Source organism: Chrysoperla carnea, chromosome 3 (assembly GCF_905475395.1).
Source record: "Chrysoperla carnea chromosome 3, inChrCarn1.1, whole genome shotgun sequence".
Taxonomy (NCBI): Eukaryota; Metazoa; Arthropoda; class Insecta; order Neuroptera; family Chrysopidae; genus Chrysoperla; species Chrysoperla carnea.
Genome location: NC_058339.1, coordinates 27,979,074 through 28,114,827, shown reverse-complemented (window position 1 = coordinate 28,114,827; position 135,754 = coordinate 27,979,074). Strand labels below are relative to the sequence as shown.

The window sequence follows — 135,754 nt, the reverse complement described above, 5'->3', positions numbered from 1 at the left end:
ATACAGTGTTTTCTATATTTGTCTTTTATTTTGTAAATCTTTTGCTAATGAATTTCTTCCATAAAATGTATGGATACTAATTTTTAAAAAATAAACCACCTCGGTATTTTCTTAATGTATTAATAGGTGTAGTTTTATATGGGATACGCGTATGATTAGAAAATACTTTTTTTTATAAAATAAAACTTCGAATTTATCTTCTTTAAGCAACTTGCCTTATGTCCTTTCACCAAGAGAATATTTGGTAAAATCTTTTAATACTTATATTTGGTTACTACTTAAAAAAAATAAATATTTTTTTAGAATCTATTAACTAAAACTTCAATAACATGTAAAGATATCATCTTTTCAAACTGCATTTGTTATCACAATGGTTTCCTACGAGATAAGCTAATGATTCTCCATTACTTTAAAAATGATCCCACTATAGTGGGGATCAGATGAGCATTCGATATTTTTAAAACACTCTATAGTCTGATACTTTTAAAAATTAAGAAGCTGTATTCCTTGATATACAATTTGGCAGCCAAATCGTTAGATATGTATAATATATGAAGTATATAGAATAGTATAACATATGAGGTAAGACGTTCTTATGCATAAAACAAAGAAAACAACACGGTAGTATTGAATAGCAAACTCAAGATCATACCACGTAGGAGAGAGTGCCTTGAATAAAGGCACATGATCGTTGTCAATAAGCAAACTTGCTATGCTGTGTTGTTTTCTTTGTTTTATGCATCAGAACGTCTTATCTCATAGGTAATACTCTTCTTACTTCATACGCGATATGGCTGCCGAATTGTATACTTAGTCGAGATATTAAGAAAAATACTTTTTCAAAATGGCCACCATAAATTTACAGGATATTTAAAAAGTATGGTAACAGTCCAAAAGCTCGATAAAGACGCTTTGTTTTGAAGCACAAAAAACACGTGTTTTATTTTTTTTTTAAATCTCTCGTATGAAATTTAATCTTCCATTTGTCCCTTTACCTTTCAAAACTTAAATTTTGGCTTCCATTTGTAAAATTGCAGATTCTTCATGTTCTATTTTTATTTCGTTTTTACATTTTTTATTTAATATTTATACTGATTTTTTGATTTTTCGAAACAGAATACTTTTATCGATTTCTTGGATTGTTCCCTAACTTTTCGAACGGTCTGAACTTTATTGTTATACTTCCCAATACTTGCTATTTCATAAAATTCATACGACATTTTTTTATCTTAGGGTAAGAAAAAACAACTAATATTACAGCTAATCTTAATATATATATTTCTTGTGTGCGTGTGTATGTAATTGAACTCCTCCTAGACGGCTGGACCGATTTTGATGAAATTTTTTGTGTGTGTTCGTGGAGATTCGAGAATGGTTTAGATTTACAATTTGGTCCAGTACAACTGTTTTTGAGGGCTCCGTACCAAAAAAATGAAATTTCATTAAATGGTGGGAGCGCATATAAATCATATCACATTATGTATACTATGTGTACTATGTATTTTTAATAGTATTCAGGTATTGTCAATAGGCATTTATTAGAGCCATATGCGAGCGCAGCGAGCTCTACTATCAAAGGTCAGGCCAAAGGTCGAAGGTCAGGCCACTCCAATAAATAGGAGTTACATTGGGGTTTAGCGGACAGGCTAAAAGTAGTATAGGTATTCATGAATTGGAGTTACGTTTTTACGGGACAACGTCCGTCGGGGCCGCTAGTATACTTATAAATATATCACGTTTTTTTAAAGTTAATGTTTAAAAGCGTGCGGTGCTTTTTTTTCAATCTTATTCAATATTGGACATCCCACTCTTTTTAACACTAAATTCCACATTACAATTATAATAATTTTATATTTTTAAATGTGAAAATGTGGTATACTGAAAAGTATTTCCTATTTAAATTAATATTTTCTACTTTTTAATATTGGTTTACATTTGCATGCATTGTCATTCAGTTCTTTTCTATGTTCAAAATTTCATTTTTCTAGCTTATTGGATAATTAGTTTAAAATTATAAAAACCAAACCATTAACGTAACAAATGCTGTATGTTTATAATATAAAATCTAATGATTCTTTTATGCTTTTTTAATTTTACTTCCCACTGTATTCTGTGAAAATGTTTGTGTAAGTAATTTTTCTTTTAAATACTGTACTTTCATAAATAATTTGGATAAAATGGAATCGATAAAGCTTGATTTAATATTTTGAAATAAATAATTTTTGAAAGCACAAGATATTTAATTAAAAATTAAAGAATATTATTAAGAATGATTGAAAACTATTTATGGATTTAGACAAAATTAACGTCTTCCAAAATTTTGTATGCATGATACAAATAAGATATTATTAATATATTACTCTTTGTAAATACACACCCAATTCATATGAAAATTGGAACTGATTTGAGCATTTTATTCCGAACGAAACGAGCTTGTGTTGTTGTTGATCGTTCGGAGTTCAAATACTCAAGTCAGTACCTTGATGCCTTGAATATACGAGATTAGTGTTTCAAGTAAGTAAATTAAGCCAATGTTGATCATTTAAATTTAACTTAAGGCAAATTTTTTAATGAATAAAAAAATCTAGATTAGTTATCTGGTTAATACTCAACACTGGCTTACTGGCTTAAAACCCTGGTCTCGTGTTCTTAAGGCTTAAGTGATTTATGATATTTGAAAAAAGCTACTGTAAAGTCACAACTTAAATATATTAAAATATTCGAAATCAAATTGTATATTGAACTCCTATTAAAGTAATTCGGACAACCACATGGCAATTACGAAGAACTCATCAACAGTAACAGATATTTATGGCAAATTACCGTGTAGAAATTAATCTTAAAAAGATTATAACAACGACTATGGGTGGGGAGTAAAAATAATTTTCCCCCAAAAATTGACATTGGTATCTGTGCGTCACAAAATTTGCACATGTTTTATCATTCTAAGTGATATATGTACTCTTATAGTAATATCAATTAGAATGGTAAAAACGGTGTACTTTTTGTGACGATGAGATACCTAATCAATTAAGATTTCAGATTGATCAAATTTAGTGCAATTTCTTTAAAGTACTTTTTTACCGTAAATATGAAAATGATATCAGCAATTTAGAATTTTATTTATCAATTAATCATCCTTTTATACGGCTTTTGTAAAAAAAAATCGATTCTCTGTACGGTTTATGAGAATAATTATCCATCAAAGTGAGTATTTTTACCAAAAATAGAGCACATTTCTCATAAACCTTACAGAAAATCGATGAACTTTTCACAAAGAAGTATAAAAGGGTGATTAATTGATAAAAAAAATTTTAATTTTTTTGTATCCTTTTCATTTTCTCTCTTTATCCAAAAAAATGCACGTGTTTTACCATTTTAAATGTTATAACTATAACATTATATATGAATTACGTGTAATGTTATAGTAGTAATAACACTATAACATTAACAGAATTAACAGGAAGTTTTGCGTTTATTTTTGGCTGAGTATATATCGGTTTTTCATTTTTGTGCACTATTTAAGAAACTCAAAAAGTTCATAATGCCCACTTTGACTTTTTTTCTGGACAGAAAATTTGATAATTTTTGAACGAGGCATAAATAAATCATTATCAAAATTTTTTAAATGGCTAAGAAATTTTTTCAAATTATTTTTTGGAACACTTAATTTTTGAAACATATCTTCTACATCCATTGTTATTAGAACGTTAGTTTCTGAATTTATCCTACATTTATTTAAATCTCCAGGTTACAGTATTAAAATGTATTCTGCGTCCATCCTGTTTTTATTACATTTGGATAATTATTTCTCGATTTACACTAAAATTGTTTAAAAATTATTATTGATGTCTTAAATAAATTTTTAATAAATATCACAATTATTTCGAATATTTTGTTGTAAGTCTGTGGGTTTATTTTTCGGAAACTATGGCTCATCTCGATTACAGTTTGCCGTTCACATACAAATGATGTTTTCAAGTTGATGAATCACCCTATATTATAATTATTATTGTTATAGACAAATTTCATAATAATGATAATAAAAAATTGTATTATATTTTGTAAACAAAAAAAATTTATAATAATATGTAGATAGTTTATAAATAATGTGTACCTAAATGAATAATAAATAAATCAAATTATTTAAATAAATCCTTGTTTATTATTTTTAACCCTCGAACTCAAAAAGGGTGTTATAAGTTTAACCGATATGTGTGTGTGTTTGTGTGTTTGTCTGTCTGTGGCATCGTAGCGCCTGAAAGGATGAACCGATTTTAATTTTTTGGTTTCATTTGAAAGGCAATTTAACGGAGGAGGATCTTAGCTTTCAAGTGCGAGCTTATAATTCTCGAAAAAAGTAAAAAATTGGCGTAGATTTTCAAAATCGATTCAGTTTGGAAAAGGCATGACGTATATTTTTCACATATAAATAATGGTCAAATAAACCTGATTCAATTCATTTTGAAAAGTGAAATGGTAAAATAATTAGGTAATTTAAAACAATAATTTAAAAGAACAAAGTCAACTCAAATATTTCAATTTGTATTAATATATTTCCAAAAGTTTGTCCCAAAAAATTATAGCTCTCTAAGTATCCTTTTCATTTCATCTGATGTCCTTGACCATCACTTTGATATTGATTTAAGAAGAAGTGTTATAAAGTGTTTACTTTGCGTTTAGTGTTCATCAATACGAGGGCGGATTTTGTTCTTTTTTTTTAAATTTTACGTCATAATAATTTTAAGAAGAAAAATTAATGAGATTTTAATTAAAGCAAATGAAAATTGGCCGTTCAATCTTGCATATCTCCGAAACTACTGAGCCTCAAGTTGTGAGTTTCAAGTTTACCTATAATTTACAGAAAAATTTCAATGAAATTTCAAATTTTAAGAGTGGGGAAAGTAAAAATAATTAATTGCATATCTGAAAACAAAATAATTGTTTTTTAAAAACATAAATATTGAATAAAACTCACAATATCTTGAAATAATTTTTTTTTATATATTTCTATAATATTCATTTATTTATTTGTTTTTTATATACAAAGCATTAAGCAATAGGTGTGGTCAAAATAGGTCAGTCATTCTATATATATGTCCTCAATTGGATAGGCAGTCTCTATGAATTTTTGATAGAATCTTTGGAAGGCACGCCTGAAAAATAAAACATTTATTATTTAACTAACAAAACACTTTATCAAACTAGTTTTAACCCCCGAATTAAAAAAAGGGGTGTTATAAGTTTGACCTCTATGTGTGTGTGTCTGTGTATTTGTCTGTCTGTGGCATCATAGCGCCTAAACGGATGAACCGATTTTAATTTTTTTGGTTTGATTTGAAAGGTAATTTAACAGAAGGTGTTCTTAGCTATGTTTCAAGTGCGAGCTTAAAGTTCCGTTCTCGAAAAAACTAAAATCGATTCAGTTTGGAAAAGGCATGACGTATAATTTTAACATATTAATAATTACTATGGAAATGAATGGTCAAATAAACCTGGCTCAATTCATTTTGAAAAGTGAAATGGTAAAATAATTTGTCTCAAAAAATGATAGCTATCTAAGTATCCTTTTCATTTCATCTGATGTCCTTGGCCATCACTTTGATCATGATTTAAGAAGGAGTGTTATAAGTTTAAAGTGTCTATCTGTTGCGTCTGTGTGTTTCTCAGTGGCATCGTAGCCCCTAAACGGTCGAACCACCTTGATGGAGAACATTTTATAGGTAAGTTTCCAAAAATCGGTTTACAAGGAATAAATCGCATTTGTCGGGGGTTTTTTAAATTTTGTAAATTTTTTTGTAAATTCTGAATATCTACAATAGCTTCATCAGTTTTCTATATGATTATGGTCAGCCAACGTCAACATTTAATTTTTTGATTTTCTGTAGTTTCTAAATTAAAAATATAATTTTATGTTACGTACCCCACAGCTTCAGCAACAGGCCGAGTTGATTCATTGCCTCTGAAAACATGACAGGCGAACCTTTGTAACGTTGGATGTTTTGTAATAAAGCCCAAATATCGATGATCTCTCGGATGAAAAGCGCAGAATGAAACATTTTTTAAGGAATAAAAATAATCAATACATGGTTGATCCGGCTGAAAATTAAAACAAGATTTATTTAAATATTTATAATTAATTTTTCGTTTTGTTTTAAGTCGGGGCAATTAAATTAGAGCTGAATTGTATACATATAAAACACTAACTTTAAACCATTATAGCTTCAGATCTTTCTTTTGTAGGGATTCCAATTTTTGTTTTTATACTTTGCATATAAATAATAAACTAGGAGTATCCATATTAAATTTATTTTTAAGTTTGTAACGCTTAGAAATATTGATAACAGAAACAACATTTTTTAAAGGTGCTCATAAAAGCATATGATTAGTGTATTACCGCTGATCAGTCTGTCTGTCTGTCAACACGATAACTTTAAGTTTGTAAACGACAAAATTGGTCATTTTGGTCACTAATTCATGGAATATTCTTTTAAATCATTTTTTTTAAGATATAGAAGAACATTTTTAAGATATGGAAGAAAAAATTTTTCTTTTGCAAAAACAAACAACTTTTGTGTGAAACATTTTATAAAAATACAGATATGTATTATTTGCTTATCTCTGTATTGAATTGCAATGTGTGTAATTTAACAATTTCAATAATAAAGTGGTTCAGATTGATACTCAAACATATGCAGAGTATTAGAACAATTAACTTAGTTATGAGTTATCCTCTCTTGAATATAATTTACTTTACGAAAAAAGCATCGTCCACCGTTTTCCATCTTCTGTGTTATTTTATAATCCAGATTTTGTGGTGGTCTAGGCTGGATTTAAAAACATATGAATTATGAAATTGAAGTTTCTAAGTGCGTTATTTAAAAAAGTGAACTTTATATGTGAAATAATCATGAAATAATACTCTGAAGCTTTAAGTAAAGGAGGTGGATTGATAAGAGGCATTATAATGTCTCTGAGCTACTTAATTTTTAAATAATAAAGAATAACTGTTGGTGAACCAAAAATGTGTGCTTTCAAAATAAAAAGCAGGTACTTTTAATAAAGTAGAATCAAATATTGAGGTTTGCACTCAATTGAAATTTTAATGGTACGTAGGGGATGATACCAGATCACTTCGCTTAATTCATTCCCCCTAACATTCAAAAAAAATAGGCCGACATCTTGAATTTTAGAAAAAGTCTTTATGAAATTGAGCACCTTTTAAATGTGCTCAATTTGTGAAAGGCTATAAGATTTGTAATAATTGCCAGTTTGAGGATAAAAATGCCATTAAGGTTTTATTATGATTTATTATGATTTGTAATTTGGTGCAAACATTTTTTCGCTAAAGATTGACCAAAATTTTTTATTCTACCCTTCACAGTCCAAATTTTTAAATCTTAAAATTTGAGAAAAAAAACAAAGAACACTATTTTTCAAACAAAATTTGTTAGAAATATATGGTTCTTAACAATGGCATCCAACCTTTTTGAAATTCGAGGGAAGAAACTCTAATGTAGTGTTCTATGGGCATCCCTAACCTACCATTAAAGTATATTCACTTTTTTTTTAATTAGCTCAGTAATAAATAACAAAATTCTTACAGCAGGTTTTGTTCTATCAACCATTCGTAAACCACGATCAGACACTTCCAAAACACAAGCATGTACTTGACTCTCTGCCACGCGTCTTGTTGCTTGACAAACTACCGCAGTCCCTTTATGTGCTAACGTTTCAACCGATCCTAAATATCCTAAAAGATATCGTTCCCTTCGTGCCTGTTCGCATGCTGGATCAAATTCACTATAATCAGTATCCACAGCATAAGCAGATGGAAAAATTCCAGCTCGTCCTGTTCGTAAATTTACACCTTCACACCATAAATCATCTGCCTCTTTTTGAACATAAATTGGATCACCAATTTCTACCTCAATTTCATCTCGATGTCGTGGTACAAATTTATGTAAGCCGCGATGTGATGGTTCTAACATCTCAAAATGTGAACCAAATGGGGGTGATAATGATTTGGCACCGTCGATAGGTGAATGTGCTGTTGAATGACCACTATCTACATCTGTGTACGGTCGTTCTGAATCCGGCGAGCTATCTGCTTCACCCGGTCGCCTTATCATTGTTGGTCTCATTATGCTACTGCCGTTTGAATGAATTGAAGCTAATTCGGATGCTAATGATGCACCCTCAATACTTGTACTACTTCCGATTGAAAATGTTGGAGCTAAAAATAAAATAAAATTGTTATTGTTGGAAATTTCATTTTGAATAATGTGGTATGTCTGTTATTGTCCCTAAAACAAATTAAAAAATTTGCTAATGCGGTTAATACGAAGGAAGATATATGCTTTATCTATAGATTCCGCAACTATTTATTGAATTACGAAAACGTAACTAGAATTCCTGAAAGGGCAAAATTTACTGGCTAAGGTAAACACTTAATATGTTTAAAAAATAATCATTCGATGTACAGAAGATATCAGCTCGAAATTATTTCGAGAAATAATAAATATTAATAGTTTTTATTTTATTGATTTGTTGAGGCTAGCGGTGCCTGGATCTATAGAGAAGAAAGACATCAGAAAAATATAAACGACAAAAATAAAGATCCACCGGTAAAAAATACATTTGACCCTAAACTTAATATACACAGTATAAGTTATACATTCAAAATTTAGCTTGCCTAAAAGAATTTTCTTTCCTAAAATAATACGAATAAAATTCCTGTATTGAAAATCGAACGCTATTTTCGCTGTCTTAGTCCATCATTTTACAGAGAATGTCTGGAAGGAGAACGGATGTGTGCTTTTAAATTGTTGTATGTAAAGCCCTCAATATTGATCGTATCGTAGTCAAATTACAACATTCCAAGAATCTAAGAACATCAATCGGAGCAAAAAAAGCGTAAGTGTCTATATGTCGTTAGAAAGCGTTTTATTTTATGGCACTTTTTACCTTCCTGACCTATTTAATTGATAAAATTGATTAAAAACTTTAAAAGTAAATAATTTTACGAACAAATTGCTCAATTTATTAATTATTTTTTATGGTTGGGTAAGAGAAATTGATCTAACCTTACAAAAAGGTCCAAAACAGACATCGTAAAGTTAAAACGAAAAATATACTAATCAAATATTTTTCACAAGTATGATTACTTCCTTTAATATACCAACTGTTCGATGTAAAGCGCTACAAGTTTTCCTACAAAAATTTGTTTTGCATGAAAGTTAATCGATTCTGAAAAGAGCACAATATACTGAGCTTCTACACAAAATTAATACGATATGATGGTTTTATCGTTATTCACAGGACAAAATTAGATAAGGTTAATTTAGGTTAATATTGGCTGTACACAACGGACGCATAGCTCTTCGATTATTTTGAGAGGCTTAGGACACTTCCTTCAAATTAGCCGTCACAAACAAATTAATATGTTTGTGACGGCGGGAATCGAGTCCGCTATCCTAGACATACCACGGACGGAATTAGGGACGCTTTAACCAACTGAGCCACTTAAACAGAGTGCTTCATACAGGGTGAGTCGAAGGTATAGAAGATAAAATTCTTAACAAAATTTCCTTTCAAAATGATTATTTCAAAAGGAAAAAAGAATTATTAGTTCAGCTGTACGACTAAATCGGTAAATTGCAGTGTGAAAGATTTTGACAGATTTCAAGAAAGGACAGATTGGCCCCCAAATTTAGACTCAATATGTGATAAATTGTTAGTTTCTATAAGTGATTCTTTGATGTGTAAAATTCTTTTTACATAGTTACAAGATTGGTTTTATAAAGTTTCTTTAAAGAATTGAATCCATTCACCGATCAAGGGTAAAGAATTGGCACAATGACAGGCAATGTAATTCCGTAAGATCATCTGAAAGTGTTTCGAATAAAATTTATCATTGAAAGGTCTGTAAAAATTAAAATTGATTTTCATACGATCTAAATGTTTTCAAAATCATACAATTTTCATACAAAACAATTTTTAATAGAGCTTTAAGCTAATATAATAAAACCTGATATCGCTTTCTATTGAAGAATTAGTACAGTAAACAACATCTTGGAAGTATCAGAACATACATTTACAAAATAAATATATTCTATTAACAAAAACAAAACGAAAACAGCAAGAAAATTTCTTGAGACAGCCGCACTATGAAATAAAAACAAAACATTCGAAAAATAATTTCGATAAAAAATTTTTAGTTGTCCAAACACAAATATTATGTAATATGCAAGTGTTCGAATGGTACTCCATTGGTAGATATGTTCAAAACGGGTTATTTTTTATTTTTACACAAATAATATTAAAAATTTTGTCCATTACATAGGTAAGATAATTTTTTTTCTAATTTTGGCGTGTATTGCCGTGATAAAAGCTAAATACTCAAGCATGTAAAATTTTAATAACTAGAAATTGAGACATATTTCGGCTCGCAAATTAAGAGAGATTAAAAACCAACACAATTATGGCAGCCTTTTGTTTTTCGAGAATGTTTCACACGACCACTACCTGCAAATTTTTAACTTACTAACTTTAAGAGTTTTGGAGAAAATTGATGGACAAGTTTTGTCCTAATTTGCGTGTAAACCTGACGTGTAAACAGTTACGTTTATGAAAAAACTTTCTATCAAAAGTTTATTTTTTTATAAGAAACATTTTTTACATTTAAACTTTTGCTCTATCTCTAACGGTTTACAAGATGGATCCTACGAATCCAAGACCTAATTGATCCATGTTACGAACCCAAACTGACTTTTTATGACCTGAGTATCAAAAATTTCAGCTTATCTCTTTTCGGTTTTGAGAAATGGTGATCACGGACGGGCAGTCGTGCATACAACCGAAAATGAACTAATTAGGTGATTTTATGAACACCCGCATACCAAAATTTTGTGCGTATCAACAATTTTTCTAATTGTTACAAACTTGGGACTAAAACTAGTATACCTTGATATACATTTCATAAATACAGGGTATAATGATTCTAAAAGTAAAACTTATTATCACTGAACTTTTTTTACGATGTGTACCTAATGGTGGTGTATGATATAAAATTTATGGTAGGTACTTAATAATTTTTAGGTTTTTTTAGGCGTTTTGAATGTTTACTAATGGAATACCAGGTACTAATCAAATATTGTGATGTGATTTTGTGATGTGCGGTCATGTTTTGTGGATTAACAGCAACATTTATATATTAAAATTTGAATTTTTTGAAATTTTAGTATCTATATTATGTTTGTGGGTAAGTGACTGACTGATTGATTTTAATGTAAAAAAAAAGAATAAAATTTGTGTTTGGGCATCTTTAAATTTAATGAATGGAATGAGACTATGTTGATTTAACTACGTGAGTGGCAAAGAGGTTTCTTTTTTTTAAGATGCATTATTGGCCCAAAAATAAAATTTTTCCAAATACATAATTTTGAATTTGTAAATGGTCTTTGATTTTTTTTTTATTTGTCATCAAATGTCTATCTGAAATATAATTTTTGTGTTTTAAAATCTGTTTAAATAAAAACAAATCACGAAATTGGGTAGAGTATACATTTCCATTTTTTCTGACAGTCTCTCTATTTTTTATTTTGACTCGCTGCTCTCATGTTCCTTAATTTATTGTATCCTGGACTCATTGTCTACTCTGCTACTTTGCCTAGATTGTTTAAGGTCAATTTCAATATTGGGAAATTGAGGATTTCGCTTTTTTTTTTGTATACAGAGAAAATTTGTGTTATTGCGTTAATTAATATGCTTTAAATAAAATAAATATTAAAATAGATCAACTACAGACGTGGAAAATTGTCTGTCTTGAAAGCTCAGTAATGACCTATTTAGGAAAACAAATAAAGTTGATAATTTTTGTAAATGAGCTCAAGCAACTTATACACCTATTTTAAAAATTGATGCTCCTGAATTTGAATTTGGGTGAATATAATTTTTATATAGGCAACTGAACATCCATTACAATAGTTGGTTGCCCATCTTCGAATCTGCATGTTTCAGTTTTATAATGAGTTATTTAAACAGTTCTTCTAAATAACGTTATACTACTGGGATCTGAAAGGCATTTTCAAAACTTTCTCAGTGGCTTAGTAGTAGTATTTTCGCAAAATTTTTATTATTTGAGTTTTCATTATTAATAGCCAAAGAATGAAATTCCAGGTTAGATAAATACTATATTTCAGTGCAAATACTGTGCAAATACTATATTTCAGTTAGTCAATATAGAAACTGGTAAAATAAAGGTGGCCGCCAAATTAAGCAATTAGAAGGTGAAAAATGAATCACCCATTATTAAAATTATTTTCCAGACCAAAGACTTTTTTTTTTAATAAAAGTTCGAAGTTTAAAATCTCTTTTGAGTTTCTAATTAAATTGATTTGATTTAATTTCTAGAATTTCCATGAAAACCAAAAACCATTTTCAAAAATGTATGAATAGCCAATTGTAATTAATATTATTGATATAATTAATTGCAAAAAACGAAACATAATGCAAAATTTTTGAATGCAATTTTCAGCATACAAATTGTGTATGTGTGGGGGCCAACCTCTTTTACTTTTAGGTATCTCCGGTAACCGTCTTCGGCGTCTTTCACCTGTCGGTATCCAGCAGTGTGGCGGTAATGGTCCACGATGTGATGAGTCATGTTGTAGATAATGTGATTGTTGTGGATTTTGTTGTGCAGAACTGGGTCGAAATCGTAATATTCCATTCCAATTATTATCATCAATTACTAAATTATTATTGTCAGCGTTCATCAATGAGCCGCCATGTTGAGTATTGCCTACTATCATTTGCATACCAGCACCCAGTCCCAGTGACGAAGGTCCACTTCCTGGTGCTGATGATGTATTATTATCACAGCCATCGTCGCCATCACTCTTTGATGATGTTGGAGAATCATCATCTTCTAATACATCTGGTACTAAACTGGAAAACAAAATATTACTATGTAAGTTGTAAGTTCGTTGACTACTCATGTTTCAAAAGAAAAGAAATTTTAAAAAAGAATAGGATACAAAAAATCGGAATTTTTTTTTAACCCCAATTTCGATAAAAGTATAAAAGGTAATTTGGCGCAAAAAGTACAAAAATCAGGTACAAATATTGCAATATCTTAGAAACTCTGCATCCAATCATTAAATTTACCTGATTTTTATACTTTTTGGATCAAAATTACCCCATCTATCGAGTTTTATCAAATTCTAAAACAAAAATTTTTTTTGCGTTATTCTCGATTTCTTCAAAGGGGTACGTAAAAATCGGGTACACTTGTTGACGGGTCAAATAGTTTTTGATATACGATCTAAAATCGATCCAAATATTGCGATATCTTAGAAACTCTGCATCCAATCATTAAATTAACCTGATTTTTATAGAGTGCAGCTTGTTCCGAGGCCGAAGATCCAAGACAGACCAAAGGATGTCTAATTGATCAAGATATGGAAGTTTTGTGTTGAGCAAGCGGCCTAAGCAGGGCCAAGAATAGTATAGCTACTAATGAATCAGAAATAATCAAATAAATTGAAAGTGCAACGAAGTTCACAGGGGCAGCTAGTTAGCTTTATAAATTGAAATGAATAAAATTAATTAATAAAACCGATTTTTAATATAAAATCAACCATGTATTATTTTTTAAATCGATTTTATTCACGTCCCTAGTTGCAACACACATCGCGAAATTCGTGTTATGGTGATATATAAAGTATACTATTTAATATATTGCGGTAATTTGATCGTTAATTACGTTTGACTTTGGTATGAAATATGCAAAACAGGTTGAACGTTGAACCAAACATTAAAATCAGCGGTAAGTATCGGATTAAGGCCTTCAGTAATAAGAAGTTAGGGTGATATTTTTATTTATGGAACATAACTTTAATGAGGTTAATCGATATATATGTTTATATAGTGGTTAAAGTATTTAAGGTCAAAGGTGGTAAAAAATTACAACTTAGAAAAATCTAAAGTAAATCCATCATTCTATTAATGACATGGAAATATAAACATAATAGAAAATAGTGAACCACCGAATTTTTCTCTTTAGTATCTTTCTTTGTTCTTGTTTTGGCCATCAAACCTAACAGTCAGTTGTGGTTTCGATTTCGATCAAAAAAAAAAGTTAAAACTTCGGCTCAGCTAAAGTTTGAAAATAATATATAAATAACTACGTTTAATTACAAAAATATTTATGTCGTGATAACAATTTCAGATAAGATGATATTTAAATTTTTACTTATTTAAATCTAAATAAAGATAATATAAATCTTGAGAAATCTAAATGGAATTCGATTTTCACGGAAACGTGAGCAATGTATCAATCCAATTTGAGTTTTCTGTCTGGCCACAATATATTTCACTTTCGAGGCGCTCACTCAGTAATATTGTTCTAATAATTAAGAGTCCACACTCACAGGGTACAAAAGATCCCATTATAGAAAATAACCCACCTTAAAAGTTTTGAATTTTTTGAAGCGCAGTAGATAGCCGGCGTTAATTTTAACAGAATAAGATTATAAGGTAAATAATTATGTGTTGTTATACAGAACAATAGTAAAAAGAACTGACATTAAGCCAGTTTAAGGGAATTTTGGCCCTAAAGTGTAATAAATTTTGTATTATCTTACTGAATTTTCCCTTGGATGAAAGCAAATTGCAAACTTTTACAAGTAACCGGTAACTTGTTCCTTTTTAATAATTTGTAAATTTAATAAAATTTCTAATTTTTTTTACTAAATCAGTGGATGAAAAATCTAAATTTTGTTAATTAGTGAGCTAATAATGAAAAATTAAAGAAAATATTGTTCAAAATAAAAAAAATTTAGTGCATTATTAAAGCACATGTAAGTGTAAGTGAGGAAGGTCACGAAGAAAAACCGCATAACTAATGAAAAGCTAAACCTTAATTTATCAAACAAAAGTTTTAATTTATCAAATTTGCTTAGTATATTTCTGAAAAATGTAAATATATCAGTCTACTTAATTCTCAAATATGACGTATTTCCTAAAATATACGCCTTTTTTTAAAATGATAAAAGATGACAGTTTTCTGCTTATAACAAATTTTAAATTGATGAAAAATCCTTAATTATACATTTTAGTATCATTATCAATCAAAACTTTATAGAAATTTTTATGATTTAACTGTTTACAAATATATGAATTATAAAAATTAAACCATTCATGAAATATTTTAGAGTACGGTACTGTAATGTCAAAATATTGGTTTCACATTAAATCAATTATTGACAATCTGTCATCTAATTATAAATACATACTTATAAAACATATTTATTGAATTTCTTATAAATATTCAGTTGAAACATTTTAAAAAAACAATTAATGTAAAATAATTCATAAAAAATATCGAATCAATTAAGAAGAATGCAACACTTGAAACATATATGTATATACCATTGCCTATCACAATATGTTAAATGGTACATGCAATGAAAATTTACACAGAAAATAATCAAAAACTAATAATAGTATGGAAAATATGAAAAACTTACGAATAAAATGGAGCTGGTGCACGTATATGTTGTGGAAGTTTTTCAAAACATTGTCGGAACTCTTCAAATTCAGAGTCCGCCATGTTTTTCTATATTATTACAGCGCACACACTCTTAACACCAGGTACAACATTTACGGGTAGTTTTTCATCATAGTTGTGTATGTATGCTTGTATGTATATCGTATGATATGGAAAAAGGGTGCGCGCGTTTCATAATAAACCGCCCCTATTGATCGGTACTAGTCTGATGATAGACACTATATTACAATATATTTTGACGCCACTAAGAGATGCTATATTCTAGTATAAAACTAACATCGTCGCAGCGTCCTTATTCTCTATAGTGCATGAATATGTTTTACTACAGGAAAAATAAGGATTTCGAGACGATAGCTTCTAACTATTTTTTATTAATTAAAAAAGTAACATTACATTTTTATTTTTTTAGTATTATTTTCTCAGTTTAAGATTAAGTATAGGAGCAAATACTTGAAAAGTTTAATGAATATACAAATTACATTGAAAATTTTCTATTTTCACTAGATACTGATATATATTTTAATTTCCATTTGCAATCTTCTAAGTAAAAAAATAGGTTTTCAAAATATTCCGATTTCAATAAAAACTTTAACAATATTCTGAAAATTTCCTTCTTTTTAATTGATTTAAAATTGATTTTGGAAAAATGTTGGTAAAGGCATAAAAGTCATCCTAAATATCTTATAGATTATTTTGTATCCTGTTTTTTCCAAGTTTCGCAAGATCTTCCTTATTCCTATATCAATATCCATTATTTACCCTTTGTTTTAAAAATTTTCGTGCTGGCTAATGACGAAAAATGGATTCACGGTCTAAAAATGTACCGCACCGAGTTGTTTATTGAGATATAATTTTGTTAAGTATGTAATTTTTATATCATAGCTGTATTATAATTGCCTATACACAATAAAAGAAAATAACTTAGTGTTGATATCTTGTATCAATTATATATTATATCTAAAGCCTCATTTTTGTCACGGATCTCGCACTGCTGACTTCTGCACGGGACGCAGTTTCAAAAAAATAGATTTCTACAGCTTTTAGAGCATCGGTAAAGCATATCAGTTGATGTTGAAACAAGAATTTTTTGCTTATTTTACCTGTAGTAGGTATGAACTTTATTATTTGAATATATGTATATTTATCTATGTAGGTAGGTATAGTTTACTATATGATGCTAATATTGTTATGGTAGGTACATTCAATATTATCTAAAGTGATTAAAAACAATTACACACACACTGAAATTGTAATTCAATTCACAAATGAAATTTATAAAATTTAAAAAATCTTCATTTAACTGTATTTGTTTTAAAATATTAATGCAATTAATTTAATTCGAACAAATATTATTAAGACAATTGCCTATGCTCATCCTGTGAATCTGAGCTCATTCTAGGTAATCTTTGAACGGCCAAAAGTTTAGTTTTTTGTTTTCCATTGCTTCCACCTTATTCTTCACATCGCTCACCCTAAAAGTTATGTGCAAAAAGACTTTACTCAGTTTTTAAAAAAAAAGTACTGATTTTTCTTGACAAGAATTGTACATAACTGAATCTATGTGCTTGGAATCTGAAATTTATAGTCAACTAGCTACTTGTATAATAAAACATTTGAAGAATTTTCTTATTTTTTTGAAGTGGTCACTACCGCATATCATTGGTAAGAGAAAAGGATAATATAAGTTTTACTATGTACTTTGTATAAACATAAAATGTGTTAGTTGAAGGCAATAACAGAATTAGAACTGAAATAAAGGTCTAAAATTTATAAAGGGGGCCAGTTCCGCATTTTACCATTTAGACAGCATGGGAAGTCAAGGTTAAAACGCGGTAGTCTTTGTTTTTAAAGTTGAAATTTTCCAGTGAAATAGATGGGTAACTGCTAGTTCTTATATAATTACGGTAAAGCATACTTATCATTAAAGAGCTTATAGATTATGTCGATAAAAACAAACCCAGAACATAAAATAATTATGATAATTATGATTATGATTTGATTAGGAAAAAATCGATGAAACGATATCCCGTGATTCCGTATCTAATAGGCGCTAAAACATATACATATTTTTATCTTTCTTCAAATGTGTACCTATAAAAAATGTATAAGTAGTTAAACATATCCAAAAACATTTAAAAAAGAACAAGAAGTAGGTAGCTATAGCATTTGATAAAATGACGAATTTTTCTTAGTCGTTGCAACAGATACATAATTTTGCATTATTGATAATATATTTGTCTCTCTTCTTAGTCTCTGGAGTAATAAAAAAAAGTACAGAGTACGATGATAACAATTAGGCCGAGTGTATAGGAAATAAGAACAAGTGATCACAAAGTCAGAACGACTGTCAACTGATAGCAATATATTTTATATTAGAACAAAAAGAAAAACGTGGTGCGAACCCAGATCCTTTAGATGTCCGGTCTTGGATGTAATCAACACTGTCACTCCTGCTCTATGTGAGTGACACAATTTATATGTAACCTCTCCTTGTATTTAGTACGACCCTCGACAAATGATCAAACTTCATTTTTTCTGCACTGTCAAACTTATATTTATCAATCCTGCAAATGGAAGATAAAACGAATCATAGAAATACCAATTAAATATGAGACCAAGGATCAGGAGAGCATTTTCATCTCTTTTTTTAGCTTATTTAGGAAGTGAAGAGATCTGCGGTAAATTTTAGAACACTCTGTACAAAATTCAAAGTATAAAATATATAAATTTACGGCTTCACCTCTTTAAGCATTCAGGCTTCCCCTTCTAAAGCATTAAATACAAAATCGCGGATGAAGTAATTGTAACATAAATATTTATTCACGCAACATTTCTACTGTATTAAAAATTTTTGTATGAAAAGCTTGTTTATTTGAATCGATATAATAGCAAGTACATCATTTTTCTGAAAACAAGCCTCTTAAACATTGTTCTACGTAGACCAATCTAAAACTGTTGTGCGATATAAGGGGTAAAATATACTCTTATGCATTGTGTACAAAGAACAGTTCAAAAATACATATTAAACAAACAAATTTGACAATGACATACATATGCCACTGACGGTGTCATCTGCAAATACAAACTCATCTCGAATAAGAAATCAATATTTTCGCTAATTTGAGCAACAAAATATCCTTTTGAGCCATTTTCATCTTTATGTTTTGAAAGCATCGCTTAAAATTCTAAGCTTCTTGGTTTTTTAGAATATTTTTACAGATAATCGAATAGGTAACGATGAGGAACTCGTCGGGGTTTGAAAAAGTTCCGATTTGTCATTTTGAGGTACGCAATCCTAAAAAAATATGCAGCTCATGCATTATAATGCGGAAAATCTAATTGTAGTAGCTTTGTCGTGAATAACTTTTTTTTCCAAATAATAATAAGAGACAGTGTAATACCAGGGGCCAAAATTTGTAGGTACTTAGCTGTTTTATAAAGTCATATTTCAAAATGACAATTGTCTCTCTTAATAGCACTTATATTCCTACACACTATGTTTTTTTTTCGTGGATCTAAAGATATATATCTCAATTTATTTTCTGTTCTATTAATAATAATTTTATCCCACTATTAAAACTTCTGTGTAGAGTTCTAAAAATTACTTAAAAAAACATTTGAGTATACCTGTCCTGCCATATCCATCTGCAGCAATCTTAGAAGTTGATTATTTGATAAAAATTTTGTATCGAAATTGCGTAAAAATTTGTATCCATCATAAAATATTCTAAGTGTACTTTACCTATATTGTAATAGGTACTATATGTATATTTAAGAGGGAATGAATGAAAATATCCGTTATGGATACTTTGTCTTGAATCCGTAGGTAAACACAGTATGATGGTTTGAAGATGTTCTTTGTTTGTTTACATATACTTCTGTTTTATTAATCAAAATGGAATAGAATATTTGCATATGGGGAAAAAAATATTCTAAAAAAAAATTAAATAGAGACAAAGAATTTGTTAAAAATGTGAACAATATAAAATACACTTCTTCTTATATTTAATAAAAATGGAAGGGTAAAAACCTCTTTGAAATTTTATGTACAAAGTGTCAATCGCAAATACAGAATACATGGAAGTAACGTTCGATTTTTCTATTTTCATAGAAATTTAGCTTTGAAGAGAGATTAGGTAAAATATAATACTGTTATCTTTGCTAAATACATATTGCCCTAGAATATTCTTTCTTGCAAAAATTTTATAAAAGTCAACGTCAATCCTAGGATATAACGAGTGATGCTACGATTTTTAAAGTTTTATAGAAAACCTGCTGGTGTATGAGATACCAATTTATTAATAAACCTTCGGAGCTTGATTTAAATAAACCAATCATAATAAACAATTATACACAGTTCCCCAAAAAATGTAAAACTCTTTTTATGCCTGTAACATTTATAATTATGATGCGGAAAATTTTTTTAAAGTTTAAAAAAATGTGAACGAGTGTAGAAAACAGACATTTATCGAAAGTATTCAGATTGATGGCCATTGTGGTCCAAGCACCGGTGATAGCACTGACCAATAAAATCCAAAAAGTAGGAAAGCTTTAGCAATTATAGATGACAAACGAAGAAAATATGGTAAAATAGGGAGAAAATATGGTAATACAGGAACAACTGTCTTACAGGAACAACGGAAATATCTAAAACAAATAACTACCAAAAACTTTTGTACTTATTAACTATTTCGATTTAACTAATGGTGGAAAGGCTGTGAAAAGGTATAATAAGTACACTTCACAGCCCCTTCGCCTTTTATGAAATCTTATAATATCACAGATAATTTCTTTTTAAGACTGATAGTTCTTGTTGTGATTATCTCACGTTATACAATTGACGACATTGAAAAGAAATACTTGTTGCGTTTGTTACGTTATGAAAAATATATTTAAAATACTTTGTATACATTTCATCTTCTCAGCTTTGATTCTCAGTCAGTGTATTTACTTTATATAATTATTTTGTATGCTCATTTATTCTGAAATCATGCTATAAAACGAATCAGTAATCATTATTTCTACTCATATACAGTTTTTCAAGATCAAACTGGTTCGAACTAGACAATTTCTATTCAAAAGGTACCTACCCATTACTAATACAGGTACCGCAATAATATTTTAATTATTTTCAATTTCATTTTAGATTAGATTAAAGTTACTAAAAGTTACTAAGCGTTGTATATCTCAGACAATAAAAATCGGATTGGCCTGAAATTTTCAAAGAATACTCAAACTAAAAAATTTCGACTGTGTATGGCCTCTTAAGTTCGATGGTTTCGCAAATGTCACAAAATGTTCAAAATAAAAGAAGTATTCATCCCTAAAAGTAGTTTATATTGGACAATATGCATGCTAGAAACTCGTTTAAACAAAAAAAATATGTAATATTAAATCCACTAGCATCGTTTGATCTATATTTTCAGTTAGCCCGTGGAAAACTCATTTTGCAGGTAAAAAATCCACACCTCCACTACTGCACAGAGAACGACAGTATTTGTTACGCTTATCGTCTGGAATACAGGAAAATCCTGGATTCCCAGTTTCTAGTATACCACGTTAAGAAAGCTGCATAAACATATCACTAACTAAATATACAGGAAATCAAATATATATTTACATACGAGATTTTCTTACAAATAATGTTAATCAATGTATTATATTGAAATTAAATTGAGTAGGTTGTCTACTCCATAGTTAAAAGTAGATGTAAGATATTTCAGTGATGGTGGTATAAGTGTATGACGATACGATTTAATCTAGGGGATGGTGAATTTTTCTCTTTCATTATCAGTAGATGAAAGAGTACAACATTACCAGCTATATCTATTTTATTGATATGATACAGTCAGAGCTATATAATATATATTCTTTTAGGGTTGCCAAGTTTTATCTAAATAAATAAACAGAATACCGACATTTTTTTATAATATAATATTATTTTTACATGAATATAATTTCGCGATAATAATTTGAAACCTCTAGCATTTTGGTATTTGATGTGCATTTGTAAACAAGATCTTTATGGCGAAAGCAATAACATTTAGAATTTCTGGGTTGTCATTTTAGTCAATCAACTTTGCCATCAAAGTTTTAGTATTCTTTCTTTGTAGAGAATTTCTCTTAATTACCATCGCCATGATATATTATGTCAAAAAACCTTACAATGCGATGTAGTTTAACAAATATTTCCATACCTGCTCCAAAAAGAATTATGGTTCAGCTGGTGCAAATGAGGTGGGTATCAGTACTATCAATTGCATAACATCGGTGGGCGAAGAGCTTAAGTATATATCCATAGTTACTCCATGCAAAATAATGCCAAAATGTATTTAAAAAAAAAGCACCTGGGTGACGGAAATTTTGCAACACCTCCTAACAAAAGCATTTTTCATTAGTGTAGTCAGTAAACACAGGTATATTTCTATGCTTAAATGAATATCCGCAAATGGTGCCTTTCATAGTTGTCATCTTTTATAGAACTAAAATCCGGTTGTTTCAAAAATTTCTTATTGATTGATATTTTGAAGTGTTTAAAATATATTTCATATCACCTGAAATAGATGAAAACCATGTTTCAAGAAAATTTAAGTGGTAAGTTCAGTATAGCTGTTTTCCATCAAATATAACAAAAGTAGTGAACTACAGAATAATTTTGATAGAAATGATTTCAAACTTATTAAAGAACAGCATAAAAAGAGTTTCTCCAAAGTTTCTCCGAAGGTCTCCAAATATTTAACAAAAGAAGTAAAAATTAAAACTCGAATATTATTATTATCCTTTCGATCGTAATTTGGTAGACTTGACTCTTGGTATAAAATAATTTATAGTTGTTAATTTTATTTATTTATATTTAAATTCACTGGCAATCCTATTTAGCTTAAATGTCAGCAAACAATCCGTTAAAACGTTTTATAAATACTTGTATCTATTAAAGATACATCTCATTGCTTTTGTATCATTAATCATCAGAGAATACTTCATCTACACACTATACCTACATACATACAGGCTGGATCAAAGAAGCGTGTGATTTTGAAAACTCTAAAAATAAAAACCAATCAACTTTTCCAAATCACTTTTTACCATCTTAAAATACATTAAAAAATAATTTGCAAGCTTCAGTAAGATGAAATTTCTTCAGGCGCACATATTCTTCCAGAGACATAATATAACTCAGTCTGAAATTCTCTAGCTCAGTTTGGGGAGGACTTGGGGATGTTCAAAGCAGTTTTGATTGTATCCATTACGTTGGTTACAGAAAGTTACATTTCTTACAGTTTATATAACTTTTCGTCTACTTATGTAACACATATGAAAGACAAAATTTTAGAGTATTTCGTGTAATATTTTGAAAAATTAAATTAGGGTGCAAAATTTTTTTATGATACCCAATTCATAACCCAATGGATTAAAAAACGTGTCGAAATACTCAATAACTACAGGAAATTTTTTTGTGAAAGGCGACCATAAACGACCAAAGGCGCGGAGGAAAATTCACGACGGCTAACAAACAAAAATAAAATTGACCAAGTTATTTATCACATTCAGCTAGATTCTAAACACCTATTGTCCTGTCTAATCCGATCTTTTAATGCTTCAACCGTTGGTGGTAAATTATCCTGGTACAGTATCTTCCTCTCTTGATACTCTTCTTTTCTGGTAAAATCACAAGAAAAAGTGAAAAATTATAACATCTGACTTTGTAACTTACTTTTAACTTTAATTACAATTTCCTTTCAACTACAATTTATGTATTTTAATCAAAATCGCATATTTCTTTGTCGCACCCTGTATTACACTGTAGCTGTAGCTCACTGGAGCTAACCATTTACCTACTTTATGTATTTCATCATCAAGTAACTGGGTCAGTCTTGTAAGTTCATTATTTCATTCACTCATTATACTTAATAAATGATATGTAGTTTAATTTTGTGGATACGGGTACTGATTATTCTTAGAATCATATTACATTTATAAACAGTATTATTTCAAATTATATTTTATATTGTTCTCTAAACTTAGTATTTAATACAATTATTTATTTTTTAATTTAATGACATTGCACCATTATACCGGGTATCTTAGACAGGCATCCTAAAACCAGACTAAAATCCAAAATATGATATTGAAATTCTGTTTCAAGAAAAACGACCAAGTTGGATCTCTTAAACATATTTTCAACTTCCAGTTCCAACCGATACTCATTGATTCAGAATAGAGATGAAAGAATAGCATGAAAGAATATTCATCAGAAGAATATTTAAGTAATTCTTTATACCATGTATATATGAAATATATTATAGTATATTAAGTTCAGTCACAAGTTTGTAACGCTTAAAATATTGATGCTACGTACAAAATTTAAGTATAGGTGTTCATAAAATCACTTAATTAGTCCATTTCCGGATGTCCGTCCGTCTGCCTGTGGACGCGATAACTCAAAACGAAAAGAGGCTGAAATTTTTATAGCGTACTCAGTACGTAAAAAGTGAGATCGAGTTCTTGAATAAGCAACATAGGTCAATTGGAACTTGGGTCCGTAGTACCCATCATTTAAACCGTAAGAGATAGAACAAAAGTTTAAATGTAAATAATGTTTCTAAATAAACAACTTTTGTATGAAGCATTTTTTTGTAAACATCACTGTTTATTCACGAGGGCGCAAATTAGGTGCACATTTTATTGTATGTATTATATGGGAATATCAGTTATAAATCTGTAGATATCTAAGAGTGTGTATCTTTATTTACATTACGTCAAAGAACAAACAATCAACACTGTCTATACATGGTCTATCAACAATTATCTCAGTCAATTGTTTGTTTTCACATGTTTTAAATTAATAATTCTGATCAAACGACTTGTGATTGATTGATTGTGACGTCTTCATATTCGTTGAGTATGGGAATCAACCGAAATCACGCTAAATTCGCATTTTTTGGCTTGTTTCCATGTAAAATTATGTTATAATAATGTAAAAACAAATTGAGAGACAAACCATTCATCTTCTTGAATGTTATTTTATCATTTCTTTGTGTGGGGGCGTTATTAAAGCGATATTTTGACGTTACTGGTGTTTGAATTTACAGTTTAGAAAAACCATTTCCATTTATTTTAATTTTTCTTAGTATTTTTTAGTAATATTTCGAAAAAAAAAAAAATTAAATTAAAAAACATGAAACTTCTATATTGTTCTCGAAACTGGTAAGTAGAGAAGTAAAAACTTTCAAATGTGTCCAGGGTAATTCATATCAGATATTTTTAGCTGATAAAAAAGTTTATTTTGGAAAATCACTACATAGTATAAAACAAAGTCGCTTTCTCTGTCCCTATGTCCCTTTGTATGCTTAAATCTTTGAAACTACGCAACGGATTTTGATGCGGTAGGTTTTTAATAGATAGAGTGATTCAAGAGGAAGGTTTATATGTATAATAACATCCATTAAATAGTGGAGAAGTACTGCTATTTTTGAGGTTTCTAATGTGATGTCGTAAAAAGTAAATAAGTAAAAATGTAGTGTATGAATTTAGATATTCAAAAGATAGCAGGAAATCTTCATGGTATAGGGAAAGGGGGATTGTTTTACTCCAAATTTAACGCGTGCGGGCCACGGGCAGTAATGAATAAATCAAAACTACTGGATCGATTTTAATCACATAGGCTATATATATTTTATACCCTTGCGAAGCCAGAGCGGGCCGCTATGTTTTTATATACAACGTTCACAGTTTTTCTGTAGTGTATTTAGTATCAGCATTGCACCCATGCGAAGCCGGGCGGGTCGCTAGTAGTTTAATAATTTGAAATGGTCCACTTCAAATTGTAATCAGGTTGTAAAGGGTATTTAAACTGTGAATGTTATTATATTTATATTAATTTTCGTAAACAATCAATTTTATTTTATTTGGAATATGTAGACATAGTTTATATATTGGTTTACACACCTTTTTTGGTTTACAAAACAATAAACTTTGTGTAAGTAATTGAATATGCTTTGGTTTTTCTTTAAGTAGTAATGAATAAACCATGATTTTTTCTAGTGTTAATGTATATATGTCTGTTACCGTATATATTATCATATGAATGAATTTTATACAGGTGGTTTGTAAACTAACTCCCCGTTTTTCACTCTACAGCTGAAACTTACCGAACACCTTTTCTGTTGAGTTATACAGATTAAAAATTAAAAGTAAAAATAATTATTATAAAACTTACATTTTCTTAGCAGTAAAGAAAGAGTAAAAGGGATCAAAATATGCTTCCACAAGAGTTTAAAGGTTTAAGAAACTGAATCACTTTAATGGATATTTCCATGAGTAAAATCAGAGAAGCGATTGAAGTACAAAAAAAGTTGAAGTCATTTTTCAAGGGTAAGATGAAATCATGGCGAAATAAACTACAATTAAAAGAACCGTTTTAATTTAAAACAATATCTTACATCTTTATCAATTTCCTTGATTTACCCTAAATTTTAAATCCTATCGTGGTGGCTTATAACAAAAAATATACTCACGGTTAAGAATGTACCGCTTAGGAAGAACAAGCTAGAGAAATAATATTTAGATTTGATTTTGTTCAGTATGTAATTTATACATCATCTTTGTAATAAAATTGCCTATAAATAAAAAGAAAGTAAATTACTATTGATATATTTGCACGCACTGGTTGAGCAAGTATTATTTAGAACAAATTTTTGATAAATCTATGGATTATTATTGAGGCGGTTGAATAGCGTTACCCAAACATAGGAATAAATGATATCTTTGTTTCTCAGAGCTGGAAAAAATAATGATGTTGAGACTGTTCTGGAAATGTGTGTCAAATGTATCAATAACTTAATTTATACATCTCTGATTTCTTTAAATGTGTTTAAATTGTTTAGAAAACTCTCTGTATGTTAAAAAAAGAAAAACTGTATACAAATGGGAATCAAGTTTCATACGTAAAAGGTTCAGTACAAAATTGTTTGTCAATCACGAGAAGTTCTATCAATCATGTTTGGTTATTATAATATCGATAGTTTTTATTCGATGTTTAGATTGAAGAACATAAAAAGTTTTTTACGATTTCGATGCATTTTTATGAAATTCTTTTAAGTATTATTTACTCTCTCAATTCTGTAGTAAAAACACTGGATGAAAGGATTTTCCAGTGCGTTTTGCTTAGTTCTCATGAAAGTTTCATGAGAGCCCAGATCGAACTCTCCTTCCCTTTATATTTATCATTATCATTTTCTGTTTCCGTTTCTGTTTCACTTATATTGATCCAATTAACTGGATTTTGAAAAACTCCTTAAATTTCTCTGATTTCAAAGCACACGTGTTGCTAAATTCTTTTTCAAGTTTATATTGGCATTCATGTTTAAGTTTTAAGCTAAGCGTAAAGAACAACTCACTACAATGAATTAGTTCTTCACCATATTTTTTAATTTTTCTTTTCATCATATGATATTGTCATTCAACAACGCTGCCCGAGGGGTAGCCAGAGATTGTTCTCGCAGATTATTGTTTCTTAATATAATTATAATTATTATAATTATTTACGATACTAGTGGGAAAACAGCATTAGTAACGAACGCCTACGAAATTTGCACAACGCGTGCAAAAACTTACGAATCTATGAAAATATATAATTGTACACTTATTGCAAACTACGGCATCCTAAATTAAAATAAAGTGTTGAGTGAAAATGAATAACTTTTCGAAAAGAGAAATGATCGTTATTTTCATGAACTGTGCAAACTCTTAATACAACCAATCAGAAGCTTACATTATCATTCATTCATGAGCGAATACAATCTAACAGTAAAACACACCCCCTCATGAAAACTTATATATAAACGGTAAAAACTTAAAAAAGTGGATCCAGAATAATTTACCATCCAAGAATGAGCGGTTCTGGTAAAGGTTTATTGGGTTTATGGCTATATCGAACGGGTGAAGAATGGGCAATGAAAGAAGGTAGTCCCGTTCACAAACCCAAGGTGCATCCATCATACGCATACAGTGATTTTTATTTTATACGTGTGGCTTACAACTTTTGTTTTTATTAGCCAGCTCCGGTTCTACCACCCGAAGGAAAGGCAAACGTGGAAAGAACTTCAATAATATTTACATTGAAAAACCAAGTTGGTGGTCTGGCTCGAGCATTACAAGCTTTTCAAGATTTGGGAATAAATGTTTTACATATTGAATCCAGACCATCGGATCGGCGTTCATCACGAGCCGATATTTTGGTGGATGTTGAATGTGAAGCACATCGTATGGAAGAACTTACACGACTATTACGTCGTGAAGTTCAATCCATGAAATTGGAAACTGAACAATCAGTGGATTCACAAGAATTTGCACCACCGACGCCCTTATCAGCCGCCGCAAGTTTTGGTAATAAAAAAACTTTTAAGTACTTTTTCTTTGAACAATTATTATTTAAATTTTACTTTTAAAAAGATTTTGGTGAGATGCCATGGTTTCCAAGAAAAATTTCTGATTTGGATCGTGCGCAAAATGTTCTTATGTATGGTTCAGAGCTAGATGCAGATCATCCTGGATTTAAAGATCCTGTGTATAGAAAACGGCGTGAAACATTTTCTGAAATTGCTAAAAATTATAAACAGTACGTGATAAATTTATTTTTGGTATTTCTATTCATTGTATGACTAATTAATTTTTTTATTTTTAGCGGACAATCAATCCCTAAAGTTAAATATACTAAAGAAGAAGTTAAAACTTGGTAAGTAGATAATTAATTTCTTAATTTCTATAGTGCTGTTTTAAATTGTTTAATAGTTTAAAGACGTATTTTAAAAAAAAATGTTAAACGAGCGATAGGAAGTTTTGTGATGTTCTGTTGTTAGAAAAATTATGAAAAATTTTGTTGGAATTGAATGTAATATTTAGTTGGAATAATTTTCCAAAATTATTTCAATGTCAAAGTCGAAATAAAGAAAGTTATAACTATTATATGTTATTAAATTGTATGTTAAATAATTTTTAAATTTCGTTCTTTAACAACGATTCTAAAGAAATTAATCATAAAATGTATTTATTACTAACCATTAGTTATAGTTTTTTTTACGGTTCGATGTTAATTAAATTTAAAAACTAATTTCCTTATACAAAAATTTTCTGATTTTGAAAAACGTGTAGTTTAAAAAAAAGAAAAAATTTTAAATTGATAGGTAGATTATAAATTCATGTCGTATTACAAGGATCCATAAATCCATGCCGTATTACAAGTATTACAAGGATCGAAAAGATAATGTAAAGTTAAAAAATATAAAATTTCAACTTTTGACTGTCATAATCGACCATAATAATGCAAATTTTATAAATAGCACTTCTTTTTCAAAACTTATCAATACATAATTTAGTGCTTTCTAAGCTAAGAACCGAGAGAAGTAAATTTAATGCAGTGTTGAAATATCACTATATTTTTAGGTCGATGCAACATGAATACGGAATACAGAGCAATTTTTCCTATAAACTTTTTACAATTAATAAAATTAACATAAAAAATATATTGTCACTCATAAAATTTACAACTAGCTTATTAAATATACATTCGTTTAATTAATTTGCATTTTTAACAATTAATGGTCAAATTTGCTCTTTTAGTCAGTGGGTAGAATGAATAAGCAATTGTTTTAGATTCTAATTAATTTCTACGAAATCTTATTAATATGAGAAAATTTTCCCTCGATATTTTTAGTTTGCAAAAATTCTTACATAATTTATCTTTGAGAATCCTCTTTGAGTTAATAAAAACTTAAGGCAAATTGTTATTTTTGGGTGGTTTTTCTCAAATTTTACGTAATTTTTATTCGAAAATTGGAAGGCTTAGAGAAATATTTTTTATGAATTTTGACCACAATTATAGGATCAGGAACATTTTTGAGATCCGGCATGCTCAATGACGGATTTTACCGTGTCTAAATCAATCAAGTTTAAAATGATAAAAACAAAAAATCAAGCAATAAAATGAATTATTGCTTGAGGTATGTGGCAGTTTACGATAATTCTCCTACTTTGTTATTTAATCTTAGCGTCGCGTCGTTCAAAATACTTAATCTGAACATCATAAAAACTTTAAAAATAATAAACATACATATATTATGTATTATCATTCTTACCCAAATTCAAATATCCTGTTAAAAACTTATTAAATTAATGTTAATGCATTTTGAATTAAGAATTATTATATAAGTAAATACTTATGTTCGCCCACAGTTATTAAGTATTCTATAATTTCAATTTTCGCTTCATATTTAATGTAAATCTAGTGTTTGAAACAAGAAACAATTTAATTTTGTTTCTAAATAAATAATAGTTTAAAAAACTAAAAAAAAACACACTTTTGTAACTAATTTAGCTAACTGAGGTAAAAAGTAGAAATTATTATTGTAAAAAATGTATTGACAGATATTGGAAAAGTATTAGTAAAAAGTAAAGTGATTATAAAATATAATCGCTTTTTTTGCGATAAAATGATTTTTTTTGAACTTAAATAAATAATTTTCTACTTTTTGCTCAGCTAGTTACAAATTCGCATTATTCTAGTTTCTTAAAACTAATATTTATTTTGTGTTTTTTAGTTTTTTAAACTATTAATTAATCCAAAATTCAGTACAAATATGGTGGGAGCGCAAATAAATGTACATATTTCCAGATATAGAAATCGTTAATCCTGAAGATCCTAATCAGGATACAATGATAAACTTATTAAATTATTGTATTGTTGTCGGTCCTTGATAAGTGTGCGAGGTTTCAATTCAATCGAAAAGTATCTAAACTAAACTAAACATATATTTATTTCAATTTTTCTCTACACGAATCCGACAAATTTTGTTGGTACACCGTATTCACGAAACAACTTACTATTTCCGTTATAAATTTCCCAAATACGTGATTTTAAGGCGCCTTCTGTATAAATTTCAAATCGATTAGAAATGTACACGTCTCTTTGCTGTGTATCTTTAATATTACTAAATCTAAAAGTTACAAATTTCTATGAAATTTAAAAAGTGTCGTGTGTTTGTGACTTACTAAATATGCCTTCTATAAGGCGGTGGACAAATTTAGGCAGAGGAACCCGAAATGCAACGAATCAAAAAAAAAGAATCGACTGTTATAGGTGATACGAAGTTCGCCGACTCAGCTAGTGTTCAATAAATGTGAACAAAGTATTGTATTGTTTAAAAAAAAAAAAAAATAACATCATATTCTTCGTTCGACTAAATTAACTTCATTGTATTTTGTCACACACTTTTTTGTTTTACTGTTATAGAAATTGTGTCAGCAATAAATTACTTATCTTATCTAAGTTTACAACTATAATACTTCTGCAGAGGATAGATTAGATTTTATTTTCACCAATTTTATATGAGATTTAGATGAAAATCACAAAAAATCGTAATTGATTCAAACGAATCAGTTTCGCTTGGTTGAAAAGTCATTGACGAAAACAGATGTTCTTCCAAATTATCGCCCATCAACTCAACGCTAAATTTGAATTCAAATCAAAACTTTTCATCTTTACGACCAAGTAGGTCGAAATAAATTTATTCGACCTTGGTGTTTTTTGCCCTTTGGTCTTATAATCTCGAAATTTACCAAAAGTCATTTGGAACAGTGAAGAACTTGCTACCAAAAACGATTATCGATTATAGAGCGAAAGAAGATTTTTCGACATATTAGGGATATGAGGATGAACTATTTCATTTTCTCGGGTAGGCTTATCGAATATTAGAGAGAATGAAATCAACAAATGTATTTTTATATTTAAAAATTCAGTTTTGCCTACATATCTTTCATTCAATATTGCAATCACAACGTGCTTGGATTGCCTAAATTCTTCTTTAACGGTTACGAATATAAATATAGCCTGAATTGACATTGACGCCACTCCCATGCATAATACATAATATTTACAATTAAGAAATTATGTATGTTATAAAAAGTTCTTATCACTACTACCTATCAATTTTTTATTTTAAATGAATTGTTCTACTTTATATACGCTACAAAAAAAAATTATTTTTCTTGATAAGAAAAATGTGTCCAGTTAATAAAAAAATTATGCCATGCATATATAAACTAACCACAAAATGAATTTGTTATACCTTGTATATTATGTAATATATATCAAGGTATGCTAAGTTTTGTCCCAAGTTTGTAACGCCTAAAAATATTGATACTACGAAAAAAATTTTGGTATAGGTGTTCATAAAATCCCCTAATTAGTCCATTTCCGATTGTCCGACCGTCTGTCTGTGGACACAATAGCTCAAAAACGAAATATGCTATGAAGCTGTGATTTTTATAGCGTTGTCAGCAATATAGGTCAATTGGATCCGTAGAACCCATCTTGTAAACCCTTAGGCATAGAACAAAAATGTGAGCACGAAAATTAGGACAAAATAAATGATAGAGAGTTTAAAATTTGCAGGTAGCTGCAACTAGTGGTCTTGTGAAACATAATCGCAAAACGAAACAATATTCTTGAAAAAATTTTCGAAATTTTCGAAAACCAAATAAATGGAAAGGTCGCAATTATTGTGTTTTTTAAACTCTTCTAATTTATAAAAAAAATAATTCAAGCACTGATTTTTAACACTTTCTGTACAAGATATTTCAACAATTAACTCAGTCTCTTGTTTGTTTTTACTTGTATTCTTTTAATAACACTACCTTGAATTGTAAATAAAAATATATCTTTATGATCTTCATGTGCAGCTAAAATAGTATAATTATGTAACTCGACTTAATCATTAAAGTTGTATTTGATTGAAATTGTTTGATAGTTAGCTTAATTTTGGCACTTGAGTACTCAACTTAATGAGTTTTATTTCCGAATCAAACGATGGTCAACTAAGTTCTTTGTAAATGAAACCATCCATTTATTATAGCAAATTCTGATTCTTTGACTCAAAAAAATGAATAACTTTTTGAAAAATTTTTTCATAGGCTTAATTTTTGGTAGGCATTTAAATTTTACAGTTTTTTTTAGGCTGAACACTGTAGGAATCGTATAGGACAAAAATGCTTTTTTCAATTACTTCTTAATCTGAATGAATAGCTAAAGTCAAGTACCGAAAAGAAAGGTCGGGGAAAAAAACGATGTTCACCCCTGTTGGACCCGAAAGGTGTCCTTGGAAAATAAGACAAGGCATATTTTTCATTCCACCCAAAAATAAGAAGATCCGTATTTTAACGTTTTTTATGTTCCAATCTGTTTTCTTTAAATTATCTAGAAACTTTATACGCAAGGAGTAAAAAAATGTCCGTACTACAGTTTTAGATAGAAGAAGCAAATATTTATTCGAAGATTATTAAAAAGTACATGAAACATTGAATTTATATTTGAATAGATGTTAATTAACTGTATCAACTTCATTCCCAATATTTCATTGAAGCTTGTGTTTCGTTTATATACATTTAAGAACGTTGCATCTTCGTCATTCCTTTTTTATTATAATTACATTTGCAATGAGGTTCTTATATTTACTTACACTTTTCCGTTATAAAGCATCAAATTCACAGAGATGGTAACTATCGTAATATCATTCACAAAGAAAATGTCATCGATTTCGGCATGTACAAAATGCTTTTGTCTAGAGCTCGATCGAGCATTCATTTTAAAGAGGATACATCCAGGGTACTTTTGGGTTATTTTTCAGACCCCCTTCCCTTTTGATGTCGAAATATCATGTTTTTTCACTCATTTTATTGCTTTATGCATATCTGGAGCCCTACTTCCGGTTCTTTTATGAAAAAATTTCATGTTTTCAGGAACATGCAAAAAAAATTACATTTCAAATAATAAAAGCACATTTCAAAAAACGTAAATTAGGCATATGATTTTATTGATAGATCTCTTTGTTACTTGAGCTTTTGTTATTAGAGTACTTTTGACTTATTTATGAGTTTTCTTTACTCCGGTCCTGCTCGATATAAATGTATTATAAATAAAGATACATATTTCGGGTACTGAACTTCATAAACTAATACAACACGTACGTATATTAAACTAATTGAAATAATGCAATTATAAGTTTAAATATAATTAATAATAATAATGTAACGAAATCATTCGTAAAATATAATTAAAAATGAATTAACTAAATCTATAAATTTATTATCTATTCATAACACTTGTAAATAGAAATAAATTTTATAATGAATAATTAATTTTATTCATTATTCATTAAGTTTTATTTATTAATAAATTATGTATACAATTAAAATCTGCTATTAAAAAACACACCATCATTTATCATTACTTCCATATTTAAATTATCTGATTTAAGTTTAAAACAGAAACTGAACTTTGCTGGAGATTTTTAAGGTTCTAATTCTGAATTTCACTGTTCAATCATGTCTATATCAATCAGAAATTGTTTCCTTATGAGAAACAAGTGAAATTTACAAAATTTAAAAAACCTCCGACAAATGCTATTTATTCCTTGTAAAAAGATTTTTGGAAACTTACCGTTTAGGGGCTACGATGCCACTAAGAAGCACACAGACGCACAGATAAACACTTTAAACTTATCACTCTTTCTTAAATCAATATCAAAGTGTTGGTCAAGTGATCAGGTGAAATGAAAAGGATATTTAGAGAGCTATTATTTTTTGGGACAAATTTTTGGAAATATTTTAATTGAAATTGAAATGTTTGAGTTGACTTTGTTCTTTTGAATTATTGTTTTGAATTATAACCTAATTATTTTACCATTTCACTTTTCGAAATGAATTGAACCAGGTTTATTTGACCATTCATTTCCATAGTAATTATTTATATGCCATGCCTATTCCAAACGGAATCGATTTTGCATATTATTGCCAATTTTTTAGTTTTTTTTGGGTACGGAACCCTGAGCTCGCACTTGAAACATAGCTATTTCCATTAAATTACCTTTCAAATGAAGCCCAATAAATTAAAATCGGTTCATCCGTTTAGACGCTATGTGCGTTTGGAGATTAAAAATAATCTAGTTGTATAAAAACATTTCGATAAAACTTCTGTGGAAAAAATTCGATTCACGGAAAATTTATATATATTTTTAATCTTTTGTAAATATCTAGTTATTGAATGAATCAATATATGCATGTAAAGTGTTTGAATAAATATTTACTACATATTAAAATATGTATTTGTTAAAGAAAAATAATATTGAAGATTTATAAATATACCAAGTCATTCTTAATTCATTTTTATGATAAAGTTTAACAATAATGGATGAAAATAATAATGAAATTTCTGTACGAAGTGAAATTCTGAATGTAGAATATGATTTTTATAAATGGATAGTGTTTGAATTTATTTTTCGTGCTATATATGCGAAGCGTAAAATACGTCGGCGTATACGATGGTTTCATTATTATATACCTTTTTAAAATTTAACTGTTAGTTCGAATATAGTAACTAAGTTTCTGGATCTTCACTGTTTTAGTTTGTTAAAATAGGGTATTTGCCATTTGACCATAGATTCTCTATGTATTTTACTCAAAACACTGCAAATGATCTTCGTTTTGCATTAAAATTTTGGATCAAACTAAAAAAATCATCTTTTTGCGTTTTTACTAAGTAAAATTTTGTGAGTTCAACTACGTTATTCCACCAAAATAGGTATATATGCTGAAATTCATTTCAAAGCATGTATATACACGGTAAGAAATTTTTTTGTGGATATCACTCTGTCAGTATCGGTGTGAACGCTATGCTGTATCGGACTTCCATACTTTGTACTGTATTGAGAAAATAGTAACATTAGTAATAGTTATAGCGATGGATACTGGTTGGCGATACCCACAATACTTCTGGTAGCTAGGCCTATTGTAGTATAATATTACTTATGCTTACTATACTATCTGTCTCTATACCATACCAGCATTGTAATAAACGCCATGCATTACTTACCATGTACATTCTAAAGAACCTTATATTTATAAATATTGACCTTAATACCTCATAAATATTGATCAAGCACCAAAGTACGTTAAGCTGCACGGTCCATTTTCTGCGCTCCTTATTTCAAAAATGGTTCACCGTACAAAAAAAAGTTTCAGACAAAATTTATAGAAAATTTTATCTTCTTCAACTTTTATAATAAGTATGAATACGATTGAACGAAAAGGAAACCAGATTTTATCAAAAAACTGATTTTTGCTACCTTTAACCTAAAGTATCTAAGGATGCGCACACTTGACCATATGTGACTTTTAAGACAACATTTGTACTATAAAAGTTTGTCCAAAAATTCTGCTTATTCCGTTTATTCCGATGTGAAACCCAAAATTGATTGGAGTCATTAGTCCGACTCTATAAAAGGTTATTCTTGATCTAATTCGATGTACTGATTCAAAATATGTTAAAAATGTATCCTAAAAATAGAAACACTACGATTTATTTTAAAATTAATGCCATTTGTCTTTTCAGGGGCACCGTGTTTAATGAACTGCACAAACTATATTTACAATATGCATGTAAAGAATATTTAGAAAATTGGCCACAATTGGTGAAATATTGTGGTTACCGTGAAGATAATATACCACAATTAGAAGATTTAAATGTATTTTTAAAACGTAAAACTGGATTTCAAATACGACCTGTGGCTGGTTATTTAAGTCCACGTGATTTTCTATCTGGTCTTGCATTTCGTGTATTTCATTGTACACAATATATAAGACATTCTTCAGATCCATTCTATACACCTGAACCGTAAGTAAAATTAATTTCGTAAAAATTTATTTGTATTTTTATAAGACTAGCCTAATAAAAAAAAGGAATGTAATGTGTTTTGGGGTATCAATTTTAGTCCGTATTTAAAAAACTACTCGACCAGTCATCAAATGCGCCCGATTTTTATACTTTTTGGGTCAAAATTACCTTATATACTGAGTTTTATCGAAATTGGAGATTAACGAAACGAAATTTCTCGATTTTTTGCAAACTTTTTTAAAGCGTACCCCTTTGAAAAAATTGAGAAAAAGGCAAAAAAATTTTTGTTTTGGAATTTGATGAAACTCGGTGGATAGGGTAATTTTGATCCAAAAAGTATAAAAATCAGGTTAATTTAATGATTGGATGTAGAGTTTCTGAGATATCGCAATATTTGGATCGATTTTAGTCCATATCTCAAAAACTATTCAACCAGTCAGCAAATGTACCCGATTTGTATACTTTTTGGGTCAAAATTACCTTATATACTGAGTTTTATCAAAATTGCAGATAACAAATTTTTTCGATTTTTTTCAATTTTTTTAAGGGGTACCCCTTTGAAAAAATCGGAAAAAATAATTTTGTTTTGGAATTTGATGAAACTCAGTGGATGGGGCAATTTTGATCCAAAATATATAAAAATCAGGTTATTTTATTGATTGGATGCAGAGTTTCTGAGATATCGCAATATTTTGATCGATTTTATATCATGGTGTCATTGGTGATTTTCCCAATACCAATAGACCTTTAAGATGGATGTGCAAGGATTGATTGATTATCAAACACAATGTAATTAGGTTGTGAAGTAGAAAAATATTTTCTCTTATTTATTTCTAAACTAAACACAATGTAACTAATGCATTTGGATAACTTTCACTTTGTATCCATTAACTTTGTATACCAAATAAACACTTTCATTACCAAATATTTTTTTATTCGCACAGATGTTTTATTACTTATTGCGGCCAATCTTTTAATATAGTTTTTTTTTACCTCAATATACTTGCTGTAACATATTATAGCATGTAGCCACCAATTGTTTCAACATATTTTTAAAAAAATTAGTTTTCTTGTCAAAGCTTCAATAATTACATTCAAAGAAAAATTCATGCTAGAAAACTGCATCGAAATTTTAATATCAAGCCAAGATATTTCCCTTTTTGCCGTTTTTCACCATGATTCGATCATGAAACCTCTATCAGGGGACCCAATTTTATCGTTCGGGAGGTATGCGGGCCCACAATTTTTCCAAAAGTCAAGAGTTCCTACCCTTCTTTCACGATACAAGCCTGTCAAAAAAGTATCTCTTAAATGTAGCCAAGCGAATTGCCTCAGAGACTGAAAAAATAACACATTATTCTGAAAATCGAATATTGTATTTTTAATTTTCAATAGTTTTTATTTTGAAAACTAGGCGCCTAGACAAAAAATCACAAGAGTACGTTTAACTTTAAACTGATAAAAAATTGTTATACAACAACACCATAGACTTAAACAAAGTACACGAAACTTGAAATGTCGTAAGGATAGGGTCTCAAAAAGAAGTACAATTTTTCGAATCATGTTTTAACAATTCCTGTAGCTGCTAACTTGCCATTTGTCTCTACATTCTCTGCTATCAACAAATTTCTTGTAAAAGAGTATCTCTCACAAACGACATATTCGGATTAGTTTATGACTGCTTAAAATATTATACATCTAGTACATAGAGGCCATGTGATTCTCAGAGTATATTTTTGGTTGTATATAAACATATGGCATAGCAGTCATATTGATGGCGTGAATAAACATCTATTAACACCATACTTGTATTCCGTTTCAAATAAAAATATTTAAAAACAATCATGAATGAGTCATGTGTTTAGAAGCAAGTTTGTCTAGATACATCATTTTCGACTAACCTTCCCAAGTTCTTACAGAATCCACCCACAAAATTTGAAACGTAAGTCTCAAATATTTGCATACACTAATTTTTTTTTTTGGGAACGTACTTAAGTAAAATGAATTTAAGATGAAAAAAGTAAATGGGGATATCTAAATTTACGTAAAGTATTGATCAACATATTCATTTTCTTTGATTAGTTTGTTTTATGGTTTCATAATAAATAAAATTCAATATCTCATATTTGTCTAAAGTGGACACAAGTGTACAATTAATGTATTTAACCACGTCGCATGTGGTTCGTGTAATATTAGAAATTCGCTGGATGGAATTACAATTAATGTCTAAAAATCAATCGAAACATATACAAATTCTAATAAATAGTTTTTGTCATGCCTTGTTAATTTTTACTATGATTATTGTCACATAAAAGCCAATATATGCTATAAGCTATCCTTTCCTTTGAAGGTTTATATTGCAAAAGCATAAATTATAAATTATATTATATCTTTTAAATTTTATTACACATAAAATTGAATTTTAAAAATACAGCTACAAATATCTTAGACTTAGACTGTTCACCATTGTTAGGTGGAAATAGCGACCATAAATAACAGATACTAAAATTAAGTAAAATAACATTTGTGGTAAATAAAACATAGAATAGCTTAACCCTTCACATACACGGTGGAGTAACAAACTAGTCAGGTCAGTTGTGTAACTTCTTTGCTCGCGATCAATCTTTACTCGAAAAACGTTAAAAAATCAACAAAAACGAACGTATAATTGCGACTGAGGATGTCATAAATGATTAAAAAGATGGCAAAGACGCGAGCATGCTACGCACAGGGGTATATATATCAAACTTCTGGCCAAAGTCAGAAACCTCAACTCTATTGTTTTCCATACAAAGTTTTTTTTTGGTGTAGTTAACACCTCTCGCTTGTTTGTCAGCCGCAATATACCTGCTCTTACGGATGCATGTTATAATTGTTGTCGCTCTCGATTTGCTGTGTTAATTACGCCCTTTCATTTGTACCTAACACGTTGTTGTTAAATTATAATTTTTTTTGTTCGTAATTTTATGCCCTCTAGAGAGTACCAGCGTGCGATCAAGACGTTTCTAACGAAACCTCATTTGTCAAATTATGATAAGTAGTTAAGAAGCTAGGCGGGAACATATGAATATACAAACATATGGCTCAAACACATAATTCTCACCATTTTATAGTCGGGGTAAAAACTAGAAATCTGCATCTACGGAATCCTATTTTACTAATATGCCATAAATAATTATTAAAACGATGATCATTAAACTCCACCACCCACGTCAATAAATGGAAAAAAAAATATATAGCACAACTGTTGAATACAACGATTTATTATAATATTTTTTTATTGTGTATAAAATTACTAAAGAAAAAGCGCAATTCATATATGTATCAGGTTGAACAACCCTTAAATTCCATAAAAGGGTTGATCGCTGGTAATGTATGGCATGTGTTAGGTACAGGTACCTATACAAATTTGCATGTTGTGTAAGGTTGATAGCCTACGATAGTTTTAAAACAATACGAGGTCAATGATATAGGAAAAAATTGATTGTTATGCTTTGTACATTTAAAACCATTTTTAAGGTGCAATTACGCGCCGCAATAGAAAACTTTAATCAATATTTTATTTCAGGAGTACTTTTTACTCTTAAAAACATAAACCGGAATGAAGCACATCACTAATGTGCTTCCTTCCAGGGTCAGGACTGAACGTTCTTAAAACCGATTAGAGCAACGTTAATTTTGATCACAAATTTGAAAAGTATGACCCAAATTAACTTAGATTACATACTTGATTTATCAAAATTGGATAAATTTTGGATGTGATAGAGCAAAATTAAAATTTTTGGATTCTGATGACGTCACAAAGTTAAAAAATTCGATTTTTTAATAACATAGGCAAATTTGATCCGATCTTATTGGAATTATTTTTGAAATCCACTAATTTTGGGTCATTCTTTTCAGCTGTGATAACGGTTTTTCGCTAGCTATCACTAATGTGCTTTATTCCGGGACCAGGGCTCCACATTCTTGAAACCTATTAGAGCTAGGTTAATTTTGATCACAAATTTGAAAAGTGTAACCCAAATTAAGTAGGATTACATACTTGATTTATCAAAATTGGATAAAATTTGGATGTGATAGAGCAAAATTAAAATTTTTGGATTCTGATGACGTCACAAAGTTGAAAAATTCGATTTTTTAATAACATAGGCAAATTTGATCCGATCTTATTGGAATTTTTTTTTGAAATCCACTAATTTTGGGTCATTCTTTTCAGCTATGATAACGGTTTTTCGCTAGCTATCACTAATGTGCTTTATTCCGGGACCAGGGCTCCACATTCTTGAAACCTATTAGAGCTAGGTTAATTTTGATCACAAATTTGAAAATTATGACCCAAATTAAGTAGGATTACATACCTGATTTATCAAAATTGGATAAAATTTGGATGTGATAGAGCAAAATTAAAATTTTTGGATTCTGATGACGTCATAAAGTTAAAAAATTCTATTTTTTTGATAACATAGGCAAATTTGATCCGATCTTATTAGAATTTTTTTTGAAATCCACTAATTTTGGGTCATTGTTTTCAGCTGTGATAACGGTTTTTCGCTAGCTATCACCAATGTGCTTTATTCCGGGACCTGGGCTCCACATTCTTGAAACCTATTAGAGCCTGGTTAATTTTGATCACAAATTTGAAAAGTATGACCCAAATTACGTAGGATTACATACTTGGTTTATCAAAATTGGATAAAGTTTTGGCTTTTGCTCGTTAAGGATTACATTACTAGCTCCAATCTATTTGAATTTGACTTCTTCAACTTACTTCTACTTACTTAACGGAATATCATTAAACAGACAAATGACATGTTTACCAATTTTACCAAATATATCTTACGAATAGAATTCCGAAGATATGCAAATAGAGAAATATACGTCTGTTCTTGGTATTTATAGTTGTTGTTATTTGTTAAATGTGTTTTTGTGTTGTACGCCTCGTTTCGATTGCCAGATTACTTCTACACCAATTTTAAAAATGTACATTTTATGAACAGAGTTGAATAAAAATTGAATCATCTATTTTTTAAATGAACACATCATCTACAGCGTGGGTTTCAATTTTGTTTGAATATTATTCATAACTATAATGAATATGGTTTTTTTATTAAGGATTTTATACCTTAAATAAATCGCAAATTCTAAGAGAAATAGAAGGAAATTGTTTTTCCTATGAAATACATTGCCCACTATGATTAATGGCAATCGATTTCATACATAGGTCAATTTTCAACCATTCCCTCGAGTCAATTCCCAGTACCTCGAGTCAATTTTCAACCATTCTTCTTCACAGTTCGACAGATGTTTCATCTAAAATCTTTGATTTGTTGGTTATGACCTGACCTAGGGTCGTGGTAGGTCAGGACTATTGCTAGAAAGGCAAGTTCGTGAAAGAGACCGTTGAATAAATTAACTTCTGAGGTAGCTTTGTGCCATACTATACCGTTTTTTTTTTTTTTTTGGCTTAAAATTGTTCAGAAAATACACTCTTAAGCTATGAACATCGAGTCACAGGACACCCTATATATAGGACATTCTTTATAAAATTCATTAAAAACTTGACGATTTAATAACAAAAGTTCGCATTCTTTTAATATAATTATGCATATAAGTACATAAAAATGTAAAACAATATTGCCAATTTTAAAATGTAATAGCTTGCCAAAAATTTTATATTGCTCATTGCAAATATATGTGAATTTTGTGTAAGTCTATATAGTGCATGTCCTTACACAATGTCTGCCAGTAATGTGTAAGATGTGTGCGGTTATGCAAGTTATTTGGTAACGGAAGAAATTTTTTTCAGTTTTCTAGATAACTGACTATGTTTTACAGCAGTTTTCGGGACTTCTTCCAAGCTTCATTTCAAAATACTGTCATACTGCGCCAATTTGCGGTGTCTGCCACTGTTTTTCCATAAAAGTACATGTTGTAACAAAAAAATCGCACTTGAGTTTATCCAGTTCGAATCCACCTTTTTTCTGGGTTACTTCAACCCCACCCCCCTCCGAAACCGCCAAAAAGTGTCTGCCACTATTTTTCCCGGTTTATAAAAAATGAATGCTTTGACTTACCGTTGCTTCCAGACGGTTAGGGTCCTCTTTTTTCCACAGATTTCCATATCCCCCTCTATCTCGAAAATGGTCGATCTTTCGTATATAGATATGCTTATTTACTACGCGGCAGAAAGATAGGGTTCATGGATTTTTTTCCGTGCTATTTGCTAGAATAATAATGGATTCTGCTGTTAGAAATGATTCCAACAGAGAAAGTTCTAGCGTGGAATGACACAATAGTCCCCATGGGCTAAGAAGTTTTGGATATTTAGCTTTGTCTAAATTTTAGGCCAACAATAATTACTATAACAGTATAACCTCCAAATTAGACAAATTACCAATATGACCAATTACACTAAGCTCGAACGAGCTTCCATAGTATTGGGATTACCTATCAATAAAAACTTTGATCCCATAGAGGTGTTTTTTAACAAATACTTGGACGTTTATTTCTTAACGCATTAGTGTTAGTTTAAATTATACACAGACAGGGAATCTAACAACAGAAAATCCATACTTTAAAAAAATTGTATGCCAAATATATGTATGACATCATTGCCCTACAGCTTAATGATATTTGTAAATAAACGTCATCGAATCATAATTCAAACCATTATACATATATCTAACATGTGAATTGTGGTTCTTACCTTTAAATGAATACTTTTTCTTTCATAAGAACATCATAGCAATTTACTACCTATTAAAAAAAAATATTGTCAAGCAAAACACCACAAACTATAAATGGTCCTGTATAACTAAAATGTAACAAAGAAAAAAAATTTTCTTTAGAGTAAACCTATATTAAGTCTTTTCCATAACTTAAGTCATAATTTCATCCCCTCCACATTTCTTAACATACAAGCCAGAAATTAAGACAAAAATTAATTAAGCAACCCAATCTACGAAAAACCCGAGTATTCTCTTGTACCTCTACTGGTTTTTTGTATAAAGGTGTTTCAATAGAAACACATAATTTAAGTTTGGAATAAAAAGCATTGGTTATTGGAAAGTTACAAATGTTTTTAATGGAATAAAGAAGAGAACACATATATCGGATAATTGTGGAATAGGACGGATAATAAATATTTGCTATGGTTTAGCTCATGATTGTTTGTCCATTTCACCAAAGACACGGAAATTCCATCATTTGAAGAAATAGTTCACAAAACTTCTTTCTTTGGAGTTTTCTGAAGTCAGAAATGTACGCTAATCACCCAAATATTATCAGGGCAAGCTTGTATAAAAGCAAATTTTTTTTATCAACCACGATTTGATGTTTTAATTTATAAAGGGCTTCGGAAATTGACAGGAAATCAAAAAAGTTTCGGTACAGAAGTGACCGTATTTATTTCTGTACGGCATTTATGTAAATCGCTTCAAATACCGATGCAGAGTTAGTATCCACCAACGCCGTATATATTTGCTGGTACAGGGGTGAAATACAAAGTAGTGTGACATCCATTTTCTCACCTGTACCGCGAAAAACTGACGCCATGGCGCTTAGACTTACTTTACATATATGAGCATCTTTTTCAACATGATTTCTGGTGGGTTATTTCATCTGAAAAATTTCAGCATTTTACATTTTGAGTATATATAAATATATATGTATATACATATATCATTTTAATTTCTTAAATTGTTATCGTTTGATCAATAACAGACTATCGTAGACTGTACGTCATATAATATTACACCATCAGTATGAAAATATAACCAAAGGTTAATCAGAGAAAATTTGTAATTTTCAATATTTTTAACATAACATTAAAAGTATTGATTCAAAAAAAATATACGTATCACCAATTGATAATGAAAGATTAAAGGAAAAACTACTGATATTATTTATAAATAATACGATTTTGATGTCCTTCCTCCTTTTCATGAAATACAAAAATTACAATAAGTGAGCTAACGTTATCCATTTACTCCTTTATATCCTCGATTTTTTCCTAATATAGAAAATAATCGTGGACATATTTCCGAATTAGATATACTGCAAACAACTCTTTGGGTTCATTATAAAATCGGTATTTGATGAATCATGAAGAAAACGTAAAGATATGATGAAAATTCAGTATCGAAAGTAAGGACTAAATCCTTTCTTATTCTGTTCTGTATTTGCAATTATTTGTGTTGGGTGGCAAAAAAAATAAGTCGAGATTAATGACTAACTAAAAAATTCGATTAGAATTTAAAAACTGTACTGTTAAATGACTACTGTATACTAATACTTTCGTCATTGGTAAAACCTCATTTGGGTTTTTCGGTATTTAACAAATTAGTATATCCACCTCGTTCCTTTTCAATTTCATAACAGTATGTAGGCTTTAGAGTATTAACACATAAGAATTTCATTTAAGAAATGTATTCTAAGCCTAAGAGCTGAAATTTTTGGATGACGTCAAATTAAAAACACATCTAGTACTGTTGTTACGGAACCCTAATATACAATGTTAGGAAAAAATGAACAAATCTAAAACAAGTTTGTTTCTAATTTAGCAATAACTACAATTTTATATATTATGTAATTTTTTTTATTGCAAAACAAAATTTATGTAATCACAAAATTTCAGTCGTTACTAAAAATGCAGCGAACTAATCCACTAAAAAACACCGGATTTTCACTATCACTTAACCGTTATTAAACACCAATAATTAGTTGTTCACATCGATTCATATAATTCTTTTTTTATAAATTCACAATTCTACAATAAATGAGACCGGACATTTCGCATCCGATCATTAATTAATTCGCTGCATCCCTAATTACAATTGTTCCATACATTTTCAATTCAAAATTTTTTATATGGAAATAAAACAACGCATATTTGAATATATAATACGTTATATATTTTTTTTTTAATAATTGTGCATTTTACAAATATTAAAAGACCTTTTTATAAAAGTTATAAATATATAAAGATTACAAGCAAATATAATAAATATTATAAAGTCAAGTAGAAAATGCTAAAAAAGCTACAACAGACAATTTAAAAAAACAAAAAAAAATGCTTTTTTTAAAAACATTTAAAAAACATTTTGTATAATAAGATATATTTATGAGTTCATCTACCAAAGACCTGATGAAAATCCGCCAGGTGGAACCCTTTTTCGCGATGCTTGATTGTCATTTTTTGGTGATCCTGTCGTCGAATTCGATTTATTTGAATCTTTTTCGACGCTCGTATCAGTTGATGATGCAGCTGCTATTAATTCATTAGTTTTTGCAGCCACCTCGTTTGCGTCAGTTGTACCCATTACAGCACTCATTCCAGCTGAATTTTGTTGATTATTTTTCGGACGTTGTGGTACTTCTTGGGGTGTTGGGTCACCAAATATATTTGAATAACCACCCCCTGGGGGTTTTAATACGCGACTAGAGTTACGCGATTCACTTGCAATTCCAATATTTATACTTGTTGAAGTCATCTTTTATTGAAAATATTCTTTTTTGTTGTAAATACCAAAATATATTTGTAGACAATAAAAAAACAACGTTTTATTTATAACGACAACACATGTATGACAACACCCAACGGTGGCTATTATTGAACTGGATTTGTCCGGTAACTACGAAACTGATCGTTTTAAATTGTATATGTTTACTGTTTTACAACACACATGCCTCTGCATACAGATGTTCGATTGTTTTGACGGAAGCCTGAATGTCTCAATAGCTTTTTTTTTAAAGTGTCTACCCACAAATATAAAACCAACTAGTTCACTTTCAACAAGTGCATTTGTGACTTGTGGGACATTATGAAAACAAACCTTTTTGAAAATGTCAGTTGGTAATGACTATTCTTTAATAAGCCACTGCCGAAACTGTCTGGAATTATTAATAATTGTATGTCCGGATTTAATGATAATGTTTATAATTTGTTTTACGTAGTTAGTTAAAAATTTGTATTAATATTATTTAGAAAATATAATGCTTTAATTAGCTTTTTCCTCAGAAGATTAAAAAAAGATCCAATAGATGGCAGGAAATAAAAATATAGGAAATTGGCTATTTAAAGCATTATATTTTTTAAATAATATTAATAAAAAATTTTTAACTAACTACGTAAAACAAATTATAAACATTATCATTAAATTTAATTATTATCATTAAATCCGGACAAATAATTATTAAAAATTCCAGACAGTTTCGGTAGTGGCTTATTAAAGAATAGTCATTACCGACTGACATTTTCAAAAAGGTTTGTTTTCATAATGTCCCACAAGTCACAAATGCACTTGTTGAAAGTGAACTAGTTGGTTTTATATTTGTGGGTAGACACTTTAAAAAAAAAGCTATTGAGACATTCAGGCTTCCGTAGCACAGTACTACCAACTGAATTTAATTTGACAAAAAATTTTCAAAATCAAAATACATGTAAACATGTTTGACGTATTATTGTTGTAAAATTTAAAACTTTTTCAGGGATTGTTGCCATGAATTGTTGGGTCATATGCCATTACTTGCAAATCCAAGTTTTGCACAATTTTCACAAGAGCTGGGGCTAGCTTCTTTGGGTGCTTCCGACGAAGATGTGGATAAATTAGCCACTGTAAGTTATTTTTTATTTAACTTTAGTTTGGTAATAATAATTATTTATTTAGGGTGTTCAGCGCAACCCCCTACCTTTACTCCTACCAATTTCACAAATCCCGACATATTTTCTTGCTCATAAAAATTTCTAAATATTCATATTATTTCCCATCGACGTATAACTTCTTAATGCAATCCATTTATGATTCATAAACTTTCCGTAGATTACTTAAATAATTTCTATGCTTATGATATTGTCGAGGATTCCAAAAACTGACGGAAAGTATAATAATTAAGTTTATCGTACATCGCAAGTTTGTGGAATCGTGCTCATTTACTCTTTTATGATTTTATTCTTGAGTGATCTATTAATTCGTTTTAATGCCATAACTTTGAATAATCCTAAAAACGTATTCGAAAGCTATATTTAGTCTTGTTTAATTCGTTTTCGGGATTATTTTCTCTAAATTCTTAGACGCTTGAAACTCTATGCTGCTAATAACACGCAACTTCAGTTATTTTACAAAATTGATAACTTGAAAATCGCAGCCTGGATCAGATCACGTTTGAATCGAATTCAAGATAAGTGAAGAGTTTTGAAAGTTTGATTAATTCAAGTTAACGAGCTTCGTCAATTAGTACTACAACATTTTTTTTCCAAATAAGATTCATGAATCCGGATCGGCTTTGGCACTTGAATCGGTGTTTACGTTCTTTTTCAATACGTTTCCATATACTGATTTAAAAACTTTATTGAATTGTATAATTGAATATTAGATTTAATTTATCCGGTTTAAAGACGAAGCAAATTTTCCGATTGATGATTTGCATTTATTCAAATTAAATGTTTACTCAAGAAAACGAAAATGTAATTATTTAATTTTATTATTGCAGTTATACTTTTTTACCGTGGAATTTGGTTTATGTAAACAAAACGGTGAATTACGTGTTTATGGAGCTGGTTTATTAAGTTCAGTTGCTGAATTAAAACATGCTATTTCATCACCAGAAAAAACATTTAGATTTGATCCTGAAGTCACCTCTAAAGAAACATGTATTATTACTGCATTCCAAAATGCTTACTATTACACTGATTCGTTTGAAGAAGCCAAAGAAAAAATGAGGTAAGATGTAATCCTTTAAAAGGAATTAAATTTAATCAATTGATTCGATTGACATGCAATAATTATAAAATGGTATTTTTTAAATATTATCTAATTTTATATGAAAAAAATGAATATTTTCTCGAATTTTAGAAAATTAAAAATAAGTAAATCAAGCTATATACCCCAAAAATCACTTTTAAAGCTGCTTTTCGCAAAACTATGTTAGACATACAACAGTATATCTTGTAAAAATAAGATTTTGGGAATAATTCAACCCGAAAATACCAGCTTTTGAAAAGGTTTTCATTCAAAGAAAATCGGAATTTTCGGAATTTTATCTTAAACTTACTAAACCAAATGCTCACAAAATGGTTTTACAGATAAATAAAACGATATAAATTTTCTATGTATATATTTATCTTTTTCCACTCTACGTCTGAATTGGCGTTGTTAATACCCCTAAGTAAAAAAATAGCCCTAATTATCTTTATTTTCTTTTTAGAGCATATGCAGAACAAATTCAACGGCCATTTGGTGTACGCTACAATCCATATACACAAAGTGTTGAAGTATTAAGTAGTGCACAAAAAATAACAGCACTAGTCTCAGAATTACGAGGTGATTTATGTATAGTGAACAGTGCAATTCGTAAAATAAGTGCACACGATGATACATTAGATGTAAATGCAATTGCTACCATGTTACATCAAGGTATATTAGATGATGAACGAAGTCCTAGTCCAAATCCACAAACAAATACTGATTAAAATCATGTAATAATAGTTTTATCCAATTTTTTTCTTGTAGATTAAATAAATCTAATGCATATTAATTTTGTCTTTTAAGTTTTTATTATTTCAGTAAATTTTTGCCATTTTATTTTTAAATCATTTCGTATATCCGATAGTTTTGGATTATACAAATTTATTTTACCACTAGTTTATAATAACTGATCGCAGAGTCCACTAAGCTTACGAAAATTCTAAGGTAAAACTTAAACAATAAGAGTAACAAATAAAATAACATTTGTTGTAAAACAAAGAAAACAACTTTTTATAGTCTGCCATTGATTTGAATAAAAGGCAAGATTGTTCAATAGATTAAAATTTATTGGCAGGCGGTTTTCTCGTGTACAAACTTCAACATTTTTTTCACTAACTAATAGCGTTATGTAGAAGTTTGTACACGAGAAAACCGTCTGCCAATAAATTTTAGTTTAGCCTTTTATTCAATTGAATGACAGACTGTAAAAAGTAAGAAGTTTCTTTTATTTTAGAAACAAATATTAATTTTTAACTATGCATTAATGCGTTTTGCTTGTTATTTTATAAATATTTCTGTTACTTGTGGTTGTATACATACCCCTTCGCATCATTGGCAGACTGTAAAAAATTGTCTCATTTTTCTATCACAAGTCGCTATTTTTTTTAGTATTAAAAAATTTGTTAAAAACACAACCATCCCTATGCGCTCCATGTTCATTAAATTTATCTCGAGTTAGAGAAGATCAATCGACTTCTTTGTATGGTAATTGTATTTAAATTCCTTAATAATTATTTAAAAAAATTAGTTTTCAGACACTATGTCAGTCTATTAGCGTTTGGTTTTTTATATGAATAAGGGTAAGATAAAAAACACAAAAAAGAAACTTTGAATAAAAAAAATAAATTTTTATACATTATTCATTTATCTACATTATGGTTTTTTTTTATACATTGATTTGAAAATAATAAAACAATTAATAAACTAATGCACATAAACTTAATAAAAATGAAAATAATAACAATTCAATAAAATATATATTTTGTTTGTTTTTTTTTTTACATAATAAAATTTAAACTATAAAAATTGCACTAATAAATTAAAAACAATAATAATTATTCCATTTTCACGAATAAAATAATTCATTTACTAGTCAAAAAAATGGATAAATTATAATATTAATTATTTTATAAATTTTTCTATAATATTATTATTCACCAAAGAATTTCCTTTCATTCGGCTTTACATTAAACAATTACTACTTAAAAACTTTTAGTTACGATCTGAGACCTGACAAAAATTTTTAAAATATATACGGTCATACACCATAAAAGTTTTTGGTTGGTTAGTTTAAAAGTGTTTTTATAACGTTCATATTTTGATTATCTTCAACAGTTAAAGGATAAACTTATGTCGAATACACAATACATCGCATAGTTCATTCCCGTCAGTTAGTTTTGCCCATTTTTTTGTTACCACGATGGAGTAAAACGGTTTATTTGCGACATGTGTTTTTATTTACACTATTAGCTATTCACCTAAACTAGGATTCTCGTGTATATGTTTTCAACCGGGAACCAAGTGTTTTTGATCGAGAAGTACTCGGCAATTAGTAAGGGAGGGATATGCAGTTTGTTGCTATACATTCTTAACTTTAAGCATTTATTTTTCAAGTCGATGCTTGTAGTATTTCCGCTGGAGATTCAATATTAATTTAAAGGACTATGATCCTACACGAAACACAATTTTACGTTGGGTCAATACTCTTCGATGAGAATGCTCTGTAATCAAAGAGACTTTTTTATATTGAGTCTATAACGGCTTATAAAGTCTCCATCTGAAAATGCTAAAAACCCAAAATAATAAAATAAAAAAAATAATAAGTATTTGATTATAAATTTTTATAATCAAATACTTATTTTATATATCTATCCTCATATCCCTCCCTTCTTTATTTCTAAAGTTCTGCGTACACATTGTCACACCTTGTACAACATATTATTATAGTTAATCAAAAATAGTATGGTCCCACCAAGATGTTTTTAAGAAAAAGTTTTTGATTCAATAGGAAATTCATTAAGTTTTTTGTTAGGACATATACATACATTTATCTGACACTTAAAATATTTCGCATTGAACTAAATTTTCATATTTGTTAAATAATTCTAAAACTAAAAATTACGTATTTTCGTAAATTGAAATTTTCACTTCTTTGGAAATACTTAATCAAAGTACAGATATTTAAAAAAGTTTATATATCTCCATTTGGATACTTTAATAATAATACTTTCATTTGCATACACCGATAATTACTTACCGGATTCTTTATTTTAAACATTCAAATAAATTGATTTTACTCAAACGCTCAGTATTATTATATTCGATAAAACTCAGTTCGATTTCTTGGATTGTAAATGGTAAATAAATTATTTACCAATAGATTTAAGCTAAACTTTCTAATAATTCAAAACGTCAGATTTTTTAATGTATCCAACAATAATTTAGTTAGGCTATATGGGACCAATTTCAAAGTATCTGGTCCGCATATGTAAAAATTTATTAGTTAATTTGAAAGAATCATACAAATGTTTCCTTAACACCATCTATATGGCAAAGTTATTGTTAACCACGTATAGAAACCGATCTTAATATTTATTGACATTTTTTTTTTATTTCAATGTTCTTGGTAAATTTTCTAGATACCGTTATTTCATATCAGAACAATAAATTACAGCATAATTAAGAGAGGGCAATCAGACAAGATAATGAACTATTATTTATTGGTCATAAAAATAAGTGACAATACTATATGTTCACATCTTTCCGATAGGAAAATTTTCCAAATATGTAATAATCCGCCTATATAATAATGGATGTTAAATGTAAAGAGTAATTAAGAGTCCGTATCTAGTTTGAAAAAAAATTATTGATCATGACTCATGCGCAATTCATCAAATTGTTGAGATTTCATCAAAAACAATTTTAGTCTAATCTTATCTACGTTTACTTTGAGAAATAACAATGTGAATTTTATATTTGGGGCAAAAATTTAATGGTGTACGGATTAGTTACTTTTTCGTTAATTTACAGCGAATTTTGGCTATAAAAAAAATTGTTAACATGATTCAAATAAATCATTGTTTTCATGAGTTTTAGTAAATATCTTTTTTTGGATTGAAGTCTGTATTTTTTAAACAGAATTATTGAATTAATTTAAGTCAGGTCTTCAATGACAAAACATGTGCAAGGGTTTAAAACTTCTTCGAAAATAAGAAGCCCTAAACCACATTCTTAAAAATTCAAATAGATAAACATTTATACGTCTTTTACTATCACTACAAGACATTGCATTTTGATTAAAATCTGGGAATTTTTTTTTTTTGTATAATTTTTGCATAATTATGCTTTTTCGTGAGAATTTAAAATTAATTTTCATTTATGAGCAAATTTCAAAAAAAATATTTTCAGCTTGAAATATTAAAACATTTGCATGCAATACTTAAGCTGAGATAAAATATTCCAGTTCACTTTTAATTTCATTAAATTCAATTTTCTATGGATTACAACATGAAACATTACAATCAGCAGTTATCTCTAGAAATTTTATGTTCCCCATAAAAATTCAATTAAGTTCTTTACACGTTATTTGGTTAAAGTTTATTTACAATGGCACCATTTTTATATCTTAATTTCAATGACATAAACTTCGTTGATCAGTAGAATTGGAACTAAATCACTGTAACATTTAGACACATACATGCTGGTGCAACGATACAAGAAGCGACACTTAATCAAATACTTGTACCATCAATATAGTTGACATAAGTTGCTAATATATCTTCAACAGACTCAGAAACACGATTTGTAGGTGCATTAACTGATTGTCAAGGTAATGGCCAAGGAAGGCCTGAAAAATCAACTGGACCACCTAAACCCGCATCAGCTTCTAATAAGCTCATTATAACAGCCATAGCCGCTTCATCATTACCATCTGTAGGTGCACTTCCTGATACTGTCGACTCTGGTATTATTCTGCTACTCATCATTTTTATAATCTCTTCTTCACTCTCTGAGAAAGAAAATAAATTTTGTTTTTAATAGGAAAATAACAATTGGGTTTTGAAAATACCATTTTTAATTGATTCTAATGAATTTTAAAAATCAACAGTTTTTGGGAATTGTGATTATACAGAGTGTCGCATTTAAGATGAAGACACCCTAATCTTTTACTCTGAAAAATCTGATCCCATTTGACTAAACTATTTTGCACATTTATTGTACATGGAGCAAAAATTATATATTTATTTTTAAGCTTACCTGGATCATTAGGTAGAATTACATTGTTCCTAACATGACTAAAGTTATTATTTACAGTTCCATTTAATTTAGATGGTGTAGGCATTGATCTATGATCTGGTGAATTACTGGTTGATATTAAAGTCTCTGCCGTTGTTGAAATAGGAATAATAGGATTTGTGTCAGGATCTGGACTACTTCCAGAAGATGAGTCTCCAGCTCTTCGTTGTGAATCAATAACTTGTTCAGCAATCTGTCTACCTATTTTACTTGCTTCTACATGTGTATTAATTAACCGTTGCATATCTCTACCATTTGCTATAAAAATTACATTTAAATTATTTTCCATGGCCATTAATCATTATTTTTTGTTTCGACTTGTTTTACTTACATTGTGAGAAGAAATCAAAATTCGTTTGCATTGATCCTTCTAATTTTACAGCACTACTTTCAACAGTTCTAGAATCAGATCTGAAAGTAAAATAAAATCATTACTTCATTAGCTAATAAATCTGATACAGCACTGTGACACAATATCCACTTTCATACAAAATTTTGACTTCCAAGGTTTCGTAGCTTTGGAAATTTGTTTATAAATAGCATGACTTTTTTGTATACTGCCATTTTGGAGCCAAATTCACCATGAAGATCAACCATCAGATCGAAATGGTATTAGAGTTGTCATTCTGCCAATGCGTAATCTATATTATTGGTCGAAAACAACATGCAGTAATTGATTTGGACACTTCAAAATAAAGTAATTTTGATACTGAAGACTTTAATTAAAAGACCATCCATATCAAATGTCAGCATATTAAGTGGATGAAGTTACAAGTAAAAGCTATGGTTGTTAATAAAGTATACTTACAATATCACAGAATTTTTCGCAATAAGATATTCAACATCTTTTGTCCATGGATTTCTAAATGACTTCCATTCACTTTGTAGTTTAACAAAGCTACCCTCTTTACTTCTAAATTTATAAACTTCAGTAGTAACACGTTCTAATCCTTGTAACGCACACTTATGTGATTCAGCTAACATTGGAATATCTTCATGATGATAATATTCGTACATTGAGGTGCCTAATAATTCTTGAGGTAAAAATCCTAATACTAATGTTGCTCTTTGGTCCACAAATAAAAATTTCCCATCCATAGCATGACGTGAAATAAATTGGATTGTCCGTACATTTGGCTGTCGTGGTGTATTATTATCACTAGTTTGCATTGTTGATATTTGTGGTTGTAATCGTCCAACGGCAACTAAACATGATAGATTACAAGTTTCGCCATCACCATCACCTTCTTGTTCATCTAAACCAATTTTAGCTGGTGCCCAAGATTTTAAATAGCCCGTACATTGTATTACACTATATTTACGATCCGAATTTTGTTGCTTTTTCCGGCGATGACAACCTGTCGTTGTATCAGCTTCTTCTTTTATTTGAGTACTTAGTTTACATTTCATTCGACAAAAAAATGATCGTCTTGCACCAGGACATAAACGAGAAACACCTTGAGGAACATCAGTTTTAACCGGCAACATTGCTGAAAATATTTTTAAAAAATTTAGTATAAATGCAAAATTAATACAGAATGAAAATTATTGAAGTTTTTTGCGGAAAATGAATACTTCGAAAAAAAAAGAGATAATTTTATGATTTACTGGAGTTTGAATTAGGACTTCAACCCTAGATTTACTCTATTACATTATACTTTTAGTCGAAAAGTATCGGGAGTTTGTATAATTTGAAAAGATATGATATGATTCTTATACTCACTTTTTGCATCAATTAATCTTTCTCGAGGACTTAAATCCGATGAGGATAACTGTTCTTTAACTTTAGCTACATCTTTTGGATGTAAAATGTCAAACCAACTTTGTCCAAGGAGATCACCCTGCGTATAATTTAAAATTTCTGATACTGATTCTGATACATATAATATTCGACCCCGATCACATCCAACAACAAATAGAAAACCTTCAGCTGCTTGTAAAATTAACATTTTCAATTCTTGATCGGATAAAAATGCTGGTTTATAATGTCCCTCGGTGTATGAGTGTACAGCACCGCGTATCGTTTTTAAATGTTGTACAGCCATTCTTAACACAGTTAATTTATCTAATTTTCGTGACATTGCATGACACATTGGTACCATTGACGATAGTTCCATTATGTATGTGTTCATTTTATCACGTCTACGTTTTTCAATTTCACTGTGATTTTGTCTGAAAAATAAATTTTTAAATCATTAATAAAAATTATATGATTATCTTAAAGTTATATAATCTTAAATTCTACATTTAAACAGATTGAAACAGTTTGAAAAGGTTTTCGAAAGGCCTGCTAAATCAGCAGTTTGATGATGTTAAGATATCTTACTGGCCATCAAGTAAGGAAATTCGTGTTACACACATAGCTCAGGGGTGAAAGTTTAAAGATAAGGAGAACACTTATCGAATGATTTAGACCAGTCATTTCCAAAGTGGTTTATATAGATCCCTTGGGGTCGATTCGAAGGCGAACGGGTCTACGGTAGCGAAAATAAAAATCCAAGATTGATTACTATGGGCTCGGTTAATATGGGCAGGTGGTGGATGAACGAAAGTAAAAAGGTAAAAAAATAGTGATGTACTTGTTGACTAAAAAAAAGGGGAAAGGATGCAGGTAAGTTTTTGTAGTAAACTTTTGGGATGACGACCTTTTTTGATGATCCGTAAATTTAATATTTTATTCCCTAAAATTTTCACACGAAAAATTGTTGGCGAAATTCGATTCGATAAAACTGTTTGTATTCTACAAAAAGTTTTCCTGAATATTTTCGTGAAATGTCAACGATTTATTGATTTTTAAGATCATTATCATTACTATGGATTTGATTGGATCATTTAAAAGTTATAAATTATATTAAAATATAATGTAAAATTCCAAATGTTTATTTTTCTTTTTTACCCATTTTCCAAATTTTCTGACAGTTTAAAAATTTTAAGTGAATATAGCTGCTATATATATAAATGAGAAAAAAGCAAATAAATCATTTCAAACATTTAGCATTATGTGCTGTATACCAAAGCGTTTAATTGTAGCGCTGCATATATTTTGTTCAGGATTATTGCACACAGCATTACGTGTTTTGATTTCAATAAACATTATAGCAATGGTTATACATAAATCCGATAATTTTGCTCAAAATGAGAAACTAAACAAACATTACGGTAAACGATATGATTGGGATCAAATGACACAAGGCTATCTATTTGGAGCCTACTTTTGGGGTATGATACCTGCAGCATTTTTATCAGGATGGTTTATTAATCGTTTTGGCGCACGGAATATTATAACGTACTCAACCATCATATCTGGAGTAATGATTATGGCGGTACCATTTTTATGTGAATTTCATTGGATTGCAGTGTGTGTTTCACGAACAGTATCAGGTATAAAGGAAAATAGACATTGAAATATTTGTTACCAGGTGAAAATTAGGATACAGCGATTAATATTAGTGTTGAACGTTGTATGGATGCTCCTCATCGATCCGATTGATGGTTTTGCAACAAATTGCATGTTGTTAAAGCCTGAGAAATATAGTTTTTCAAGTGGTAATCTTTTCTTTCCTGAGAAACGAATTAGGAGAAAGGCGATTTGGAGGCTTATTTACGATTTCGGGTCCAAATGTTTGAATTATGATTTTTGTTAGAAGACGACGAAACTAGACGAAAAATCAGTTCACAAACGTCCCACGTAGGGTATTTCACTGAACTAACGTTGTTGTTGCACTGAAATATGTAGGTGGATCTTAAAGCACCATAAGAACTATAGACTAAAACAAATGTTGAACTTGGGTTTCATTAGCAAGGATTTACTACGGTAAAAGGAAACCTACCATAAAATCTACACACAGCGAAGTTGCTAGTAAAATCTAGTAGCAATGGCCACTCGGATATATGAGGAAATTTTCCCAATACATTGTCAATACTAATACTATGCGGTTTAAGTTTATCTAAATTTTCAGCACGTAGCAAGTTATTTTAAGCTTTGGTAATTGATATTTATATTTAATTTTATTGGATCAAGGTGCAGCTTGTGGACTTGTATTTCCAAGTATGCATACACTTATTTCTAAATGGGCACCAAAAAAAGAAAAGGGGAAATTTTTAAGTTTATTATTTGGTGGAAATTTGGGTATATTAATTGCATGGACAACATTAGGATACATAATTGAATATTTAGGTTGGAAATGGGCATGGTTTGTACCAGGGATTGTTGCTTTTATATGGGTTGCCAGTTTTCGATATGCAGTAGCTGACACACCGTTAAAACATACCACAATATCAGAGAAAGAACGTAATTATATTTTAGCAAATGTTGGTGAATCATTAACAAAACGTAATCGTAAAATACCATATGGACGTATATTTCTTAATGGTCCTTTTTGGGCTATAGTTTTATTACAAATTGGTAATATGTGGGGTGCTGTCTTTTTAACGACATATTCACCAAAATATTTAACTGAAATATTGCATATGGAATTAAAACAAGCGGGAATTGTCTCAGGTAACATGTTTCAAAATTTTTTTAATAGCTTTAAAATTTCGACATAACATAGGTTAATGTCCTAGGTTAATTTTGAGCACAAATTTGAAAATTATGATCCAAATTTAGTAGAATTACAAAATTGGTTTCTCGAAATTGGATAAAATTTGGATGCAATAAAGCAAAATTAAATTTTTTGGATTCTAATGACGTCATGAAGTTAATAAATTCGATTTTTTTGATAATACAGGCAAATTTGATCCGATCTTATTGGAATTTTTTTTGAAACCCACTAATTTTAGGTCATTCTTTTCAACTGCGATGTCAGTTTTTTGCTAGCTATCACTTATGTGCTTAATTCCGTGACCAGGACTCCACCTTCTTGAAACCTATTAGAGCTAGGTTAATTTTGAGCACAAATTTGAAAATTATGATCCAAATTTAGTAGAATTACATACACCCCCCCTCCATACATACATACAGCTATTAACCATAAAAAAGAATTTGAATTCCTGTAACCAATTGTTTCAGGTGTTGCATATGTGGTACGAATTATAAGCGCAATATATTTTGGTATAATCGGCGATTATTTACAACGTGTCACAGTGGTTTCCACCACAAATTTACGTAAAATATTATGTGTTATATCACATTTTATACCCGGATTAATGTGGCTATTGATTACATTAGTAGACCGTCGCACCACATTCGTTATTGTATTTCTGGCAATTGGTTTAGGTGCAAATGGTGCTGTTGTTTTAACAGTATTTTTAAATGTTCATGAAATATCACCCAGGTATGTGGGTACATTAACAGGTTTCCAAAATTCCATTGCAACATTAACCGGTATTATTATACCATATTTAATGGGTGCCTTAACAAATATTAAAAATACTATTGAAATGTGGCATATATCATTTTATTGTACGTGTGCGGTGTTTTGGTTAACGTTTCTTATCTTTGTGTTATGTGGATCGGCTGAAGTGCAACCATTTAATGAAATGGGTGTCGATGATGACTGTAGTAATATAACAGATACTACCAACTCAACAGCAATATCAACAGTTGCGACTGTTTCTACGGAATGATTTTTGTTTTTAATTAATTTATATATTTATTAGAAATAAATTTGTATTTTATTTGTTACAGTTTATTGATTATATACATCCAATTTTATTTCTTAAGGATGACTGTCAATTTCCACGATAAAAAGAAGAAAATTTGGTAAAATTTTCAATTTTACCTCGAAATTGTGATAAAACTTATTTAAAGTTAGAGTAAATCGTTATATATTTGCTAATTATACTAAATGGCTCATTCAGAGCTATTTGCAGATTCTTGATCATATGAATCATCCTATACTTACATGTACATTTTACTGTAGAATGATTCATACAAACAAGAATCTGAAAATAGCTATGAACAGACTTTATGTAGTTGAAAATCGTTAACGGGAATACGGGATTAACATCCACCGGCTCCCGAAGACAGGAATTTGCTTCTTCGTGTATTTTTATTTGATTCCCTGATTAATCCATCGTATAACACCGTATAATTAGTTCCTTACTATTGAAGTATTTCTAAGTGGGATCTGTTAAAGCATTTATTTTTTTTTTTAACATTAACCCCTCCCGTATTAGTCATGTGGATATCTAAGATTAAATTCAACAATATTTTTTTAAATTTAGAAACTTTTATTGATATGAATTTAACAAGTAGTTTTGGATAAAAATTATATGATTCAAAAACTGACAATGACTTACAAAGCAAAACTTTCCACGATTTCCTCTAGCTTTATTTAATATTGAATTATTTCGACCTCTAAAACGGGTGCATTAAAGTGGGTGATAAAATTTAAACGTAATTGTTTTATATTTCGATTGAAGTATAAAATAATGAAATGCTAAAAATAAAAATTTATTTTTAGTGTTTTAAATCAGTGGGGTGTCGTGTTTTATAAGAATGACTGTCATTGACATTCATCCTTAAGCGCTAGCTTTTTGTTTGCGAAGCTGTTCAAAAAAACAGAACGTTTTATATAATAATAAACTAATAAAGATGTTTCATTATACAAAAAGTATCAATTGATTTTAACGTGATTATTTTTTGTTTTAAGATTTGTTTTAAATGATAAAAAGAAGCCTTACTTTTAAAAAAGGGTTACCACACGTTGTTTTCTACTGATTTTTGGACTCTTGTACTAATTTACTGATTTTCCTTAAAAAAAAGGATAGATTCTCCCAAAACGACGATTTTTTTAAATTTTTTTTACTACCGTGTTGAAAAAACACAGCACAGTTCACAGCACATGATAAATGTACGAAAAAATTTGTTTATTGGTCTTTCTACGCTTAATGCAAAGAGACAAAATATATCGTTCATTTTATAGGTTTGCTAATGATATGGCACAGGACTATGCATACAATCGATTACCGAAAATGTTTCGAATGTGATCGGAGTGCTCGGAAACTCCTCTTTACCTTAAGTCACTTAAAAAAGTTTCCAAGTCTTATTTTTAATTAATCTCCATCCTACTTTATTCTTATTTTAAGTAGATGCTCGGCCCAGCACTATATTGTCTATTTTTCTATTCAACACGATTCGTCTACTATTTTCTTCCCATTGAGTTAGCCGAGACGAGTAAACTTATCAGATTGAGGTCAATTTAGACTTAAAATATTTCTCATTGTTTTATCTTTCATTTGCCGCATGTTTAATTTTGATACTTTTCTGGGTCAAGATGTTCAATTTATTTCTTAGTCCGTTAAATTTCCTGAGCGATGAGAGAGGGTGCAATCTTATCTGCAAATATCCGTACAGTTCACGCTTTTATTCAAAATATTGTAATACTTTTGATAAAGTGATAAGGATCGCATTCATTGTGGTGGTTCCCAATTCTCAATAATATATTTTTGAAATTATTTTAATCGGCGATTAAGTGACTTTAATAGGCGATTAGAATGAATACTTCTTTTTCCCGTGTTCCCGTGGTATATTTACAAATGAAATGAAAAATTATTAAAAGCATTCATGATCAGGTATTTCCTATAATAACATTGTAATGAAAGTTAATAATAAATTGACCTTGTCAGTGAAAAAAATTACATATTTTGTATACATAATCAACTAAACTGCCCACTTTTTTATAAATTAATACACTCAAACATTAAATAAGTTTGTTTTATCTACATTTGTAACTTAAAAAGAAAGTTGTTTTAGAAAATGAAAAATTTATTTATTATTTGTTTAAATTCAAACAAATACCTTACATTTTCCTTTAACACGGCAAATGGAAGAATTTAACACGTTCCGAAAAATTGTTTCTACATATCGTGAGTTGTGAGTATTGAAGTTGATGATTACAGTGGTTTTAAACATAAGTTCGCAAAATATGTCTAGTTTAAAGATTCAAAGTTTTAGAAATAATTGTCAGTGGTTTAACCTTTTCTTCCATTCTCGCAGACTCTCAATAAATTTCCCAACTTGCCTCTGACTATACCATAAAAGTGTATACAGAATTTTTAAACTATTAACTAAGTTAGTTGTTATATTTCTACTTATTTTAAATGTGGGAAATTAAAGAAAAATGTTTGTACCATTTATTATTAGATATTAATAATTAATTATAATTATGTAATTACATAATAAACCTGTTTTATTTTGCATATATAACTTTTAAGGTAGTTTGACCAGCAAATAAATTACGGTTAAATAAAAGTAGATTTTTTGAAAATAATAAATCCTTGTTTGCACTTCTACAACGGCCTCCATTAGTTTAAATGAGACGAAACTTAGTATGAGGGATTGTACATATAAAGCGGATTGTATATAAAGAGGGCTGGAAAGTTGTCTATCCCAAAAGGCATATTCTTGATACTAATTAGCCTTTTTGCTCAGAAGATTAAAAAAAGATCCGCTAGATGGCAACTCTAGGGGGTATAAATATATCCTGCCATCTAGAGGATCTTTTTTTAATCTTCAGAGGAAATAATTTAACTTATAAACCCATTTTCAACCTACTAGTTAAGAAGGACTGTGGAGGTGTGAAAAGCCTTAAATACCGCCAAAACGATAATTTAGTGCATTTCCCCAAAAGGCACATCCATGTCACTAACCCAACTTACTTTTGGGAGTGTCATCTTCCCGCCTCTACCTTTTGTTAATTCCACAAAATCATGCTATATTTTATCGCGGTTTTTAAGACTTTGCCTCTTATCTTAATAGTACATTTCCCATAGATTTTCAGATTTTGGTATCTCGAAAGTCATAGCAGATATTGAAAATTTTTCCGGTTACTCTTAGTCTAGTTTCACCACATTTTCCCAAATTTCTAAACGAATAATCAACATTGGAAAACTTAATTTCAAATATCTTCTTACAATTATGTTTGATGGAACTACCTTAGATAAATAATTATTTTTTATTATATAAGTACATTTTTTTTTAAATAATAAAAAATAACATATACTTTTATTGCGGATCTTTTACTTAATAACGTTTTTTTTTTTAAAAATAGGATCTTAACTTGAAGTATGTACCTATGAGTTATTTATTGACATGTATTCTTAATTTATTTCATAATTTAGATTTTAGATACTTATGCAGTAAGTCATATTATTGAATTAAATGCAATATACAGGGTGGACTTAAAAGAGTTTTCCATTTAAAATGACGGAACTTTAAACTTAAATTCGTAACGCCTAAACGGATGAACCGATTTTGATTTTTTTGGTTTCCCGAGTGTTTCAAGTGTGCGATTAGGATTCCGTACACGAAAAAACAAAAAAAAAATTGGTTCAATGATGTTCAATATTGGTTCAATTTGGAAAAGAATTAAGGAAAACGGTTATTTAATGGATAGTATTCAAAGTTATGTTTCAAGTGTGAGTTTAGGTTCCGTTTAGGGTTTTAAATTTTGTAAATTTCACTTATTTTAATATTTATAGTAGGAAATGTATACTTTAACATGCCAAAGTTAAAAAAATATTATTGTCAATTCTACTTACTTTCTACTATCATCATTTGTGCGAACCGATTTGGCATCATCTCCTGTATCGTCTTCAAAATCGCTGCCGTCACTGCAAACAAAATAAAAAAATTAAAATAAATATTATGAGTGTACAATAAATCGATTTTGTCGTATAAATTGCCAAGCAGTGATGCCTCGATGATAAGATTAAACAATTTGTGGCAGTTTTTATAGATTATAGTGGAGCGAAAGTGGATTGTTATGATAATGAAATAGAAATTTCTTAAACATTAATTATACCTTTTATTTAAACATTAAATTTGTAAATAATTTTAAAAATAATTTACCAGTATACTTTACGTTTGATTGATTCTGGTATACTTATCTGTTAATTCTAAGCGGAGCAAACTTAGGAAAAAACTGTAATATAACGGAAATTGTTCCCTATAAAAAAACTGTAAACCTTTTTTAAAAATATTTTTTCGAAAAACGAATCCATCGAATCCAAACGAATCAGAAATCAAATATAAAATCAGTGTCTCACACAAATTGTGGGATTCGTTTCTGCTAAAAGTATTGCTTTTTCAAAAAAATGTTTCCTGCAAAAGTTTTTAATTATTGTATACTAAACAACTTGAATCAGCTTGAATGAGCTATATTACGTGAATCAGCTTGAATGAGCCCCCTTCTTCAAAGCCGGAAAAATTTGACTCGGTATGGCTTGTTTATTAATATAAATCGATTGAACATATTGTTCAATCCCCAGTTCTACCCGAAAGTTATTCAATTCGAATTAATCTCTATACTGGTAAAAGATGTAAATAATGAGAATTAAGCTACGTTAGATAGAGTTTTGCTTTTCTTATGATTCTTTCAGAAAACTTTCTGTCCTTTTGGTCTTTGTTATTGCCGTAACGAAGTGATAAAATTTTATCTACCAAAATTTTCACACACTGAGATAACTCGATTACGTTTATCAACTACTAATTTGTCGGACGTCATATAGGAAGCATATGCGTTTCTGAGATTCTAACTGTATAGTATAGCACCAACTAACCAGCGAAGAGTAGGTAGGTAATTTATCTAAAGACTAACATATCGCATCGAGTTGATTATTAAATGTGTATGATGTTGTTTTGTAAGACTTCAAATAGTAATTACTGTGGTAGGAAATATATTAAAACAATTATATATATATAAACTAATTTCTATCGTTTAACTAATATATGTTCTTCAAGCCTTGAATATTATATCAGGAGCCCCATTTATGTACTACTGGCCTTTATCCGCGTGTTTCGCTCGACTTTTTAAAAATGTACTTGTGCGTCCATTAACCGTCTGTTTGATAACACGTTATAATTTGCCATAAAGGTGCGACGAGAATGGATAAAATCAATGTATGGATTTCGCTAAAAAATTTTCGAAAATGTAGGAATAGTTAATTTTATATATTTCCGCACGGTTTTTTTTACAATTTTTACACAATGTTGAAAGTAAATTGCCAAAAATGAATTATTTTGCTACTAAATTAAGTTACAGAATAGTTGGGCTGTTGGTTTTGGTTCATTTATCATTATAAATAAATATTTTAACAACACTCTAGTCATTTTGATTAAAATCATTGTTAATATTATCTATCTAGTTTTTAGCAAATGTGATGAAATTTTCGCTTTGGGTTGGATGAATTTTCTTTTTAAGAAGTACGGGAATTGTAGTTTCGTAAGTTTTCAGCGGCAGTTTTGATTTTAAAGAACAAAAACCTTTCCCGAAAAAATTCAATTGCAATCTGGACTAAAAATAATTACTTCGATACTCTACTTTACAGATATGTCAACGTATACAAAAATAGGAATATACCGCCTCAAAATGGCGTAATTAGCCAAAAATTAAACCAAAATTAGTTATGTTACTGAGGTCAAATCATTGTAAAATGTATTTTTAGTATACAAGCTGCCTCCACAAATCTGCGCTTGGCTTTTGACTGGTACTATGAATTACACAAAATGGTTTAAAATATTCCTTCCATTATATACCGCCTGCCTTCTGGAAATACAGTGCTGGCAAAAATTTCGGCAACCATCAACTTCCCATTTTTTCCTAACTTATTACAGTCACTGTATATTACTAGCTCATTCTATACATAAAAAGTAAACTCCATATAATATTTAATTTCAATGTTACTTTACCAGTATAAATTTTTGTACAAAGAAATGAAACCTTTGTGGGTTATATATGAAGTGATACAATAGGGTGAATATTGTCGCACCTTTACAAGTAAAGAGTTAGTTATTAAAATGTTTGTTAGTCTGTAATAGTACGTATACTTTCCTCAAGTTGTTTATAATACTTATAAGGTAGGTACCTTACCTATAACAAACAAACTTAATAAAGAATACTTGTAAATGTTCAAACTTAATCACACTTTTCCACAAGAACATGCCATGTATATAATTAGTTTATGTTAGGTAATTAATTGTGACATTTATTTTATAATTTGTAATGGAAATTGTATATGTAGTCTCTTGTTTTCTTCTTGCTTTCAAAGTTTTTTTTCTTATATAAAGTAATAACTTCATCGACTTCATAAAAGGAGAACATTCTCAAAAACTTTTTTGTTTCGTTTAAGCGTTTTGTTTATTTCGTAGGTAATTTCAATCCTCCTTTCTTGATTTCTTAAACTAGTATAAATATAGATAGATAGAATGATACTAAAATACGGAACTAAAATCGGTTAACTTGCGATATCTTAGAAATTCGGCTTCCAATCATTAAATTAACCTGATTTTTAAACTTTATGGATCAAAATTATCCCATCCACCAAGTTTCATCAAATTCCAAAACAAAAATTGCAAAAAATCGGAAAATGTTTTTCATCTCGATAAATCTCAGTATATAAGGTAATTTTGACCCCAAAAGTACAAAAATCGAGGGCATTTGATGACTGGCCGATTAGTTTTTCAGATACGGATTAAAATCAATCGAAATATTGCGATATCTCAGAAACTCTGCATTGAACTGAACTGTGACTTGAAAACATCTGATTGTGAAATGTAATGAGTTCTGAAATATTGAAATGTAGTGAATTCATTTAATCATTTAAGAGTCTCATGATTTTGAAATGACTTTCATGGCCAAGGTTAAGGTTAAATTCAAGGCTACTATTAGATTGTACGAGCGAAATGTTTTAGCTTTTGTCTTGGTCATTTTTTTCATCCATTATTATTTTCTAAAATTCATGGGAGTTTGGAACTTTATGAGCATAGCGTATGTCATAACAAACATAAATTAAACAAACATTTTGTCTTTATACAAAACAAATTGTTTCATAATCATAACTTCGGCATCTTGGTTTTTTTTAAATGCATGATTCTATAGACTGATAAAGTATTCCAGCCATCTATGGAGCAAAAAAAAAAAAAGATATAGTGTAAAACAAATAAGTATATTTATCAAAAATTAAATTTGAATTAAATAATCTCTTTAACAAGTGAAAATGAACAGTTGACTGAGGTAATTGTTGAAATACCATGTATAGACAGTGGGCAATCGTTTGATTTTTTACGTCATGTAAGTAAAGAAAGATAGCCACTCTTACACAATAAGTATAAATTTCAGCTTGATATTTCTTTTCGTTTTTGAGTTATTGCGTTGATCGACGAACGAACGGATAGACGAACGAACAACCGGAAATGGAATAGTTAGGTGTATTCATGAGAACACCTTTACCAAAATTCTGTTCGTAGCATCAATACTCTTAAGCGTTACAAACTTGAGACTAAACTTAGTATACTTTAAATATTGCATTTAAACTTGGTATAAAAATAAGGAAAAAAGTCAAATTACATGTTTTTACGAAAAAAAAAAATTATTAAAAACATAAGAATGTCATATGTCAAAATACATTTGAAATTTAACCGTTTAATAGTTACAAATTTTTACAATTTGTAAATTAATATTCTTTTCAGAGGAATTGAAAACTTCGAATAAAAAGGTTATAATTAAACGAAATAAGATCAAAAAGTCTCCCATTTAAGGGAACACCAGATGATATGGAATTTAAAAAAATAGATAGTTTACAAGAGCATTAAATACAAAAAAAGTTTTTTTTCTGAGAATACAATGCCTATTGGACCTTAATTAATCAAATATTGTCTACGCTATAATGTAATGCCTATATAATTTATTGAGATGTTATAGAAGTAGGAAATAATAATAATGAATATGTGGTAATCGATCACCCACACCATTAAATACATATGTAAACTTAAATGAGTCAACTCAAAGATCAATGAGTAACTAACTACCTTTACAACTATATATACATATTAGTATTATTTGTAATCAAGTGAGTGCGCCCCTCTTGGGAATAAAAAGTAATTTAAACTTGACCGCAACGCAACAGTAGTTAGTTAGTTTTATATCTATGTTAGTTTGTTTTGTATATTGTATATTAATTGTAAGAGATAAATATGTGATGATGGCCTTCATAATTTGATACACCTACTAATTTGATCTTCCTTAATATACCTCTATACATCTATCCTGATTTGAATAAATTTTATGAAATATGGTATAATAATATTCAATATTAAAAAATAACTTGTGAGTAGCAGAGATCCATCACTAAGGCCATATTTCCGCCTCATGAGATACTTCTTCATAATGAATGCTTTTTATTATTATGAAATTTTTCTCTTTTCATGATTTTGAACACTATTAATAAAAGAGACGGCGATATTACTAAGGAGCCACTTTATTAATATTTAATCAATTTTTAGACAAATTTTCACTCCTGTAACTTAATTGGATGGGATTGTAGCCATCTACGAAATATCATGGACTTTCTCTCTTCTTAATGCTTTGCGCAACCCAGCAGCTTCTCCAAACTGAGCATACCGGTTGAAAATTTATAAAGATCAAGGAAATGCCTTTTTGTCTCAAGTTTTTAGAAACCCTATCCCCTTTCTTATAATTTGAAGTCGATTGACCGTCTCTAACTCAAAAAACTAACTGAACATATTGATGTATTTGTTTTGAGTTAAAAAAAATTATTGACCATTTAATTACTGTGATATAGTTACTCAAAGTTAATGAATTTTATTGTTGAACAGAAACGACCATAGTTAGAGTATAAGTAGTTGAATAGAGAAGAGAGATTTTATTACGAGAATACATTTTATTTTTAGAGTACATTAGAGTTAAAAGTAAAAAGTGTAGTATAGTTATACAGTTTTTACAATATCGTACGGAGACAACAGCCTTAAAGGTTATAAAACAGATTTATAAATTCACACGCCCCTTTGAACGTCGATACAGTCTATAAGTCTATATTTTTTGGGAAAATATGACTTAAAAATATAATATCCAAACAATAATAAAACAAGGCCACAAGGATTATTTGATATCTTTTTAAAATGATTATTATCTATTGATTAGTGATTGATTAAAACTATTGCGGTATTAAATATGCGTTGTTATTTTAGGAAAATAATATTTAATATTAATAAATGAAATATTAACTTACATATTTTTAAAATATTTATCTAAAAGTAGTAGGACAATTTTTGATTAATAACTCATTCAAAATACCTACATAGAGTATACCAAAAGTTCTTTTTGATTTAGAACCGATCAAAATCATTTGCAACACATTGTTCAATCAGCTGTATATTTTACACCGATCGTTTAACACGAGCTTGAATATTACTTTTTTTTTTTTTAAACTGATCAGTAATTATCACTCAAAGTTCATTTCATGGAGTTCTCAATGCTTTAACAGCACCTGCTATTCGTGCTATGGTGGCCAAATATGAGCGATTTAAGAAGATTCAGGGTGTGAGACGTAGATGCAGGCTTCACTTCAAATATTAATTGCCTATCACATGGAATATCTTTAAAACGAGTCCTGTTGGGTCACGTGATCTCAGTAAGTGGAATTACAACTAGAAAATATTTCAGGCTCAATGTATTAAAACAGCTTTTCAGAATTTATGAAAAATATATACATATTACATAAAATGTAAGTATATTACATACGTACAAATATATTTATTCGATTCCCGGTAAAGAAGTAAATCCACTTTGCTATTATTTCGAATATTTTATATAAAAATAATTGAAAAAAAAACATTTACTATATATCAACCTTATTAGTGTTTTGTAATATAAAAAATTACAAAACAAATAATATAAACAATTATTCTTTGTAAAATGCATAAATATTAAATAATAAAACACTTGCCGTAAAAATATATTTTAAAAAAAAGAAATTACAAAACAATATATTATTAGATATGTATTTTTAATAACATTGTAAAAACATTGACTTTAAAATTTTGGCACGTGTGACCTTCAACCATAATAATACCTAATAAAATAACATCTAATATATAAAATTCACGTGTCACAGTTTTCGTTGCCATACTCCTCCGAAACGGCTTGACCGATTTTGATGAAATTTTGTGTGCATATTGGGTAGGCCTGAGAATCGGCCAACATCTATTTTTCATCCCCCTAAATGTTAGGGGTAGTCCACCCCTAAATTTTTTTTTTTATTTTTTAGACAAAATTTTTAATTTCTCTTTTTTTATGATACAACATACAAAAATACATACAATCCTCAATTTTCACCCTTCTACGATCAACCCTTATTTTTTAATAGCCATTTTAGTAATTTAATCATTTTTCCTCTCCGGTCGAAAACTGATCAATCGTCATTTAATTAGTTATCCCCGCCAGATGTCTACAGGTGTCACTTCTGACCCAGTAAACAGCAAGGAGTAGGGATGAAAACGAAGCCGGTCCCCTTTCTTTCTTACTCCCTACACAGTTGTCGGCCATCATTATTGTTTATGCATCAAGTGTAGTAGTAACGTTGACAATTATTATTCTCAGTGTAACTCTCATATTAACTTTTAATCATTCCTATTTTATCAATAATAATAATTAAATTATCAATTTTGAGTGTATTTTTCACGATTACTTAATCAAGTGATTTTATAACCTCAAAAGTACTCAACACGTGACACGAGCTTTCAATAACAACGGATTTTGTGTAATTACTAGGAAATTATTTATATGGCAAAACAACGTTTGCCGGGTCAGCTAGTAGTTTATAAAATTCATTATTTTTGCATATTATCCATATTCCATACAGTCACTGAATGCAGTGTGTTTTATTATGATTGTTATAATGTCGTAGCAATATTAAATTATGAGCGAATTGTGAAGGCATACATATTTTTATTGCATACATTGTATTACTATGTCGTGGTATAAGAAAGCAACAAGTACCTACTACGTTATTATACAGTGCAACCTCGATATAACAAATCTGAAGGGAACCAGTAAATATTCGTTATATCAAGTAATTCATTAAACCGAGGTTTGTAATATTGAGGTTAAGCTGGTCTAAAATTCGTTATAAAGAGGAAAAAAGTATCGGAACCTCTCGCGACATGAATTACATATTATGGAGCATACTAACTGTCATATATTGGTGGGACTTTATACGTTATATAAAGGTTTTGAATTTACGAATTTCGTTATTTAGAGGTATTTAAATTTTTTATTATAGTTGAAAATTCGTTATAAAGAGATTGTTCGCAAAAAATATTCGTAATGTAGAGGTACATTTTATATTGACTCTTATGGACAATTCAAGGGGATTGCGAAAAATTTGTTAAATCGAGGAATTCGTTATATTGAGGTTCGTTATATTAAGGTTGCGCTTTATTATGCTACTGTTCAAGTAAGAAATTCTGTTTAGATATTAGACTCGTTATAATTTATATTATTGTAGCAGGCCGTAGGTCTACTTGATAACACTAGTGTATAATTTTTGTTGTAGAGGAAGGCGTTGTACCTAGAATCACACAAAGAACCACCCCCACCAACACCCAATTGACCTATAATTAATCTATGTTGCTCATTTGCGAACTCAAACTCTTTTTTTACGTCTCAACGCTATTTAGAGACATTCCGGGAAATTGTGAAGCCGACGAGCTTGCTAGAAATGGTACAATGCTGCCGAACACAAGCATAATAGAAATCCGAAAGTTCCATTTGTGAGCTGCACGTTGCTCCTCAAAGTCCTCAAAGAGGATATCTTAAAAAGGTCAATCTTAGATGGAGGGAGGAACGTACTTGTGGCACTACAAGACAGATACCGCCTGAGTATAATCGTAGGCGTCCCGAAGTTCTTATATCACTTCCAAGGGCCTCTATTAGCAAAACTGTTGTGGCTTTTACAGGACACTGGCTAGGTGGAAGGCACGCTGAACTCCTGGGCTTGACAGTATATCATGATTATTGCAAAAGCTGTTACAGTGAGGTAGAGGAGGAAACGATGTCTCATCTCCTCTGTCACTACCCAACTTTTACCACGAGGAGGTGGACCCATTTGAGCCAGCCTTTCTTTGATGATCTTTCCGACCTGAAGTCCGTTGACGTCAAATCACTCCTGCTGTTCTTAAACAGCTTCAAATGATTCATGGAATAGTGGCCAGGGATGGGCCAACCCGTTTTCGCTACCAAAACGGACCCTGGTCTAAGTGAGTCCCACCCTAGGACAGCCATTCTAACCTAACCAAACCATACGCTATTAAAATTTCAGCTTGATATCTCTTCATTTTTGAGTTATCGTGTTGACAGACAGACGGGCGGACGAACGGAAATGAACTTAACTGTGTCTCGATGATGTAAAACCAGAAATAATTGATAAAATATTTCGACTTTGACTTGATTGAAAATTTGTTCGGACCATTCAAGTTATATAGTATAAGTTACATAGGTGTTACAATTGTTCTCATACGTAGATTGTAGGTGGGGTTTTTAGGAGATATCTTAGCACCTACCTGTACAATTTGATAACAAAAAATATCATGAGATAATATTAAAAAAAAGTTCTTACATCATATACAAAAAAATTTAATAGAACGTGATTAAAGAAGTAATTTGTCTTAATTAAAATATATGTATATTTTGTAAATATATGTTTGTATACGTGCCAGAGTCAATCGTAAATTTGGCTCAAGAAGGACCCAGATGGGTCAGGAATAAACGGTGTTTTTAGAAGAAAATCTAGAAAGGGCAATTATTCTTAGGAAAACAGTGAATTTTTTCCATCATTTTAATAATTCTATTTCGAAGCATATTTGCAAATTCCACTATAATGTCAAATATAAAATTATTTATGAATGATTAACATTTGTATGATGGTTAATTTTTCGTTCATAGTGCCTAGTGTGAAAATTTTGTTGTTATAAAGTTTTGTATTATGCGTTCTGTACACCTATGCATTCTGCGGCTTTTGCATAGACATAAAAAGAATGACGTTCAGCGCTCAGTAGGTAATACCGTCTGTGTTCAATGTGTTTGTTATGCAAGTCAAAAATATCTCTAAGTTTTCATTGCAACCCACATTGGAGGCATGTTATGCTTCAATTTAAAAACGTCATTTTCTATAAATATCATTCATTATTAAATTCATACGGCAATTACATTTTATATTTTCAATAATTTTAATTACTTTTATATAAATTAAAATTTATTAAAACTTGACGTCGTCTGGATAAGTTTTAAAAATTTACTCTGAAACAAATTGGAAATAGATCCACTATTTGAAAGAAGTCAAACGTGAAATATTACTATTAATTAGTATGGCTCGTTTTGTTTTGTAGTTAATCAATAAAAAAATAATTTAAATCAAAGTTGCAGAGTTTGATAGGGGACACCATGTTCTGATATCAGACCGGACCTAGTCCTCCGTGATGCTTCAATAGTTAATTTAGATCCAAAAAAGTAAAAGGTAGAATAACATTTTAAATTATAAAACATTTTCTATTTAAAATATTTTTTCGCAAATCGTTACTTTCGGAGACAGTGCGCCTTATAAATAAGCCTTTATTGCTTTTAACCGAATGAAAACACGCTAGATACAGATAAATATTTTAGCCGACAGTTGTCAAGGATATAGAGGACTTTAATGTGTGCCCGTGGGTTTGACCCGAAAATCTAGTTTGAAGATCAAATTCAAATAATCTTGACCTTTCTAAACAAGAAATCAATATATTGTGTCCGGGGTCCTTTATCGATGCTTAAAAGTTATTAATACAGACGAATGGCTTTTATTGTGCTTGATAGCTTTTGTCTAAAAAATTTTCTAAAGCTAGTATATTTTCTTAGAATTAAATGCAATAAGCTAGCATATTTTAAAGTCTCATTTCTTCCGAAAGTTAACGATTTTCGAAAAAAAAATGAAGAGAAAGAAACACTTCTTACATTCTTAAGAAAAAATAGTTCTGAAATAAGACATCAATGAAAATATCTGCTATTTTTCTCAGATCACAAAAAATATGCATTGAACAAAAATTTTTTCTAATAAAATTTTATATTTTTTCCCAATAAAATACGAATGATCTACAAAAATATAGGGTTCCATTTGAAAAAATGAAGTTGACCAGCATTTAACTTAGAACCTATCCACCTATAAGAGACTTTCAAATGATAAAAATTTTGTTTTAAACAAATTTTTGTATTTGTTTGCAAATGTTAAAAAAAAACACGCGGTATAAGGGATATATTCAGGAGCGAAAAGAAAACATAAAAGTTCCTATCAATATAATACTATTCTGGTCGCAGGAATAAAGGTAACAATGGGGGCCCATATTTATTCCCTAATATGGGTTGATATCCGTATCCATCATATTCGTACCTGTGGATATAAATTTTTGCCCATCCTGTACATCACTAGTTTTGCACACTTGCACAGATTAATGTAAGTTATGTAAGTTATACGGATGTAAATAAGAAAACTGCATAATATAATATTAGTTGCTATATTAGATATAATATTTATTAAAACTAATTATTGTTAAAGTATACGATAGGATAGATACTACTTCTGTTTGTCAAGGTCGTTGTCAATGTACACTTAACTAATACTATTCTGTTTGCTGTACATATATATTGTATATGTTATCGGATTATTGAGAGAATCGTTTTTAAGGATGTATGAGCATGACAACAATGTTTGATTTAAAGGCTCAAAATTTGTTTGTAGGTAGTCTTTTACTCAAAGAATATGTGGTTAAAATTTCAGCTTAGGTATCCGTGCAAATTTTTAAGAAAAAAGTCATTAAAAATCGATATAAAATACATTGGCTCTTATGGAGGAATCTCAAAAAACGACATATTTTGGAAGTTTTTGATAATTTTCATTTGGAATGAATGAAAACATATTTAAAAAAAAACTTTTTAATAGAAAGTAAACATATTAGCAATGAATTAGAAAAGAAAAAAACTAAGTGTCACCGTCCATATAAGGGATGTAAGAGCAGGGTAGATTAAGGGTTGAAATTATTTTTATCTTATTTTCATCTTTTATGATGAATTTTGTTATAACTTCATGAATGTAGACGAAAAATAAGAATAAAATTTTTCGATATGTGTCTTGGTTTTCGAAATATCGAAAGCTAAATAATTAAACAAAATTTTCAATTTTCGATATTTTGAAAATTAAGCCAGATATCGAAAAATTTTATTCTTACTTTTCGTCTTATATCGTCTAGTAATAATATAAATTTATCATTAAAATTGAAAATATCTATTTTTAAATTTGTGTCCCCACTACCATGCTCATACATCCTTAATAAATCCAGTCAGATTGTAAACTAACGACAGATTGTGAACGAACAATAAGATTTACAATCTAACGCTTTCACTTTCGAGAGTTTATAAACTAACCTGGGAGTTTATAAATGGAGCCTGGATTTGCAGGGGGGACCTGAAATAATAAATAACCATACTTATCTTGATAAACAAAAGTTTACCATTGAGATAGAAAAATATGAACGTATAAGCTAAAAAGTTGCAAACGTAATCAAACAAATATATCACTTTAATGGGTCTTTGTCTTAAAATTTTTTTATTGTTTCAAAAGAGCAATAAAAAAAATTTCCGTTATCGAGCCAAAATATCATGTGAAACCAATTTTCGAATAATATTAATAACTACGAAAATATGGATGTATACGAAGGATTTAAATGTACAAATAGAAAGAACAATTTGACAGATACTTTTAAAAGTATAAATTGTAGGTACACGAAAATATTAATGTGCAGTCCGCCATCAAATTAGCAACGAGTAACACACACAATAATAGTAATTACGATTAGCTAATTCATACTGATGATGACTACTTGGTAGTCGAAATACTTACTTATAAAATACAAAAAATTGATCTAGGAAATTGAGGCAAAAATCGAAATTTATTTCGAAATATCCTAGAGTTCTTATTTATTATTTTTGATAATATATATTTTAATTTCGATTTCTAACTGTATAAACTAAAACACTTGTCACCTATAACAATAAGACTAAGCAATGATTGGACGATAGCTTGCATGTTCCTTTATAAAAGAACGGGTGGAAATCGTTAAATTGTAAATCTTGTTGTTAGTTTATAATCTACCATCGTTTACAATCTTAATAGATGTACTATAACGATTCTCACAATAATCCGGTGACATATACACATTGAAATAATATACCGCACTTTATACCCCGTACCAACAAATGCATATCTCCCAACAAAAAACTTTACAAATAATTATTATCAATACAATAGCTAAATAAATATTTGTACAATAGGTATAGAGTGCTCTAAAAAGTGTTCTTATTAAAACGTGCGCTTAATTATCATGGGACTAAGGTCTTTAACTACATAAAAAGAGACGTAAAGGATGCTGGAAAATTGACACCTCCAAAAGGCCCATCCTTGAAACTAACTCAATTTTTACACCGACTTTCAAATCTCTAGCATTTGTTAAAGAAGGAGTGTTATAAGTTTAAAGTGTTTATCTGTGCATCCATGTGTTTCTCAGTGACATCGTATCCCTTAAACGGTCGAACCGACATGATTGAGAGCATTTTATAGCTAAGTTTCCAAAAAGCGGTTTACAAAAAATAAATCACATTTGTCGGTGGTTTTTTAAATTTTGTAAAAATCAATTGTAAATGAATAATAAAGTAATTACATTAGGGTATTATCGTTAGCCAAAAATAAATCATGAAATTTGAAAAAAAGTTAAAATTTATGTAAAAATATACTCAAATATTCTGATTTCGAGTCATAAAAGCATATTTTTCTTATAAAATATTAAAATTAAGAATCGTAATTTTTAAACTGTATATCACGTGACCTAAAACGCGGGTAAGCCCTGCTGTGATTTCATAGCGGTATGAGTCATAGACCATCAATTAGTTCAGTGTAGACAGCTGGGTATAATATATACATAGATAATAAGTATTTATATTTATTATAATCAGATGTCTATGAATATATCTGTCAAACTTATTTGTGTTATTTCGTAAAGTGATACCCATATTACGTCATCAAATTGGATGCCCGCGTTTTTGACAGTTTAAAAAAGGTTTCAAATTTAATTTAAGTTTTTGGCAAGAAAGCGTGTGTATTTTTCCGAAATAAATTTTTGGTGGCTTTTTATTAGCAAAATCAACATTTTGAAGTACTTTTTCAAAAATAGTGGAATACCCTATTACATTTATTTTGTATCGTACTGTAAAAACTAAATGCATTTGAAATTTTGAATGCATTATTATATTTAATAAAGAGCATTTACACATACGTTCGTTGTACGTCAAGTCAAGTACAATAATAACGACAATCATATCTATATTTAATAGTAATCTCATTGACATTGTGATGTAATCATAGATTTTTTTGTTCATGATAATAAAATAAACAAAACAAAAAAAAAAACTTTGTAAAGAAAATCATTTTATCTATTTTGTAGATGAAAGGTTTCTTTAAAACAACACATTGATATTTGATGTTATATATCTTATTAAGTGATTGTATATATTATTATTATTAGCTTTAATTTGCGACTTTGTTCCCTAATAGATATACTTAATAAAAAAAGTTGTATTACTCCGTCCTTGACAACACTAAAGTTCAACTTTTATTTTACTTTATGGCTTTCGGCCTAAAAAAAGGTCAAAGTACTAAAAAAAATGCCAAAGTGAAAATAGAGCAAAATGCATGAACAGACTTCGTCGCCTATTTCGCCTCTTGTACCGGATAACCACGATCATGTATAGGTAGATATTCAATAAACAATGAAAATAGAAATTTTATAAGTGTTCATAAAATTATCTAAGTAGTCCATTATTGGTTATTCGTCAGTCTCCACGATAAAAGTTAAAATAGACGTATGCAGTGAGTTTGACTTAATGAGTAAGATAGGTCAACTGAGTCTTGAGTCCGTAGGGCCCATCTTAGAAATCGTTAAAGATAAAAGTTTAAATGCTCTTTATTAAAAAATAAACAACTTTTGTTTGAAACATTTTTTCGTAAACATCACAGTTTACACGTGAGGGTGCAAATTAGGACAAAACTTTGGTGTCCATTTTTTCCAAAACTATAAAAGAGAGCAAGTTGAAAATTTGCAGATAACTTCAACTAGTAGTCTTGTAAAAGATTCTGAACGAAAAAATTTCTAAAAAATACTTTTGAAAATGATCGAAAACCAAAACAAAGTCCGAAAGGCAGCTCTATTAGAAGAGACATAGATTTGACCTAATTTTAACGAAACCAAAACTTATGACCAGAGTTTTGAAAAATTTTGAATTCCGACATCACACTTCGGAAGCTGTGAGTCAAAATAGTAAGGATAAGCTTGGGCAGGAAAAGATATACCAAATACGAATCGAAGCACCCTGTGGCGCTGAACTAGTGCCCTTTAAACGTTTCTTTTCTTTTCTTTTTTTTTTTTTAAACCAGTAACACCCTTCTTTTATGTGGGAGGTTCAAAAAACCAAAACCGATTTAATCCGATATCTAGTTGTAAATAATAGTATTACATGAAATTACGTCAATTTTTATGGCCAAATTAATTAAAATAACGTATAAAAAATAATAACCATATAATTTAGTTATAATATACATATATACTTATGTGTCTAAGTGAAACCTTTCACAATTTAAAATATTGATAAAGGTAGGTACCATATATGATATTAATAAGCCGCCTGCCTGCCTCATGGACATATTTTTACATGTATACAAAAGGCTTGTTTACTTCCCTATATTATCAAGAAATTTTTTTAGTATGATTTCATTTCACACTTTTCCTACTATTAGATTCTTTATAAGGAAGGTCAATTAAGTTAACAAAATAAATTGTATTAATGTCAATCTCAATAGAGTATTCTACTATATTTGAAAAAGTACTTCAAAATGTTGATTTTGCTAATAAAAAGCCACCAAAAATTTATTTCGAAAAAATACACACGCTTTCTTGCCAAAAACTAAAATTAAATTTTAAACTGTCAAAAACGCGGGCATCCAATTTGGTGACGTAATATCGGTATCATTATACGAAATAACACAGATAAGTTTGACAGATATATTCATAGACAACTAATTATAATAAATATAAATATTTATTATCTGTTTACACTGAACTAACTGATGGTCTATAGTTCATACTGATATGTCATCACATCAGGGCTTGCCCGCGTTTTAGGTCATGTGATATACAGTTTAAAAATTACGATTTTTAATTCTAATATTATAATAGAAAAATGCTTTAAAAAGGGGAAAAAAAAGTTGATAAACTATATTTTCTTGCAAGAGTCTTTCTAATCTGCGTCTTGCATAGGAATATGCAAGCCTTGTGAGACTAAGACACAGATTGATTTTGCCCTAGAACCAGTGCTAACTTACAAGATTCTATTAATGATATAATTTTTTTATGATATGATATTAAATTTTTCTTATATTGTCTTTTTAGTTATTTTAATCATAAATTATATTTTATCTGATTTATCAAAAATTTATTCATATTCTCAGCCAGGTAAACAAAACAAATGCCAGTCAATTAAAAAAAAAGTACAAGTGAAATAATTGAATTATTTAGTCTAGAATTTTAAATTTGATCTTGAATTTTCGATTACCATGACCATACTTCGAATCATAGAGCAAAATTGGAGTATAGCGTCTTCTCATGTTAACTTTTATTGCTCTTAAATGAGCCCTGGAAGTCCCCAAAAGGACAAAAGGTTAAAAAGTTACCTATACTTTCGTATATTATACATTTTTTACGAAATAGTGTCGCTTTTTTACTTTTACGAAGTGTAGTGTTATAATGGGTGTGACACTACGGTATACATTTGATATTAAAATATTTTATACCTTATATTATATCCTTCTTGGTAGAGAGACTTGTCTGCTTCTTGTAGTGTCTTGGGATAATCAATCGTTATTCCAGGACTTCAAAAATAATTTTATTAATGGCAATGCAATATAAAGGCATATCATTATTGCCATAGTAGAATCCGATAGGATTAGGGGTAATCGATTAAAGCTTAAATAATTTAGGTAACATCACACAAAGAAAAATTGATTAAAATGAATTTTCCTTAATGTTTGTGAGTAAAATCACAAAGAACAATGAGTTTAAGTGAAAAAAGTAAGTTCATTCATGAAATTAAAACACTTAAATCAGATATGATTTGTCTATACGTATAAAACTAGCGTACATTTTTTGGAATTATTTGCCACAAGTTAAAATTTTAGTAGGTCAACACAACTGAGCAAAGGCGCTTATTCTAATTAATTACAACAAATTTTTAATATGCTCCCAGCTTAAAAGTCACGAATATCCGTTAAAAAATAAATTGAAGAGAAGAAAAACAAATGTTTGATAGTCGACTTATCATAATTTTTGAGAGGTCGAATTTGTTATAAGAGACCATATAAGGGTATAAGGTCGATCTTCATCCATCTGATAGCCAAATGAGACATATTTTTTATTAAATTTTATTGATTTTATTTCAACCTGCCTATCATAGTTTTTCTATCGAAAAGTGATCATAGCTATTTTTAATTAAATTAATTTTAATTAATTTGTTCCATGAACGGTTTTCTTCAGGCTTGCCTATACCATTTTAATAGTTAAATTATCCTTGTTCTTATACTAATTTCGATTGGTTAAAAACAAATCGGTGTAGATTTGTATACACATAAGAACAGGTAAGTCAATATAGGTAACTATACTTATCTTATAACCAATCGAAATTGATATCAGAACAAAGATAATTTAATTACGAACATAATGGTATATACTTTCCCAAAAAAAAGTGGAAAAGATTGATTAAATTTAATTATAATTAAAATTAACTGTGTGTAATAAAATCAATAAAATTTCATAAAAAATATATTTCATCTGGTGACGTTATTTGTTTTTTACTAATAATCTAATGTTTTCTTGCAAAGATATAATAAAAATATAAAAAGTAGGGATTTAACTAAAGCCAATTAAATAATTTTTTTAAATGTTGTTTCAAAATAATATAATCAAATGAAAACAGTTGATATCCCTTCTTAAGTTGAATATTATTAAATGAAATTTACTTATATCTACTGATTATCATTGGCTGCTGGTTATCGAATGATATTCAGTGAATGAACAGATTTATCAATTTTTGTCATACCTACAGCACCCAAATTAGGGCAGATTCAAAATTGGTAAATAACTTTTTCCATCGTCTTTATGAGCTTATTCTGTAGGCCTACGATCTGCAGTCAATAACAGAACACCGTGTATATACATCATTTTTTTTAAAAAGTCCTTGGTTAAAGAGGACTAGAGTTCTTGTGTGTTATCTACGGACCACATATTGGCTTAATTCAAATAATTTCAGAAAATGTGCGCTGGTTTAATACCTAAACGAATATGTGCAAAGAAAGTGAACAAAGTTATGTCTCCATATGTTAATATAGCGATTAGCGGTTCATGAAAGATTCTTGAGATGAGTGTGTTCACCATAAATATATCCCAATATTGATGATATTTTTTTGTGCAGGAATGAGGCGCAGTGAATTATTAATTGATCGAATTGTTTAGATGCATTATAAAAATTTTAACAACATACCGACTTAATGATTTGGTAGAATAATTACTGGAGCCATTTCTGAAAATATAATAAATTAAAGTGTTAAAATAAAAAATTAAAATTTTATTCTTGCTGAAAATAAAATAAATAAAAATAATTTTAAATTTGGCTCCTATCATTTATATTTTTTTAAGTAGTAACTCGTCTGTTTCGCTTAGTATTGACTAGACAATACACTACGCTTATGCAACAAGCTTTTAAGGCAAATATTGTCTCTGTAGAGTTAAAACTCTCATACATTGATAACTTATTACATAACAGGTGCTAAATTTATAGAGATGTTTTGTTTGAAATATTGGAAATTTTAATTATAGATAAGTACAAATTTTCTGACCTTTTACAAATGAACTTTGATGAATGCGGAAGCAAAAATACGATTGTATAGTTAGAAAATCTGCATATAACTCTATAATACAAAAACAAATAAGAAAAAAAAACTTTTTAAAAAATAGAACCAACATAATAAAAATGCACAAAAAAATTTTAAAAATAATTTTTTAAATTACCAACTCTAATAATTTTCTTGTGAGGAATTAGGTAGGTAAGTTTAGTAATCGACGCCAATGAATCGATTTTATGCTAAGGATATGGTTATTAAGCGTCAAATTCAAGGCGTAACAGCTCATAAGCAAACTATTGATTGAAGTCGGTACTAAAAAAATATTTTTAATTTTTTACTTTTTTGTGCATTTTTTTGAGTTGGTTCTATTTCATGCAAAAATTTTTTATTATAATATATCCTTTGTTTTTTTTGTCGGTTAAAATACATACTTTTCTATATAACATAAATTTTTTTAAATAAAAAATGAGTATTTGATTTGAATTTTTTAACCTTGACAGTATAGAAGTATAGATAAAGTAGTTGAAAGTTTATAAATACCGATCTTAAACAGCGAATGTTTGTAAGCAATTAAAGGTACATTTTTTACAATAACTATTATATAAAAACTGCATGTTAATTTTGAATAATTAATTCGTTTTCTATAGATTGAGAGCCCATAATAAGGTAAAATTTGTTTTTTTATACTATTTTGAGAATTGGCAAAAATAGGTTTGGTTATGAAGAAAGTTGAAGTTTTAACCGGTGCTCGAGTGTTCAACTTATGGAAATCAAGTTTTTCCATTTTCGTGCTTTATCTACAGCTTATGAACAAAAATGGTTATTGGCATCGCAATAGGTAAAAAAAAGGCAGAAATAAAATATGGATGCAAACGAAATAAATTGGCAGTACATAGTCGGTGTGGTATTGAGTCGTGTGGGTGCGACCCCTTTAGTCCACACGACTAACTTTCCAGAAGGGGAAAAAAAAATTAAAAAAAAGGTCTTGTTAGCCTTCATAGATTATTCTTCGAACATGTACTGCAACTTATGCTAGAACGATCATTATCTCCATAGATAAATGATGTGTTTTATCCACTTTTCAGATTCTGTTTATTCAGTTTTTTTATTATCATTAAAAAACGGCTGAACTAATTCTGATGAAAAGTGGTCTTTCAGTTCTTAAATACGCGATTACGCGTCAAATAAGCTTAGTCACGTGTTAATGTCATAACTGGTTCGCGAGATATACCAGGCGAAATAATTCGAACAAACATACGCACATAAACAAATACGTACACACACACACACACACACACACACACACACACACACACAAATATCACATTGAAAAGGTTTGATTCGGATATTAAGGTCTTGAAACCGGGAGAATATGTAAAACTGTAGATTTTCAAAATGGGCCTCATTACATTAACTTCCTCTGGGAAGTTAAAAGGAAAACTATTTTTTAATCCTTTTGATGTCCGTCATTTTTTTCATGTATTATATTTAGATAACAAAAATCGGTGCAATCGTTAAAAACAAAACCATTTTTTAGCCCTTTCGCCAACTGTCTGTCATATAGTATTCACGTATATTGTTGCGAATAACTATCTTTTAGAAGTATAACTTAAAACACTATATTTCCTTTATTATTAAACTAACCTTATCAATAGTACAAAAGTCAAAAAATGCAGAATAATGGAAATTTCGTTTCATTATGGGCTCACGATCAATTATATTATAGATTACAATTTTTATGTACTTATTGTCCTTGATAGAAATATAATTCGTCTTCGATTTAATTAATTACAACAATGATAAAATTAATTTTCATTCAATTGAGCTTGTTAATTAGTTACATGTTTGTTAATTTTAATGTAAATTAATAAATCATTTTTAAATGACTCTTCGAAATTCATTAAATTTCATAAATTGAATGCATTGTTAGAAAAACTTTGAAGCTATTGCTTGTAATTAAATTTTCTAGGAATTTGAAAGTTAAATTAATAAAAGTTTATAATTTTGACTATTTTGACCTACCCCTCACCTTCCTCACGTAAGCATACATAAAATTTCTAGAAACCCCATCCCCTCCTCCATTTTACGTAAGATTCAATTTCGTTTTGCCGAATAACAAAACGTTGCTAGAAAGAGTTCAGTTACACTAAAACTCACAGTTTGACATGAATTAAGTATTTTTTTTGTTTAGCACAGAGTTTTTATTTCGCGGTGTGCATACATTCTTTCTAATATTAAATTTCAACTCATAAAATATTACGTAAGAATGGGTTTAACCTCCCCCGCAATTGCTTACGTAATTAATGAATAGCCCCTGATGTTTGGTAGTGCTTTTGATGACGTAATATGGGTATCATTATACGAAATAACACAAATAATTTTGACAGATATATTCATAGACATCTGATTATAATATAAATATAACTACTTATCTATGCATATATTATACCCAACTGTCTACACTGAACTAACTGATGGTCTATGGCTCATACTGATATGACATCAAAGCAGGGCTTACCCGCGTTTTAGGTCACGTGATATACAGTTTAAAAATTACGATTTTTAATTTTAATATTTTATAAGAAAAAAGTGCTTTTATGACTCGAAAACAGAATATTTAAGTATATTTTTACATAAATTTTATCTTTTTTCAAATTTCATGATTTATTTTTGACTAACAATAATACCCTATTCCTTAACTTAAGATATGTACAGTTAACAATTAAGATTTGAACATAAGTAAAATACTTGCGTCTATTATGTTTGCTTCTCAATTCACTCGCGTCCCTACACCTATTTATATTATTTGCTTTCTGATATTCGATGGCTTTGATTGGTAGCAGATCGATGTTGGTAGCGGATCGATGTCAATGCCCTTGTTACAAAGTCTGCTAAAATTTTTGACTTGTTGCAAATAATTTCAACGAATTTTTTTGCCATAAAAAATCTAAGAAAATTCAAAATATTCCTAGATAATCACTACTATATTATACCATTTCCGAGTTTGGCATTTTTCTAAAATTTCTTAGGATTGAAAAAAAAAAGAATCTGAATTGATCTTTAAATTGAAATCGATTTAGTTTAACCCCCGAACTAAAAAAAAGGGATGTTGATAAGTTTGACCGCTGTGTGTGTGTGAAAGGTAATTTAACGGAGAGTGTTCTTAGCTATGTTTCATGTGCGATTTAAAGTTTCCATACCCGAAAAAACTAAAAAATTGGAGATTATTTTCAAAATCGGCTCAGTTTGGAAAAGGCATCACATATAAATAATTACTATGGAAATGAATTGTCAAATAAAACTGGCTCAATTCATTTTGAAAAGTGAAAAGGTAAAATAATTAGGTAATTCAAAACAATAATTCAAAAGAACAAAGCCAACTCAAATATTTCAATTTCAATTAAAATATTTCAAAAAATTTTTTCTAAAAAATGATAGCTCTTTGATATTGATTTAAGAAGGAGTGTTATATATAAATTTAAAGTGTTAATCTGTGCGCCTGTGTGTTTCTCAGTGGGAACGTAGCCCCTAAACGGTCGAACCGACTTGATTGAGAACATTTTATAGCTAAGTTTCCAAAAAACGGTTTAATAAATTTTGTACATTCATAATTTTTTTCTACTATCAACAATTTGTTTTTTTCTAAAGAAAATATTTCTACAGCATCACTGTCTGGTAGAACAATAATATAGCATGAAAAGAACTTGACATTATATCAAACGATATCCTTCTTTATACTACGATTAATTTACAACAAAGTCCATGGTCGCAACAATACATAGCAGAATGAATAAATATTATATGCAAGTTTACACTAAATGTATAATCAAACTTATACATTTTGTTACAAAGTTAACATTGAATATATTAATTATCCAATTATTTAAGTCAGTTAACAAATACTATGAATAATAATGCAAGAGCTGGTTTAGTAAAAATAATATTTAAAAAAAAAAAACTAAAAAACACGAACTAACTGAACTAAAAGGTTGAAAAAAATTTCTATAAATTCAAAAAATCATTTTATTGTAAAAAAGCATGGGATGCTAAATTTGAATTATTGTAAATATTTTACAGACGAATATTGGTAGTCATTATAAAATATCTTTGAAAGTACCCCACGCTTTTTTTTAAAGGTAGTACTATCGGTAACAGACTTTGCATTCAGAATTTAATGAAACTTGGCATAGTTGTCCATTATTATATCATAATTAACCAGTTAAATTTTTAGGAGCCTTCAGAGAACTGAAAATCTGAACGGTGAACGTCGAGTTTTGTGAAATAAAATAAAATCTGTGATTTCCCATAAGGATCAATGTTAAAATATCTTTAAAATATCTCTTTTTCAGTTCTCTAAAGGCCCCTAACAATTAAACTGGTTAATTATGATATAATAATGGACAACTATGCCAAGTTTCATTAAATTCTGAATGTAAAGTCTATTACCGCTAGTACTACCTTAAAGAAATTATTTTCTTACTTTTAGTTCAACTAGTTACAAAATCGTGTTTTTATTTTATTTTTTTTAAACTATTGTTTATTTTTTTATTATTTATTATTTGTCTATTAAAAATTCAGTATAAATATGGTGGGAGCGCAAATAAATGTATATATTTTCAGATATAGAAATCGTTAATCCTGAAAATCGTGATCAGAATAATCAAATAATAATCGGCCCTTGATAATGATTTCGAGCTAATCCAACGTTTTCAAGGGGTCAAAATCATGTTCAAAGTTTCCGTTACACACAACATACATATGAAGCAAATAAAAACGTGGTGTAAAAAGTGTGGCATAGGTTTTATATTGCCGCAAATATCAAACCTATTCGGCATACAAAGAGTTTATACAGAGTTTTCTTGACCTCAGGGTTTTCTTGACCTCATATCGGTTGATGTTAAGATTTTTTTTTCAGTGTACGTCAATGGATGCGTCAGAAGTGAAGGGCAATTATCAATTGCATCAAATGTTATTTAGTGTACATCTAGCATCTTCCCTTTTGTACAGAAAATGAAATGTTCTTGTCTTTAATTTGTCTTGATTTCGATTTGAAATTCTTTAGATAGTAAAATTCTGAATACCTATAGCGGAAATGACTTTTTTTTTAATGAAAATTCCTGTAAATAAAGTATTTATTGAAGGTTTTAAAATTAAAAAAATATTATATAACAATTTAATATAAACAAAATATTGTTTTGAAATCTATTTTAATAATGAAAAATTATAAAATGATAAAATTGTTTTGATAAAATATTTGTTATCGTAGAACAAAACAAATTTTCAAGGAAATTTTCAAATTTTTTGTTTTTTTTTTTACTATTATCTATCTACTATTGGAACTAATATTAGCGCTCTAAAAATTAATTTAATTAATAGTTGTGATGGGCTGGTGTAGTGCATGGTATATGCATGCACGAGGTGCACTCAGCCTCTGAAATTGAGGGGCTGATAAATGAAATTATCAGTGGAAAGGTGGTAAAACACATATATGGTATCACAATGGGCTCTATAGCCTAAGTGTGTCTCTCGTGGACAGCCAATATAACCTAACCTAACCTAACATACACTATATTTTCATTATTTTCTCTTCTTTACCTGTCTTGAACTCATAAGTTTGGCTGTGGTCGGTCCTACAGACTTACTAGAGTAAGAAAGGTACTTAACAAATTTTGATCGACCGATCTTTGTTATATTAGCCTTGTTTATAATAAACGTGCGTTGTAACAGGTTTATTACAAGTTATAATAAATTATTTATTTTTTTTTTTTAATTCTAAAAGTTTATCACGATTTTGAATCTACCTATCATGATCTGTCATTATGATTGGAAAATATCTCAAGTACACGGTAAGAAATGTATGGTGTTTACTATAATGCTGGTATTGTAAACTATAGTATCTATGTTAGCGTAAGTAATATTATAGTATTGAAGATATTGCCAACCAGTATGGGCCTGATGCCCATACCGCATTGACTCGTTCGCCTTAACTATTACTAATGTTACTATTTCCTCAATGTTCAAATCAGTATGGCATTCACATCAAAACTGACATATAACTGATATCTACAAAAATTATTGAACATGTAGCGGCCTTATTTCCATATAACGTTAAACTCGATCATTTGATTGTAAAGCAAGCGCTGGCTTAGCTAGTAGGCAGGTTTGAGATAAATGGCGAAAAATAGAGTTGTCACAACAGCATAAGAGAGTTTCTGGCTCTTAGACTTTAATGAAAAACGCATAAACTTGGAATTATTAATTCCTCTATTAGATAAAAATATTAGGTAATTATTCTATGTTCATTTGACCTACACGTTTATGTAGTTACTAATAATTATAGTTATTTTGTATGCTGATAAAGAAATGCAACATTCCATTTTGTAATAATTTGTTTTTAGTCTTTTAAAATACATTTTATAGTGCAGTTTCTGTCTTGTCTATAATAAAAAAAACTTTTAACAAAAAGAAAACCGACTTCATAAGAAAATATTTTCCAAAACAAATTAATATGCTAAAAATAAAAAAATAACGATAATATAATGCAGTTAAAATTATTGTTATTTTTGGAGTCGGTGTCAGCCAAGGAAACAACTCCAGTCAAGGAAAGAAAAGTTTGCTACATTAGCTTGGCTGACACCGACTCCAAAAATAACAATAATTGTAACTGCATTATATTATCGTTATTTTTTTACTTTTTAGTGCATATTAATTTGTTTTGGAAAAGATTTTCTTTTGAAGTCGGTTTTCTTTTTGTTAAAAGTTTTTTTATTTTGTGATTTTTAGTGAATCTGAAGTACATTAACTAATTTTTCACTAAAAAAGAATCATCGAAATCGGTTGACGTGATATTGAGTTATTCGTTCTCTTGTCGTGCATAATGAATGCAAATTTAAGACTTTTATGGTTTTCTCATGGATGCCGTTGTCAGAACTAGACCAAAATGAAATGGGACCACACGGGAAGCTCCAGCTTTCAAACAGATAAAGAATCATCAAAATCGGTTCATCCAGTCCGTAAAAAAAAAAAAAATACATTTGAATTGAGAACTTCCTTTTTTTGATTTGAAGTCGGTTAAAAAGCGCCCTCTCGATTTATTTTTCGTGAGATTTTTCATGTGTGTGTTGTGTGACTGTGACTTGTTCCAATAATAATTGGCACACAAGAAGAGTGTAGGAATAGGATCGTGGATGCTGCAGCAACACTCATTTTAAATTTTAAAACCTTAATTGAAATCTTTAAGCCCCTTATCTCGAAAATGAATTAATTTGACGTTTACATAAACTTTTGTTTAGTTTTTGCTAAATATACAGGGTGAATCATTTTAATCTATAATGGATATTAGATCGTTTTGTAGCTAATCAATCAAAAAATAAAAGTTGCAGACTTTGAAGGGAACATCATGTTTTGATTCAGATTGGACCTAGTTCTTCGGGTTTCTTAAAAAGCGAAGAAACCTATACCTTATGTCAAAAATTTCCCGTGTAGGAAATCAAATTAACTGCAATCAAATGTATTTTTAATACGTGGAAATTTTATCAACGATCAACACTACAAAGTAATATTTCTTGTAATTCCAACGATATTATAAAATTATAAAAAAATTTGCCATAATTACATAGTTATTTAATATATAGTTTATAAATTTTTTATTAATTAATTGTTGTTACATAGTGTGTCTATATTATTGTAGGTAATATTTTATAGACTATGAGTCCATGATGAAACGAAATTTTATTCCTTTATTTATTATACCATTTGGAGGATTCATAAAAATAAGTTCAGTAACATAGAAAAATGAGGTTTTAATCGTAATTTATGCGAAAAGGATTTTTTCCATTTCCATGTTTCAATATTCCTATTTCGTCGACTTTTTACTGGCCATTTTGTACTTCTTTCAACAAAGTTGTTGAGAATACAATACATCGAAACAAATGGCAGGAAATGTACCACTATCGAAAGCATTAAAAAGTGGATGTGCAATTTTTCTTCTTAAATTAATCACTAAAGACTGTCGCTTAACTTAAAATAAAATAACTTACTGATAAGAGGCTTTCCTCTTTCTTGACTGGTGATGTAATGTACTGCTATCGACTTGGTGAATTTCCATAGTAGTACTTGAAGTGGCACTGTTTCCCAGGTACATTGATGCGGAACATGAACTCCTGTAAATTATACAAAACAATTTATTTTAATAAAATATATAATCCAATTCCTCTTAATGTGTGGATAAAAGGCTTGATTTTTTTTATATGAAGTTGGGCTAAATCTAAATCAATTTTGAAAATTTTAGGGATGGGGGAGTTGCCCGATTATTTAAATAATTAGATGACTGATATGGGAATATGGGAAAACGGTAGATAGATAATATGTTTACATCCATTTCTCCAAAACTATTCGGTAGAAATTAAAAAAAAAAAAATTATTTAAATTAAAGTCCTAATAAATTATTGAAAGAAAAAAAAACCATTGTGCCCGCCTAATTAAGGATGTATAAGCACGGTAGTGGTGACACAAATTAAAAAAAGTATATATTTTCAATGACATAGGGCCTCTTTTATTTAGGACCACTTTCTCAACCATCCGAACACAAAAACTTACTTTTCTTCTACAATAAGACCAGTAAACAAAAACAAACTTTAACGATTTTTTATTAAAATTTATTCACAATTAATTAATCATATACGAATTTAAAAAATTTTCCAAATTACCATAACACTAAAAGTTCAGTTCTGATTCATGAACTTTTCGATTGAATGTTTTTATAAACTATATCTTTAACATACGGATAAAGTTTTTTTTGTATTACTTAATAATAGTGATAAGACAAAATTGAGTACTTTATATATCGAAAAGTGCTGACACAACGAAACTAAACTGCGTATACAAAATTTATGCAAAATCTGTTTACAGCTAATCATATTTTTAAGCAGCAAAAACTAGAAAAATCGGTTGGAAAAATCGAGACATATTAAAGAAACAGATATCATCACTTATCAATATATACATATATATATATAATTGAAAATTTTTAATAGTATATGAAAGAATAAATTTAGAACCACGAGATTTTCTTATCAGAAAAAATTTAAAAAAAAAAAAAAATTTGTATATAAAAATACAATACCTCACTACCAATATAAGCGATTATAATCCAAAATAATATTATCGTGATGCAATTGTTGCAATTATGCTATATTTAGAACGTGTGTTTTAAATTTAGTTTATTGTACTTGGAATGAAAATTGAAATTACAGAGGTAGATCTTTTTTATTAAATCATTTTGCGGTTAAAAAAACTTCTACATTTTATTTTTTTCGCCAAAATGAGAATACTTTTGCACAATTTTCAGTCATATTTTTAAATTGATCTTGTTACATAATAAAACGTACCTTTAAACAGAAGGATATTAAAAAATTTTCCTGCTTATAAAGGGCGTTAATGCGAACACATATATACGATTTAAAGATGAACCTTAGAAAACGTGATTTTTTTGGAACGTCCTTAAAAGTAAGGCTATTTATACATTGGAGAGGACCATCCAGGCGAATTTCAAGGTAACATCTAACAATTGATATTATAAAGATTAATTTTTGTTGACTTCGAGTTGAGATATAATAGTTACTGAAATAAATACCACGGTACTTGAAATAAAATTGTACATAAAGAAGTTTTATTTAATAAATATTTACAAAAACATACAACAGATTTATATTTCTCTAAATATTGATATTTCGATTGCAAATCAACCATCGTCAGCAGCTAAATTTACTCATAAAACACATTAAAAACATTTTGTATAAAGTAAAAAGTAAATATGTAAAATATTACCAACAAATTACAATAATTTGTTGAAAATGTTACAAAAAGTTAGGTGGTCTTTGACAATTTTTGTGTTTTATTTTGAGTGTTACTGTAATTTGTTAGTAATTTTTTACATATTTTCTCTTAACTTTGTAATGTGTTGTATATGAATAAATTTACGCTACTGACGATGGTTGCGATGCAATCGAAATATCGATATTTAGTGAAATATAAGTCTTTTGTATGTTTTTATAAATATATTTTTTAAATTTGTTTATAAACAATTTTATTTCGAGTATGGTATTTATTTCAATAACTATTGGTAATTAGTTGATTAAACTTAATATGTTATTTGAAAAACTTTCTGGAGAAAACCTCCCGACAATTATTAAATTTCCAGGCATTTACCTACTAGACAGTTAATATCTAAAATTTTCAAAAAAACTTTTCTATACAAAACATTATTTCATTGAAAATATAAAAATTATTAAGATTCACACGCTTATTTAAAGCCACCTCTGAGATAATACAATTGAATAATAAAAACCAATCAATAAAATATTTTCAAAATATTTCATTTACGAAAATTTATTGATAAAGAAAATTTATACGACACGTGCAAGACCGTTTGTGTATACTACATAAATGTAGCATTGTTAAATAACTATGATGTACGTTTTATTTTTTCAATCTTTGCATATAACTAAATGAATCATTTGTAACGGTTAATCTTAAGGATGTATGAGCATGGTAGTGGGGGCACAAATTTAAAAATAGATATTTTCAATTTTGATGATAAATTTATATTATTACTTGACGATATAAGACGAAAAGTAAGAATAAAATTTTTCGATATCTGGCTTAATTTTCAAAATATCGAAAATTGAAAATTTTGTTTAATTATTTAGCTTTCGATATTTCGAAAACCAAGACACATATCGAAAAATTTTATTCTTATTTTTCGTCTACATTCATGAAGTTATAACAAAATTCATAATTAAAGTTGAAAATAAGATAAAAATAATTTCAACCCTTAATCTACCCTGCTCTTACATCCCTTATATGGACGGTGACACTTACTTTTTTTCTTTTCTAATTCATTGCTAATATGTTTACTTTCTATTAAAAAGTTTTTTTTTAAATTTGTTTTCATTCATTCCAAATGAAAATTATCAAAAACTTAGAAAATATGTCGTTTTTTGAGATTCCTCCATAAGAGCCAATGTATTTTATATCGATTATTAATGACTTTTTTCTTAAAAATTTGCACGGTTACCTAAGCTGAAATTTTAACCACATATTCTTTGAGTAAAAGACTACCTACAAACAAATTTTGAGCCTTTAAATCAAACATTGTTGTCATGCTCATTCATCCTTAACGTTGTAATGGTTACAAAAATGAATCGTAAAGAATAGTTTTTCCAAGTTATTAAAAATGATGGGGTTGGTTGTAAGGTCTTGGAAACAAAGCGTTTGTGTAAATCTGTTCCTATAAACTTTTTTCATTAATTTTAATTTGGCTCACGAATACGCTTTTTAATTTTTTGAACTTGCTTAAGAAACAACCTATATACAAGGAGTAATTTTAACTACTCGTTAAAATTACGATACACTGGGATGTAAACAAGAGAAAAGCACCTAAAGAATCTTTGTTATTATAATTTTTATGTGTTAGGTATAATATACAAATACGTTTTTAGACTTTAGAAAACCCTATCTATGCTTATTTGTTTTTGACTTTTATTCAATATATACGTTTTTAAAAAATCATTCTAATGCATATTTTTTTCATGAAAATTTATTAGCGGTTAAAAATATGTAGATTATGACAAAATAATAGCATAGATATACATAAAAATGTCACATCCGGTTTAACACAGCTATTTACTTTTAATTATTTTATGTAATAATAGAAATAAAAAAATAGTTCAAAAAACTAAAATATAGTAGGCACTTTCTTAGAAACTGTATATATACTTTTACCTATGTAAAACAATTAATATAACGCGGTGGTCTTTACTCCAGCGAAGCGGGCGGATATCATGTTATCTTTCTAATAAACAAATTTGTTTATCACAATAAATACTGTCCAATGAACACTAAGTGATATATTTGTAAATTTGTGACGCAAACTACTGATAATGACGAAAAAAACATCAAAGTTGAAAATAAGATACAAATAATTTCAACCCTAAGTATAAAATTGCCTTGGCGCTTGTACTACCTTAACATTCAAATTATAGCTTAAAACATTGAAATACTGATACTTAGAAAAAATTCAAATAAAAAATCTCTCCACAGATGTCATACTAGTTGACAAACTATCGGCAAAAAATGTGACCCTAACTTCATTCACTTGTTTTTTTTTTTTTTTTTTATTTTGCAAATCATTCACTTCTATTCTTTACCCTACCCCCTATCACATAGTACTTGGATAGGGCAATACATTGGACTAATATCAATTTTCCTTTTAATCGAAATATTTCATGGTAGAATTCAATAAATTAATTTTTTTCAATTTCGAATTTTACGTTTCTTGAAGCAATAAAATAATTTAAGAAAATTAAAATTAATAATGAAATGAAAATTACAAAAATTGATTGTAGTTGTTTAAAAGAAATCCACAATTATTGTTTTATCATCACTATCATCACTAAACAATTATGTTCAAATCAATCAAAACACCAAAAAACATAATACTTCTCTTAATCACGAAAAAATAAAATTTAACTTCTAAAACAATTTTGAAATTCATAGTGATTAACTAACTAAAGTTATGATTTAAGAAAAGAATCATCTACGAGTATGAACTTTAAAAGCCTGAACAATAACTTTCTGATTTAGTGAACAATTATGAATATATTGCTATTGTATTAATATAATATACTAGCTATCCGATCACGCATTGCTGTGGCCCAAACTGCCATACTGCAGCCTTTACGTGCCTTGTTCTCCTCTTTTGCTCAAAAATAAGTTTTTAAAAAAATTGACCCAATTGTGAATCTAAACGATTCCAGTAAGGAAGTTCCTTTTGGTTGTACCAACTGTTAAATTGTCGTACACACCAAGCGCAACCAAAATTAAATTTATTATTTCGATTTTCAGGGCGTTTATAATTAATTTCTATCGTAAATATTAAAAATGCAATACGTGGGTAAAACTAACTCAACATTATTAAATATCATAAAAAATACTGCACAAGATGTAATTTTTATAAGTATAACATAAAAATTACACGGCAATACACATAGACTGGGAGACAATGATACAAAGTGTGTCATTGTGTTGTTTACTTTTAATCATGTATACGATATTTATTTACATTAAAGACTCTCGATTATAATTGACGAATTTAATATGATACATACAGCGTAAACTAAATATTGACAAATATCTTGTCTAGTAATCTTAATTAAAGAGAATTGAAAAAATACACTCGAATCATAGCATTTAGTAATACATTTCATTTAAATCATGAACTTACAAAGTTAGATATGTTCGAAAAAATTTAATATACTTTATGTTGTTAGTTGAATTTATTATATGATATACATCAAGGTATAGTAAGTTTAGTTCCAAGTTTGTAAAGCTCAAATATATTAATGCTACGAACAAATTTTTGGCATTGGTGTTCATAAAATCACCTAATTAGTCCTTTTTTGGTTGTCCGCCCGTCTGTCGACACGATAACTCAAAAACGAAAAAGATATAAACCTGAAATTTTTATAGTGTGCTCAAGAAGTAAAAAATGAAGTCGAGTTCGTAAATGAGCAACATAAGTCAATTGGGACTTGTTATAGAACATAAATCATTGGGAGATAGAAATTTTAGATGTAAAAAAGGTTTCTTTTAGAAAAATAAACAACTTTTGTTTGAAACATTTTATAACTTTTCGAATTTTTTATTACTTCTAGCACATTTTTCTAGACATCATTCCGAATCCAACCAGCAATTACACGTAATTTTCCGACCACTGTTTCTATATTTCATGAATTTGAACTTGTCGACTAGACTAGTTGTTGTATAAAATGATTGTAACTTGTGTTAGAGTATCCCACTCTACACACGTATAACATATATTAGTAGGTACACACTACATACGTAGGTATTATATTTTTATATGAAACACGTGTATATTAACTCATTACTGTGACCGGACCGAGCGTATGTGAATTTAAAAATTTTATCATCATACTGAAATTATTTTAATGTAAAAATTGATTACAACAAAATTTAATAAATATATTTCAAATAAACTAGAATACTGATAACAATCTGACGACGTTAATATTATAAGTTTCAGTATATTAAATTTTCATTGCGTCAAGTTGTTATTCATGGTGTCAGACTTATATAATAAGTGACGCAAGCGAAAAGTCGAATCACTTTTATTCATTTCTACTTTTTTAACACGCTTATATTATATTAGCTTCACCTGTATACTCAATTGCCCAAAAAATGCATCAGATTACATATAATATTATATGTAAAAAGAGCATTTTTTGTGACATTAAGATATGTTTGTATGTTTGTATGTAACTGTCTAATATTATACTTTATAATGATAACCATACTTTACATATACAGGGTAAACCAGCATATATGGTACATCAAGTACCATATTGAATTACCAGTATTGAATTTACTATTTTCATTGGATGTACATATATCCAATAGTAGGAGATTTTTAATAAAAAATAATAACAATTAGTCCTGGAGCCATGGCTTATAAATATTCGGGATCACCTAATCTTTGAGACTGCATGTATATGTTCTTTATGTCTAGTTGACTACTTCTGATATGAGAAAATTTTTGATTTTTGCCTGGAAAAGTTATTACGTTTGAAAGTTTACCTCACAGTAGATTTTTGCAAAAATATCAAAATAATAATACTTGTTTCAAAAGTTTTTGAATCAAAACATTAAAAGTGGAAGAAAAAAACTAGACTCGTACTTTTTTGTAAATCAAGGTATTTCATCTTGTATAATTTTTATTTTAAGTATAATTTTAAGAGCAACAAAAATAATAATACTTTCAGGTCTATTGATTTCATGGAACATTGAAATAATGTATGCGTTTTAAAAAAGCTCACTACTTTTATCCAAACAGGCAATCAGACATATTACACGCTTGCATTTATATCGGAAATGATGAAGAAAATATAGGGACATACAAGCTCTTAGATATCCGACGTCTAACAGTCACAACAAACTTTTTCAACTTACTATTTTAATTTATATATTTTTATTAAACGATACAAAAAAATTCAACCGTGAAGCACTTAATTGTCTGTAATAATAACTTTTTTGTATTTGAAGAATCCCAACAAGTATAATGACTGAAAATATTTTTTCCGGCAAAGTGTTTTTTTTTCCTCAAAAATTAATATTTAATGAAAAGCGATTAAAAGAAAATAACATTTTCTTATGTCCAACAAAAAAACACATTTACAACACTACCTGTTTGAAGTAATTTCATTTATCATATGCCTGGCTCCGGGAACATAAAACTATATTTTTCAAATATATTATTTCTCTCATTTACTTGTAAAGCAATAAAGCAATAAATATTTCATGTTAAAACGAACCAATAAAGGTTAAAATTTATCTAAACGGTCAATTACAATTTTGAATTATTCAAAAATCTCCTACTATTTAAAAAATATTTGTATAAGGGTAAACCCTTATGTATGTAAACTCCGCCTCACGTGATCACGTGATGTACCAGTTATTCTGATTTACCCTGTATATGTATTTCGAACAGTTTGATATAAAATTAAAATCTATAATCACTATTTGAAGCTAAACACAAATATCTAGGTACCCATCAATGAGAAAATGAAAACTTAAGTTTCACCCTAATTTGGACCGTCACGAGAAAACAAAAAAAATAACAGAGAACACAAAAAAATTGGATCAATTTTCTAATTTAAAGTGAAACTGTACATCTATCGTTTAATTTATGTTTTGATTGGTTAACTACAAAACGAGCTATTTGCCGTTATAGATTAAAACTACTCACCCTGTATACTTCAAAGATTATTTGTATTTATTTTCAACTCGCGACGCTAATGAATACGGGGTGGAATTGGGGATGAAGAAGCGAAAATTTTCAAATATACCCAAGTGGGGTATCAAATAAAAGGCACGGCGTATACATTACAAAACTGTAGCTCTCGAACCAAAGAGATATGGAGAATGAATGTGGGTTAAACAATAGAATATTTTCAAATAAACTCAATTGGTATATCAAATAAAAAGGCATGAATACAACAAAACTGTAAGTTACATGAAAATCATTTCAGCCGTTTAAAAGTTGTGGACTCTTTAATCGGGGGTTTATGAAATTTTCTTGCAACCATAATGTGCCATAGCGAAGGGAACAGCTAGAAGGGTATAAAACCCAAATATGTTAAACTCCTGTATGGTCATTTCTGTTAGCGAAAGCTGTTTCGGCAAAGTGAGACAGACAATGTCTCGTGTTCTCTATCATCCGAGCGACTAAACCTGTTCTGCGTATCTGCTACTGTTGTTTAGAGAATTGTCAAGTTGACAAGCATGCATCAGCACCGTTATGTACCGACTTTCTGTCCCATGCCAATTGACCATTGGAAGTGTTTCCATGGTAACGATACACACTTTTAATAATATAATTGTATGGATTTCATTTATGGCTTACATTGAAAATCTAATGTTATTTTTTAACAAATTTAAATAAGTAATTAAGATAATTTACATTTAAAAAATAATATCTGTGCTATTTGATCTCTTATTTTTCACATTTTTTAATGCAACAAGTTTAATTAATTGCTATTATCCAATAATTTTAATTTGGCATTTACATGTAAATAATTGCAAATTAGTCATAACAGCCCCCTTCAGCGCCAAAATCATCCACTGAAAGCGCTGGCGTCGTTTTTTGTCCCTGCCATGACTACGCACACAACGAATATGAGTATAACAAATTTGATAAAAACCTACTATTAGGTGAAATTATTCGTTTCAGAAGTTAACGAAAATCAACTTATAATAAATAACTAACTTGTTAAACAAGCATCTCAATGTTTTTATCATAAAACTACTTAAGGATGTTCCAGCATGGTATTTGCAGTTTCTATGTTAAAGCAATGGTACAATTTTTTTTTCGACAGAATTTAACGAAAAATTAAATTTAAGAATTTAATAATGCTTACTATTAATTCCCAAAGTTTCAGAAATTTTGACCGTTTAAAATGGGAAATAATTATGCCAACGTCCCAATTTCGGTCAATTTACGTCAAAATTATCTCGAAAGTGAAAATTAATTTCTAAATTTTTTTTTTAGAATTGTATTGTATAAACATTTTTTTCTACTTTTTCTTCCATATATAATAATATCATAAAAAATAGGAGAGAGACCGGACATTTTACATGCTTTAAGTGGGACATGACCCTCAAAATCGCGAACTTTGTCTTTAAATATCTCGCGATCTAAACGGTCAAAAATTATGAAATTTTAGGAATTCATAAATAAAGCTATTATAAACCCGAGAAAAAAAATTCGGCCAAATCTGTCGAAAAGTGATTTCATGCTGGTACTACCTTAAATACAAATAACCAACACATGATGAAAACAAAAAGGATACTTACTCTGTCATACTATTTAAGTCATAATACTGTACACCACTAGGAACATACAATTGTGGTGCCATTGGTGATATTTGTTTATGTGGCGTTGTTAACGTTATAAAATCACCACCTACACCCATTTCATCGCCGCTTTCAGCACCTTGTTGTAATAATCTTGCATAATTTGATTCGGTATAATTGCGAGCAACCATTATGCCGAATCAAAAACACTTATAACACACTTCGTTAAAAACACAAATTTCGAACACTTCGTAATTTTTCCTTGTTTCACTGTTTAAATTTTTATTTTCCGCGTTTTTTAATTTTTAATTCCATGTTTTGTATTAGTTCTTTTTTTTACCGATTTAAACTATTACCAAATGATAGAATGTAGTTTAAATTGATTAATCTAGTTGAGAACAAATGGAAACTATTGTTAATTAAGTATCAATATTATAATATCGATGCGGAAAAATTGATAATTTTGTTTATACGATTTTATCTAAATTTTTATTTTGTGAAAATTTATTCAATTAATTTAAAAAAAAAAAACTGAAAATCGTGATTATAATTAATTGCAAGGTTGCAACATTCAAGTGCATGCATAAAATAAAAATGAGACTGTTCATCAAAATGTTTTTGTAATTATCCGACGCAATTAGCACAGAGAGTAAAATTTCCACTAATCTTTCATTTACAAAATTTTCGCATATTATTAACTTCCCAGAGGGACCGATTTAGAAAATCTCCTATTTTACATATTTCTGCGGTTTCAATGGCCTTAATACCCGAATCAAACCTTTTCAATGTGAAGTTTGTGAGTGTGTGTGAACGTATGTGCGTATGTTCGTTCGGATTCTTTCGCCTCGATTATCTTACCAGTTATGACATTAACACGTGACTGGTCTTATTCGACGTGTAATCGCGTATTTAAGAACTGAAAGAGTTTTAAGAAGTATTAGTTGAGCCTTTTTTAATGGTAAAAAAAACTGAATCATCAGCATCTAAAATGTGGATAAAACACATCATTTATCCATGGAAATAATGATCGTTCCAGCATAAGCTGCAGTACATGTTCGAAGAATAATCTATGAAGGCTAACAAGACCTTTTTTATTGTATGTTCCCTCTCTGGGAAGAGTCGTGTGGACTGCAGGGGTCGCACTCACACGACTTCAGCACCATACCGACTATGTAATGCCAAGCTACAGCTTAGCTGTAACCCCAACTATTTCAGAAATAATTTTAAATATGATGAAGAGTTAGCAACTGATCTGTGATTAAAAACAATATTTAGAAGAATTGAGAAGGTAACTTCTGAAATAAGGGTACGAAGGTCTTTTCCTTATACATCGAACTCTTAGGATATCATTCTAATTGAATAATCTTGCCAAAAATAAAGACTATTATACGTTCTTTAAAGATAATTGATCGTTCATTGATATATATTTCGAGTTCAAAGCGTTTCAACTTTATGAAATCTCAAAACTGCGATTTTAAATACAATGCATAAATAAAATTTCTTCTTTTCCTGTCATTTGACCTCTTTGTACAGACTTTACAGTACTATTACTGCACATTTAGATGCCAATCACTATAATCAGTCTTGTTTTCTTCTCAAATCATGTTCTGCAATTAACAATTCTTAATGAAAATACGAAATTACGAATTTACAGAAAAATTACTGTGTGAAAAAATTTACTCCAGACCCTACAAATCCCACTTTTAAATACGCTCTTTTTCACAAAGTCAGATGGCCTCTTGATTAATTTTTGTTGAAAAAGAAAAATGTGTTTCTACTTCATTGTAAAATCTTAGTTCGGAAAATAATTTTCAAAAAGTGAACAGACCCATTTTAATTAGTTTAAATATGCTCGTGAACAAAGAAATCGAGTCTTTTTTATTCAATATTTTCGAAATACGTGTGAAGCTTTTTAGGGCGATGTACTACCAAATGTAATGTATTTTTAAGTTAAGGATCTTATGTACAAATTTTTGGCGTGAAACTTTATAATTTTTTAAGAATCCACTTAAATATTTATTAGAAGAAAAAAAATATAAAGAAAAGCGGTTAACCAGATAAGAATGGTTAAAGTTGAATTTTAAGCACTGCGATTATAGCCTTTACTCTATCTATTTGAAATTTGGATATTTTATATTCAGGTATTCATATTATACCTGCCCTGGGCACTTTTATTTTTCGAAAATCTTGTTAATTTTCCCAATTTTCATTTTTTACACCCAGGTACAGTGGAATAAGAAAAAGTACTAGTGTGTGAACAATGAAAATTAGAAAAATAAACAAGATTTTCGAAAAAAAATAGTACCAAGGGCAGTAGAACTATCCCTTTTAAGAATCTTTTAATGTGCTAAAAACCGCTTTCGGCAAATTTTTCTAGATATTATTCCGAATCCAACAATCTACTATCGCACATATTTCCAAGAGCAGTATCTCTATTTTCCACCATTTTCAACTTGTCGACTAGACTAGCTGTCTGAACTAAAAAGTAGAAAAGAAATAATAGTTTTAAAAAATCGTTTTTGTTACTAACTGAACTAAAAAGTATAGAAAATAATTTTTATAAAACCGAGGGGTGCGAGATAAAATCATTTCTTAATCACTCTATTTTTCTTTTAACTAGAAATTATTTTCAATTTTTTAGTTCAGTTAGTTACAAAAGCGTGTTTTTCAGTTTTTTTTTAAATTATTAATTATTTCTACTGTTAATAATAATATGAAACAATGTTCTAGTAGCCCGTTCAATAGCCGACTCTCCCCTCTTAGTAAATTATCTTCAAATTGTATCTCGAAAACTAATAAAGAAGTGACTCGATATGATGCGATCATATATGTGAAAGACAAAAAATTAAACTTAAAGCTTGTAAAGAAATCTATTATCAATTTAAAAATAAAATGCATTAAAATTATCAAACCTCTATATATCACATACATATAAATAATATAAAAATATACTGAACCAATTTTTAATAAATAATTAAATTTACCTTGACTGCATATCAGTTTAAACCTTGGCCGTGATAAGGATTTCATAATAAATAGATATTTGTGTAATATGTAATGTGGATTACATTTTAAGGATTCCGTAATTTTTTACCTAACGTGATTATAAATTGTTGTCCTATACTATGTACTTTTTATTTTTACCGCATCGATCATATTCGATTTTAAAGAACTTTGCAGAAGGAATAGTTGTGTTTTATAAACATATGCTCGTATAAAAATTTTTTATTTGCCTGTTTGTGGTATCGCAAAATACAGCCAAGACAAACCCAGTTCAATGAGGCTTTTTTAAAGTTAGTTTCAATAAAAAATCATTTGATTTTCGAAAAGCTACGTAGAAATTTGATTGAAGCAATGAAACAGAAGAATATTACTCTTCAATAGCTGTTAATCGAAGACATTGCTGAGTATAGACAGTAACTTTTCAAGATAAAATAGAAAAAACTTGCTTTCGCAATTTAATTAAATATAAAGTAAATTTTGAATATTCCAAAAACTTTCGCAATTTAATTAAATATAAAGCAAATTTTGAATATTCCAAAAAAAACTGCAATGTTCTAAGAAATCACTAGAGTCACTAGACCGTTAAATCAGTGAGTTATTTTTAATTAGACAATTCATTTATGCATTTGAACAGAATTTGGTATGGTTCTGTACAGCGCTATGGTTCCTTAATATCTGTATACTTATTCAATTCCTACTGAAACTCAGTGTAAGCTTGTTAGCGTAGTACTGTTTTAGGCACCAATTGCGGGTTGACAAAAAGGGTTTTCCCAATATTGAAAATAAGGGAAAATAAATACTTGGTATTGTACTTTGATCATGTTCTTACACATATGCAAGACCAACAAGACTTGAAAGACCAAGGTCCATTAGTAAAACAAAAATGCTAAACCCGCGACATTAAATTCTTGAACAAAAACAATCAAATACAGTCTTGGAATTGGTCTTGGTCTGGCTCATCACTATTTCTCATAAAAATAGCAACAAATTTTAGCCGAAGGAATTTTCCGAAAATTCAATGTATTTGGCAAAAATTCAAGACAGTTTCAGACACATGTTTCTCATTAACCTTTTATTCTGATGGACACTGTATAAATATAAAGTTCATTTATATGTCATTTTAACGAATCTCTCAAGCATAAATTACAAATAAACAATTAATTAACCCCGCAAATATAGAGTGATCAAATTGGGTTTATATGTTTTAGTTTGAAATAAAAACAAAACGGTATGGGATATCAATATGATTTCTTGTTAATTGTAAATATTGGATTATGATATTATTATTAAAAAACTTATTTGATGTGAATGAACGACTTTTACTGGTAACAACACTGCTAGTATCTTTTGAAAAAATATAATCCATTTACGCTTTCATGCCACAAAACCACACCAAACTGTACCCTTTATTCCAAAGCGGCAATTTTGATTATTCACCAAGCCATTTAACCAAAACAAAGCTTCATAAATTTTTTCACGAAACAATGGATTTGCTTGACCTCAGTCATATTTGAATGTAAAAAAACTCACGATTAAAATTAAATTAATATTGATATCTTATACCGTTTTGTTTTTATATCATAATAAAAATATTTAAACCTAATTTGTTCAATTTGTTCATATTGATATTTTTTATACTTTTTTTTTTTTGATACCACATGAAAAATGTATATCTCTTATCTGATCACCCCTTAGAAGAAAATTTCTAGGTAACGATCGTTATTTTAGAATGTTCTACTTAATAATATGGAGCATTAAAGAAACAAAGATATACGTTGACGTGTATATAACATGAATGACGTAAATGCTACGTTTACATTAATAATTTTCCAGAAGTTACGTAAGGAATTGAAGGGAAATATACCTACGCAATCAAAAAAAAAAAAAATAATAATAATATGTCAAATTAACTTCAACAACACGCTTTATTTTCTTGGTGATACCAATGCGTTAATACATACGTAACGCAAGTAAAACTTTCTTATTTAATTTACTGACAACGATCTAGGTATATTGTAGTACATCTATTATCTTGGTAATTAAGTAACAATAATTAATTGATGAAGCATACAAAGTATCTCAAAAGTATACATACTTCACATATAAAAAAACTTAAAAATATGTGTTTCAATAACAAAGTTTTGATACAAAGTATTACAAAATTATGCAACACAGATAAAAAATTACTTAATAAGAAAGTAACAAAATCAGTGTTTTAAATGGCAAAATTAATTTTATCAATTCATTTCATGAAAAATTATACTTATCAATAGAAAATTTTTGAAGATAAAACCATAGGAATTTTACAATTTCGTATAATAATAAGTTTAAAAATAGAATAGTAAAATTTATTTTCAAAAAATTTAAATTCCCTAAATTAATGTGTATATTTTTCGATTGCAATTAACATGAATAAACTAATCTTCGAGATTTCTCACTCGTTGGTAATTTTATAAAACCTCCACTAGTTTAGCGGCGAGAAATATACCTTCGAAAAATTTAAAATTGATAATGACAGAGTTATATTGTCGAAACACTTATTTATAATACAAAATTGATCTAGAAATTCGAAAGGCTTTCAATTATTTTATAGTTCGAAAAATTTGGTTCAGTATTCTTTATATAAAACATTCAAAAAATTTCAAAAAATCCATAAAAGAAAATCACATGCAACAAAAAATTTAAAACAAAAAAAAACACCAAAAATTTTCACAAACCATTTATTTAAAAATAAAAAATAAACCGCACTTTTTACACATACACTAACACAAAAACTTAAAAACAAAAAAATGAAAATTTGCACATTAATTTGAAAAGACTACACACACACGGTGCTCGGAATGACTTCAACAACCAAACTGATTAATGCAAGTAGCACCACATATGAAAAACAGACCGATATATGGTAGAAAAATCAATAACAGATCTCGCAGACTGAAAATAAATCATTTTCTAAATTTAAAAAGAAATGCATTTCTGTACGTATACACATAAATTGCATATACAATGTATGATGTGTGATATTGAAAAATTCAAAACGATATAATAAAGTCAACACTGATGAAAACCGATATATTTGATTTGAGACGGACTTTTAAATAAATTATATCATTCAAGGAGATAAACAAAATATTTAAAAAAAAGAAAAGCAACAACTCAATCTACCTACAACTAAAGTACTGTAATAGTGTGTTGTATGTAGTCAGTCTGTGCTTTCCATATAGACTGATTATTAAATAAAACCTATTTGCCTATATAAATATTTAATATATATATTAGTTGAGTCTTTTTAGTGAGATAAATAAATAGTTAGGTATGTTTAGTTTTACCTGTTACCTATAAAATTTATACATATATTGTTTATATTAATCATAGATATAATATAGTACTTATATTTGTCACTAGGTGCGCATGTGTATATGGCACGCGTTTCATATATGTATAATATACAACATTGAATATTGTATTATTATATAACATTTGTTGAATGGCGTGGCTAATGATAAACTCGCCCATTTTTCCATTCTATGTGTACCCATATTTTATTACACTTGCGTGCAAATAACCAAATAGATAGGATAAAATAGAAGACATAGTAGATAGACAAATAAACAAAAACAACAATATTTATAATATTTGAATTTTAGGTACCAGGCTGACATGATATTTCTTACTATCTTTGCTTATGTTAATTATTGTACCTCTATGTATACAGGTATTATTTAATACAAACATAATAGAAAATTTGCGGTAATTTCTGACCCATTTTCCAGTTGGATTTAGCAAAAAAATTTTGTAATAAACAAATAGGGGATGCATTTAAAATTATTTTATAATGGGGGAAGGTTAAAATGATAATAAGCAATCAGTTTTGAGTGAAAGTATACTTTCAGCAGTATTTTTATCAAATTTCTGGACAAAAGTCAGAAATATCAACTCTTTCGTTTTCAATTGAAAATCTACACTACATATCAAACAGGTTACTTGAGTTACTTCAACTCTCGCCTCCCGCCTGTTTTGTAAGCCGCAATCTACCTGCTAATACGGATGACTGTTATTATTGTTGTCGCTTTCCAATTACCGTGTCATTCAATTTTAGACGAAGATTTCATATTTGCTGCTAAAAAAGGTAATTTGTTTTCATTAAATTTTAGTTTTTGTTTATGTGTCAGGTTTTGTCGGACAAAATTTTTTCGAACAAGGCAAAGTTTAAGTATTCTGTGTTTATGAAGAAAAAAAAACTTGCGTGAACTTGTGGCTTTTCGTTTCAGACAAGGATAACGATAAGAGATTAAGATAGCTAAAGACAAAGTCAAAAAAGGAGCACGCAGTTTTCCAGTAAAATTTTGTAGCTTATAATTCCAAAATTATGTTACGTAGAAATAAAAGCAAGAATAGATAAGGTAAAAAGTGGCTTAGGAGCCGAAAAAGATAAAAAAATTGAAGTAGAAAATGAAGTAATAAGGTTTGAAGACGAATAAGACTAAACAAATTTTTTTTAATTATTGCCAAATAATAAGTACTCTTGCATCAATTTTGAACATAAACATACCTTCATTATATTTTGCCCAGAAATATGATATAAATATGATGTTGTTGGATTACTGGAATTATTTAACTACTGAATCTTCGGATTACTACAACTATACTTGCTCTGCGATCAGTTACAGTGAGAGTTTTGCAAAACATACAACACATGCATAGACACAGAGTTTTATAGGGATTAATACTGAACTTTGAATTCGAATTGAGCAGGATATTTAACACAGGCTGTATACTATTTAATATATGCCAGTTATTTGAGTTTTGCAAATCCGATTTTTGTTATCATTATAAAGCTTTGTAAGCAATAATATAAAAAAATTATTATATGTAACTTACTTTTCATAATGCATTTGTTTAGTTTAGTTCAAAAACAAAACAAATGAAAGAATTTTTTTATTTATGTGATGTAATTATGTAATTAGGTCAGTATCGGATAATAATTTTTATATAATTAATTTTATATCACGTGGTATTAAGATAGGGATATTGTTTACATTAAGGCAATAACAAGTATGCGAATAAAGACAATTAAAAATGTGATATAAACATCATTTAAAGCTAATCTTGACAAATCTATTTCCATTTTCAACACCAGAATTTGAATAAACTGTTCACGGCACTAAGACCACATATTTATAATATTTAGTTGATATATACCGTATTTGCGAATTCAATTATTCGGGTAGATAAATGATGTCTTAATTATTAAAATCAAGAAAAGTTCCAAGTTCCAATCAAAAAAGGGTTGGTCCATCCCCGGCCACTACTTCATGAACCATTTGGAGCTGTTTAAGAACAGCGGGAGAGCTTTGACGTCGACGGACGTTTGGGGTTATTTGTAGCGCAAATTCTTTTTACAATGAAAATAGATTCCTAATTTGTTTATTTTGACGTCTATCGTTGCCTAGGGTGAAGTTTTTAAGAACTTATTTTGAACGCTATTGATAACGACTATAAAACAGCATTGTGCAATTATTTTTTATTTTCCGCTACATTGGACACGTCTAGCGATTCAAATGAGCTAAAATTCGGTATAGGAAGGGTTGTTTACTAGGACGATGTTATAAAAAGGACGACAATTAGCAATTTGGGTTTCTAGGGAAAAAAAGTTTTTTCGACATTTTTAAAGCTTTTATACATCTCTATAGCTCTTCCAAATTGAGCTTAAAGGTTGAAAATCTGTATATAAGTTGAGTTAGTGTCAAGGAATACACTTGAATTAATCTTTTTTCTTGGGTCTTAAGTTTTCAAGGGTTGGAAAATTATTTAAGCAGTTGTTCAAGTGTTAATGTTTAGGAGGAGCTTCTTGTGCAGTGTCGACACTCCGGCCAGTCCGATTCCCTTTTTTATGTAAATGATCAATAGTTTTTTCCTATAATATTAAAAAGTTAATATGCCTATTTTTGTTTACTGAGGTATCATATCAATTGAAATATTATTTAAAAACTTTTACAATTGAAATATACACAAATATAATAAAATATATCAAAAACTAGATAAGTTTTATTGAATATATGAAAAAAAAAAAAAGATTTAGTCTTTAAAAAGTAAGTACTTGAAAGATTTTTAACAAAGAATACTTGACTTCTTCTTGTAAACATTTACTACACAAAAATATATCTTTATTTTGACCCTATCTAATATAAACTATCATATAATATAACACATATATATTTTATGCGGTTATAAAGACAGGACAAAATGTTCTTACAAATATATTGATCAAATATAATCGATAGAAGTTATATAATCGTAGGCAAAATTTTTGAGGCTATTGGGTGAAAATTAAATCACTTAGTAGATAGACTGCTTAGTTTTTTTTCCGATATTAGATTTTAACTTAATTCAGCTGATATTTTAATATCAGCTGTATGATATTGAAATTTTCTAAAGAACAAATATTCTATATTCTATCTCTATATTCTCAATATAAAGATACGGACTAAAATAGATCAAATATTTCGATATCTCAGAAACTCTGTATTAAATCATAAAATTAACCTGATTTTTATGCTTTTTGGATGAAAATTACCACATACACTGAGTTTCATCAAATTCCAAAACAAAAACTTTTGTCTCCGATTTTCTCGATTTTTTCAAAGGGGTACTTGAAAAAATTGCTAAAAATCAAAAACAAAATTGCATTTGTTGACTGGTCGAATAGTTTTTGAAATATGGACTAAAATAGATCAAATTATTGCGATATCTCAGAAACTTTGCATCCAATCGGTAAATTAACCTGATTTTTATACTTTTTGGATCAAAATTACCCCATCTACCGAGTTCCATCAAATTCATAAAAAAAATTTTTTTTTGCCTTTTTCTCAATTTTTTCAAAGGGGTACCCCTTAAAAAAATTGCAAAAGATCGAAAAAAAATTGTTATCTCCAATTTCGATAAAACTCAGTATATAAGGTAATTTTGACCCAAAAACTACAAAAATCGGGTGCGTTTGTTGACTGGTCGAATAGTTTTTGAGATACGGACTAAAATAGATCCAAATATTGCGATATCTCAGAAACTCTGCATCGAATCATTAAATTAACTTGATTTAACTTTTTAGTTTAGCACCTCTAAAATTTTTTGTTTATAGCTAAAAAACCTTGTTGTTTTCAAAACCTTGTCTTATCTACTAAGAGCTACAAGCCTTAACAAATTCTCCACAAGTCGAATTTTTTGACTTAATTCATACTTTTCAATGGATACATGAAGGCAATACCTTTCCTATATTTTCTTTACCTATATGGATCATCATCCCTGCATACATAAAACAAAATATCCAAAACAATATAATGCAATGCAATAGAATAAAGTATGGATGTAGTAGATATAACATATATATACACCCTCCTTTCGATAGGCGATTAATTCTAAATGATTAGAGAGTACTTGGATGCTTTATCTATATGTTCGTTAACATAATTAACACAGGATTATATGACCCATAAAGGGATCACGAAATGTGTTATTTACATGTATGTATGTAGGATACTGTTGTGCCTTCATCTAAATTTACATATTTTGAATAGGTTTTAAAAAGATAAACAAGTAAAAACAAACAACTGCCTGAGTTAATTGTTGAAATACCATGTATAAACAGTATTGATTACTAGTGTCCGACCGAAGGTCGATTTTTGGCCGAAGCCGAAGCTGAAGTTTAAGGAGTTTAAAAACATGATTTTAAAACTTTAATTTTAAAGTTGATCTCTAGAAGTTGATCTAGAGATTATGATCTCTAGAAGTTGATCTAGAAGTCAATCTAAAGATAATTAAAAAAATTACCTTGAAATTTATTTCAAAATAATAACATTTAGTACAGTTCGTTCAATTCCTATGTTTGCCAGGAACCTTCGGCTTCGGCCTGAGTTCAGACCGAAGCCGAATGTTTGACCGAAGGTGGTTTTTTTGGCCGAAGGTTGCCGAAGCCGAAGCCGAAGCTTCGGTCGGACACTATTGATTACACAATCGTTTGTTTATTTATGTCATGTAAGTAAAGAAAGATAGCCACTCTTACACATAAAGTAATAACAGTATCTTTCTTCTCACTTCTTCAGTGGATATATGTATATGTATGTTATAACAATCAAACACATACATAATATACGTAAAGAAGGTTCTACGGACAAAAGCTCCAATTTCTTATGTTGCTCATTTACGAGCTCGACCTCACTTTTTACGTTTTCAGCACGTCTAAAAAGTTTCAGCTTGATCCCTCTTTCATTTTCGAGTTATAGTGTTTCCAGACAGACAGATAGACAACCGGAAATGGACTAATTAGGTGATTTTAAGAACACTTATACCAAAATTTTGTTCGTAACATCAACAGTTTTAATCGTTAAACTTGGGACTAAACTTAGTATATCTAGATTATATTACAAATATACATGGTATAAAAATAAGTAATCCGTACATCATCATCAAGGTACAATACTTCACCCTATTAGTGTGTACATCTCTCATGCCAGATTGGTATAGGACTATAGGTACTTTGCTCTGATGTGGTTTATTTCAAAAAAAAAGTAAAATAATAATAATCATATACAAAATTTAATCATTACAGAATTTAAATCAATCAATATAAATATAAATAAATAAATTTCAAACATCTAAAATCTCAACTACGAAAATATTACTTACTAATCATAAGGTATCGAGATCCAGAATCAGTGTAAAATTGAAATAAATATCAACAAATTGAAATTTAATTTATCAATCATTCGTTTATACATCTTTTGTAAAAAATTCATATCGATTCTCTGTGAGAAGTTAAGTATCAATGTCATCGCTTTTTGATATAAAAGTTCTGTTTTTTTTTTATAAAAACGCTGATATTGATAGTTAATTTCTCATAAACCGTACATAAAAACCTGTTATTTCAAAATTTAATACCACAGCTAAAATTAAAAAAAAAAAAAAAAAAAAAAAAACGGATAGATATCTTATACCGTTTTGTTGTTATTCCAATTTAAAAATGTATAACTCTTATATCTGATCACTGATTATTATTAGATTGCAAAGAGTCTTGGAAAATATTTGCTTCATTTAACAAGAACTTTATACAGAACTGAATTCTATTCGTATGATAGTTTGCTGAAAAACTTCTTAAACTATCTTTAAATAAAATGGTTAATTTGCCAACTTTTAAAACACGGAATACAAAGTTTAAATCACGAGTAATATTTTTATCTTATTATCATCTTAAAAAAAGTTATCATGTTTATTCGTTAAACTAGTATACGAACGTAATCTATTCACTGACAAACGCACAATGGAGTATTTATATCTAATTTTTGACCAATACATGATTAAGGGGTTTTTTATGCTCAGAATTTATTCAAAAGAGTCTTTGGATGCAATAGTTCCTTTTATTTGGCATTATGGTGATATAGCCTAAAACGTTTTTCCTTAAAATGGAGGCACTTACCCGACTATTGTAAGGATTTTGTGCATTTACACTCAGTACGTGATACTGAATCTACTTAAATCATAAAATAACTCCTATAATCTAGTGCATTATGAACAAGAGTAACCATAGCTTCAATGTTGTGAGTTAAAAACACAATTTTTTCTGGTACATAAAAACAATAGAATAAATAAAATACATGTCACATTTATTGATTTCACAGCATACCTACATACAACGTTTAAGATTACATTAATCAGTGAAAAAAATAACATTATAAGGGTTGAAGATAAGGTAATATGATACAATTCAATAATGCCAATGGTCAGACAAAAAACAATTACAATGTACGTTGTAATCCTTATCTAAGGGCAGCTCAGTGAAAATCTTGCTGGCAAGAATATAGTTCATTCGTGAAACGATTAAAATTTCAATAATTTTATCTATCATATTCAAAAACTAAGTTTTTTCAAATTATTAGCAGTTCTAATTATATAAATTTTTACAACTTTAAACAACATTTTAACATAAAATTTATCAATGGCTGCATGAAAAAATGTGGTTGATTATCAGCCTTTAATCATAAAAAAAGGCATATAATCGTTAAACAATTACTTAAAATTAAAATATCAAATTAATTAACTATTTTATAATTGCTAATACATTTTGTGAAAAAGAAAAAAATGTAAGTCCGCGAATTATGTCAAGTGGGGTATCATTAAATGGCTCAGGCGTTTGGGTTTTAGAACGCCACAAAGACCAAACATAAATACATACACTATAAATGAAAGTTGACGAACTATGGCAAATAGAGCATTGAATAGATGTTTGCAAACTCGAACAAAAATAAAAAAACAGACTGCGTCAAACGTAAACTGAAAAGAAAGACACAAGTCCAGCAGTTTACATAGATACTTTAACATTCGGGAACCCTTAATTGGGAAGATTTGGGCCGATCTAGATTTAAGGGGTCCCGTCTGTTAAAGTCACTATGTAAACTGCTGGACTTGTTTTTTCTTTTCAGTTAATATTTAACGCAGTCGGGTTTTATTTTATTTTTTTTTTAATTAGTATCAACTAAAATCTTATGAGTTATCGCATAGCAAAATGAATTGCTCAAAAATATATTCAAATCTCTGTACCCTTGCTAATTTGCACCAAAATCGAACTTAAAATAAACCAATCACAATTGTGGCGATTTATCAATTTACTATAAAAAGTATAATACGGCTGTATTTAGAATAGGATTACACATATCATAAAACACATCTTGAAAATCTAATTATATAATTTATCTTGAAAACCTAATTATAAATATATATACAAGGTGTTCGAAAAGTTCGACACCCCTCAGAATTTTAGAAAATAGACAAAAGTTGCTTGGATTTGTTATCACAATATTTTGCATGCTCCATAACAATAGTTCGATGCGAACAGTAACATGAAAACGTTTGATTATTACGATGGGCGACTCACCAGTAATAGCAAAGGATGAATTAGTAGATAGATAATGATCCAAATTTTTAGTATATTATAGTTGAAACAAAAAATATTATTATTTAAAAAAAATGAGTACTATCGGCAAATTAAGAGAGTAAGTATTAGTTAAAAAAAAAACTAAATAACATAACCATCCTCATAACAGGATATGTTATTTAGTGTATTTTTAAATAATTACTAAAAATTCGGAATAATTATGAAGTCATTTAAGAATCTCATTTACAAAAATTGACCTTAATTAACTTGAAGTGAACTCAACTTTGGTCTTGCTCATTTTCTTAATATGTATTTATTTTGCAAAATTCTGGGGGGTTGCAAACTTCTTGAATACTCGGTATATATATATATATATATATATATATATATATATATATATATATATATATATATATATATATATATATATATACATATATATATATATATATATATACATTTTCAAGTATCAAGTTATATTTTTTCATCTTGTTTGTAACCATATTATTAACTAACGAAACTTATGGTCAGAAATTAGTGGTAATCTTTATCTGGGCAATTTCTCCTCTAAAAACAAAGACTATCACGTTATATCCCCCACTTATCCTCCCTTTTGTTTACAATTTTATGGATTTAAAATTTTTGAAAATAAAGTTTTACCCATGATACTCGCTGACATTGCAACTTTCTATAGGTCCAATCATTAAATTAACTTGATTTTTATGCTTTTTGGATCAAAATTACCCCATCCACTGAGATTCATCAAATTCCAAAACAAAATTTTTTTCCCAGATTTTCTCGATTTTTTCAATGGGATTTTTTCCCTTAAAAAAATGCAAAAAATCGAAAAATTTTGTTAATCTCCAATTTCGATAAAACTCAGTATATAAGGTAATTTTGACCCAAAAATTACAAAAATCGGGTGCATTTGCTGACTGGTCGAATAGCTTTTGAGATACGGACTAAAATCGATCAAAATATTGCGATATCTCAAGAACTCTGCATCCAATCATTAAATGCACCTGATTTTTATACATTTTGGATCAAAATTACCCCATCCACCGAGTTTCATCAAATTCCAAAACAAAATTATTTTTTCCGATTTTCTCGATTTTTTCAAAGGGGTACCCCTTAAAAAAATTGCAAAAAATCGAAAAAATTAGCATATCTTCAATTTCGATATAACTCAGTATATAAGGTAATTTTGACCCAAAAATTACAAAAATCGGGTGCATTTGCTGACTAGTCTAATAGTTTTAGAGATACGGACTAAAATGGTTCCAAATATTACAATATCTATTAAATTAACCTGATTTTTATACTTTTTGGATCAAAATTACCCCATCCACCGAGTTTCATCAAATTCCAAAACTAAATTTTTAAAAACTAAATAAAAATTGAAAAAAATCGAGAAATTTTGTTAAACTTCAATTTCGATAAAACTCAGTATATACGGAAATATTGAAAATAAAAAAATTTTCTTGAAAATTACTCGATTTTATAAACTATATGGATTCGATGGGAAAAAGTGGTGAAAAAAATCATTAAAAGTAAAACTTCCATGAAAATGTCTATAAGAAAATATAACTACTTACCAAAATATTCATGCAAACCAGAATCCATAAAATTACCATCACGATATTATAAAAATTTTCTTATACACAACTAAAACGAATTTTTAAGTTTAAAACTTTTATATAATTCACTAAAAATATGCAATTGACGTTTAACATAAACACAAATTATTCATATTTTATAATTGGCAAAATTAATTAAAATAAAAATAAATAAGAAAAAACTATGAAAAGCTGATTACAAGAGAGATAGATAGAGAGTTTCGAAACAAAAACATATACATAAACTAATAATAATACATTTAAATGGGTAATAATGTATAGATTATAGAAACCATAGAAAAAGATATTCTGAAACAGTCAAAAGGTGAGGATGAAAAAAATATCACCCGATATTATCGATCCACGTACAAATCATTTAACAATATTAACAAACAATATAAGAATAGAGTACATTTATACATATATGTTTTGTAAATGTATTCATCGTGCATTATAATAAGAACAATTTTCCGTTAGAGCCAATGAAACAACTCTGACAGAACAGTTTGCTACATTAGCTTGGCTGACACCGACTCCAAAAATAACAATAATTTTAACTACATTATATTATTATTACTTATGGTTGTTGTTTACATTTAATCATGCACACGATATTTACATCATGGTCTATTCGACTATATTTTGATATAATATGTTACATACAGGCGTAAACTAAATATTGACAAATATCTTGCCTAGTAATATTAATTAAAGAGAATTGAAAAAAATACACTCGAACCAGGACTCGAACCCGGACTTCTTGATAAATTAAAAAAAAATTCATTGAGTTGAAAAAATTGCATTCGTGTCTAGAACTCGAAAAGCCTAATTGGTAGAGCGCTTGACATGAATCCAAGAAGTCCTGGTTCGAGTGTATTTTTTTCAATTCTCTTTAATTAACATTATATTATCGTTATTTTTTTACTTTTTAGTGCATATTAATTTGTTTTGGAAAAATTTTTCTTTTGAATTCGGTTTTCTTTTTGTTAAAATTTTGTTATTTTTGTTTTTAGTGAATCTGAAGTACATTAACTAATTTGTCACTAAAAAAAGAATCATCGAAATCCGATGGCGTGATATTGAGTTATTCGCCCTCTTGTCATGCATACTTAATGCAAATTTAAGACTTTTATGGTTTTCTCATGGATGTCGTTGTCAGAACTGGGCCAAAATGAAATGGGATACACGGGAAGCACCAGCTTTCAAATAGATAAAGAATCATCAAAATCAGTTCAGCCAGTCGAAAGTTTTGAGGTAACACACATTAAAAAAAATACTGTCGAATTGATAACCTCCTCCTTTTTTGTTTGAAGTCGGTTAAAAATCTATAGTATTCAGTTCTTGAAAACTATTTCGAAGAAATGAATGTAAATTTCAAAATACGATTTTCTACTATGACACCGAAGCGTGTTTCTTCATGAGTAAATCAAATAGGCATCTGGCATCTAGCTGATAATATTTATTTTTGTCTTTTCAAAACTTCGATATTATCGAAGATTTACTAGAGAATGCAATATTTTTTTAGTTTTCAAAAGAAATTTTTAAAAGGTATTAAAGCAAATATACGAAAATTGAATTTATCTCTTCACTCTCCTTGTGTGTGGAATTACTAAGTGCAGAACTTTATAAAAAAGTACAAAAGCAAAATCTCAATGATCAGAATTTATTTAGCAAAATACACTTTGACTTTATCCTCGGTATAATATTTGAGCTATCCGTATCTCTTCTCTATATATTATAAATGCGAAAGTAAGCATGTTTGTTTGTTACGCTTTCACGCTAAAACTAGCGAATAGTTTTTAATGAAACTGTACAGCAATATAGGTCATACTTCAAAATAACACATGAGATATAAAAAAAAATTAAATTAATTTAATTTGACATTACCATAAATTACAGATTTCTGTAAAAATAGTCAATATAAAATATTTCACGGCCATCTTTTCTGATATACTAATTACGACTATTATACATCCAAAAAAATAGAAAACCATACATATATTTTACTTGGGTAAAACAATCCTTACCATTATTTCGAGTGTTAAAGAATCTTTATCAATCTTTACTTTAAAATAAAGCGAAGCGGGTGGGTATCACTCTAGTATAATATACATGTAGAATGGTTACTAAGAGGGTTGATTTCCTTTCTTTTTTACTATTTTAACATATGTGCATATGGTATTATTATTATTATTATTATTATTTATCATTCACTTGAGATGAATGAAAGATATCTCTGTGTTGCACTATCATTGTTATTTAAACTAGTATTCACTACAGATAAAAATATTAATAAATTTAAAACTCTTTCTGAACTAAAAAGCACTGCAAATCATTACACTACAACTTATCATTAAATATTTTGCATCATCACTACTGAAATTCTTGTTTAGTTTTAGCTACAAATTTTTTTAATTAAATTGTGCCTTTTGGTAAAGAATGTACATACTCTAAGCCAAAATAAATGCAAAAGTTAAGCCATTTTAAGGGATATTACCATAAAAGTACATGTAATTCACATATAATGTTATAGGTATAACAGTAAAGCATGTGCATTTTTGTGATCCAAGACTTTATTTGTTCTGTCTTGTCAAGATTTTGGAAAGAGTTGGAAAACTAAGACTTGTTTTATTAGATTTATCCAAGGCTCCGACAAAGACTTGTATAGGTTTAGCGTCTTGTTATTGGCTATTTTCTTTGATCTAAAGCAAGGGCTGACATACCGAACCTCCAATTATTTTATACTAGGCCAAAGTTGCGGTAAACACAGGAAAGTCTACATTTATAAGCCTTTGCTAAGCCTAAGTTTGCAATGGTTGACAAACCAAGGTATAGTAAAAGTTGGCCCTCCATCCAAACGTCAGCCTTGTCAGATTCTTTGTAAATAGAGTAATTGAAAATTTTTTTTTCAAAACAAGTTGTTTAATTGAGGTTTAAAGTTCTATCATTTTAAATGATAATTTATTATATGTTACGAAAATTGAAATAAAATTGTTCATTATTATTTATTCTCTTAGTTAAGTCCATATAAATAAATTTCTGCTATTCGTTTTGTGCGTAGTCATGGTAGGGACAATAAAATCGATACCAGCGCTTCCAGTGAAAAATTTTTGGCGTTAAAGTAGGCTGTTATGACAAATTTGCAATTCTTTGAATGTCAAATTAAAATTATTGAAAAACACTAATTAATGCATAAAAAATTGTGAAAATAAGAAATCAAATTGCACAAATATTATTTTTCAAATATAAATTATCATAATTATTTATTTAAATTTGTGAGACAATAATATTAAATTTTCAATGTAAGTCATAAATGCAATCCATACAATTATATATGCATCCATACAATTCTATAATTAAAGTAGTGTATCGTTACTATGAAAACGCCTCCAATAAAACTCACGCACGGTGCGAATATAGGACAAATACTTAAAAATATTATATTTACGAATAATAGTATTTGATTCAATTTTATACATTTAAAAAATAATATTAAAAAAGTTAAAAACTACTTACCAATGGAGATTTCGACGAAGCGTCGACTGACGTAACGAGACGTCGTCTGGGCGGCATTGGACACAGGTGTCGATGCCTCACTGAAAAATAAATGTTTATTATTAACTATAGTCAATTTTTAGTTGTTTGATATTTTTCAGAAATAATTGTTATATTCTTTTGTTAGAAATGGAACAACATTTTTATAATAACTTTCATTGTAGTCCAAGAGCTGATAGACCTCCTTGGGTAGATATCGGTATTTTCATACCTAATTGAATTGGTAAGTCATATTGCGTACAGTTAATTTAAGTGATCGAATTGGTTATTCGTATTAAATTCAATTTATAAATCTTACATTGATTTATTTATATTCAAAAAAATACATTTCTCAATACATTCATTTTAATATTAATATTTATTAAATAATCAATTTATTATGTAAAGAGGTGATTAAATAAACGTAAGCAAATTAGGAATATTAATTGTTGTAATAAATTTAAATGTTATTTTTGTCAACTGCAGATTCCGGTATTTTTGAGTGCCGCACTTAAAAAGTACATCACGCAATATTTGGATCGATTTAAGTCCATATCTCAAAAACTATTCGACCAGTGATCAATTGCACCCATTTTTGTACTTTTTGGGTCAAAATTACTTTATATACTGAGTATTATCGAAAAAAATTGAAAAAATCGAGAAAAACGCCAAAAGAAATTAAGTTTTGATCCAAACAGTATAAAAATCAGGCTAATTTAATGATTGAATGCAAAGTTTCTGAGGTTCTGAGTTTCTGTCATCAAACGAACCCGATTTTTGTACTTTTGGGTCAAAATTACCTTATATACTGAGTCGAAATTGGAAATTAAATAAATTTTTCGCTTTTTTGCAATTTTTTTAAGGGGTAGGCCCTTTGAAAAATCCCCCTTTGAAAAATCAAGAAAAACGCAAAAAGAAATTATGTTTTGGAATGTGATGAAACTCAGTGGATAGGGTAATTTTGATCCAAAAGAGTATACAAATCAGGTTAATTTAATTATTGGACCGATAGAAAGTTACAATGTCAGCGAGTACCATGGGGAAAACTTAATTTTCAAATCATTAAATAGCCTTAACAGATCATAACAATAATTATATTCTATTAAATTTAAAATTATATTTTGTATTATGTTTTGGTGATAAAAAAGTGAATATGTATCGCATACAACTTCATTTATTAATAAAAACCCTAATAAAGAGGTGATCAATGACATTGTTCTATTCTTTAGATTCAGATAATGAATTGATAATATCAATACATTTGATTGAAAGAATTCGATTTCTACAGAATTATAAAGAAGTTATACTTATAAAGAAATTAATAAAAGGTTTGGTATGAAAAAAGCAGTTAATAAATTGTTCTTATCCCTATCCCTATCCCTATATATTATAAATGTGAAAGTACGGATGTATGTTTGTTTGTTTGTTTGTTACGCTTTCACGCAAAAACTAGAGAATGGATTTGAATGAAACTGTACAATAATATAGCTCATACTTCAGAATAACACATGAGGTATAATTTATAAAGATATATTTTTAAAAAAGTATTAACAAAAATTAAATTTATTTTTTTGACATTTCATAAATCAGGGTGAAAGAGATAACTTATGGACATCTGTCAACCAAGCTTATCAGACATACTTTTTACATTTAAAAAAACATTGAAAACTAATTATTTGACATTTCATAAAACATGAAAGATCCAATTTATGGGCTTTCCCATTTTTATGTTACCTTAAAGGCAATAAAAAAATGTTCATATTATTTCATTCACATTTTAAATATCTTACCAATTATTTATGGACAAAAACGCGGGCGAAGCCGCGGGTACAAGCTAGTACCGGATAAAACTAACAAAAATAAAATTTATTGGACAAACCATTAAGGCTAATCGGACATTAAAGCAATATATACTTAGATAAAAAGCTGAATTTTGAATGTATAGTTAGTTAATCGATATGAACTACTTTTAAAATATTTATAAAAAATTTTTCATGCTTAAGAAATTTTTTATCAAAAATCAACTTGGAAATCAAAAGTAGTCGAAGAACGAGGATTTTTAATTCTTTCGCTTGTTAAATGTCTTAGATTTGAATTTTATGTACGGAATCTTACCTAGAATTTTTGTAGTAGTAAAATTTTCAAGGAATAGCTGACTCAACATATAACGAACGCTAAAATATAATAACAAAAACATTTGTTTCGCGAAATAAAAACAATGTATAAATTATGATTTATATAACATAAAACGTTTTAATATATAGTTCATACATTTTATGTAACACAATGGGTTCAAAACCGTTGAAAAATCATTAACACAATACACCATCGTACAAGGATCTGGCATTAGAGAACCGAATTTAATGTTTAAAACCGAATTTGATGTTTAAGTGTGTAGCTAGAGAGACCTAATTTTTGTTAGACAAAATGATTTTTGAACTTACTTTTGACTTAAGGATGTATGAGAATGACAGCAATGTTTGATTTAAAAACTCAAAATTATTTTATAGGCAGACTTTTACTCAAAGAGGATGTGGCTAAAATTTCAGCTTAGGTAACCGTTCAAATTTTTAAGAAAAAAGTCATGGAAAATCGATATAAAATATACAATGGTTCTTATGGAGGAATATCAAAAAACGACATATTTTGAAAGTTTTTGATGATTTTCACTTGGAATTAATGAAAACAAATTTAAAAAACAAGTGAAAACAAACAATTGACTGAGTTAATTGTTGAAATACCATGTATAGTCAGTGTTGATTTCTTTATCACATTACATATACCAACATGTGACACATACATAACTGATAATCAAGTATAGTACATATTATAAAATTTCCGCCTAATTGGTGCCCTCACGGGTAAACAGTGATGATTACGAAAAAATGTTTCAAACTAAAGTTGTTTAATTTTTGATAAGGAACATTTTTTACATTTAAACTTTTGTTCTATCTCTAACGGTTTACAAGATGGATCCTGCGGACCCAAGTCCCAATTGACCTATGATGCTCATTTACGAACTTGACCTCACTTTTTACGTCCTGAGTACGCTGTAAAAATTTCAGCTTGATATCTCTTTTCGTTTTTGAGTAATCGTGACCACAGACGGACGGACGGACAACCGGAAATGGATTAATTATGTGATTTTATGAACACCTATACCAATTTTTTTTTGTATCAATATTTTTAGGCGTTACAAACTTGGGACTAAACTTATAATACTATGCATATTTCATATATACATGGTATAAAAACTTTTTAATAGACAGTACACATCTAAGCAATGGCATAGAAAAGAAAAAAACCAAGTGTCTCCATCCATACAAGGGTTGTTAGAGCAGGGTAGATTTAGGGTTGAAATTATTTTTATCTTATTTTCAACTTTGATGTTGAATTTTGTTATAACTTATAACTTATGGGAAAATGTTTTAAACATGAGACGTTTGTTTAAAATTCTAACTAAAAAATGAAATTTGAATGATTCTTATTTCTCTTTTCAATTATTAGACATATCGGGCAGACGTGACTTATTAAAAGAATTCATGAAACATATTCCAAAATTTTATATCTACGTTCAACATTTCTTAGCGTTACAAACTTTTAAATAGAAATATATTACATTCACGGTATAAAAATAATAATTCAGGGGGACGATAATATGGTTCACCTCTTGGTACATATATGTATCCGAGTGCTACGGAAAATATGAGCATGATGGGGGGATGGGGTTTATTTTAGTGTATGAATATAATAAAATCACCGTCAGATACACTAAACAAAATAATAAATACCAAACTAATTCAAGTAAGTATACCGCTGCTCCACTATGGATGTAATATATAATCACCATGATATATTTTGCATAAATAAATATTATATCATGTATTTTAAATAAATAGAATAATAATTGTCATAAACAAATGTCTGTTTGCGATACATACTCAACGGGACGTATTCGAATAGCTGGATATATAGGTAACATACATATTATAAAGGTGTATATTAATATAGGAAAATACGTCAATACAGATAGATTTAGATTTTATATTAAGACTAAAGATAACAATTCACTAACTATTGGCTTTACGAATTGTTGGTTGAGTGGAAAATTTCAAATCGATTCTCTGTTTTTACGAGGTTTACGAGAAATTTATTACTAAAAACAGTCTTTTTTACAAGCTTTTATTTAGTTTCACCTGTCCCGTTGTCTGTCTGTAATCAAATCTTGCAAGTCAAATTTGATCCACTTCCCGATTAAGCTGAAATTTTGGATGCACATTTAGTTTCGATGACAATGACAATTTGGATGACATGGTAAGGTTGTGGCGTCCTGATTTTCTCATCGCTTCCACCATATTTGATATATATGCATTTTTTTTATTCTTCAATTAAAAATACTTTTTAAGGGGCAAGTTTTTATTGTAATAAAAAGAAGAAAATAATTGTATCTATGAGTCACTCATACCCGACTATTTGTAAAAGCTTGAGGCGCTTAATATCTAGAATGAATCGAAAAATAATTAGGCATGTGGAGTAGATGAGGCGTTCCGATTCATTTTGGATATTTTAAATTGAGTGCCTCAAGCTTTTACAAATAGTCGGGTGTGAGTGGCTCATTAATAAAATTATTTTCTATTTTTTAGTACAATAAAAGCTTGTCCCTTAAAAATTAGTTTTTATTAAAATTTTTTTTACATAGCGAATTAAGACTACATATAACAATTAAGGTTTTTGGTTTCTCGACACAAATAATTTTTTTCACTTTTCAAGACACAAGAATTCTCGACCAGGATTGCTCGAATATCTTGAGAAATTTTTAATTTTTAATTAAACATGGTGTTATTTTCAAATTTTACAAATTAGACTGACAGATGAGAAATAATAAATTTATAAGTACCAAAAATTGCCCTTATTAATTAACTAATCAACAACAAACAGCAAGTTAAACAAACTATACTCTACTGGTCAGTAAAGTAAAGAGTATAGGTTAATAATTAACATTTTTATAATTAGTTGGTCCCTAATTTAATAAAACATAATTAGTAAAATTAAATCGATTAAACAAATCATAGTCATACGCTTTCAGAAATGCAGAGCATTATCTCATCATCTGATAGGCAGTTTTTTATTTTGGTGATAATGTTTCCCGGTAACGAAAAACACGCTAAGAGCTATGAGAGATGAGAGATAAATGTGTAATTTAGACATTACAAGATTTGACGAATTCACAGTTTTTAATCGAAATATACATACATATTACGTTTAACCATTTCATATTGTTATCCACGTCAAACCTATGTAACTTTTTCCATTGATGCATATATTGTTATATATGATATACGCAGAATGGCCTAGAATAATCAACTTATCCTATTTTCCAAGGAATATATAATACACGTACTATCCTAAATAACATTTTTTTTTTTGAAAATTTCAAAATTCATGGCTAATTGTGGCTATGTAAACGTAATTATGACCTTCTCATTCGGAGGCCTACTGCCTGTTGTACAGTTGGACTACTTGACAAAAACTTTTTCTCGTGATTGATATGCCAAACTCGCAAGCCTGTTTGTTGTGTAAGATACAATGCCTACACGAGTGCTCTTGTTTCTTTTGAAGAAAAACAATTCCAGAACAAATCCAAAATTTTACAAACAAATAATATAAATTTAAAATGTAAATTTACAATAACAACCAATCAGTTACATGTTACCTATATTTTTAACAAAAATAATCGTCTTAATTATTCGTTTTACAAAAAAATATTCCATAGAATGCAATCGATCTTTATAGTGATAGACTTGGAGATTGCGACCCTTTAAATCATTTAAACTAAATAATTATTGAAATAAAAACGGTGGTCATAGCTTTGGTTGATGGGTCGTAATCGAAGAACTTTTATAAAAAACTGTTATTTTCTCATTTTTTCCCATTTCTCTTTCAAAAGGCGATATATTTTCAGCGATATAAATGCTATTTGAAACCTTCTTAAAAGTATGGAATGATAATTTTCATGAATGATAGAAGCAAAATGATTAGTTTAAAAAAATTAACTTGTAGTCAAATGTAAAATAAAGCCTTTTACATATCCTTTTACCAAAGAGGTTATATAACATAGAGGCTTAAAAGCATAGGAAACGCAATAAATTAATTTATTGACCGCTAAAAAGAGACTGAAAAAAGCGATCGTCTTCCCTCTTTGTCTCACGTGCATGTATGTGTATTTGTAGAGGTAATATAAGACAGACGAAGACAGCTATACTCGTACTTTTTATAGGTCTCTCTCTATAACGATCAACCGTTTGGTGGCCACATTACGGTTGTATGTTATTACTTCTATGCCTTTTACTCTGTAAAAATCGTTACAGAGTAAAAGTACATTTTCTTTTAATAATTACGTTATTCGATCTATTAACACGTTGCCATTCTGTAACAAATGGTTTAAAATTTGGCGTCAGGGTCTCCAAGTCTATAAAACAACAAAATTTTAATTTAATTTGAAGTAAATCTGACTGTTATAAATTTAAATAAATTTTAATTTAAAATTATATCAAATAAACTACAAAATAGGTTAGTTCAATGATACCAAATACTCTATCATTTATGAATTTTGTTTTAGATAGAAATCAATAGAAGATCTATTTCACATACTTTTATGTTAAACACTTATTTTTTCAGTGATAATAGTAATTTATCAAACCAATGTTTTACTCAGATGCATCCTTTATCAATATAGACACTTTGGTATGAAGTGACGATACGGATTAAGCGAGATACTGTCTTGGACTTCCTGCCATAGACGTAGTCTTGGTTTTGGGCTTAGCCCCTGTCGGGTCAAGTCATGTCTCTTTAACATTGTCAACTCTTAACTTAGTCTTGATTTTCCAATCGTTGGCAAAAACTAATAAATCAAATTTTGGTTTGCTCGATCATCAATACAGTCGTCTCTGTTCATTAAATGATGGATCTTCGATGAACTCATAATTAAATTAAAATTTTGTTTTTATATCATCGACAACCTTCTATTTTTATAGTATCATTATAAACTACACGATTGTCTAAATATTTTAGATAGTTTTTTATCACACTAAATTTTTTTATATAGAAATATAACCTTTTTGATTCATCATTTTTAGCCAACTTTGAACGATAAAATAATAATAAAAAGCCCGATGACCTAGGAATTTTTTGTGATTTTTGGAAACTTTGTTAATCAAAAAATGTATTTATAAAGTTTTATTGAAATCTCTAGTATTATTCAATCCTTACATATATCTCCTTAAATGTGCGGAGTTAGGTTAGGTTAGGTTATATTGGCTGTCCACGAAGGACACACTTAGGCTTTAGAGCCCATTGTGACACCATATACAGTCAAACCTGTATAAGCGAGAGTTCAATGGAGCAGAATCTCATTCTCGCTTATGGAGATTTTTTACTAACCCGAGTTTCTCGCTAATGCAGGTACATGAGTAGCGTTTCTCTCTTATAGAGGTACGCAGCAATAACAAGTCAAAGCAAATACGAATGCAGTAAATATGTAATATGATAAAATGATGTGCATAATATGCCCAACATAATATTATGTCGCTTATAGAGGTATAGATAAGTAGCAGTCTCACTTACGGAGGTCCATGAGGGAAAAACGACTATCTCTTACAGAGGTTTCTGTTTCTGAAGTTTTTGTAGACTAAATTTTTCCTTGTTATGTTATCATTATATTTAATTATGAAATAATAATTTAAATAAAATTAAATAAAAATCTTCATTCTATCTATCTGACGTCTGCATAATAACTATATGTAATATATACAATATACATGAACATTAATACATACATCACACTGACCTTGTCCTCTGATGTTGTTCATTTTTATATCCGTAATTTATACAAGTTTGTATAAATACACATGTAATACATCACACGTTACACCTATTATTCATTTATTGATACTCAATTTAATCAAATTACCTATGTAAGGCTTCTAGCAGACGAATTAAGTACATATGTGCAATCTTTATTACATGTGCATGCAGTCGATATATTCAGTCATTTGCAGATTTGAAGTGGATATCCGACTGCATGCAGTTGTAATTTCAACTGCATCCGTTGATGGACGATATGCAGTTGTTTCATCATCAGTCGATTAATAGCTAGCGTTGTTCTAAAAGCCGTTGAAACATCGCTAGATGAAAGTAATGAGATTTCATAAATGTCTGTTTATTGCTGCATTTTGAACCCCCGAACTAAAAAAAGGGGTGTTATAAGTTTGACCACTATGTGTGTGTGTCTGTGTGTTTGTCTGTCTGCGGCATCGTAGCGCCTAAATGGATGAACTGATTTTAATTTTTTTGGTTTCATTTGAAAGCTTAGTGTTACATACCCGAAAGAAATAAAAATTGGGTGATCATCTTCAAATCGATTCGGTTTGGAAAAGACATGGCATAGTATTTTAACATATAAATAATTACTATGGAAATGAATCCTCAAATAAAACTGGCTCCATTCATTTCGAAAAGTGAAATGGTCAAATAAATAAGTAATTCAAAACAATAATTCAAAAAAACAAGGTCAACTCAAATATTTCAATTTTAATTAAAATATTTCCAAAAATTGGTCCCAAAAAATGATAGCTCTCTAAGTATCATCTATCCTTTTCATCTCATCTGATGTCCTTGATCATCACATTGATATTGATTAAAGGAGTGTTATAAGTTTATAGTGTTTGTCTGAGCGTCTATTTGTTTCTCAGTGGCATCGTAGCCCCTAAACGGTCGAACCGACTTGATTGAGACCATTTTTTAACTTAGTTTCCAAAAATCGGTTTACAAAAATTAAATCGCATTTGTCGGTGATTTTTTAAATTTTGTAAATTTCACTTGTCTATTGACTTTTTTATAATTCCGTTCAAAATTTCGTTAACGTTGAAAATGTAATGAATGGCTACAGACTAAAACTCCTTTTTTTAATTTAGTAAAAAATTAATATTATTCATTCTGGTAATTCCAATTTACTACAAAATGTTGAAAATAAAATAACCTTGAGATATGTAATAAAATTTATAAAAAAAGGTGTAACCTTTTTTTGGTTATTTTCTCTAAAAAAATAACCCAGCCAATGTCTTTATCATCAATATAATAAAGAATACTTAAACCATTTTTTCCCATTCAAACCCATACAATTTTTTCATTCCCCAAATTTAAAAAAAAATATGTTTACTATACACAATGACTTTTTTTAATCCCAACAAAAACAGGCTAGTTTTAAGTTTAACTTGATAGTCTGTCTTTGAATTGAAAACTAGTTTTATTGAGATATATAGTTAGTAGTTAAATATATACTTGATGAAAATTTATTCAGACGTTGCACAGTGGAGGATTTATATCAAATTTCTGGTAAAAATAATAATAATGAATGGTTTTTTATGCTCAAAATTGATTAAAAAGACTATTTAGATGCAAAAGTACTTTTTATTTAAAAAAAAAAATTTATTTGTCTTCAAACCAAATTAATACATTTTTTTCTTTAAGTTCTAAACCACGTTTTATCTTATTTATGTTTGCTTTTGTTTCCACGTAACGTGAAACTGGAATTATAAGTTGCAAAGTCTTACTGGAAAACTTCTTGCTCTTTTTTTTGGACTTTTGCCTTAAGCTCTTTTAAACTATCCTTATCTTAGTCTTAAAAGAAAAGGCGCAAGTTCGCACAATACTTTTTTTTTTACAAACTCATTATAGAATTTAATTGCACTAACAAACACAGTCAACATAAATTGAATGATTTATGAGTTGAAAGATTTCGCTTGTAGCGCTCATAAGTGCGTTAAATATCTGTGTTTCTAAAGAAAATTGGTTCAATCATCTTGTTCTAACTCTACAGAAATACATGCTAACTGCTTAAACATTATGTTCAAACAAAACAATGGCTTTACTTCAGAAAAAATTTCATTCAAAATAAAGTCAAATTTGGCAAACTAATAAGAAAATACTGGCACCTACTCAAGTATCATAGTTTCCCTTTACAGGATGTTTTAAGATGAATACTAAAATTTAAAAAATGTAAATGAAGAAAAATCTTTTTTTTCGAAACAGGTTTTGGAAATTTGGTTTTTGAGACAGCTACGCATCTATATGACTATAATTATAAGAAATTATCAAATGGTGATGCTCAGGCAAATTTATTATTAAGATAAATTTGTTTAGATACAAATTTTCTTTAATCCTGAGCTTCCCAAGCTTTTATTTATTGTTTTTATTTAACGAATATATAACGTATAAATGACATAGTGGATAAATAAAGGTACTTTTTATTAGTTCAGGACCTAAACTATCCCTAAATTTTTAACACATATCGTATGATCCCGCTAGGAAATATAACTTAATGTTTGCTGGGATACTCAAAAATAATTCGATTTCTCAACTGCTCCATTGTACGCAACTCAAAGATGATCATTATCAACATAATTTAATGAATAATGGAAGTATGAAATAATGCATTTGAATGCAAGAAATATATGCATTGAAACAGATGCACTTAAGATAAACTAAGTGAAGTACATCATACGTTACATATACACAAACATATACAACGTGTAACAAGGTTATTACTGAGTTATTTATTTATTATAATCGACTTCAAAGAAAAACAAGTGAAAACAAACAATTGACTGAGTTAATTGTTAAAATACCATGTATAGACAGTGTTGATTACTGTGTCACATCACACATACATACGTGCCACACATATATAACGGATAAATTCCCATATAATACATACTATACTATTTGCGCATAATTTGCGCTCTCACGGGTAAAAGGTGATGTTAATAAAAAAAAAGTATGAAACAAAAGTTGTTTATTTTTTTATAAGAAACATTTTTCACATTTAAATTTTTGATCTATCTCTAACGGTTTACAAGAAGGGACCTACGGACCTAAGACTCAATTGAACTATGTTGCTTATTTACGAATTTCTCTTTTAATTTTTGAGTAATCGTGATGACAGACGACAGACAGACAGACAGACAACCAGAAATGAACTAATTAAGTGATTTGATTGAACACCTATACCAAAATTTTGTTCATAGTATCAATATTTTTAAGCGTTACAAACTTGGGACTAGACTTAGTATACCTTGGTATACTATCATATACATGGTATAAAAAGATATCCTCAAATTCAATTTTGTATCAACGAAAATTTTTCCATGATAGTTTTATAATATTGGATATCTGACGATAGTTTTCAATTTGGATTAAAATTATCTCAATAAATATTTTCGAAAGTGTAAAATATAAGTGTACTGCAAAAAAATTTACTGGACAAAACTTTTCAACAAATAATCAAGTTGATACTTGATTATTTCATATTCATAACTTTTTTCATAAAACAAAGAAATACATAAAAAAGTTTTCCATATGGTGACGACTTAAATGGGCACGCAGTATATCACTTTATTGGACACACGGTATGTGTATCAAAAAATTTGAGACACATACAGGATGGTCTATTTATTTCTTCTACTCAAACTAAAATAACTAAATTTCAAATTCGATATGTGTTAAATTAAATATGAAACAAGTGAAAACAAACAATTGACTGAGTTAATTGTTGAAATACCATGCATAGTCAGTGTTGATTTCTTTATCACATAACACATACAAACATGGGACACATATACATAACTGATAATCAAGTAAAGTACATATTATCAAATGCGCCCTCACGGGTAAACAGTGATGTTTACGAAAAAATTTTTCAAACAAAAGTTTTTTATTTTTTTATAAGGAACATTTTTCACATTTAAACTTTTGTTCTATCTCTAACGGTTTAGAAGATGGGTCCTACGTACCCAAGACCCAATTGACCTATCATGCTACGAACTTGACCTCACTTTTTACGTCCTGAGTACGCTGTAAAAATTTCAGCTCGATATCATTTTTCGTTTTTGAGTTATCGTGTCCACAGACGGACGGACGGGCGGACAACCGGAAATGGACTAATTAGGTGATTTTATGAACACCTATGACAAAATTTTTTTCCTAGCATCATTATTTTTAAGCGTTACAAACTTGGGACTAAACTTAATATACTATGTATATTTCATATATGCATGGTATAACAACGATTGTTTGAAACACATAGAAATCAATAAAATCCGCCTTTTTTTATATTTTAGATAGTTGAAGTAGCTTAAACTTCTTTTTATCCCATTCCTTCAGTGTAATACTCGAATTACATATGTGCGAATTTAACATTAGCTGTAGCAAAGCGCAGGGCACTAAGGCTTTATATTACAATCATAATACCCCATTTGATTTCCCGATTCTTCCACCATTCATAAAAAATTAAATTTTATTAAAGCATAAAATATATACCTTCCCAATTGTCACTTCCACGATTAAGATAAATTCAACAGTACATCTTTCACTAAAGTCTATCAAACCATTTAGGCTTTGATATGCCAAAAAACAAACATGATTACATCATCAGCGATCATAAACAATTCTACTTCAAAAAATAATTTTTATATCAGCAGTCAACGATAAAACATGATTTCATCCTCCATAAAGATAATTTTAAAAATTCATTAACCGCTACTTTTTGAAAAATATACTATTACAGTTTATTTGAAATAAAGAATAAGAATAAATAACATTTCCAAAAAGCTTATAACAACCTACCATGTGATTATACACGTGTAGATAACTAGAAAAAATAAACTAATTCACGTGTTTAGCATGCGTTTGATTTGTTATTAAGTGAGTATATGTTTTATTTCTTGTATACTCAGTAACAAATATGGCGCCTTTCTTCTCTCTGCTGTCATATACATAAAATTAGAGGTTATGATACAAAATATTATTATAAAAAAAAAATCCTCACCTTGGTTATGTACAAACGATCGTAATGCAGCACCATTGGGTCAATTACTTATTTACACAATAATTCACAACAATAATATTCAAGTAACAACAAAAAAAACACTTAAACACCAAAGTATGTTTTAATTATTTAGTGACAATTATTAAATAATAACCAAAAACTATTTACAACCTTGAATTAAATTTAATTATAATTTTAAACAGTTGCCAAAGTAGTTTATATTAGTTACAAATAAACATTTTAATTTACTTTCAGTACTTATTTTGAGTATATTATTTATAAACTTGATCATGATCGTCCAAGTCGGTATGAATGATTTCTACTAATTCAGTTAAATAGGCTGCTGGTGGTTCTCATTTACTGTTTGTTGTGTATTAAATTGAAAGAGTGTATATGTGTTGTTATTAAATATGGATGGACTTTGGAGTTAATGTTATTATTATTTGTAGTGAATATTATTAATATACCATGCATATACATTCTGATTAGATATTTTATTAAAATCATTTCTCGAATTAATAATCATTCTATTATACAATTTATCATTTGTAAAATATGATATAAGAAATTTCTAGACATTTATTGAGATTATTATTGATACATATTAATCATTTTTTTTTGGTATATTTACTATTGCTTTGTATTTTAGAGGTAGTTGAACTTATTCATAATATTTTTTTTGATAATAGTTTTATTTATTTACATTTTATTTGTTATATAATTATTCAATTATCGCGTTTCATTTAGTTTAATGTTATTCACTTGTTTTGTTATACCATGCATATGAAATATATTAAGGTATACTAAATTTAGTCCTAAGTTTGTCACGCTTAAAAATATTGATACTGTGAACAAAACTTTGGTATAGGCGTTCATAAAATCACCTAATTAGTCCATTGGTTGTCTGACTGTCTATCTGTCGTCTGTCTGTCCGTCTGTCATCACGATTACTCAAAAACGAAAAGAGGTATCAATTTGAAATTTTTAAAGCGTGCTTAGGACGTAAAAAGTGACGTCGAGTTCGTAAATGAGCAACATAGGTCTATTGGGTCTTGGGTCCGTAGAACCCATATTGTAAACCGTTAGAAATATAACAAAAGTTTAGATATAAAAAATGTTCCTTATAAAAAAATAAACAACTTTTGTATGAAACATTTTTTCGTTAACATCACTGTTTACTCACGAGAGCACACATTAGATGCAAATTTTATAGTCTGTATTAATATGGGACTATCAGTTATGTATGTGTGACATGTATAGATATGTGTGTAATGTGAGAGTGTAATCATCACTGTCTATACATGGTATTTCAACATTTAACTCAGTCAATTGTTTGTTTTCACTTGTTTTAAATATTTTTAATTTTAAAAATATCATTTGAAATGATACTTCACTTAAAATTATATTAAAAATGAAAATTGCAAAACGATTATTCGATGAATCAGTAAAAAATAATAGAAATACTCAATAAATCAAAGACTAAACAATAATGCCGACTTTATTCAAACAAAATATATTACTTTTGAAAAATATTTTAATTTTTAAGTCAACAAATGTTATCAATCTTTAAAATATGTAAAAATTGGCTTCTATGTTTAGCTCATTCCACGCTGAAATCTAGTTTTTTTACACAATCGCCAATCAAAACCACTTTAAACCGCAAATTTACAGTCAAAACCACTTTTAAACCGTGATTTTCAGTCAAAACTACTATAGACCGAAAGTACTTTTACCTGTTTTTTTCGGTCTTTGTGAAAAATTGTGAAAAATGGGATATTGATACAACAGTATCATGTGTACGAAGACGCCGTAATTTGCCCTGAGAATTGGCTAAAGATAAATAATAGATATCTTTCGAATTTATTCTAAATAACCATACATATTTCAAAACCTAGTGTTGTTTTCTCAACTTTTTTTTTGGTCTCAAATTTAAAGCCTAGCTTCAGCTAAAAGGTATTGTGCCCCGGGCGCGAGTTAAGCTCGCTTCGCCCCTCCAATTTAAGAGGTTTTAATCAATAAAAAAAAGACTGAAATATAATAGTAAACTTTTTTCTTGTTCAATACATATATAAGAATGGAAGCTGACTGAGTTTTATCGAAATTGGAGATTCAAAAAAATTTTCGATTTTTTGCAATTTTCTTAATTGGTACCCCTTTAAAAAAATCGAGAATAACGCAAAAAAAATTTTTGTTTTGGAATTTGATGAAACTTGGTGGATGGGGTAATTTTGATCCAAAAAGTATAAAAATCAGGTTAATTTAATGATTGGATGCAGAGTTTCTGAGATATCGCAATATTTGGATCGATTTTAGTCCGTATCTCAAAAACTATTCGACCAGTCAGCAAATGCACCCTATTTTTGTACTTTTTGGGTCAAAATTACCTTATATACTGAGTTTTATCGAAATTGGAGATCAACAAAATTCCTCGATTTTTTGCAATTTTTTTATAGGGAAAAAATCCCTTCGAAAATCGAGAAAATTGGAAGAAAAATTTTAGTTTTTAATTTGATGAAACTAAGTGGATGGGATAATTTTGATAAAAAAAAGTATAAAAATCAGGTTAATTTAATGATTGGACCTATAGAAAGTTACAATGTTAGCGAGTATCATGGGCAAAACTAAATTTTCAAGTCAGTTTCCTCATCGAAAAATTAATTAAAAAGTGAGGGCTATAACGTGATAGACTTTGTTTTTAAAACTAGAAATTGCCCAGCAAAGTGGGAGGGTATCTGCTAGTAAAATATATATTTCTAACAATTAATTTTGGAAAACATATATAACCATTTCTTGACCAAAAGCAATTTAAAAAAAAAAAAAGAAATAATGGAATATATGGAATACCTATATAAATTTCACTAATCACGTGATGTAAAATAAAACAGTATAAATAAATTATAATATCAATTTCTCTTTTGCTGAAAAACCTGTTCAATATAAATAAATACTTATATTTTATTAATTGCATTCATTTAAATAATAGGAAATTGATAAGATTTTAAAGGTCATCTCAAAATAATAGATAGCGGTTAAAAAAATAAATGTTTAACTATGTGAAGTTGACACATTTAATTGAAAACTCGGGAAAAATTTATTTTTGAAAAATTTGATTATTTTCTGTCTTTATTTTTTGTTATTTTGATCAACCATTCCCTAAAAACCTATGTAATACGATAACACTGCACTTATGTATATGTTATTATTACAGTTAAAACTATCAACCGCTATTATCAAATGTACTTTTAACTGGCTAAATCTGTCAAAACTTTTGACCGCAGGCTTTCTACAATAGTACTTGAAATAACAATACTTTTAACTGCATTATATTACCGTTATTTTTACTTTTTAGTGCATATTAATTTGTTTTGGAAAAGTTTTTCTTTTGAAGTCGGTTTTCTTTTTGTTAAAAGTTTTTTTTATTATCAACTTTTTTTATTAATTGCATCGTGTACGGAACCCTAAACTCTCACTTGAAACATAGCTCTCGATCAAATTTTTTAGTGAATCTGCAGTACACTAACTAATTTGTCACTAAAAAAGAATTATCGAAATCATTGATAATTGGCGTGATATTGAGTTATTCGTCCTCTTGTCGTGCATACTTAATGCAAATTTAAGGCTTTTATGGTTTTCTCATGGATGTCGTTATCAAAACTTGACCAAAATGAAAAATGAGATCACACGGGAAGCACTAGCTTTCAAAATGTAATTATATATTACTGCAAATTTTCAATTAATTAAAAACATCGTTGATTCCTGATACAAATTCGAAACAGTTTTTCAATTATTCCATCATAATTTTTCTATATTACTTAATATTTAAGGGTTAGACTTTGTAAATAAAATCTCACCCTTCTAAAAATATCCCTTTTGTTGTTATGAAAGATATATCTAAAAATATTAAAATATCTATAAATATATTTATATACATAATTTGTGACCAATACCTACATGGACTTAAACCTTATTTATATGCGTATGTTCATGATTTATGCATGAAAGTGCATAAATATTGTTTACTAGACACTAAATATACAAATGATGCATATTATAATACATAGATAAAATACATATTGTACAAGATCGACAAAAAATATGCTTATAGGATGTCTTTCATTTGAACCTATAACAGCTTATGTTAAGAAATACATCGGCATATAAATAAATGTGTTGATTTATCAAAATATAATATTAATTTAACGCAAACATGATTTTTTTAATCATATAATTTTAAATCGATCGTAGACTATTAAAAGATTGTCATTTCTTTTTTATACTATACATAAAATTTAAAAAAAAAGTGGAAACAAACAATTGACTGAGTTAATTGTTGAAATACCATGTATAGATAGTGTTGATTACTCTATCACATAACACATACATAGATGTCACATATATATAACTGATATTCCCATATAATACATACCACATAATTTTCGCCTAATTTGGGCTCCTACGGGTAAACAGTGATGTTTACGAAAAAATGTTTCAAACAAAAGTTGTTTATTTTTTTTATAAGGAACATTTTTTAGATTTAAACTTTTGTTGTATCTCTAACGGTTTACAAGATGGGTCCTACGGACCCAAGAACCAATTGACATATGTTGCTCATTTACGAACACGACCTCACTTTTTACGTCCTTAGTACGCTGTAAAAATTGATATCCGCTTGATATCTTTGTTCGTGTCAAAACACACACTAGTTTTCAAAAAGTTTGCGAAAAGTTAAGTTATTAATTGATTTTGAGTTTTCTTTTGTTTGTCCGTTTAGTGGAAAACGGGCATTTGTTATGAATAGTAAACTTAACATCGAAGTAGTCGATCCAGGTAAAAACTAAATATCATAAAAACGCGAAATTAATTTTTTACTTTTTCCGATGGTTGGCTAATATCTGACTCTTAACGGCAATTAGTCAATGTTACCACAAAATTACGGCCTGTCTTGTTTTCGCACTTTGGCCCAACAGTCAACAATATCTACTCAGCCTTGAACCATCATTGGTTCCATTATTATTATTTCCTGTTGGGGGTAATTGTAGAATCCCATATAAAACTAGGCTCTTATACTTCCTTATAAATAACTAACGAAAAGGTTTGTGCGACCTGTACTTATATTCATTTTGACTAGTTTATAGGCAAGTAATTGATGTACCAATGAAATCTAGTTTTTTGGAATACACGGTACGATATAGAACATAACATGAATAGTTAGTATCATATTGTTATTATGTGAATGTAGAACATACAAACATGGTATTGCACAAAATTTTGTGATAAATGGTAATCATATTACGTTAATGAAGATGTGCTTCGGAAATATTAAATGATAACACACATGCTTATTATACTTGAGTTCTTTTATTAATGTCAGCCAATTGACCAGTTTGATGTATATCATGGGATACAATACATAGAAATGAAATGTCAATAATACTGGTCAGTTAACTGACATTAATAAAAGAACAGCAAGCTAT

At 28.8% G+C, this 135,754-nt stretch overlaps 4 protein-coding genes across 12 annotated transcripts; 1 reads left to right on the top strand and 3 right to left on the bottom strand.

Annotated features, from left to right (window-relative positions):
- Positions 1-5,048: 5,048 nt before the first annotated feature.
- On the bottom strand, positions 5,049-15,646 carry LOC123296526 (JNK-interacting protein 1). The gene is made up of 5 exons (XM_044878036.1): positions 15,534-15,646; positions 12,569-12,951; positions 7,605-8,236; positions 5,924-6,099; positions 5,049-5,156 (listed from the first exon to the last, which is right to left on the bottom strand). Exons 1-5 carry the CDS (start codon positions 15,614-15,616, stop codon positions 5,084-5,086), a joined length of 1,347 nt encoding a protein of 448 aa, XP_044733971.1. The 5' UTR covers positions 15,617-15,646; the 3' UTR covers positions 5,049-5,083.
- An 11,818-nt stretch (positions 15,647-27,464) lies between these two features.
- Positions 27,465-48,778, top strand: LOC123296522 (tryptophan 5-hydroxylase 1). 8 transcript variants are annotated; one of them, XM_044878030.1, is made up of 8 exons: positions 27,465-27,546; positions 27,631-27,961; positions 28,028-28,193; positions 28,260-28,310; positions 36,018-36,299; positions 46,788-46,914; positions 47,790-48,019; positions 48,504-48,778. In XM_044878030.1, exons 1-8 carry the CDS (start codon positions 27,466-27,468, stop codon positions 48,766-48,768), a joined length of 1,533 nt encoding a protein of 510 aa, XP_044733965.1. In that variant the 5' UTR covers position 27,465; the 3' UTR covers positions 48,769-48,778. The 8 variants fall into 8 exon arrangements, with proteins under 8 accessions (XP_044733965.1, XP_044733961.1, XP_044733966.1 ...); XM_044878026.1 differs by having other exon boundaries at positions 27,465-27,561; XM_044878031.1 differs by having other exon boundaries at positions 27,465-27,576; positions 27,661-27,961.
- LOC123296537 (jupiter microtubule associated homolog 1-like) lies at positions 45,272-45,973 on the bottom strand. Its single transcript, XM_044878048.1, has one exon. The coding sequence runs from the start codon at positions 45,788-45,790 to the stop codon at positions 45,431-45,433; it is 360 nt and encodes a 119-aa protein (XP_044733983.1). The 5' UTR covers positions 45,791-45,973; the 3' UTR covers positions 45,272-45,430.
- A 3,482-nt stretch (positions 48,779-52,260) lies between the features above and the next one.
- On the bottom strand, positions 52,261-98,654 carry LOC123296520 (protein cycle). Of its 2 annotated transcripts, XM_044878021.1 has the most exons (9): positions 98,321-98,648; positions 88,930-89,052; positions 80,530-80,568; positions 62,606-62,677; positions 54,843-55,291; positions 53,928-54,609; positions 53,451-53,530; positions 53,081-53,377; positions 52,261-52,832 (listed from the first exon to the last, which is right to left on the bottom strand). In XM_044878021.1, the coding sequence occupies exons 1-9, from the start codon at positions 98,509-98,511 to the stop codon at positions 52,648-52,650; spliced, it is 2,118 nt and encodes a 705-aa protein (XP_044733956.1). In that variant the 5' UTR covers positions 98,512-98,648; the 3' UTR covers positions 52,261-52,647. The 2 variants fall into 2 exon arrangements, with proteins under 2 accessions (XP_044733956.1, XP_044733957.1); XM_044878022.1 differs by lacking the exons at positions 52,261-52,832; positions 53,081-53,377; positions 53,451-53,530 and having other exon boundaries at positions 53,924-54,609; positions 98,321-98,654.
- Between the last annotated feature and the right edge of the window lie 37,100 nt (positions 98,655-135,754).

Bases quoted from the DNA above. Each gene is read 5' to 3' on its own strand.
- LOC123296526 (XM_044878036.1), bottom strand. From the start codon at position 15,616: ATGGCGGACTCTGAATTTGAAGAGTTCCGACAATGTTTTGAAAAACTT. The intron at 8,237-12,568 runs GTTGGCCCCCAC...TTTTATTTTTAG, and splicing joins GATACCTAAAAGTAAAAGAG to CTCCAACATTTTCAATCGGA. The intron at 6,100-7,604 runs GTAAGAATTTTG...TTTAATTTTCAG, and splicing joins TTGATAGAACAAAACCTGCT to CCGGATCAACCATGTATTGA.
- LOC123296522 (XM_044878025.1), top strand. From the start codon at position 27,466: ATGAGCGGTTCTGGTAAAGGTTTATTGGGTTTATGGCTATATCGAACG. The intron at 28,194-28,259 runs GTACGTGATAAA...TTTTATTTTTAG, and splicing joins ATTGCTAAAAATTATAAACA to CGGACAATCAATCCCTAAAG. The intron at 28,311-36,017 runs GTAAGTAGATAA...TTGTCTTTTCAG, and splicing joins AAAGAAGAAGTTAAAACTTG to GGGCACCGTGTTTAATGAAC.
- LOC123296537 (XM_044878048.1), bottom strand. From the start codon at position 45,790: ATGACTTCAACAAGTATAAATATTGGAATTGCAAGTGAATCGCGTAAC.
- LOC123296520 (XM_044878021.1), bottom strand. From the start codon at position 98,511: ATGGTTGCTCGCAATTATACCGAATCAAATTATGCAAGATTATTACAA. The intron at 62,678-80,529 runs GTATGTTGTTAA...TTTTGTTTGCAG, and splicing joins TCTACCAAATCATTAAGTCG to TGACGGCAGCGATTTTGAAG. The intron at 52,833-53,080 runs GTAAGCTTAAAA...TTTCTTTCTCAG, and splicing joins AATTCTACCTAATGATCCAG to AGAGTGAAGAAGAGATTATA.